Here is a 121896-nt window from a genome sequence, read left to right as displayed (position 1 = left end):
CTGCCTGGCTGCCACCACCATCCACACTGCTGGACAGATGGAGGAGACAGACAGACACAGGGGAGGTTAGGAGGGGCGGTTAGAGTCAGAGGTGCTGATGCAGCAGGGAAAAGGGGCTCCTGGGGATCACGAGGGCTGGAAAGGACATCTCACGGCAGCCAGTTGCAGCTACCTGCTACAGAGGGGAGGAAAGCCATCTCACACATTTAGGAATACAAGAGAGCCGAGGGGTGGGGAACTGATGGAAAACCAAAAGACTGCTGTCTCCATGACAACCAGTTACAGAAATTGACCTTTATTTATTGTACTAAAGACTGTTTAACTTTTGATACAAAGTAAGGTTTTAGTACAGAAAATCCCAGTCTGTCAGAACAGTACCTGTGCACACTGTACCGTCACAGTCCCGCTCGGGCCGCCGCTTGCAGGAACAGCCCGCGGGCACTGAGGAGGGCCTCAGCCCACCGTCCGCCCCGCTTGTCTGAGCTAGAAGAAGGCGCGTACCTGTGAGACCAAGGGCAGCACTGAGAACTGACACGTGTCTCTTTGAACAACTGTGCAAGAAAATAGATCCCTTTTTTAAAAATGTCAGTTTGGCTAAACTACAATCTAGTGTCTAGAATTACAAAGAATAAAATGAAATCAAAGATTTCTTGCTAGCAAAATGAAATGTTAAGAACAGTATTAAAATATAGGTCCTACCCCAGTGACGCTTACACGGAGCCCAGTACAGTACCTATTATTAATAGGACGCACAGTTTAAGGAGGAACCACATCAAATCTTCAGCCAGAGACATCCAGCATCAGAAGTGCAAAAAAACAAAACAAAACAAGAACCCAAAAACAAAAACCCCAAAGACGCCCTCGTGGGGTACTATTTCTGCCGGGAGTGCTGTCACCGGGACTAAGAGGATCCCCAGCTTCTCTCTATATGTCTGACAGCGAGGACACTCCTCGTTATGCTTCATCTAAGAGCTCTCAGTTCCAAGTCTGAGACATGAGTGTCTTCCTATCAGAGAGAGCTGATGTACTTGCCCCAGCCTAAGGAGTTTAAGAATTACCCTGCAAAAATTGCACTGATAAAGCGGTCATTATTTACAGAACCTAAAGAGGACCCAGTGGCACGTGCCAGCCCTCGGTTTACACCCTGCCCAGAACCACAGCGTGGCGGCGAGCCCAGGGAGCCCAGATGGCCCAGGGAGAAGGCAGACGTAACGATGGCAGACAGAGAAGAAATGAGAGGACACGGAAGGGGGGACAGAAAGCCTGAGCGACAAGCTTGCAAGACGCCAAAATGGCCTTCCTGGTGCAGGAAGGGAGAACATGGCCGCTGGCGCCTCAGCCCCACAAAGGCACTGGTCCTGTGGCCACCACGTCTGAGGCCCTGCAGTCGCCATGTCCTGCCAGGAGAGGTGCCGCTGAAGAGCAGGAAGTTTGTCGAAGCTCTGGTCCCACCGACGAGAACCTTCCAGAGCAACGAGGCCGCCGCCGAGGTTCCAGAATCATTTTGCTGAAAGCAGGAACAAAATGCAACACCAACACAACACAGGAGGGTGACGGGGTGGGGGGCAGCGCTGGGCACCGACAGCACGGGGCTGTTCAAGTAAACATAAACAACCAATACTTAGAAAAGGCTTGTAAACTTGTGATCTGAAAGGTTCTCTGCAGCATCTCTGATCGGCTGGCTAAGGAAAGGGTGGTGTTGAACCCCTCTATCAGAAGTCTTTTGTGTTTTTTACTTTGTCTTAAAGCACATGTGTGAGAGGAACACAGTCTTCGGGCTGGGGCCCGGATCCCGGTCCCCTGTGGCCCTCGGTCTACAGAGGAGGTGTTTCTGGAGTCCGTGTGCGTGGATCCTTCCCTTGCGTGCTTATATACAGATAGACGCGTACTTTGCAACCGCCGAGCAGGAGCCGGGCCAGGTGTGCACGCGGGCAGCCAAGCCACAGCCACCCCCAGCATGGCCTTCTTCTACAGTGGACAGGCTGGAATCCACAGGACTTTACTTTGTTCCTGATTGACCATTGCCAAGATCTGAGTGCAAATGCTCGACAGGGCTCCTCCCTGGACGACCCCTGCAAAAGAGCCCCCAAACACACACATCATTGAGCTCAGAGCCAGACCCCGGGTTCGAGGCAAAACAATACATCTGTTACTCTCTGGTTTTCTGCCTGTTCGGAGCTACTTGGCCTGCCTTCCTCACGCTCTTCCATCAGCAAGAAATTGGGGAAGAAAAAGAAGTAAGAGTTGAGTACAAATAACTTTGGCTTTTTAATCTGTCCCTCTGCTCAGCTGTTCAGTAAGATACTGACAACGTGGGCTCAAATGAAGGCTGGTGTCAAATTTTGCCAGGCTTTGCAGGTGCTTGTAACAGGGATGACCAGGACTCAACCGCTTGCATGAGCTGCACATCCCCCGCCCCCAGCCCCACATGCCCTGGGATGGTCTGCCCCATCCTGTAAGGGGGAGTCCGGCACCCTGGAAGGCAGTCTGGGGTTGTGTTCTGATGGTCCAAACAGCAGCTGGAGTCTCCAGGAAACAAGAATGCATGAAAGGGGCCGGGGCATCCCAGAGCCCAGTGAAGATTCCCAGGCAAGATGATGACATGTCCCAGCTATTGCCAGGCCCTGCTCTGCAGGCTTTCACCACCACAGGTCCTGGAGACACTAGCCTGGGCTCTCCGTGTGCCCCACGGAACGGTGCCAGTAGACGAAACATGCCCGGCCGCTTGCCACAAGGTAGGGACAGGAACAGACAGGGAGCCCTTAGAAACTGCTGTGGAAATGTGCCGAGAGGGGCGCCTGGGTGGCTCAGTCGGTTATGTGGCTGCGTTCAGCTCAGAGGGTCGAGTCCCACAGCGTGCTCCCTGCTCAGCAGGGGGTCTGCTTCTCCCTCTGCCCCTCACCCCGCTCATGTGCACTCTCACTCTCTCTCTCTCAAATAAACTCTTTAAAAATAAATTTTTTTAAAAAGTGCTAAGAGTAATTTTATGTTTGTTGAAACAAATAAAAAGTCAAAAGTTTATAAGTTTTAGAGTTTTGAATTTTTCATTTCTCTAGTAAGTGTTAATACATTTGAGTAAATACTGGTTTATGACGGATTAGAAATGAAAACTCACACACGCATACGTAGAAGCTCCAAGCTGGGGTTCTGAGGCCAACTGTTTTTGCATGAGAAGCATGAAACGAGATCCTAACAGTCTGCACAAGTGAATTAAAATCACTGCTCCTGCCTCCGTGACCCCAGTGTGATTAAGCCCCTACCGATGACTGAGTTTAGCAGAGGGGGGAAGCCACAAGGCACGATGGCAGCCAACAGGATGGAGCTGTGCTGCCTTCAGTTTGTTTCAAAGACCAAAGCTGTCGAGAGTGCAGCTTTTCTTGGCCAAACCTCAGGGCTACACTGGACTGCACTTCACTACCCTTCACAGAAAGTGTGAAGGCCAGCCAGCCACAGCCACCACCGCCGGGCCGCCTGCGCGGGACCGCCGGAGCCCTCCTGCACAGCACTGTTGCTGTGGAAACTGCGCAGGGAAAAACCTGGGGGATGAGGCCGGGGGACTTCCCTTGTCAGCCTGTTATACTCCGCTCATCGCCCCGCACCGGCCAGCAGGACGGCTTCGATGCAGGGGACTGCAGCGGCACCGATGAGGCATCCGTCCGCACTGCCTGCTCTTCCTCTCCAGCCCGGAGACGCACCTACCTGTGAAGTACCGACTGTACTCCTGTTCGATCTTCTGAGCCGTCTCAAACTGCTCTTTGGAATGCCTCTGAGTCACCTTGTCCTTCAGGTAGATGGGGTCTCTCTGCTCCCTGTCGGACATCCAGAGAAACAGACTGAGTGTCTCACCTCCCCAGGCCCTCCTCTTTGCTTTGTCTAGAGTAACAGGGCCTCCATCAACAGGGTCCCCCCGTAAAGCACAGCGACAGCCTGTGGGCCCCAGGGGGAGCTCTGCATGGTAGGGGGGATGGTTAGCACTCCAGTGTGTGTATGTGGAAAGCAGACACCCCGGCTGGCCCCCAGGTGCGGGCACCAGAAGCTTGGAAGCACAGAAAGCCAAAACGGATGGAGGCCCTATTCGGTGGTCAGCCCAACCAGCACAGAAACTGGGGCTCAGGGAAAGCCAAGGCTCATCCACGTCCCAAGCCAGCTCCTGGCCGACTGGACCCAGCCCAGGCCACCTAGCTGCTTGTGTCCGTGTGAGCCCTAAGCCAAGAGGCAGGAGAAGGGGAGAGAAGGGTAGGATGCCCAGGTAATGACACAGGGAACCGTGGCAGCGACTGCGTAGGGCCAAGGGCCAGTGGGGACAAGGACTGTGCCTGGTTAGCACTGCCTGAGTGAACGTGAGACCTTCTGCCCGTCTCCTTATTCCACGCCCATCCCCACTGTCCTGGTGTCTGAGCCAGCAGCCTCACCCCCAGCAAGCCCCCCACCGAGCCCACCGAGCCCCTGAGGACCCAGTCACCTACTTGATGTGTTTGGCGCTCTTGTAGTGGATGAAGATGACGATGGGGTAGATATGCATGTGGTGCAGTCGCTCGATGGCATGGGGGGCGATGTCCAGGAGACAGTGCCGGTTCTAAAGGGGGTACGTGGCCAGTCAGGGCCTAGGGAGGGCCCTAAGGACACTGGAGCCCTGCCACAGATGGAACCCCCTCCCGCAAACACTGCTCTACCTCCCTGCATCAACGAGCACATGAGGACCAGTCTAGCATGAAGACCACATAGGGAACCCGGGGAGAGTGTCACCCCAGAAAAGCTCTCCCCGCAAGCTGTCAACTCTGATGGTGGTGACAGCTAGGAGCCAGGGCTCCTTTCCTGCCTCTGACGAGACACAGGGGTCTTAAAGCCCGACCCCGGTCTGGCCTCAGAAACCTCACTGCCCCCAGACTGAGCAAATGAAGATGGGGAGACCCAGCAGGACCTGCCTTGGGGAAGGGGCGTGTGTGTCTGCCTGGCTGTGACTAAAACAGGTCTTGGGGTCCCCTGAGCCTCCAGGTGGAGTGTGAGCCAAAGAAAGACCACAGGTGCTCTGCACAGGGTTCTCCTTGATCCCCAAGAGCTCCACTGAGGGAGCCCAGGCGCCAGCTGGCTTTCTAACTCCCCTGGGCGCATCCACACTCCCTGCTGCCAGAAGCCACCTCCCTCATTCAGCGAGGAGCAAAGCCAAGCCTTATGAGGTGAAGTGAGCAGCCTGAGAAGGACAGGGCCTGAGGAGTCCGCCCTTGATGGCCGCTTTTCCAATACCCCTTACAGGTTTCCCCACTTTTCCTCACACTCCCCGGCAAATGGACCCCAGTACATTCAAGAGCCTAAAGACGCAAGGAAATGGTTTTTAACCCTTTCAGGGGCAGGGCCCTGATGGAAGCTGGGCACCCTGTCCGCAGAAAAAAGCACACATACAGTTCTGCACACATGCTGAGCAGGGCAAGACCCTGTCATAGAACCTGCCACATGGGGCTTTCCGAGATCTCAGAGCTCTCATCAGATCCCGAATCCTCAGAGGGAGAGGGGTGACATGGGCAAAGGACTAGTGCCCTGTTTACGATGGTGGAAACACACAGAAGCAATGGGGGCAAACCCTGACAGAGGTTAACTCGGACTAAAAGGACATGGGCGAGCGCAATGAAGACCCAAGAGATGCACAGGGCAGAGGTCCAGAGGCGCAGGGGGTCCAAACCCAAATGCTCAGACCCTACCCCTGGTCTAAGCAATGGTACCTTTTCTGTGATCTCCTTTATGGAAGCCACTGTGGTCACATCGAAATGGCCACTCCTCCGCTTGTAGTCGACAAACAGGCAGTCTTTGACACCCCGCTCGATGGCCTGCTGAGAGGCCTTCATCACCTCTGCAAAGCAGACACAGGAATGAGATGCCCCCAGCCCGGGGAGCTGTCACAGCACATTCTGAGCAAGAATACTGTGCAGAAGACCTGTCTTCCAGTCCCTCCTTCTGGAGAAACACACTGATGTGAGCCGCTCAGAAGGGCACTGAAACACCATGGGACCCAGCCCCAGGAGACGAGTGGACAGAGCCCGGCAGGCAGCGAGAGTGCCCTTACCGAGGGGGCATCTGCAGAACTTGCCGGGTGCCTCGTTCACTAGCATTTCCTTCACCACGTCCAGTAAAGGCCCCAGGATCAGGACAGGCCTCAGGGAGGTGCAGTCTACTTTCTGGACCCGCTGATAGGCGAGGCTCACGGAATCTGAGGGAGAGAGGGGCAGTGTCATGGGCATGCACCTGGATTAGAGGGAGGGAGGGAAGGAGGCCAGGGGCCCACAGCTGCCCTGACCTTGCTCGCCCCAGGCAGGTCCGCACCCTCGGTCCATAAATCCCGAGCCAGGCCAGGTGAGCGGCTCAGCAGGGCTCGCCTGGGACTTGGCCGGTATAGCGCGAAGAGGCCCCATGTCCTGGGCAGACCAGCACACGGTCACTCCTGCAGCCAGCACTAGCGTCCCTGCTCTGTGAACACCCAAGGCAGCTGGTCTAGAGCAGTCATTCTGGCACTTCCTTCCCCTCAAATTCTTCCTCACGTGTCTTATGCCCACTCCCCATGACCCCACTATCCATCGTCTGCTCTCTAGGCGTGCAACTTGCCCTGCAGGCAGGTGTGCTCATATGACCTCATGAGCAGAGGTGAAGCTCCCAACTCCTTGCCCTCCTCCCAGGGGCTAAAAAGGACAAGACCAGGGCTGCCCAGCCAGCCCTGACCCTGATGATGAGGACAACCTTTAGAAGCATGGCAGAGCTACAGAACCGACGGGACTGGGGTCCCTGGATGATCCCCAGGATAGAGCTGCCTTCCTGGGGCCACCGGCCAGCTGGGATTTGATGGGGCAGAGAAATCACACTTCGGCTACTATTATCTGGTCTGGGTTACAGGAGTCAAATCAATCTCGTGTGTGTAGAACACACCCCCGCCCCCCACACCACCACCGTCCCTGAATGACTAAACAAGTCCTTGCCGAAAGAGGCGGCCTAACACCAGCACCTCCCCGTATCAGTCACTGTGCCGGCATCTCAGAAACACTTCGGAAAGAATATAAAACACAGTCTCACCAGTGTCACAAGTCAGCAACTTGTGAAAAGCCCCAACGACCACAACAAGCGCTCTCAAGGCTTGTCCAGGTGACAGAGCCAGAGGTCCCAGGGAGCAGCAGGGGTTAGAGGCATGCATGCTGGCCTCAAGGATGAAGAGACCGGCGGGAGGCCCAGGAGGGGCGCAACAGGAGCTGTCGCCCCGGCCGAGCCTCGCAGGCCTGCGGGCTGAGGGCAGGGAGGGCTGGGGTGGCCTCTGGGGAAGCATCAAGGGGAGGCTCGGCCCAGATGGCCTGCAAAGCAGCCGAACGCCAAGGCCTGACTGGGGATGGGGCTGTGGGTGCACACGCAGTAGGGGGCCAGGTGCCGCTGGAGCTTCACTCGGACCAAGCTCGTGGGGAAGTGAACACGATCTCTCCCCTCCCTCACCCACACCTACACATGTATTCTTTTTTTAAAGGCCTGATGATTATCCACGTATACCTCTGTGGCTTTCCATACAGCACCTTGCAGCGGGCTGGCCAGGTGATCTGTTCCAGTCGGCAGGAGAGGCTCTGGGAGCCCCATCTACCATCCAGAACGTCTGTGCATTTCTGACCAAAGCCTCTGAGGAGTCTCAGGGCAAAGGACTTTCTCCAGGAGAAGACGAACACATCCCCTCTTTTGAAAACCAGAACATTACAGGGAAAGCCAAACAGCTTCTCTGATACCTCTTCTCCCATCCGTCCTGGTCTCCAGCAGCCTCCTCATCACCACTATTAGAAGCTGGAAGGATGTCCTTCCAGACGTTTGTTATTCTCACATGTTGATTTTTACATTCTCAGAAAAGACTACAAAATCTGCTATATATGTGTTCATCGAAAATGACATAACAACGTCAACATTCTGCACCTCCCTCTTCCGCTCCTATTACGTTTCTAGAATGCACCCCTACTGATTCATCCTGCTCTCCTGTATTCCTTCTGAACCTCCCACACACAAGTGCACTCCCTCTCTTCATCCCTTTCCCTCTGTATGGACACTAAGTCACGATGCTTCCAACTTATTTGAGCAAGAATCATATTCTCCCCTAACGACTATTAACACTCCACGCAGTGGGAGACCAATTTAGAAGATTCCTGTTCCTCCCTGAACAATCTGCTTCGTTGGAAGTCCTCATAATTACAGAATTAGAGAGCTACAGAGCATCTCACAAGTCATTAAATCCAACCACCAAAAATATAAAACTCCCTGAGAAGGATAAATGTACATATAAATAGAGAATCTGGAAGTAACGTAATGTAGGTATGCAAATCACTTTAAATCTGGTGTAGGTATTTAAAAGGAACAGCACAAAAGTAATTATAAATCTATGCTAAAATATACATTGATATAAAAGAAGGTAATAGATGTCATCAACAACATCAAGGGGAGGAGGACACAGAGGTATAACATGGAATTTTTATAGGAGACTGAAATTAATGTGTCATCAGTTTCAAATGGATTGTTTTAGGACTGCCTGGGTGGTTCGGTTGGTTAAGTGTCTGACTCTTGATCTCAGCTCAGGTCTTGACTTCGGGGTCATGAGTTCAAACCCCATGTTGGGCTCCAGCGTGGGGCAATGCAGAGCATGGAGCTTACTTAAAAAAAAATTAATAAGATAAAATGGACTGTTATAATTTTAAGATGCTTTATGTAATCGCACAGTAACCAAAAAGAAAATATCTATGAAATATACACAAAGGGACATGAGAGGGGAATCAAAACCTGTCACTACAAAAAACAAACAAGCAAACAAACAAACAAACAAAAAAACAAAGGGAGCCTGGGTGGCTCAGTGGGTTAAAGCCTTTGCCTTCAGCTCAGGTCATGATCCCAGGGTCCTGGGATCGAGACCCGCATCAGGCTCTCTCCTCAGCGGGGAGCCTGCTTCCTCCTCTCTCTCTGCCTGCCTCTCTGCCTACTTGTGATTTCTGTCAAATAAATAAACAAAAAAACAGCACAGCACAACAAGCAGCAAGGGAAGCAAGATGGACAAAAAAGCTACAAGACATACAGAAAACAATTCCAGTGGCAGCAGTAAGTCCTCCCATATCAGTAATTACTTTAAATGTGCATGGATCAGCTCAACGGATGAATAAACAAGATCCAGCTACATGCGTCCAGGAGAGACTCACTTTGGATCTAAGGACACACACAGGCTAGTAGAAGTGAAAGAACAAGGACAGTTCGTGCAATGAGGAACCTGATAAGAGCAAGGTGGCCACAGTTACAGCAGGCCAACTAGACCTTAAGGCAGAAGCTGTTGCAAGAGACAAAGAAGGGCATTACATAACGATAAAAGGGTCAATTCTCCAGGCAGATTCAACGATTACAAACACACATGCACCTCACACTAGAGCTCCCAACTGCGGGAGGCAAACATCGAGAGAACTGAAGGGAGAAACAGAGAATTCACAATACTCAGAGGGACTTTGACGACCCCACTTTCGTTACCGATAAAACAGCCAGAAAATAAGAAAATACTACAGACCCAATGGCCTCACAGATGTGTACCCAGCACCCCGGCCAGCAACAGCAGAGGACATATTCTTCTCAAGCGCACACGGAGCATTCTCCAGGACAGACCACCTCCAGGACAGACCACCTGGTAAGCCACAAAACAAACTTAACACTGAAGCTATACAAAGCATCTTTTCTGACCACAGTGGAAGGAAACTAGAATACAACAACAAAAGGGAAACAAGAAAATAAACCTATGTGGAAATTAAACAACTCAGTCTCCAACAACCAAGGGGTCAAAGAAAAAAAGCAGAGGGCATTTCAGAAAAGTTCTGGAGACAAATGAAGACAAAAGCACAGGATATGGACACTTACGGGATGCAGCAAAAGCTGCATCCAGCTGCATCCACATCCAGGAGGAAAGTGTGTAGTGGTAAATGTGGATATTGAGAAAGAAGAAATCAACAACCCAACTTTACACTTGGAGGAACTGGGGGGGGGGGGGAGAACAAACTAAACCCCAAATTAGCAGAAGGAAGGAAGTAATGAAGAGCAGAGATAAATAGAGAATAGAAAAAAATTAGAAAAATCAATGAAACCAACAGTTGGTTTTTCGAAAAGATCAACAAAATCAGCAAACTCTTAGCTAGACTAATGAAGAAAAATGGAGAGAAGACTTAAATCACGGAAATAAGAAGGGCCATGATAACCGATTCCACAGAAATGAAAACAAATTCCACAGAAATTTTTTTTCTATGAAAAAAATTCCACAGAAAATTTATAGCAAATTACCTCGAACAATTACATGTAAACAAATCAGACAACCTGATTAATAATAATAAATAATAAATTCCTAGAAACACAGAATGTATCATGACTACATCATGAAGAAATTAAAAAAAAAATCTGAACAGAGCTACACCAGGTAAGGAGACAGAAAGTAACAGAAAAACGTCTTTACAAGAAAAAGCTCAGGACAAGATGGCTTCTTCACCAGAGAATTCTACCTAACACTTAAAAAAAAATATTAGTACTGGTCCTCTTAAAGCTCTTCCAAAAATTGAAGAGGAGGGGACACTTCCAAACTCATCCCAAGACATAATAACAAAACAACAGACGAATATCCCTGATATGGCCATATGCCATGGCCAAGTGGGATTTATACCTGGAATGCAAGGATAGTTCTTAACATATCAATCTATGTCTTACACCAGGTTAAAATGAAGGACAAAAACCACATGATCATCTCAACTGACACAGAAAAAGCATTGACAAAATTAAGTACCCTTTCATGATAAAAACATTCAACCAAGTAAGAACAGAAGGAAACTACTTGAACATAACAAAAGCCATATATGAAAAGCCTGTAGCTAACATCCCACTCAAAGGCAGAAGACAGGAAGCTCTCCCTTTAAGATCGGAAACAAGGGCAAGGATGCCCCACACTTGCCGTGACTATCCAACACAGTACTGGAAATCTCAGCCGGGGCAATTAGACAAGAGAAAGAAAGCAGGCATCCACATTGGAAAACAAGCAGTAAAATTATCTATTCTCAGATGACATCATCTCAATGTAGAAAATACTAGAGAATACACACACACACGCGCGCGTGCACACACACACACAAAACCTGTTAGAACTAACGATTTCTGTAAAGTTTAAGAATACAAAATCAACATACAAAAATCAGTTGCACTCCTATACACCAACAATGTCCACTCTGAAAAAGAAATGAAGAAAACAAACCCACTTACTATAACCTCACAAAGGATAAAATACTTAGGAATACGCCTAAACAAGGAGGTGAAAGACTTGCAAACCGAAAACTACAAAATACTGCAAAAAGAAATCAAAGAAGATACAGATAGATGGAAAGACATCTGTGCCTGTGGACTGGAAGACTTGGTCTTGTAAACATGCCCATACTACCCTAACCAATCTTTAGATTCAATGCAATCCCTCTGAAAATCCCAACAGCCTTTTTATTTTTGCAGAAAGAAGAAACAGCAAAATCAAGCAACTGTTATTACCAGTAGGTATTTGCACCTAAAGACAGTCTTTGTTACTACTTTTAAACTGTGAATATCCATTCCTAGCTCCGGGCCATATAAACAGATGTGGCCCACCTGCTCAGGTTTGCCATCCCGTCCTAAGGGAGTGACAACGGGCCACGAACAAGGATGGGATTCACTCAACTCCCAGTACCCAGGCCTTCACTTAAAAAATAAAAACGGGAGCAGGCAAGGAAGAAAAAAGCTGTCCTACTGTCTGCTGCTCGTGGCCAGCTTTGTAGCCTGCCTGCCCAGAAGGGCAACATTCTAGGACACTGAACACACACCAGGCTCCCATGAGTGGTGGTCACAAGAACCTGCGGCTTTCCAGGACAAAAGCACCCTTTCCATAAGGACAATCTACCGGGGGATGTCACACTCCCTAATCTGCAACTCTGGCCCTGGTGAAGTGCCTGGCCAGGGAAGATCTTGAAAGAATCGTTCATGGACACAGGAAGAAACCCACAAAAGGCCAAAGAGCTGCAGAGGCTGGTGGCTCTTGATTACCACCAAACAGCCTATAGTAACCCCAAAAGAAACCAGAAGCAATGCACTGACCGCAGACTGCTTCTGCCCCTCCCATACCCATCCTTCCTTTCCTCCCGACTAACAGAACCTACGTTACTGCGGCCAGCAGGGCTCCAGCTGAAACCCCACCCTCCCAGGCTCTCTTGCTGATACAAGTGGCCAGTGAGGTGTGAGTCGGGTGTTGCAGACTGGGACTCCAAGGGAAGCAGTTTAAGGAGGCACACTCAACTGCGGCACACTTTGGCCCCATCCTCCTTCCTGCTGCCTGAATCCAGCAGTGATGGCTGGTGCTGCAAGATCACATGCTGCCAGAGGAAGCCACGCCCTATACCTGCCAGACCCTGAGGACAGCAGTACCACCACCCCAACTGCGACTTCTGGGACTTACATGCAGAAGCAGGGTAAACCTCTATCTTGTCTAAGTCATTGCTGTGCGGTTTCTGTGGTCAACAGTAAGCCTAATTCTGAGAGCCTGCTGGAAGCGTGAGCTCAGCCACTTGCCTTCAAAGAGTGGAATGGTGTCGTTGGAAAAGGTGTCCAGGGCAAGGAGGTCTTTTCCATCTTTGGACCCGCTGCGTTTGTGCTTATGTTTCCTTCGAAAGAAGGATCTGCGTGCAGCTGCTGATAGCGTCTTTGCGGCGTTGTTGTCATCTTTGACCTCAGACATGCTGAGTCTCCTAGAGAATTCTTGATCCATCCTGTGGGCACAGGGAACGGTGATACTGGGAAGGGCCTAGCGAACGCTGCCGCCCACCCCACCCTGCCTGTGCAGAGGAAAACGCTATGTAAAGTGCAAGAAAGCAGGCACAGAAGGCCACGTTCACATGAAAGTCCAGAACAGCGCACTCTACAGGGACAGAGGTAGAGTCCCAGCTGCCTCAGGTCGGGGAGGGGGCAAGAAAGCGGAAAGACAGGTGAGGTAGCTGATGCGTGCTGGGCTGCAGCTGAGTTCAGAAAGCTCTGAGATGACAGTGGGACTGTGGCACACAGCTGTAAGGACACTAAAAGCCACCAAATCAGACACTTCGAGTGAACTGCGTGGCAAAGGAATGTATCTCAATAAATCTGTTAAAAATAAGAAAGTTATGTTTCCTAAGTTGCCCCTGTATAGCACTGACTTCCAAACACCATCGGATTGCTCTGGAAGCACCTTCCTAGACAAGTGGTTTGAGCAAAACGTACAGACCAGAAGCCAGGGTACAGGGCAGATGAGCCCTGATCCCTGGGACAGCTCCAGGGGTGGGCGCCTCCCCCTCCAAGCCCAGACATGAACACTTACACGTATTTGCTGGGGATCTGGCCGCGCTGCATCTTCTGGGCATTCTCGTCCAGCTGCCAGGCCATCCAGGACCCAAATGTGCCCTGCGGCAATGTGTCATCCACATAGAGAATGTCATCTTTTTTAAAGCTCAGCTCGTGCTCCACCTCCGCCAGCCGGTCATACAGGGCCCTGGCCGGGCGACAGAGAGAACGGGATCAGGAGGAGGCTACCGGCTGCTGGAGAGCCCCCCAGCCACACACTTCGGCAGCCGGTCTCCTGGGACAGCTCTCTTGCTCTGAGCTTTCCCCAGACCACGATCAGGACCCACCTCTCTCGATGCTGGGGGCAATTCCCAGAGAAGGGAACCCCAACTTTATGTAACAGAACAACACTGTCTTGCCCTCCCCTAAGACAGGGGGCTCCCTCACATCCATCAGATAAAGAACATCTTGCCAAGGGCCAAAACCATATCCCATCTTCCAAGTGGGGCCTTCACTCCCTGCTGCCAAGTCAAGGTCACTGGTTCCTATAAAAAGGAAACTCCCCAGAATGGACATATGTCATCTCCCACCAAGGAGGGTGTCCTAGAGACAGAGACCGTATCTCACGGTACACAGCTGATCAGTACTCTTTCCTTTCCATGGCCTCAAAGCTTAGGGAATGTGAAGGAAGCTAGAGCCTCTTCTAGAAAACACATGCTGCCTGTGCCCGGTTGCACACCAGTCACACCGTACTTCAGGCACGTGCATACCTTGACACTCACACACACACTGCAGACGGATCTGCTGATGTGGAGCAGGGGAGACCAGGAGAGGAGTGCAGCACATAGGAAAATGGGGCTCTGCACCCTCAAAATTTCCCAGGCCCCAAACCCTACAGAGGGAGCCCTGGAAGGCCTCAACCAAAGTTTCCCTAAGTCACAGGCGTCTAAGTCACAAGCTGTGAGCACGTGGTTTGGGGCCCGAGCAGCACGGACCTCGGTACCATCCCTGTGGGCATTGCATTGTCTCTGCATTGCAGAGACACTCACCAGGACCAGTCTCCTCAGGAGGCCCCTCCCCCGGCCCCCGGTACCTGATGTAGAAGCTGTCCCCAGGCAGGCTCTTGACCTTGGTGAACTCCTCAGGGCGGTACTGCACCTTGAGACGGACACCGTCCTTGGGCTTCAGCATCTCCACGTAGACCTCCTCCACCGTCTTGTTGCGCACATCCAGACTGCCATACTGCCCGAGGACAGGAGACTGCGCTCAGAGGGCAGAAGCCAGGGGCGGCTTGGGCCCCCGTGAGCAGGTGCGGGGGGGATGAGGCAGATTTAAGATCCCCATCACTGGGACTCTGCCTGCCTTGCCTCTGCAGGTGAGACTGAGTCCTCTGCCAGGGTCCGCTCTAACCTCAACAGCTTCTCCCAGGAGAAACCCTGTGCTCGTCCCCCAGCAAGTGAGGGCTACACAAACACGGCATTTCATCTTGCTTCTGCTATCTGTGTCTTTGAATACCGACGAACCATCCCTCCCGTCAAACTGGAGACCCAGCAAGAGGGAGGGACACACCATCAGACTCCAGTCCCACTGCTGACACAGCAGAGGACCCTCCCTCCGGATTCCCTCCCGACACCACTGCCCAAGCCAGGGCGCCACCCGGGGCCCTGTGATGCACCCCAAGGGTCCCGGCACCATTCAGCACCAATAGGGGGCGCCAGGCAAGAGGCTGTGCTCTGCTCCCCCACACTGCAGAATGGAGGAAGCCAGAGGGGCTGGCAGAGAGGAGCGTGGCCAGCTCAGAACTCACCTCAAGGATAAGGTCCCCTGGCACAAGGCCCTCAGGGCCCTTGGCAGGACTGTCGTCCTCCACCTCTGCCACGAACACCCCGTGCAGGTTCCCTCCACATAAATGGACCCCAAGCTCCAGCTGGGACTTTTTGATGAAGACAACTCGCGGCTCCGGGGTCTTCTTGTTGGCATCTCCCACCATCCTTTGGGGAAGGAAAAGAAAGTCCCTCAGTCACACACAGGGGGAGCAGAGTGTGCAAGACTATGCAGTGGCTAATGCCCCAACAGCTGGCCGCTTACTCCATGAGGTCTCCCAGCAGTCCCATCCAGGTTCTGGTTCTAGCGACTTAGTCTACAGGCTGGAAGCCGAGGTTTGTAGAGGTGAAAACATGGCCCCAGGTGAGACAGCCCGCTAGGGACTGAATGGAAACCCATGCTGCTTTCTGGCCCAGCTGTCCATCCAGTGCCACAGGCTGCCTCTCTCCCCACCTGGACTATACCTGTTCTCCTAACCTAGTTCTGCTTAAGAAAAGTCAGAGCCAGTCTCAGAGCCCAGGGCACAACAGACAACTTGGCAGTGTGTACGGAGCAGCTTCTCTGGCCCAGGGACTGTGCGACGCCACCCAGAGGGGGCCCCTAGCCATCAAGGAACCCACAGCACAGTGAGGGAGACACTGGAGAGCACAGGGAGGGGAGGAAATGGGACAGCAATGGGCACCTGGGGACAGGACAGCTGTGGCGACCGCAGCCAAGGCCCAATGTGATGGATCCAGGCAGGAAACGCAGAGCGGGCCACGTTCTGAGGGAGGCGGGGACTTGGCCGAGGAAACAGCTTTGTCCAGGACTACAGAACCACGGCTGCATGGCCTGGCCTGTGCAGCCCTCTCCCCATGTTCCCGCCGGCTCCTCTGCATTCCCTGCCTCCTCTTGACCTCTGTCCACGGCCCCCGTGTGCATGGCTAACCCCTGCTCACCCTGAACGTGTTGACTTAACTGGCTCTGCTCCCTGCCACACCCTCGCTCACTGCCCCGGTGTGGCTTGCACAGGCCCTCCCAGCACGTGCTGCACATGCCTCACACTGGCCTGTCCCTCTCTAACCCCGGAGCTCCCTGGAGCCAATCGCGGGTGGTGGCCATGGCCCAGGGCCTGGCTGGGTGGTAACTGTGGTGTTCTGTCTAAAGACAGAGTCAGACAACGAGTGACTGAGAAAAGGAGGAAAGGAAGGGAGGCAGAGCTAAGAACAAGTCAATGAGGGAAAAAAAGAGAAAAAACAAAGTCAGAAAGGGCAGGAGGGCAAGAGAAAAGGAAAGGAATGGCATGCTTCCCACCCCTGATCCTGACGGCCTGTGATATGGTCTGCGGCACCGGGGTACGCCAGCAGGGTGTGCTCAGGCCACGACCACGACCGCCCGCCCCCCACCCCCAGGCCGGGTCGCACCAACAGAAGGCTCACAGCACACGTTTGCTGACCTGGAACTGGGGGTGCTCTGCTTGGCCGGGGGGGTGCCAGGGCCCTCATCCTGCTCCATCAGCGGGTCAATGACAGAGGGGTGCTCCGGGGGGGCGGCACTGCTCCCCTGGAGCGTGCAGTGGGTGCTGGCAGGGTCCAGGTGGGAGCTGGGGACGGAGGGCAGGAGCAGTAAGGAGCAGCACATGGTCCCCAGCCATCCACAGCCACCCCCTCTCCGGCGCGGACCAGAGCTGGGCTGGGAGCAGAGACTGGGTCACAGGGCTCAGAGCCCTGAGAAGAGCAGATGTCTTGGGAGCTGGGACTCAGGTCGTCCACCCTATAGGATCTGCCTGTCCTCAACCTGGGGCTCCTCTCTGCAGGTGTGGGCTGGGGGCCCCCAAATGCCCTGCCCCTTTCCCTCTGTTTGTGCATCCCGTCCCCCCTTCACTGAGCTGTGCAGTACTGCGAGTTAGGGGCAGGCCTACCCCTTCTCTCACATGCCCGGCAACCCACGGCTCAGAAGGAGACACGGACAGGGGGCCAGAATACTGTGTGAGAATCCCGCCCCCAGGGCCTCCACTCCTGACTACCACACACCTGCAGGCAGGCCGCCTGCTGCACAGGGGTGGGGGGCCCAGCCATGTGCTTCCACACCCTACACCTCAGGTATCCTGCTTCACCTCCTCCTCCTCCTCTATGTTTTTTTCAAAATCCGGGGCTGGCCAACTCTCCTCTTACAGCAGCTGAATGGCCAGAACAGACGGTCGGCACCCGGGCTGCACCCTCTCTCCTCCCCACAGCCTGGACGGGCCTTGTGGGAGTCCCAGGCCCTCACCTGGACCGAGAGTGGCTGCTGAGCTGGTGCATGTGTGGGTTGTACTGGGCCAGGATGGTGATAGTGTCACACTGCTGCCCAATGATGAGCCGGGCCTGCTGCTCCGTGGCACTCCTCAGGTTTATGCCATTGAACTAGGAGACACCCGGAGCACGCTCAGTGACGTGGAGGGAGCTGGGCCCCGGGGGAGCACAGCTCTTCCCAGGAAGGGAGGAGAGGACGGAGAGAAGGATACAGCGCTCGCTTACCTCAAGTAACTGATCCCCATACTCCAGGCCAGCCTGGTGAGCGATGCTCCCCCCTGTCACCTTGGAGACGTAGACCCCGCCCTTCTCTCCACTCACGATGGAAATGCCCAGCGGCTCCGAGCCCTTCTGCAGCTTCACGTGACGTGGCTCCTCTGCATAGGGCCTTGGAAGAGAGCCAACAGTTTCGGGGACTCGGACACAATGCAAAGGTCTGGGGCAAATCTGCAGTGAGGCATGCAATCAGCTACGCAGGAAAGGTCAGGGACCACCGGATGCTCCTACGATGATGCAGCTGGATGGGAACGCAATGGCCCCACCTCTGTATGGCAGTGAAACACTTTCCCACAACCTCATGCGACACAAACACGGCACCCCCCGATGGCCACAGAAGCACGCAGTCCCAAAGACACAGAGAATGAGCCATGTGAACTATAAACACTGACACAGGCAGAGAAGAAGTACAAAGAGTTTCCTAACGTGAGCAAAGTTGCTGCAACAAAATGTGCAATGAACAAACCCAGTGGGCTCTCCAGATGCCCCAGGAAAAAAAGAAGGGGCTCCTGGGGTGACAGTCACCCAGGAGCAACCATATGAAGTATCAGTTTTTATATTTACCAGTGTACAGAGTGGTATACAATGACCATGGAAATGAAGCTGCTGCAAACCCAAGCCATTAGAGAGGGAGTGGGGAGGCTGGGAGCAAGGTGGGGACCATGCACTTGCTGGCCCGGGGTGGGGGTGGGGTGGGGAAGCCATCCGCCGTGCCAAGGGCACAAGGGGGCTTGGGCAGGGGCCTCATGGCAGGCCAACCTCAGACTCCTCAGGGAGGAGAACCTGGGCCTGGTGGCCACGGGCAGTCTCAGGAGGGATCTGTGGTGGTGGAGACATCTGGAAGGTGCAAAAAGTTAGAAGAGAGGGATGCTCAGAGAAGGATGACAGACACCTGGGACCTCACGGACAGAACCTGACAGACATGCAGCCAGGTGACACAGAGCCGTCCTGTGAGGACAGTGCTGTGTGCTGCCCTGAGCTCTTCCTCTCAGAACAAAATCACAGCCAAAGGTGAAGGGAGGAGCTGGCCGGAGAGCCATGTCCTTGGGCTCCCCTCCAGAGCATGTGGCTGGGGACAGACTCACGTGCTAATGGAAAGCCAGGCCCCGGAGCCAGCCCTCCCCTGCCAGCCAGAGGCACAGCCGTCTCTCAAGCTCAGCGGGCCTCGGGCTGGGACACGACCACCCAGGGCCCGGTCCTCTGGCAGTCTGAGAACAAAATCGTTCTTGACCTATCCCTTTACCTTGTCCCTTCCCCAATTCGCCCTCACCGCAATGCCCTCCCCTGACCCTGCAGCTCAGACACCTCAGTCCCTGGCCTGAGACTTCCAGACGCCTCACAGGTCACAGTACCAGGCAGTCTGGAGTTGCAGGAGCCCTTACTCAGCAGCCCGCAGCCCCCTCCTCATAGCCCCAACCAGCGTCGGAGGACGGCACAGTGGATGCGCACAGCCCTTGTTCCACTCTGGGGCTCCTCACCCCCCACTGAAGACCCTTTCCTGTCTACCACCTCCAAAATGCATGTCTATCTCAAAGCAGGTACCTGACTCACATAAGAGTCCGACAAAGCTGCTGTGAACGACACGAATCGGGATTTACCAACATGGAGAGATGCAGAGGACACACACTGCAGGAGCAGACAGGTGGGCATAATCCCATCTATATAAATCTGTACAAATATGTGTGGCCACTCACATGTGAAGAGGCTTCTAGGAAGGACCCTACCAAAATGTGAACGACAGCACCTCCAGGTAAGGGGACTTGAGGTAATCCTTACTTTCCAGTCCCCTGAGGGATCAAAATTTCTTATAATATGCACAAACGTTTTCTCAGAATAAAGCTGCGTTATGAACAAGGTTTATAAAGCCATACTTCGCAATATTACAAACCCCTTGAAATGAGGAAGTATTCATGTACAGAAAATGTAAATAATGAAACATTCCTTTAAACTATACACACACACACACACACACACACACATGCTTCACAAAAAGAGAAAAGCAATTGAGATTATGTGTGACTTTTCTTCTTTCTACTTTCCTCTATCTTCCCAGTTTCCTCTAATTAGAAGTTACACAATTACGTACATTAGAATTGGGGGGAAGGAGCTGTTTGCCTCCAGTCGGGTCACACAAGTGAAACTGTTTGCCTCTGACAAGATTCGGACCACGAACACCCTCCTCCCCACAGAGCAGCTCCCAGTTCCCTCCACACTCTAGGAACCTAACTACGGGACACCTGATGGCAGGTGACAGGCCCTCTCTGCTTCTAAGGAGCCCACTTGAGTTGGCGGAAGATCTTGGGGCTCAGTGACCTGAGCTGACCCACCCGACCCTGGACATGGCACAGGTTTGGCTCCCGTGTGCGTCACGGGGGTGAGACGTTTCCACACGAACTGCACCCGCCTCCCATACAGGCCCAGGTGCACTTCTGGGCTCCCGTGAACAGCTTAGTCGCTAGCTGTGAGGGTACTTATTAGGTTGTCTTATAAATTCAGACTTTACAAGTCAGATGGTTTTCTTAAGGCAGAGCCTACCCTGCAGGGTTCCTTCTGTGGCTCACAGAGACGAGGGCCTTCAGCATTTTGGATTTGAGTGGACACGAGTGGTTCTGTTCCTTTTAAGTGATTAAATAAAAGCAAGTTTCAGTTTAACTGGATTGCCCGAAGACTTACCATCTAGATGGGACCTCTTAACCATAAATTCAATCTGGTAAATTCTACTCTGAAAGAACAGAGGTGGGTGAGGGGCACAGAGCTTGTCGGGGGAGGGAGGGACCCCTTAGATGTGGGGTCCAACCATCTGGACTGACGTCAGCCTCAAGTTACCCTGAAATCTCAGCAGATTGGCCAGCATTTCAAAATGAACCAATAAATGGCTAAGCTATACTTTTACGCTTTATATACATTTTTTCCGGTATGTTTTATTTCACACACACAAAAAGCTTGGGTATGAGGGGAACAAGTGATGCAGCTGTGTTCTGGAGCCAAAAAGCAAAGAGTAAGAATGAGCCCTGATTCTAAGGAAGGTAGGCCAGTCACCAACCATGTGACCACAGACAGGTCACTCCCACTTTCTGGCCTCAGTTTCCTTATCTGTAAAAGAGAACCAGTGATGATGATGACGAGGACGAGGAAGATGCATGAAGCTCACGGGGTCACTGTGAGGATTTCATGACTTATTACACGGAAAGTGCTTAATCAGGGTTCAGGGAAGCCGGGAACGGTGGTGCCAGGACATTGTCACGGCCAGGTGGCTCCTAGCGTCATCCGCCGCAGCTCAGCCCCTCCCGTGGACACTCTGTGGAAGGAGCCCACCCTGCTCCTCACCTTGCCATCTATGCGCACCCCACCTCCTGGCACCATGCGCCCGCAGGACTTCCTTGTGAAGGGCTGAGGCAGCACGCCAGAGAATGCTAGGTGACCCGAAGCAGAGAGGTCTCGCCCTGGGATCGACTCAGTTGGCACCCTCCAATGCACCCGCGCTTCTACCAACAAGTCCCCTCCCTCAACCAAGCCCCAGCCCGCTGTGGGGATGCGCCACCCACTGCCGTGCCCATGGGACAGATGCCCGGTCGTGCTCACCTGTCCTTCCTCCGTTCCCCGAGGGCCGCAGGGTTGACGGCAATTCTGGGCAACGTGGAAGCTGAGGTCTGGGACTGGCTACATGAGGACAGGGTGTCGATGTTCAGGGGGGACTGCGGAGGCGTGCTGCATTCTGAATGTGACAGCGAACCTGCCAGGAAAGATGCGAAGGAACTCAGGCTCTGTGACCCACATCTCTGCCCCCAGGGCCCAGACCAAGACGGAGACACGCCCCAGGCACAAGGCTCCATGCTGCAGCCACAGCACATGGCCTTGAATTCAGGGGCTGGGCTCCACACAGCCTTTCTATCTAGCCCCCCGTCACTGGGCCTGAGGCCGGGCTCAGTCAACCTGCACGGACCGGCTGAGGTGAGGAGGTTACACACTATGCCCAGACGCTGCACTGTGAGGCCAGCGAGCCGGCAGGCGAGGACAGCAGTGCGCGTTCTCACCTCTGTCGGAACCCACGATGGAGCGGGGGTATCTTGGCGTTGACGGGATTTTAATGCGTTCCGCCTTGAACTGCAAGTTGCTCGAAGACCCTGTGGTTCCAAGAGGAGACAAAACTTAGGCCTGTGATTAAACCCGCCCTCACTCCCTTGCCACCACGTCAGTAGTTAGGGAAGAAGCAGCGGCCAAGACAAATGCAAAGCAGGCCCAGCCACTAACCCCAAGGGGGCCAGAGCTTGAACCGGCCCCGAAAGGCAGATACTCAGTACACAGTGATCTGAGTGAACTGCGCGGGCCTGGACTGCTCCAGAACGGGCTCACAGCAATCTCTCGCCTAGCCCCAAGTGACAGATGGAACGGTCTGCCAACACGCCACGTGGCCAGAAGCAGCACCACCTGAGTCCTTTTATGAGGGACCTGCTGGTCTCCCACACGCAAACAGCATGACAAACCCCAGAATCTCCAACAGGCTCAGGGACAGGAAGCGAGGCTCATGGCCCCAGCGGGTCCCTGGAACGGCCGCATGGCTACCAGGGAAAGACCCAGAGACTCAGAAGGCCAAAGGACGGGGCTCCCAGTGCAGCGTGGGGCCAACCTCGGCCCCGGGAGCAGAGAAGGGCTGGTGTGGCCAGGCCACCTGGAGGTCTGGCCACAAGGATGCAGGTAGAGAGGGAAACAAGGCTAGTGCCCTGCTGCGGTAAGAAGGTTCTAGTGGCACCATTACCAAGGCGAGCGCTGGAGGGCAGAGAGTTGGACCCGTGGGAGGTTCTCATATCTGAGTAGTCGCTGCCAACCCTGTGGCTCAGGTCTAGGCTCAGGCGTCCCTGGTGCTGCACGCTGCAAGAAAACCAGACAGCTAAGGCGCTCGGAAGGAAGACTGGGACTGGACTGGACACAGCCACTGGGGAGAAACAAGCAGCAGGCCCCAGCCAAGGCCTCCCTGAGCCCACAGAAGCTACCTGTTGCTAGGTGGGAATAGTGGAATGCCATGCTCAGAGGCAGCATCCAACAAGGGCCCTGCCCACAGAGAAAGGTCCTGCTGTGCCCGTAGAGGACTGGCATACAGACCGGCACCAGGACTGGGCTCACGGGGAGCAAGGGCTTCCACTGGGAAAAATAGGCTCTGAACCCTGTCTGGACCCAGAGAAGTGGAGCCTCTCCTCCAGGATGAGCGGGAGAGGCTGGATGGGCATCAAGGACCTTGGACGGGGACCTGCACACTTCATTCAGGACAGCTGCCTAGGACACTGGAAGGCAGAGAGTCAGGCCTGGCGCACCTCAGGCGGGCCTACAATCAGACCCAATGATATCCTTTTCTAGCTGTGTAATGAGACTATGTCTCTTCCCTGCCTAAAGCCTAGAGTGGAAAAAATCCAAACTCTGCATCATGGCCGTGGGCCCTATAAGACCTGTGCCCTATAGCCTATGCTCTCCTCCTGACTCACTGTGCCAGTGCAAGGTTCTTCATTCTGTCCCAGGAGCCCAGCACACTGTTCCAGGGCACTGTTCCCTCCTTCCTGGGGACTCCACCCAGGTCTTGAGCAACTGGCTTCTTCGCCTCCCTATCTCTGTAGCACCCCCCTCCCCACCCCATAGGGCCCGTCCCTCCACCCAGTCTACTCTCCACCCTCTTCCAAGTCAGAGCCTAGCTGGCCGCCCTGCTCTGCAGTCTTCAGGGCAACGCAGCACCACTTGGTACCACTCTGGAACAAGAACAGTCCATGCCATGTAGTAGGTGCTCAATTAAAACTTGCCAAACAACTGAATGAATGAATGAATGAATAGGTGACCTTGAGCCAGTCCGTTCACCTTTTAAGGCTCAGTCTCCTCATCCATAAAACAGAGACAACAGTCCTTAGCTCAGGAGGCTGTTGTGGCCCTTAAATGAAGTTTACAAAGGTCCCAGCACAGCACTGGCATGTGAGCTCTTAAGCACCAGCTACCACCACTCTCTCTCTCTCTTTAAATACCTCTTTGAGCTCCATGCTGTTGAATGAAGAGAGGATCTTCACTCTTCCTGGGGCCCCAGTGCTGCTCTAACCAGCCAGCCCCTCCCAGCTAGGTAGGGACACTTCTCTGCTTATGCGCCACTCGGTGCACCAGTGGCTTTATGTGCCTGTGGCCATGGCCAGCTGGGGAGCAGGGAGGTGTGGGGTGATTTCACATACCTGGGATGCAAACCCTGGGGGCCGACCTCTCTGGGCACAGGCGGAGAGCTGCAAGGACCGACCCTGTGGCTACGCACGGTGTAGACAGGGTTCCTCAGCATGGAGCTCACAGTGGTGCTCGGGGTCATGCTCCGGGGCACAGTGCCTAGAAATGGGCTGGGTGAGAACAATCACCCCAAAGCACCCAGCCAGCCCCAGACCTGTGTAAGCTCTTGGCTTTCTGGCTTTCTCCACCTGTAAGATGGGAGAACTTGCTTTATCACTTTCTATTTTTCAGGCTACTATGGGAAAAAATTTCTTAGCCCTGAAAAGCTAAGGAATGTCCCTGATATAAGACTGGACATCCCAGACAGAGCAGCCATTGCTAGTTCTCTGGACCTCTGGGCTAAAGACACAGTGGCACCATGAAATGACCGCGTCCCCTCTCCCTAGGAGCGGGCAGCTCTGCGAGCCCACCGTGGACCGTCCTCCCCACCCCAATGACTCACCCGCAGATACCCTGCCGGGGTAGAATGGGGGGTTGCTGTGCCGGCTGGAGTGCCCCGGCGAGTACAGGGACCATTCCTGGAGCTCTGGGCAGAGTTCTCCACTGGCCGGGATGCACTTCTGCTCCTGCGGGACCCAAGACAAGAGACAGTGGCTGGAAACAGACATGCACAGGTGTCTGCAGGTCTGTCCTCTAAGCACTAGCTCTTCCACTCGGACACACAACATGATAGCCGGGACAGGTCACTGCTCATTCATGTTGCCTTAAGACACTTGGACAGGAAGCACTTCCTTGGGAACTACTCTGGAAGAAAACCACAGAGAAAGAATCTGTTCTCTGGAGGAGACAAATTGGGTGCAAGAGGTGGAATGCGTGAGAGCATCGGGCACGTGTGTACAGTCGCTCCTGGAAACTCGCACTGCTGGCTCATGGTGCCCGTCTGCAGAGAGTCACATGGGTTTGTCCCCCAGCTCCCAGCAATTTCTCCCATCTGGAAACGACTACAGCGCCCACAACACAAGCCAGCTGCCTCCTGCTACCGGCCAGCAGATTCACAGGTGCTCTTGTGGCTCTCCAGACCCTTCCAGGCAGGTCCAGGTCACGAGTGCAAAAGCTTCTTGATGAAAAAGCAAATCAGACACCACACCCAAGAAAATGCTCCTGTCTTGGCATCACATGCCATTAACACGCACACTCCCCACATCACTTTCTAGCCTCCTATGGAACCCTCCTATGGAGGGTTCCATCCCACTGGCACCCACCGGCCACCCCACTCCCCTTTTCCTTGGGTAGGTGCTTAGAACGAAGGCAAAGGAGCCAGGGCTAAGCAAGAGGCTGGGGACACCAGCTCAGGGCCCCTCCCCACACCCTTGCCCATCCCCACCCGGAGGCTGGGCCCTACCTCCAAGAACTGAGCAGGAATCACTACGGGAGCCAGCTTGGGCCGGAAGCTAGGAGCGGACTTAGGGCGACGGCGCTTCTGCCCCAGCTCGTCCATCTTCTGGGAGGTGAGGTCTCCGTCACAGGACTTCTTGGCGGGTAGGTAGGAGGAGTCCCCATCCCCTTCAGGGTAGTAGCTGGAAGCAATGCGGACCCTGCCCTTGCGAGGGGGCGAAGTGTGCGTGGGTTCCCTGGGGTCCATGTCAGGGGGCAGGGCGCTTGGGGGGCTGGTGGATGGGGAGCTGCCCACCAGAGTGGCCTCGGACTCGGAACTGGTTTCCAGTCTGTGCTGGAACTTGATGGAGTCACTCCTCCTGGGAGGTTTTGGGGGTGTCAGAGGCCCCACCCTCTTGGAGGGTTGGGGGGAGTGAGCAGACCCAGGGCCAGGGAGCAGGTAGTCTATTTTGGAGGGAGTCTGGGGGCGCTTGAAGGTGTTAGGGTCGAAGATAGACTTTCTTTGCTTTGGCTTCTTATAAACAGAGAGCTTCTCGGGCCCTGCTGTGGAGCTGAGCACGGCCTTGGGCCAGGTCCCGCCACTGCTAGAGCCCTCAGGGTCTGCCTTATCCAGGGGGGCCTCTGCAGCCCCGCAGGGGCCCACCTCAGTCTCGAAGGGCAGCAGGGGTCGCCGGCTGCGCACGTCCACCAGCCCATAGCCACGCTCCCCAGAGGTGTCTGAGCGGAAGGAGCTCAGGCTGCGCTCGGAGGCACTGGGACAGGCCTGGGGGGAGACTGGGAAGGGCCCCCCAGGGAACGGCTTGTGCAGGAAGGAGCTGCTGCCTCCCGGGGGACCCAGCTCCCTCCTGTCCTCCAGCCTGTCTGCGTAGAAGATGTCCGTCTGCGTGGAGTTGTTGTGCTGCAGCAAGCTCCGTTTATTCTGAGCCTGGACCTCGGCGCCATGGGCTCGGACGCTCAGCATCTTATCAGAGTCCTTGATGTTCTCAAAGATGTTCTGGCCGCTCCATGAGGAGCTCTGAGGGAACACCTACGTGGGGATTGCAGAGAGTGAGAAAGAGCAGGTAAGACCGCAGAACCAGGCGCTGCCTGCGCGCGCTGTCCCTGCGCGGGGAGTGAGGATCAGCAACGGGCCACACACACCCCAAAGTGTGCCCGAAGAGTCTCTACGATCACCTCTTTACTCAGTTCAGATTCAGGTGTATACTACTGTCCTCAAAATGTCCTTCATGTCTTGTTTTGGTTTTTAAACCAGGATCCGGTCAGGGTTTACACACACCCTGCACTTTGTAAACCAATACCTTTGTTTCAAGGACTCCCAGCGATACAGCATAGCCACTGAGGCATACGGAGCTAAGGCTTTGCTGCCGCACAGCCGATGAGAGCAGAGCCGGCATTGGGTGCAGGTCCTTACCTTCAGGAGGGAGAGGGTCAGGGAGTCCTGGCAGCTACGGAGCAGAGATTCACACTCATTCAGAGACTTGTTGTCCAGGGCAATGCCATTGATCTAGGGCCAAAAAGAGAGCCCATAAGGCCCACCGCCAGGTCAGGGTCTCGCCAGCCCGTCCGGGATGGTGGGCCTGGTTCTCCTAGAAGGGGCCCAAGTCTGTAGTCGGCAAAGGAGAGAAAGCCCCTCCCCAGTAAGGCCTGAGAAATCCAGTGAGGCAGCTTTCGAGGCAGAGAAAACACACAGCCTTAAACCATGCAAGAGGCAGGTGCTTGTCCGACTGGGACCAGAACAGCAAGCACCCCACGGGGAACGACCAGGCTCTGCTGTCGCCTGCTGCGTGAGGCATGACCGCAGCACAGAACTCCTTCACGCACAGAACGGAAGATACACACGGCTGCCCCCCAGGTCGGGAGATGAGAAATGACATCATGGTGTGGAGGGTCTTTGTAGACTGTGAAGTGTCGGGTGAGATGAGATGGTAGCATCCCTGTTCACAAAGATTCTCCTAATCCCATAGGCCTGAACCTCTGTCCAGACCTCCCTCAGATTAAGCTCCAATCTTCTGAACAAGCGTATGCGCCACAGTGAATGATCAGCCCGGGAGGCACCCAGACCACGGAGTGCTGCCCAGCAACACAAAGAACACGCCTGTGGTAGCCCCACCACCTGACGGATCACACGGCTTCGTGCTGGAACAGCCGGTCTCAAAGGTCACATACTGTACAATTCAACTTAGGTAGTATGTTCTCGCAGTGACAAAACTATACAGATGGAGTGCCAAATTAGGTGCCAAGGGTTATGGACGGGAAATGGAGAGCCGGGCTGTGGATGCTCCCATTGAGGGCTAACACGGGAGAGATCTTTGTGCTTGTGGAACAGCTCTGAATCTTAATTTCTTGTTGTTGTTACTTAAAACATGATAATAAAATCACACAGAGCGACACAAGCATGACTCCACTGTCAGCCCCCTGGTTTGGATATTATTTAGTCACATAAATGTAACCAGCCGTCAGGGGAAACTGCATGAAGGGTACACGGCCCCTCTCTGTACTACCATCGCCACTTTATTCATTTTTCAATATGATTTATTCAATGTCATAACCAAATTATTTCTCTATTTTAAAATCAAAAGTTTAAAAGAATAGGCAGGGTGATTATTTTGGGACGATGGATTCATTTGGTTTGTTTTTCCTTTACAACTTTTCCACATCTTAAAATTTTTTCACAATGGCCACATTGCTTTCAAATTCTGGCATCCTCCGCAATCTTTAATACGGCGAAGATGAGAATCAATGAGCTCCTACACCCTTTGCAGGTAGGACCAAAAAGGCCACGATCTCTTTAACCACACAGGGAAAGATCGTATCAGCAGTTAATGCTGATACCCACGGATCCCACAATCCACGCCCCTGGGGAATTCACCCTGCGGCACACTCCTGTGGGTCCCCATGGATGGATGCAGCAGTGGCCTTGCAGCCCTATTTGTAAAAGCAAAGATGTCCTGACTGCCCATCCAGGGAACTAGCGAATGGCTTGAGCTGCCGACACTATGGAATAAGCAACTAGTAAATTACTGACCGGCCCTAGGCAGATCTAACAATGTGAATGCAAATGAACCTGTAGGGGAGGCTGTGGGAAACAAGAAAGGAGGTTAGCAGCTCAGTATATTATGATCCCATCTGGGTGTTAAAAAAGGAAAAGGGAAAAATGAAAGGAGAAGGTGAAGGGAAGGGAAGGGAAGGAAAAAGAAAAGAAGAGAGGAAAGGAAAAGGAGATACAAATGTTTTGAATATTTCAGGGTGGAGGGAAACCAGAATAAACTGTTAATTGCCATTAGGGTAGGAACTGGTAGACAGGGACTGTAGAACCAGAGCAGGAGTCATTGTCATGTGTGCCTTCTATACAACCAGGACTCTGTGTGTGTGTGTGTGTGTGTGTGTGTGTGTGTGTGTGTGTGCTGGTGGAAGTGTGTGACTTCCATTTTAATGAGTCAGTTAGAAATACTAAATTAGGGCACCTGGGTGGCTCAGAGAGTTAAGCCTCTGCCTTTGGCTCAGGTCATGACCTCAGGGTCCCAGGATCGAGCCCCGCATCAGGCTCCCTGCTCAGCCCTTCTCTCTCTCCTCTCTCCACCTGCCTCTCTCTCTCTGCCTACTTGTGATCTCTGTCAAATAAATAAATAAAATCTTAAAAAAAAAAAAAAAAGAGGGGTGCCTGGGTGGCTCAGTGGGTTAAAGCCTCTGCCTTTGGCTCGGGTCATGGTCTCAGGGTCCTGGGATCGAGCCCCGCATTGGGCTCTCTGCTCAGTGGGGAGCCTGCTTCCCCCCGCCCCGCCTGCCTCTCTGCCTACTTATGATCTCTGCCTGTTAAATAAATAAATAAAAATCTTAAAAAAAAATAAGAAATACTAAATTAGGCTCCGTAATCTCACAGCATTTGGGAGGTTTGATCACCAGGGACGCCATTCAGTATCTGCAAAAAGACGGTACACACAGGTGAAGTCCAAGGCAGGGCTGTATACAGTGGCAGAAACTGAAAACAATATGTATGTCCACAAGGGGGCGCGCTTTCAACTACAGATAATCCAACCTCAGAACACCATGAAGTGGATAAAAACACCAAGGGTGAATTTGGAAAGCTATCCATAGTGTGGCATAGCAGGATGATCACACTATTACATCCTAAAAAGCAAACAAAGCCCAGAAAACTTTATCTGTGTATAGAGATTTGTATGAACACCCACAGCCTGGCTGGGAGCTCATCTTGCCACGGGGAGCAGAGATTTTTCTCCAGGGGCAGGATTAAAGGGAAAAGAGGGGACTAATGTCTTATACATTTGTGTACTGCTTGACTACTTTGACACATACGTCTTACTCTGGTGATTAAAAAAGAAATTTAAAAGATAAATGGATATAATGTTTAATAAAAGTTTTTTTTTATCACATACAAAATATAACAATCATTCAATCACATAGATACCTTTTTTTTTTCTTTTTTAAATTTTATTTATTTATTTGACAAACAGAGATCACAAGTAGGCAGAGAGACAGGCAGAGAGAGAGGAAGGGAAGCAGGCTCCTGGCCAAGCAGAGAGCCTGATGCGGGGCTCGATCCCAGGACCCTGGGATCATGACCTGAGCCAAAGGCAGAGGCTTTAACTCACTGAGCCACCCAGGTGCCCCCAGATACCTTCTTTTTTAAAGCTCGTGTAAATAGGGGCACCTGGGTGGCTCAATCGGTTAAGCATCCGACTCTTGGTTTCAGCTCAGGTCGTGAACTCAGGGTCATGAGATCAAGACCACGCTCAGTGGGGAGGCTGCTTGAGATTCTCTCCTTCTGCCTCTCCCCCCACGTGCGCGCTCTCTTGAGCTCTCTCTCAAATAAATAAACTTTAAAAAAAAAACTGATATAAATATACATCCATGTGTAGAATAAAGGCTGTAGAGAAATACATTTCAAATGCTCATTAAGATTATCTGTAAGGTGGTGGGGTGCCTGGGTGGCTCAGGTCATGATCCCAGGGTCCTGGGATCGAGCCCCGCATCGGGCTCTCTGCTCAGCGGGGAGCCTGCTTCCTCCCTCTCTCTTTGCCTGCTTCTCTGCCTACTTGTGGTCTCTGTCTATCAAATAAATAAAATCTTTAAAAAAAAAAAAAAGATTATCTGTAAGGTGGTACTATAAGAGGGAGTCTTAGTTCCTTCCTAAACCACCTCTGTATTTCCTGATTTTGTACTATAAATAGAAGCACATTATCAGAAAAAAAACGTTTGTTCACATTAGAGAACAAGGCAAACATGAACACTCTGGTCATTACTTTGTGTTCAACCTCCCAGATGTCATCTAACTGTCCATGTGGGGCAGACAGCCCCGGCCCTGAGGCTTACCGCCACGATCCTGTCTCCCACAGCGAGGGACCCCTCCTTGGCGGCCGGGCTTCCAGGCACCACAGCGGCAGCATACACACCATTCTCCAGACTGATACCACTGTCTGCAAAACCCACCAAGGGCAGACACAGGCGGTCCCCAGTTAGCCCCAGCCCTGATCGCCTAGCCCTGGTTGTCCCACCTCGTCTTTGTGAGATAAATTATGAAGGGAATGTTGGCAGACTGTGACCTGCCCATCCCAGCACCCAGGCCAGATCGTACCCCCCAGGGGCTCAGTGACGTCTGCTCTGGTCAATCAAATACTCGGGAGACCAGCAATACCCGGGACGCAGGTGGCCCCCTGCCGGGGAAACACATGCTGCGTTCAAGCGGCATCCACGCCCCAGGAACAACACACCCGAAAATGCACACCTCCCCTCTGCACAAGGAAGGGGGGCCCTGCCATCTGGGGCGCCCTGCCCACCTCTGCGGGCCCACTACCTTTCTGTCCACTCAGGTTGATGTACAGTGGTGTGATCACCTTCCCGCCCAGGGACTTCCGCCGCCGCACAACCATGTTGATGGCGCCCTCCCCGTGAAGGAGGGCCTTGAGGGCCTGCTTCTTGTCCTTGTTGATGAGGTCCACGTCATTGATTCTCAGCAGCCAGTCGTTGACCCTGAGGAGGGGCACAGCCAGGTCAGTGCCCTCGCGGGCCTTGGGACCAGTGGGCAGGCCGCACAGCTCCAGTCCGGGAAGACGAGGGTGGGAAGCGGGTGCCCCACCTACACGCTTAGACAGATTTCCTCTTCAGGATGACAAATGGCTACACTCGCAGAGGCTGGAGCCAGACTGCCTGGGGGCGATCCTGGCTCTACCACTTACTAGCTGTGTGACCTCCCTCCTTTGGACTTCAGTGTCCTCATCTGTAAAATGGGGGCAAGAGCAGTAGAGAACCTACCTCATAGGATTTTTAAAATGAATGAGTTGGTTGATTATACAAAGCACGTAACTCAGTATTTAGCAATTCATTATCATTCCTCTTTCATGGAATGGGCATATGATACACACCCTACACTCTTGCACATGCCACACCAGAACACTTTCCTAACTAGAAAAGTGAAGGGCAGCACCTGGGGACTGAGGAATGCTCAGACCCACGGGCGCCAGTGAGTCACAGTCTCCATTAACAACAACGTTAGCAGTGGAGCCTGCCGGCCTGATCCTGCTAGGCCCTCCAACGCCAGGGTGTGCTCATTTACCTCCCACCTGGCTCTCTGGGTCCTTCCCAAGGGGCAGGAGGGGTACCCTTCCCTCCAGAGCCTGGGCCTCCTTAACTCTTACCGTAAGCGGCCATCAGCAATGCTTCCTTTGTCCACTTTAGTGACAAATATCCCACAGTCCCCAGGCAAACAAGGCTCATTCACACCTTCTGCCATATCGAACCCAAGTGCTTTCAAGTCAATATCCTCCTGTCAAAAGAGCAGCAGCCACACACTTTACACAGCAGTGATCAGAGACAGGTCGCTCTTAAACCTCAAGCCACTCGCCCCACTGTGAGCACTGCCCCTCCACACCAGACGGGGCACTCGGTCCCCAGGATGAAGCCCAGGAGCAGCTGCCATTGGCCTCTTCAGCCACTGCAGATACACGTCCCTGCAGAAGGGCTCTGCTCTGCCCTCCTCTTGCCATGCCCCGTGCCAGCATCTGCCACTGGAGAGGCCACGGGGACCAACCTGCCAGAAGCTGGCATGGACAAGTACAGGGAAAAGATGCATGCACCCCAGGAAGAAAAGCCGCAGCCCCAAAACTGACAGCCATGAACCTGGGAACCTCACAAGGGGGCCGTCCTCTCCCGTCCCCCTCCAAAGTGTCCCAGTCGGGAGAGCAGGGGAGAAAAAACATTAAGGCTGCTCACCGTCTCCCTTTCGAACTCCACAACTTCCGTTTCCCACTCCATGGAATCTGTGTCGATGGCCGAGTCGTGGGAGCTGTGGGCCATCAGCTGCCGGAACCGGGCCTCCTTCTCCAACTGGGACTCCATCTGCTCCCTAGGAACAGAGAGAGCCATGGCGATGGTCCCCTGGGAGGCGAAGGTCACCATGAAAGCTAAATGGGGCTTCTTTTGCTCTTGGATTAGATGCCAGTTTCCCAATAAATCTGGAGCAGCATGCCAGGCAGGGCTTCCTGGATATCAGTGGGTTTTCAAAGGGGTTTTTCAAAAAAAGACCCAAATTTGTCCCAAATTTATCCAAAGGTTTAATGCAATTCCTCAGGAAATGGCAGCAAGACTTTTTGTGGACATAGACCAGACTATTATAAAATGCAGAGGGAAAGAAAGGTAAGGATCTAGAAGAGCTAAAACAATTTGGAAAATAAAAAACTAAGTGGGAGGAATCACTGTCCTCAATTTTAAGACTTTTTCTACAGATTCCTCCAGTAATCAAGACTGTGTGGAACTGCCAGGAAGACAGACACAGAGACCACTGGGACAGAACAGAGTCCAGAAATACCCCACAAAGCACAAGAGATACAAAAGTACTTCAGCCAAGGAAGGACAGCATTCCACCAGGGAGGCAGGAGCCCCTCATGCCCACAGCAGGAAAACTGAACCCCAACCCAGACACTAGGACTCCCATAAAAACCAACTCAAAATGTATCACAGACTGAAAGGCAAAAGGTCAAGCTGCAACACGTTTAAAAGAAAACACAGGGAAAAAATCGTTGAGGTATATGGCTAAGGTTAGGGATTCTTAGACACCACACAATCCATTAAAAATTAAAAATCAGTAAGTTCGACCTGACCAAAATAATAAACTTAAGCTCTCGGAAAGACCCAGTTAAGAGATGAAAAAAGACTGAAACCTGTGCCATCCCCCAGCACCTGACACTCTTGGTCCTAAAACCTGTGCCTAGATGACCTTGCCAATTCATCAGCGCTACCCGCTGGGCTCCAGGCACGCTCGTGACCTCCTCCTGGTTCCTGCTCAAGTGCACATGCTTGCACGTCCACACCTTCGTCTGGACTGTGCTCTTGCTAGCCAGCTCCAGAATGCTACTGAGCCTCAGGGCAGAGCCGCAAAGTCGCCTTCTCGGGACACGGCTCCCACCAGCCCCGGGCAGCCCGAAGCTCTGGGTTTCCTGCTTGCTGCCCCTGCTCATCTCGCCCCCACTGGGGCGTGTCAGCTGCCTCTGCAGACCAGGGGCTTCCTCACCAGCACCGGTTAGAGAGCCTAACAAAGAGGAGGGGCAGATTCAGGGATGTGTGACAAACAAGTGGAATTCGACTGTCTTAGAAGTCCCAGGCAATTCCAGCTCCGTTAAAATGCACAGCTGCCTTCCGCGCTCAAGCCCCCAGGATCCAGGCTTTACCCTAATGTGCTTCCGTCACTTGTTAGACCCAAGGTCGGTCCCTGGAGAGAGTGTGTCACTTTGCCTCTTAGCCCGAGATTTTCTTCAGAGCCCCCAAGCCCAAGAGGTTCTGGGTTTTTATCTGGTAAATGAAGCTGGCTGGCTCATGTCAGAGTTACTGAATGAGGAGGGAGGGGAGCCTGTCACTCTGTCTGGACGGCGCTGCTCCAGCAAGGGAGGCTTGCACGCGCACGCTCACGCTCACGCTCCTCACTGTCCTGCACCACCCTATCAGAACAGAGCCGCGGCTTCTGCCCTGCAGAGACAGCTACTAGGTTCTGCCAATCTCTCTCTGCAGCTCTGATCTTTGTTATCTTCAGTCCACTGCATAGGGTCACTGAGTCTCACATCACAATCCTGGGTGCAGTGCCATAACTGAGGGGAGGCTGTCTGACACCCCAAACAGTCTCTTCTGAATGGGCATCCTGACACCACAGGCAGAACGGACCGCCAAGTGGTGATGGTTTTCCAAACACCGCACCACGATGTCAGCGCCTGGTTCACACAGCTGTCGCTGTCCGACCCGCCTGTGGTCTGGCCTCCTGCGTGCAGTGAGCCCCACAGGGCAGAGACCTGGTCCACTGTTCGGTGGCTTCCCCAGTGCCACCCACAGGCCTGGCCCATCCAGAGCAGGCACGTGGTAAATCCCTGTAGAGTTAGTGAATGAACGAGGTAGAAAGGGAATGAATGAATGAATAAATAGACAATACACACTTGCCTGTCTCCAAAAGGACTGCCTAGGCATAGAGACCTTCCTTTCTACATGCCTTTGCACATGGTGCCTGCCCACCTCTGCATGCTCACCAAAGGGCCGCCATCTTCTGTGATGGTCTAAGAATTTCTCATTAACTCTCAACATGCAGGTGGCATTCAGACCCATTCTACAGATTGACAGAGTAAGGCAGAGTGAAGGGACAGACAGCTGGCCAGCACGCAAGACGGCCCTGCCCTGACAGGAGAGGGGCCACCACAAGCCCCACCGGCAGGCGCCCACCCCCACGTACTTGAGCTCCTTGAGCTCCCGGCTGACGTCATTCTTCTGCTTGCGTGTGTCGTCCAGGCTGCGCAGAGCTTCAGCCAGCTCACTCACTGCCCGGTCCCGCTCCCGCCTGAGGTTGTCACAGAGAGTCCTGGCAGAGAAGGCAGAGGCCAAGGTCACTGTGAGGGGCAGGGGGCAGCCTACGGTGGACTGTCGCCCCAGCCCCCACGCCCCCAGTGCCTACCTACAGGTAAGGCTGCCCAGGCCGACTCCATCAAGGGGCAGAGAAGATACAAGGGCCAGGAAAGGAGACATCTCCGCAGTTACTGGGCAACGGGTCCTGAATGCCCAGTGCTCACCCCACTGCTTTGCCCTCAATGTACCTAGGTGAACAGCCACCTGAGCCCCAGCCCACCTGGCAGGCCCCTGGATGCCAGCACCTACCACAAGCCTCACATCTACCCACAGGCAGGCCTTTCTAGAGCTGTCCCCGACACCACATCTAGACTGAGCCCCCCACTTGGACAGGACCCATGCCTCATGCACCTCTGCAGCCCTGAGCTCTGCCCAGACACAACGTGCAGGCCTGACACCTCCCCACCAAAGGACAGGTGGCTCCTGGCACCGCAGGACCACCTCAGCCACTCGCAGAGCAGGTAGGGACAGGTGGCCAGGCAGCGGGGGAGTGCTTGCTCTGTGCCACCTCCAGAATGGCACCCTGTCATCAGACAGCCCAACGGGCTAGTCCCCACCTCTCCATGGCCCCCAATCCCCTCCTCCTTGAACCCTCACCTGCCTTGCTAGATAGTGGGATCTCCTCCCAACAACCACAAGGGATCTTTCCGAAACCCTCAATGACCAAGTCACCACAAATACCACCACAGCCCCTCGTGGCTCTCCATCAGCCACTAATCAAGACTACACTCAGGGCTTCCCTTTCGTGACCCCACAGCCCACCCTCAGGGACCCTGTCAGCCAATTCTCCTGTGACTCCCAAATCCACAAGCAGGCCCCTGCCCTGAGCACACCACATGCCTTTGTTCATGGCCATGACCATCCCCCAACTCCACCTGGAAAAGTTCCACTCAGGCCTAAGCTCTAACTTGAAGGTCATGCTTTCCGGGGAAAATTCCCCGCCTGGCCCCTCCATGCCCTGCATGCCCCCATCACAGCTCTGACCATGGCCCTGAAATTCACCATCCATATTTTCTCCCTCCCTTGTTGCCTAGTCCAACAAAGCTGCCCGTGGCCCCCAGAGCGCTGGCCTGGGGGTGGGGCACATCAAACCCGCCTGGGAGCCCTGGAGACAGTTTCTCTCTCAGGGTCTCCTTGTACAAGGGATCTAAGATCCTGGCACACAGCAGGTGCCCACAGAATACCAACTGAAAGAATGCACCCTTGATATGTCCGTGTCATCAGAAGTCCCCTAAGAAAGAGAACTGTCTTTGTGCCCTTTCATGGCTGGGGGAGGGTCTCATCTAGGCAAAGTGTACCCGCAGATGTCTAGGTTGAAATGAGACGAGGAGTAGAGACGTAATGAGCACGTCTAACGTGATGACGCAAGGCTCAGGTGAGACAGGAGGAGCCGAGGTCACGCCCACCTTACTTGGACATGCAGCAAGTGATTCTGACCCTCCCCACCGACCCAGTGCTCCCCAGGGAGACTAGGGCCCAGGCCAGGCCAGGGCTTCCCCATACCGGATGCTGTCCCGCTCCGCCACGATCTTGTCCCGCTCCTGGAAGGCCCAGTCTCGCCGGCACTTGGCCACATCTGCCTCCTGGAGGGCTTCCTTCAGCTCCTGGCACAGAGCCTTGCACTGCTTTCGAAGGATTTCAGCCTCCTTGTTGGCTCTCCCAGCATCCATTGTCACCGTATCTTTGATCTGGTGGGGTCAAGGGGTAAGCAAAGGGATGGTTACTGAGCCTTCTGGTGCAGAAGTGCCCTCTAGCTGGTGTGGGAGCTGGGCCTGAACCCTCAGGAGCAGGAGGGAGGGAAACACGGGATCCCAGCCCAAGCCCATCCCAACACACCCCTGCTGCACCTGCACCCCCAGGGACCACCTGTCCCATAGTCACACTCGAGTCACCTGATGACACTACGCAGGGTCCTGTCCAAACTCTCCCAGCCCCACAAAGAGCCTTGTCCCAGCACCCTAGCCCCTCCTGAGCCATGGTCTCCGTGGCCCCAGTGAACGCCTCCCCTGGAGTCCCGGTCCCACACTCCTCCTGGCCACTCGCACGCTCCTATCTTGGATGGCCCACCCCGTCTCTCTAAAGAGCTCTCCTGTCAAAACACAATGATGCAAGGCCTGAATGCAGTGAAAGCTGCAGATGTCAATCATGGTGGTCCCCAACCCCTGGGTCTGCAGTACTCATTTTTATGCTCTGGCATACAGAGTTATTTTGAAATCTGAAAATACACCAATTTTTCTGCTGCTAAAGTCCTGTGTGTCTCAGTTTGTTTAAAAAGCTGAAATCGGAAGCATTTGCATCTGGACACCGCCCAAGGCATTACATGCTCGGCTACTGTTCCAAACCAAACTCTTGGAAGCACCCGTAGAAGCAGCTCCCTCTGTGCCCTGAGAACCCTTAGATGACGCTGGGAAAGTGACAAAGGAAGCATCTTTGCTCCCACTTCAGCTCACAGGCTTTCAGAAGCAAAATACCGACAGGACACAAGAGGAACAGGGTCTGCAGTGTGTGCACCGGGAACCCCCCACCTCCAGCAGTAGGAACCCGGAAGACAAACACAGCAAGAAGGCCTCTGCTGGCACCGCGGCCCAGCTTCCACGGCAAGCCCGAAGGCTGTCTCTGCTCACACGCGCTCAGAGAAATCCCAGAGGTGCATCTGAGACACGAGGACGAGGGGGACAGAGGGAAACACAGAGTCAGTTTACAGCCACCCCACATCTCTCAAGTAGAGTCAAGAGTCAGTAGGAGCTGGAGAAAAGCCTGCTCAGAAAGTACACCTTAACTCCAGGAGGACACAGTGGTGGGTGCGCTCTGCTCACACCTTGCACTTTCCAAGATCAATTCAAATTATTTCCGTTCTGATTTTTTCCCACTTTCATGCAGTGCTGGGGGTCTGTTCAGTTTGCTATTTTTTGAGAACCGATCATTACTATTACAGGTGTCAAGAATTTATTATAATAAGGAATAGGTTTAATGATCACATGTATTTAAATTCACATTTCACTCACTGTTTTATAATACATTAATACAGTTTCATATTTGAAACATGTTGCATGGGGTTCCACTGAAAGCTCTCTGCACTTGGCCCTGGAGAAGCGTCTCCAGGTGAGGGCCAGAGGGGGGGACACGAGAGGCTGGCCCCACGTGTTAGGCAGCTCCCACCCTCTCCCCCCATGATTGGTCTCCAAAATGAATTCACTCCCAAAGTGCCGTTTCTAGATGAGAAACACAAGAAGTACAAGACTTCGTTTTACAGAGAGGGAAGAACAACGAGGCATCATAAAGGCACCGTAGCACTGGGAGCTGAGATCCTGGTAACACTGATGAGGGCCCAGGAAGTGACTGGCCCAGGTCCTGCCCGTTAGTGGGGAGCTGAACTCCATGCCAGGTCTCCCGATTCCTGCTCCCGGGGTTCCTCCTCTACACTGTGCTGTCTCCAAGTGGCAGTTCTTAGTCTGGAACAGCACCACCCAAGATCTCCTTCTGTCCACCGCAGGTGATCCAGGGGGCCGCAGGCAGGGACTGGGCCTCATGAGACATTCACCCGGCCCAGGCACAAAACCAACAAGAACAACCCCACAGAGGCACACCAGGGTCCCAGGGAGAGGGCAGTGCTCCCTGAACAGACAGCTCTCCCTGAGCATGCCTGTCTCTTCTATCCGGGCAGTATCTCACAGCCGTCCCCAGACGTGGGAATGTTCTTGAAATGCCCTCCTGCTCGTCCTCCACCTCCAGCAGTCCTCCCTCCCTCACACATGGCTCCTGCTCTCCCCTGGCCCCAAGCTCAGTACCACCAACAGCTCTGGAAGTCAGAGACACAGTCGCATTCAGGGGCAGCAGGAAGGTGAGGACATGGGAAGCCACTGCGGCTTAAGGGACCTTGCTGGCCTTTCCATGAGACAGGAGCTCTGGCAGAGAGGCTGGTCCTGGGACATGACCTGTTATCTGGAGGAACCTCCGTGTCAGGCAGTGGTGCCCCACAACTTCCCGGAGGTAGAGACCAGCTGCCCCACGCAGGTCCTCTGCCCTCCAGAAGGCAGTGACCCTTCACTGCACCTGGTCGCCCTGGGCCAGAGGCTGGGACAAAGGCCATAGAAGGGGAAGCTCTCGTGGCCATGCCCGTTCAGGGAAGGGGGAAGCAGGAGAGCGGGTAGCACCCAGAGCCAGACAAAGACCCAGACAGGGCCCCCCTGAAGCCCTCCTTTCACCTCATACTCCAGAGAAGAGGGTAGAGAGGGGGGAGGGCATCGAGAGAGGGAGGAGCAAAGAGAAGGGAAGAGTGTAGAGAATGCATGGTCTGTCAGAAAGAAAAGAACCACTTCCTCGGCTGAGCAGATGAAGGCAGCTGTGGGATCAGGGAGGTAGCCTGGCTGGAAGTCTGACCCCACCATGAGACGGCTGCTGGAGAGAGATGGGGTCAATCCCAAGGGCCCTCGTCAGGCCCCGGGAAGAGAAGACCCTCCTGACCCCACCTCAGGGCCAGCACAGCCAAGGCCACAGACCTGGCCTCCTCTGGCCAGGTGGGGTGTGGTCTTTTCTGAAAAGCCAGACAAACTCTAGAAGGAGCCAAGGGTTTCAGCTCTGGAAGCTGCCAGGGTGGGAACAGGGCTTCTCCGCTCCGACCTGCTGACTCGGAACAGTGCCTAGAAGAGATTCCTGCCTCAGCTGACAGGCACACTTGACGTGCAGCCAATGCCCCCTGCGAAGGCCCGGAAACCGGGCTCCAGGCTGAAGGGCACGCGGAGTGCCGGGAGAAGCGGGAGTCGGGGGAGGATGACAGACCACCCCCAGCTGCCTGCACGGCGGGAGGCCCGGAGCCCTTCCTCGCACAGTTAACCTCCACAACTGCGGGGTGGGGTGGGGGGAGGCTGATGACCTAGCACCTTCTTGGCAGGTCACACATTCTCCACGACCGTGTCATTTAGTGACTGACTCATAGTTTTCTTCTCACCGTTTTGTTTTCCTTATTTAATATCAACATTTCCCCCCAATGATTCAGCTCTCAGACATCAAAATGTAAAAAGTGAGAGGATGCTGTCTCTAGAATGATGACCAAGTACCAACACATTATCTTTGCGCATTAAAAATGCCCTCATCAGGGCGCCTGGGTGGCTCAGTGGTTTAAAGCCTCTGCCTTCGGCTCAGGTCATGATCTCAGGGTCTTGGGATCAAGCCCCGCATCGGGCTCTCTGCTCAGCGGGGAGCCTGCTTCCCTTCCTCTCTCTGGCTGCCTCTCTGCCTACCTGTGATCTCTGTCTGTCAAATAAATAAATAAAAATCTTTAAAAATAGACTTCTTTCTTAAAAAAAAAAATGCCCTCATCATGCTCGTATACCCTTTCACGAGGCTTTCACCTCTGGGGTCTGGAGAAGACTCCCTCCCCTTGTACGAAGTCGCTCTTATTCGGCCCTTTTGCTAATAGAAACAATTTTGTGGGGTTCACTCTGGTGCTAACAGGGCAGTGAGAGTTGGAGGAGCACAACCATCATCTTAATGATAAAGGGAACCTCTACTGCCACAGCCACCCTGTGAGGTGCTGTCACGTCCATTTTGTAGATGAGAAAACTGAGACCCAAAGAGGCAAGAGGTCCCATAACCGAGGAGCGCCGCTCTCCAAGCACTGCCTTTGTCCCTTGCGTTTCTGTGGCCCCAAGCACTGCCTGGGCATAAGGAGGCATCACAGTCTGCAGAGAGACTCACAGGCCCCAGTCACCCCTCAGGCGTCAGCCCTGCCTCATGCTCAGTCCAGAGGGCTCTGGCCGTGACAGTCTAATAATGCACACTGCCTCCTGCCCAACCTTTAGCACCTTGCTTTTTGCATCTCATAGACCAGTCTTCAAGGCTGCGTTGTACTGACCTAGAATGAAGAAGCAGGAGTAGAGGACTGTTCCAGTGGGGAAAAGTCTGCTGTGATCAGTTGCAGCAGCTCTAAGCACAGCCACAGCACCACCCAACAGGACGGGAGGGGACTCTCAAACAGAAATCCATGAGCCCATACAGACCCCCGCAGCACACACCTGGACTTGGGGGGACATCGTGTCAGCAATGAGGCCACATGGCTCAGGCAGGAAAGAGACTCCTTCCTGATCACTCAGGAGTCAAGCTCAGTGGCCCAACTCTGAGGCCACTCGACCCCAGCCCCTGACCCCGAGGCATGTCCCCCAGGGAGCAAGGCTTTAGAAGGGTCGGACTCAGCCTAGCACATCTTCCCAGTAGGAGCCCAGACCTTTAAAGAGCAGATTCCTCAGATCTAAGGGATTGGCTAGGAGGGGAGCAGCATCTCTGAGGGTGCTCTTCTGCGTTCACGAGGCCAAAGGTACCGATGGCTTTGGGCACTTGACCTTGGGCTCTTGCCTCCCAGTGAGCAAGTCTTTGAGATGTGTACTGACCATCAGCACAAGGCTGATCTACGACCCCTTAACCAAGGGCTGGGTATGGGAGCGTCTATGTGCAGAGCCCAAGCATGTCTGTGTGCATCACCAAACTGTCTACATCACTATAAGCTCCAAGGCCCGGCCCACAGCTGGACTTTACTTTTCGTACCCCGAGGCCCACCCTGGAGCTGGGCCCCAGGTGTGAGCTCAGCAGCGACCCGGCGGTACTGCCCAGCATGCAGGTCTAACAGGAGAAGCCCTCCGCTCTGCCAGGGCAGACGGCGAGGCCACGACAGCTCTGCCCTCACACCACTCTCCCAGAGGCTGGGAGGCCAGCCACACACCCCCACCCCGCCCACCTGCCGCAGGGCCTCCATCTCCTCGCTGGCCGCCTTCTTCTCCGACGTGCTGCTCTTGAGCTTGGACTCGGCCAGCTCCACCTCGGTCTGCAGCTTGTCCAGCTCGGAGATGACCTGGTCGCGCTCACTCATGATAAGCTTGTACTCGCTGTACACCGCGTCCCGCTCCTCCTTGTACTTCTCCGACTCCTTTGCCATCTTTGCCTGCATGGTCCTCAGCTCAGTCATCTCCGACTGCAGCAGCTCCATCTCCCACTGCAGGTCCTTGTTCTGGGCCGTGGCCTTGTTCAGCTCGTGGTGGATCGCCTCGAACCTGGGGGAGAGAGGCAGCTGTGACACAGGGGTGGGGGCCCGCCCAGGCAGCGCTGCTGTCCGGGACACTGAAGCGTGAAGGAGGGAGTGAGGTCATCCGCACCTCTGAGAGGGGGAAGCCACGGGCACCAGTGCCCCGGACCTGGAATTTTTCTCAGCCTTCTACAAATACCAGAAGTTGATCCGAGGACTTCATGCCCTCTGCACTACCAGAAATATCAGTGTATTTCTTCCACAGTCAAGCTATATTATCTTTTAAGAATAAAACAAAACAATGCTAAAAACACAGCATAAGAGAGATAAACGTGGTCTTTATGAGCATTTAATCTGACCACCTCATTTCCCAGATACAGACAATAAGGCCTGGGTGTGGGGTGACTGGTGCAAGAGGACGGCTCACCCCTTCCAGCCCAGAGGCACCTTCCACACAGGCAAGCCTACAAGTCAGAACCCGCAGCTCTCCAGCAGCATTTCTGAACACATGTTTTTTAGAATAGCAATTCTTCACGGAATTCGACTGAGAAAAAAGTGTGTTCTCTGATGGCCTACATTGGATTGGCCTACATTGGCCTTTATTGGGAAATAAAGTGTGTCCCCTCCTGGAGCAGCTGGCTAATGCCGAATCTCAGAAGGAAGGCTCTGAGAAGTCCAGCAGTGCAGACACCTGTCTGAGTGGAACTCAGCGATTCTTAACCCTTTTCACACCTAGGGAACACCTTGCACAGGACACCAGTGTGCGCTCCAGGGGACTGGTGTTCGGTAGGACTACACCTTATGAAACACTGTTAGAGGGCAGGGGTCACTTCCCTACAAATCATATATACCATTTTAAAAAAAAAAGAAATTTTGGGGGCACCTGGGTGGCTCAGTCAGTTGAATGGCTGCCTTCGGCTCAGGTCATGATCCTGGAGTCCTGGGATTGAGCCCCAAATCCAGCTCCCTGCTTGGCAGGGAGTCTGCTTCTCCCTCTGCCTGCTGCTCCCTGTGCTTGTGCGTGTGCTCTCTCTCTCATTCTATCTCAAATAAATAAATAAGTAAATAAAAATATTTTAAAAATTTTTTAGAAGAAACAGTGCCTAAGACGGTTAACTTTCCTATTTGCTGGGTGGGTATGGGACACAGAGGGAAGAGGCTTGTGGGGAGACCTAAGAAACAGGGTGGTCAGAACACACCAGAACTGCTGGGATGGGGGGAAGGAGCACAATTCCCAAGCCACACGGAAAGCCAACAAAACGTTTCCCAAATGTTCCAAAAATATTTTTCAAATGAAAAGGCACAGTTCCCTTGCCACCTCCCCCCCTCCAACCCCCTGGAGTGGCTGGAAGCCTTGCAGATAACAATAAGCCCATGAAGAGGAGCGGTACTAAGGCCAAGTCCGCCCACCTGGCCCTCCAGCTGTTATCGGAGCACAGGTTGCGGGTATCAGGGAGGCCCTTACCTCCTCAGGGAGAGGGCACACTGGTGCTGCAGCTGGATGGCCGTGTCCCTCTGCTGTGTGAGCGTCTCCGCCTGCTTCAGCAGACGCTGGTTCTCCTCCTCCAGCTGCTCCAGGCGGCTCAGGTCCGAGTTGTGGATGGCCACCTTCTCGCTGTACCTCTTCCGCAGGGCATCGTAGTCCTTCTTGACCACCTCCAGCTTGTCCATGGCCGTGTCATAGAGCTTATTGAGAATCTCTGACGACCCGTTGAGCTTCAACACCTGGGGGCCAGAGCGTCACACTTACCAAGGGCCTAAGGACAGGAGGAAGGACAGACTCACCACTCTTGTCTGCCCGACTAGGGGTAGTATTGCTGACAAAGGAGGGGAGGCCACACCTTCTGACCCTGAGGAGTCTTGAGGTCTGATTCCACGGGCCCCGCCGTCATACTGTCAATTTACTCATTCACAAATATTTCTTAAGTGTGCAGAAAGGAGTTCTGAAGCAGGCCCGAGACTTCTATCCTAAAAAAGTCCTGCTTACAAGTCGATCCTTGGCTGGCATTTGGGAACCTGAATGGCTAACAGTTCCCTACACGCAGGTAAAATGCTCCTCAAGTGGAAAGCGGGGTTCCTGGGCCCTGGATGGGACGAACAGTGTGGCTTAGGCTAACCACATGCCTTCTTCTGGGAGTCCAGAATTTCAGTACTTGCTAGGCAGAGTGCCTGGGAGTCAGGAGCCCAGGAAAATCCCTGGGCCGGGAGTAGGTCCCAAGTCAATGAGAGAAGAACTAAGTGTGTTCCATGTGACTCTACAGGGGAGAACTCCTGGAAACTTGCACCTGCCTTCCTCTGGACTTCGCCCCATGCCGCTCTTCCCTTCGTTGATGTTGCTTTGGGTGCTTTCACTGAAATAAATTTTGGCCCTGAGTATGATTATTGAGTCTCGTGACTCCTCCTAGCAAATCACCAAACCTGGGGGAGGTGTGGAGGACCCTTAATACAAGTATCTATGCTGGACAGGACACATAAGGACTATGGCTTGTGGACCTTTTATCCTCATGCGAGGATACAAACACACAGTCAGAGACACGTAGGTAGAGGGAAAGAGATAAAAATAAAATAACTTCAGAGCATTAGAAGGGCTATTAAGAAAAGACAGAAGGCCTAAGACTTAAGGAGGCCTCTCTAAGAAGGTGACTTCTGAGTCTTCTGAGTCTGGATGCAAACGAAGAGCAGCAGTTCCAGCACAGAGGCGTGAGCAAGTGCAAAGGCCCTGAGGCAGGAACCACCACACATGTCCTAGGACAAAGAAGGGCAGGGCCCCAGGCAGAGCCCAGTGAACAAGGAGTTGCACAAGTGGGCACACAACTTCAAGGCTCAGGGCAAACAAAGACTGTATCCTGAATGAGATGGGAACCATGGGAGGATTTTAAGCAAGACAAATCAGACACTGACGTTCATTCAAGGTGCGGCTCTAAAGAATAAAAACAAAATGAGTGCATGGGTTGCCAGGGGCCTACTGACTTCTGCTAAGCACCCTGGGGGACCTGAGCCCTTGGGTGGGTCACTCCACATCTCTGGGTTTCGGTTTCCTTATTCCTCAAATGATAGGACTCAACCAGAAAAGCTTGCTTAACCATTCCAACTGCAACAGACCAGGAATCATCTGCTTATTCAGCACAGACCCTGAGTTACCAGATTTCTGCAGCCCCAAGAACCAGGACATGTGACGAATGAATACTCCACTTGAAGGGAGGGTTCACCCTCAGTAAAGACAATGAACAAGAAAGAGCTAAAAGTCAAAAGCACAGAGACAAGGAAAGCAAATCTATTCCTCTAAGACCTAAACACTGGCTCCCAGGACTACTGACTGCTGGAAAGGAAGGGTACCCCAGAAATCAGCTCAGTCAGGGTGGGCAGTATTTTTCCCTTTTTCTTCTCTCTTTTTTTTTTTTAAGCAAAACTCTTCCTTCAAAGAAAATCTTACAAGGCAAGGATACTGAAATACAAACCCATTTTAAAAACAGTATATACACATCAAAAACTAACGATGTACTACATGTTGGCTAATCAAACAATAAAAAATTAATTAGTTATTAAGAAAAAAAGCAGTACATAAGTTCCTTGGGCAATTAAAACAGTCATTGTTTTGTAAAAAAGCTTCACTATGAGGATGCCTGGATGGCTCAGTTGGTTAAGCCGATTCCTTAGGATCAGGTCATAATCCCAGGGTCCTCAGATCGAGTCCCGCATCAGGCTCCTTGCTCAGCAGGGAGCCTGCCTCTCTCTCTGCCTCTGCCTGCCACCCTGCCTGCTTGTGCTCTCTCTCTCGCTCTGACAAATAAATAAATAAAATCTTTTTTTTAAAAAAATGCTTTACTGTGGCAGATCAGAACTGTGTACTAGCTAAAAAAAGTCTTTTTCTGAAAAAAAAAAAAACAATAGAGTATCTTCCAAACACACAGACAAGCAGCGTGCATAATGTGACAAGATTTTAAGTATGGGCCACCTAACTTTAACCCTGATTTTCTTGTCACGTCTTGAGTTGCTCTCCAAAGAAATAAAGTGCTACAGGTGTCACTTTTCCCGCCACATCCTCCTTTTATCTGATACCCCTCTCCCCCTCCAGAATGGATCGCTCCCCTCAATCTGCTGCCACGTATTTCCACACACAGCCTTCTATTTATCCCACCTATGTACTCGTAAATGTTTCTAATGCTCCTTTAATTCCATGCTGGTCTGGAGATGCAGGGAAGTGACGCCCGGCAGGATTTCACTACACGAACATGTCACACACTCTTTTCCTGTCTGGTGGACAAGTCCGTGGTCTCCATCGCGCTCTTCACCGTTTCTCATGTTTTTACGTGTCCATTTCAGGAATGTTTTGTACTTTCATACTGTCGTGCCCGCTGCCAGAACTCTTCCATCTTGCAAGACTGAACCTCGGTCCCCGTCAAATTACAGCTCTCCACGCCGCCTCCCTCAGCCCTGGCAACTCCCTCCTGTACCTTCTGTCTCCCTAAATCTGATGACTCTCAGTACCTCCACACAAATGGAATCATACAGTGTTTCTCTTTCTGTGGCTTATTTCCTTTATCATAATGTCCTCAAGGTTCATCCATGTTGCAGTAGGAGACAGAATTTAATTCCTTTTTTAAGATGAATACTCCAGTGTATGTATGTGTGTGTGTGTATACTGAGTTTTGTTCACCCATTTATTTGTCCAAGGAAATGGGCTGTTTCTATCTCTTGGCTATCATAAAAATCAGATTTTTAAAAATAGTATTACCAATCCCATAGACAAATCAGGGCTCTTTTAACTTGCACTCCCAATTACCAGAGGGACCAACTCTCCTTATGACTCCTGTTTACTGACTGTATAGTTTCTCTTCTATGAATTGCCTGGCCGTATCCTTTGACTTTCCTTCCTCCCTCGTTCTCCACCTGCTCCTTTCTCTCTTCTTTCTTCCTATAGGTCCTATTTTTAAATTCCAGGTACTAGTCCTTTCCCATTTCCCAGTTCTATTTATTAAAAACTCTTCGCCCAATATGTGTCTTATGTTATACTAAAGTTTCCTGTTTTGATAGAGGAAAATCTATCAATCATTTCTTTATGGTTTGGATTTGGTTGTTTATTTAAGAAGCTCCTTCTTACCCTGAGATCATGAAGATACTCTATTATTTTTTTCTAAAAAGTTTCAGCTTTACTTTCACATTTAAACTTTTAAACTACTTGGAATATCTTTTCTGTACATTGTGAGATGGGGATATAACATTATTCTTTTCCATGAATCCCAGAATAAGAACCGAGCCCGAATCCAGGACAAAGTGAGGACAGCTGAACATCTGCAGGTGTGGACAGTGAGGGCGGAAGGACACCAAGTACATCACCCAGTACAAGCTCACAACACACAGAGGCGTCCCACAAGGATTCACGCCAACGTGCACCCAGGACGCAAACAGTGAGTGGAGAGTTCTCCGACCTCTCGGTCAATCAGCGTCCCTACCCATGTCTAGAAAAGGTCCAGCTCTTCCATTGGATTGTCCCGACCTGTGGACAGTACCTCAAACATTCCAATTATAAAATCACTTCAAGGGACCCCTGGATGGCTCAGTTGGTTGGGCGCCTACCTTCAGCTCAGGTCGTGATCTCAGGGTCCTGGGATCCAGCCCCATGGTGGTGCTCTGCTCTCAGCAGGGAGTCTGCTTCTCCCCTTTCCTCTGCTCCTCACACCCCCCACCCCCGCTGTTGCTTGCTCTCTCTCAAATAAATAAATAAAATATTTTTAAAGATAAATAAATCACTTCAAATGGTTTACACTCTGAACATCCCCTAAGCCAAGTGAGATCCCCACTGGCTCCGAAGGCATGGACTGGTTGCAGAGCGAAGGCCCTGCTGCCATTCTGGGGCTTGCCCGCTAGGTGGCAGCCCCGGGTAGGCTGGCCGAATGCTCTGCTCCCGCATTGACCCATCTTCTGAGTTTCATTAAGAAACAAACTAGTTCTTGGGGCACCTGGGTAGCTCAGTGGGTTAAAGCCTCTGCTTTCGGCTCAGGTCATGATCCCAGGGTCCTGGGATCGAGCCCCACATCGGGCTCCCTGCGGAGCAGAGAGCCTGCTTCCTCCTCTCTCTCCCTGCCTGCCTCTCTTGCCTACTTGTAATCTCTGTCTGTCAAATAAATAAATAAAATCTTTAAAAAAAAGAAGAAGAAGAAGAAACAAACTAGTTCTAAAAAAAAAAAAAAGAAACAAACAAACTAGTTCTAAACGCAGCCTTGACCTGGCACAAAGACCTCATCTTGGGCCTTGCTACTTCACGGGGCCACAACAGAATCTGGAATCCACACCTTTCTTCCTTGGGAAACAGTCTCCCAAATGCCCTTTCTTCCTCCAGAAACATTCCCACAAATGCCCCCGTGGTGAGGAGCTGGGATTGGAGACTGCAGGACAATCCAGGGCAGTGAACTGGCTCCCAGGCAGGGTCACGAGGTCCCGGGGAGATAGCGTCAATCAGGGGAAACCCCAGAGCAGACCCAGAATCCCTTCTGATGCTCAACCCAGCTCTGACCACATGGTGGGCTCTGGGATCAGAAGGGACCCAGGACCATTGGGCTAACAGCCTGTGTTGTTTTGGCCATGGCCCTGCCCAGGTGAACACTCCACAGGACCAGGGCTTGCCTATTATGAGCTGAAGTCCTCCTTCCTCAGCTTTTACCATCTTGTTCTCATTCTAGCCCTAGTCACACAGAAAGATCCCTTTCCCACAGGATAGCATCCAGACATTCAAAGAGGCTCACGGGCCCCTGAATACTTCTCAACTTTTCTCTACAAGCAGGGCTCAGAATGTGGGCAAATGTGATCAAAGCCTCTGAAGAAGTTTGGAAAAATCATGGCCACAGTTAACTCCAGAGAACTAAAAAGCTATCCCATCTGTTAGTGTAGAATTCTTCCTTTTTATAAACAGATGATTATGGTCTTACTAGATAGTTCAACCTTCTCTCTCTCTCTCTCTCTCTCTCACACACACACACACACACACACACTCTTTTAGCTTCCCAGCAAGGCTAATGGAATTCTAAGTGAGAGAGAATATCTAATTCAGCACAGAATTCTAAAATGAGACAGGCAGTAAACTTCTCGTCTCAGGCAGGCATGTAAGTCTTTAGAGATGACTCCCCCCACCCCTGGCCTGAAGCAAGGGTCTGGTTCCGTCCACACAGCAGGATGGTGCAGCTGGGCTGTGCCCCACAAGGAAGCCAACAAGAAAATGGCCCTCATCTTTACACTGGTCAGAAACACTCGCCCCTCTGGGCTTCTGTGAGGCAGGCCCTTCAGAAACTCAGAAACTCCTTTCCCAGGATACCTGAAAAGAGTCAATTTTCACGAATCACCAAAAGCTGAGGTGGGGGTGGGTAACTTCACTGTTGTTTGTAATTTTTTTCTTTTTTAACCAAAGAACAAGTATCACAGTAGTAAAGAAAAAACATCCTCCATGTTGCTCCCCCAACTAAGGCCTGGCAATCTCTGCCCAGCTCTCTTGGGCATTTCAGAAGCACCAAGAAGAATCCAGATGGTGCATTCTGACTGAGGGACCTGGAGATGGAGCCCCCAGGCCGTGAGCCGCCCCCCATACTTACACATGCAAACACACGCATGCACACAGGCAAAGTAGTAGAGGGCCCGGGCCCCAAGCCCCAGGCCCGTGGTGCCCCTTCCCCCCCCCCCCCCCCCGGCCAGGGCTGCCTCATTTCCTCAGAGATAAATCATGCAGAGGGCTGGGGAGCCCCACAAATCCCTCAAGCAAACACGCAAGTCAAATAGCACCATTTACCCTGCAAGGGCCTCTTCAAGTGTACAAGGCATGGGAGGAGCCAGGCAACAAAACCGGCCTTGTCCGATGGGGTCAACCTTTGCCCTCGGGCCCTGTGGGGAGGAAACCTGTGGCCACCCCCGTATCCCCTGCTTCCTCTGCTGCTGGTCTATCCAGGAATGAGCTTTCCACAGCCCGGCATCCAGCCCAGACCTGGTGAAGGTGAAGTGGCCTAGGCTGGTGAGAGCAGGTGGTCCTGGCACTCAGAGATGTCCCCTCACCCCTACCCCCACCCCTGCGGCAGCGGCCTCCTGTCCTGGTGCCATGATAAGGTAGCACTTGCCAAGGGACACCAGTCCAGCTGAACAGAACTGGGGAAACTCACTGACCACTGTAACAAACTAGACCCCCAAGGGTCACAGCTATAGGAAAGGACAGGAGAAGGAGACATGGGCTGGAGGGGGCAGGGGGTCACCTTCCCATGTCATTCGTGGGGAGAACAGGAAAGGAGGGGAAGTGAGAAAGCGCTTTCAGTCTGGATATTTGTTCAAGCTGTCAAAGTCCTCTGGACAGTCAAGAGAACAGGAGACCATGAAACTTTATGCCTCATGAGGGCAGACTTTTTTTTATAACAAGGTGATAACTGGGTCCTTTTTCCAAGCTGTAATCCACACACTGTACGATTCAACACCTCGAGCGCCCCAGTCAGCAGAGCTGGTATATTCACAAGGTTGTGAATCTACAAGGTTGTGCAGTAACTATCGCTACATAACCCCAGAATACTGGCATCCCCCCAAAAGGAAGCCTGTGCCCATTAGCATCCACCCTCCCTCCTCTCATTCCCCTGCCCCACACTGGCCCTCGGCTACCTTCTGTCTCTAGAGAATCAGACACTGTGTGGTCCTCCGTGACTGGCTTCTTTCGTTTAGCACAAAGTTTTCAAGGTCATCTGTCTTGGAGCAGGTGTCACTGCTTCATGTGATTTTATGCTGAATGTTAGTATTCCACTGTACAGCACAGACCACACCTTCTGTGCCCACTCAATCGCCGACGGACATCTAGACTGCTTCCTGGCCATTTCCTGGCCGCTGTGAGAAATGCCGCTACAAGCATCTACACTCTGGGTTTTTGTGTCAACAGCTGTCTGCAGTTCTCTCGGGTACACAAATCGAAGCGGAATTGCTGGGCCATATGGGAACCGCACGTTTCATGACGGCAGGAACCACCACTCCGACGGCAGGGGGACCACCCCATGTGACACCCCGCAGCAGGTGGGGACTCTGGCCACTAGCCCACCTCCTCCAGGAACAGAGTCACCCCCAGCCTTGATGGGACCCAAACAAGAGCAGCAATGACAGCAAACACTTCGGCAGGCACATGGCACCACTGCTCTGTGGGCGACATCGTCTAACCTCTGGGACAACCGTCTGAAGCCAGGTCTGCGGCCCTGAAAAGTCCCATTCCGCCACTTTCTGGCAAGGCTAGGGGCCCTCCCTGAGGCTAAGACGGAGACAGAAACACATCTGAAATGAGAAATTGCTCAAAGAAAAGTAAAATACAAACTAAACCCAAGACAAAAGGCTGAGCCAAATCTAAAGAGGGTGGGAAAATGCCCACAAATAAGTGAGCACGGAAACGGTGGGGTGAAGGTAAGGACTGGAGGTAAAGCCAGCACTCCTGGCCCCGGGCAGAGAAGGCACACAAACCGTCAGCTGGGGCTATCCCTGACTCTTGCCGTGGTCTCCCACTGCTGGAAAAGGGAGTTAACAGAAACAGAAAGGGAGGCAGCTAGAATGAAGCCATGGTATTGTGGTGCTGGACTGGAACTAGGAGTGTTAGTGCAAACTCACCGTTTTCAGTATTATATGCTACATACTGAATACCCAGATACGTGAGGGGAAGGGGGAGACAAGAGATCCGGAAACTCAGATACCCCATTCCGGCTACTGACACAACGTGGGAGCCGCAATACCCCAGCAGCTATGTGCACATCTGGCCTTCGGATCTTGCTTCTAAGCAAGGAATGAGGATTTTCACTATAAGGAATGAGGACTCCTTGGAGAAATGGCTAATTCCCAAGGCAACGGCAGGAAATGAAACAAGCCTGGGATGACATCTTGACCAGAGAGCAAGAAAGTGTTCAAAGAGCGAGAAGGGCCTGTCAAAAAGTCAGAGAAACCTCTTGAAGAGGTTCCCGCTGGCCACAGTGAATCACAACCCACTGAATAAAGCAGGAAACCAGGAGTCCACATAGAAACCGTCAGACAGACGGCCACAGGGAAAGCAAGTAACTTTGCAGTGGAGAAGCCTGGAGACATCACTGGCATCGAGTGACCAAAGGAATGTCACCGGTAACAAGTCCTCACCAACCAAGTCCCAACCTCTAAGACGCAGTGAGAAGGTGGCAACCTCACTTCTGGGACACCAAGACACACATACAGAAACAAGCCAGGAAGATCAGACAAATCCAGGTGGAGGGACATGTGGGGAAACAGCCGGCCTGTCATCTTCTGAAGCATCAGGTCAGGTAGGCCGAAGCCTGAGGAACTCTTCCAGAATGAAGGAGACCCAAGAGACCTGACAGCCACACACCACGCTGTATTCTGGCCTGGATCCTCTTCCTGCTAAAAAGACACTATGCATACAACCGGCAAAACTCAAATTGAGGTCTGATGACTAGAGGGCGTCATGTACCAGCGTTACCTTCCTGATGTCGATGCTTGGGCTACTGCCAGATGAGAGAATAGCCTTGTTTATTAGAAGCATGCAGATTGGCAGCTTGTTCTGGAATGATGAGGGGTAAACATTCTTGGGGCTGTACTTGCAACTCTTCTGTAAGCTTGTGACAGTTTCCCAATTTACAGAAGTTTAATTGTAAATGAAAAAAGAGCAAGAGAGAGAACGTCATGCTACGTGATCAGATGAGCATGGATGGTCTCAGAGGCGCTCTGTGCCAAGCGAGCCCCGGCAGTCCTGCTTTAACTCGGGGGCCACGGATGATGCCGATGGGGATGCGGACACTCTGCTCCTTGCTGGGACTGCGTCCAACCCCAAACACGCGACCATCTCCACGTAGAACGTGGCCTCATCCCCTGCCGTCAGCCCAAGCAGCTCCGTCTGCGAGCTACAGGAGAACTGGCCAATTGCACTCACAGCGAGCCGGTTTTCTCACTGGCTCACTCCTCATGCTTCTGTCCATGTGAAACAACAGCTGAGCAAAGTGAAGAAACTAACCTGGAACGCAAGCCAGGAGCAAAGAGGCCAGGCCCCCACCAAAAGCTAACGACGATAACTCCTCCATCTCATATCTGCACAGGGCTTCAACACTTCCAAGTTTCTCTCCATCTGTAAGCTCACAGCACCCATACAAAGGGAGGAGGCTACAGACCCATGTCTCCTTACTCGGTCAAATTCCTATTCCAGGCTGAACTGCAAGCACCTCCTCCCTGGCAGCCCTCACGACATTCGCGTTGATACACAGATCTGTGTGATCGTCTAACTAGCATTAGTCTCCCTCTCTGGACTGCAGAGTCCAAGAGTGTCTGTTCACAGATATCCCAGTGCCTCACATTAGGCAGACACTCCAAAAATACCTGCGAAATGATCACAAGGCTATGTGAGAGGGTGGACGGATGGAAGGTAGGTGGGTGGCTGAATGGGCGGAAGAGGAGAAAGAGGATGGATGATGGGCGGGTGGATGACGGGCTGGGAGGGTGAGGGATGCACAGAAAGATGGATGATGGGTGAGAGGATGGAGGACGGGTGCAAAGATGGACTGGAGGTGGGAGTATGGGTGGGAGGATGGATTATGGGTAGAAGGATGGAGGATGGGTGGAGGATGGGTGGAGGATGGACAGGAGGTAGAAGGATGGCTGACAGGTGGGTGGAAGGATGGAAAGGAGGTGGGAGGACGGATGATGGATGGGAGGACATGATGGATGTAAGGACAGATGATGGGTGGAAGGATGGAGGATGGGTGGAGGATGGACAGGAGGTAGAAGGATGGATGACGGGTGGGTGGAAGGATGGAAAGGAGGTGGGAGGACGGATGATGGATGGGAGGACATGATGGATATAAGGACAGATGATGGGTGGAAGGATGGAGGATGGGTGGAGGATGGACAGGAGGTAGAAGGATGGATGACGGGTGGGTGGAAGGATGGAAAGGAGGTAGGAGGACGGATGATGGATGGGAGGACATGATGGATGTAAGGATAGATGATGGGTGGAAGGATGGCTATTGGGTAGAAGGACGGATGATGGGTGGAAGGAAGGATGGAAGGCAGGAGAGATGAGGGGTGGAAAGATGGATGGGAGGTGGAGGACGGATGATAGATGATGAGTGGAAGGACAGATGATGGGTGGGAGGATGGATGATGAGTAGATGGATGAGGGGGCAGGAGGATGCCCAACCTTGGTCTGCCCCCTGCCACCCTGCCCGGCTCTACCTGCTGCTGTTGGGCCCGGAGGTCACCAATCTCCTTCTGATCCTCCTCATGGAGCCGCTTCATGTCCTCCCATGACTGCTGCAGCAGGTTACGTTCCCGCAGCAGCTGTCCGTTCTCCCGCCTCAGCATGTCCACATCATCCTTCAGCTGGGTCTGGTCGCTCAGGAGCCGGCTGTGGAGTGTGCTACAACCCCATATGCACAGTGAAACGCAGCCAGCCTCCAACCCCTGCCAGCCCTGCTTCTCTCACCCCTCCACATCCCAGTACTCCTAGTACTCCCGATGGGAGACCATAGCAACCAGGGCAGTAGCACTCAGAGGCAGGCCAAAGCCTGGTATCAGCCAAATGCCAGAAAGAACCACACCGTTTGTAAAAACCTAATACCAAAAAGGGCACATGAATGAAGACCAAGGCAAGGAGATGAGCCCTTACCTGGTAGAGGCCTGGCCCCTCTAAGTACTGAGGCCTGGGCAAGGTCAGCAGGTGGGCAGGTAAGGCGGGTCAGTACCCTCAGAGCGACCCCAGGAGACCAAAGGGGAACAGGCCCATCTGCCTCTTCTACAGCAGGAGCTGCAGCAAAGCTCAGACAGCGACCCAGGAGCCCAGCCATCTGCCTGGGGCTTCCTGCGTCATTTTCAATCCCTTTCCTGCCAGTTGTGCTTCCGAGGCTGTCACTAGCTGGTATGAAGAGTTCGCATCTCAGCCTGTACTTAGAAAAACCGAGACCCAAAGACCCCAACCCACTCGCTGAAGGCCCACTAAGTGCCATGAGGCAGTCCCACTCACTGATAGAAGTCGGTCTCCTTGGCCACCTCCTCGCACCTCTTCAAGGCGTTGGTGTGCTGCTTCTGCAGGCTCTGCAGGTCCGACATGGCCCGGACGCACTGGATCTTCAGCCTCTCATAGTCGGGATTCAGCCTGTGGTAGGGCCTGACCCAGACATCAGCCGTGAACGCAGGCCCTGGGATCACTTGGACAAGGGATGTCTCTGCCCGGGGAGCCTCCAGCCCAGTGTCCCTGGATACCGGTCTCCTGTGCACCCCAACCACCTGGCGCGTGGTCAACTCAAGACATCCTGGCCTCCCCAGACCCACAGGAGGAGAACAATGATACATGGCCTTGGTTGCCTGGGCTCCTTGCTCGAGCCCGGAGAAGGTACCGTCTTCTTCTCTAGCAGCTCCCAGGGAGACCGCACAACTGGCCTTCACTCACAGTAGGCCCCCAAAAACCCGTGAGGAAGCTTTTCCTCTTTTTAGGAAAATGTCAATCTTGGGAACTTATCAAAACAGCAAGGCCCAGACCAATTACACTGGCATCCTTGGGGTGTCACACCTTGGGGGTGTGACCCAGACACCAGAATGGGGACTCCAGTGTGCAGCTACTGTTGAGGACACCGGCCGGGAGCACTGCTTCTCAGATGTGTTAGAAGTCCAAATCCTCAGGTCAGTCCCAGAACTCCTGAATCAGATGCTTGAGGGGCGGGACGGAGGGAGACCTAACCAGGAACCTGAGCTTTAACAAGCCCTCTGGTGATGCCAGTGCACGTGTCAGGGTGAGATCCAGCCCTACAGCCGGCGTCAGTAACCCTGCTCTGTGGAGGGCTGGAGAGCAAACACGGCAGGCTCTTCCAGCCATCTAGGCTCTGGGGAACCCTGCGCTCTGCCTCGGTGACACGAAGGCAGGCACTGGACAATATGCACTCCAGCATGCCGTGTCTCCGTGGGCCTTGCCTCTGTGCTGAGGACCATATCGTCATCAAAGTAAGCTCAGCTGGCTGGCTTTGCCACCCTGATATCACCCCAGAGGAACTTCCTCAAGACAAGGCACACACATGCCTGATGTTCCTAAAGGCAATTCCCCGACCCTCAGAATCCCTAGCAGAATCTCCTAGAAGGATGAATCAGACTGTTTCCCTCCTTCTCCATGAAGCCCTCCTGGGTGGAAGAGGTGGGGAAAGACACTCCCTTTGCCTCACTCTATGGACCTGGTACCCACATCTAAATCCCCAAACAGGAAGTAGTCAAAGATTTTCTCCAAAACCACAAAGGAGCGGGATATACCCTTCTAAAACACACACGTGGCAGGAACAATGAACATTGGCACACATAAAAATCCACGTAGCAGTAAGAGGGCGCGTGCAGACACACAGATATGCATGCACGTGCCTGCACACAGGTAGACTGCTCGAGGGCTCAGCACGGGGACAACTGCCTCCACGAGGGCAGGACCACAGACAAGCCAACAGAAAAGGATACTGAGGAAGTATACTGCTCTGGTGCTGGAAGGCAGAGGCCTCGAGAGGGACAGTGACAAGCCCAAGGCCACGAAACCAGCCTGTGAGGAGGCACCAGAGTGGGACCAGGCCCCACCAGCTGCTGCCAAAGCTACCCACCAAATCATCACCTGCAGAGGACAAGTACATGACAGACACCCACACTTCACAAGCTCTGCGTCATGTGACTCAGGCCTGGACAGGGCTGATCTGCCTTGGGACAGGGCTCCAATTTGGCTTGGAGGAAGCTTAACCTCCCCCGACCCAGGGCTGCAAGGACAGCGTTTCCAAGGGATGGGGGAGTGAGGCATAGGGACATTCTGGCAGCACAGTACGGACCCCAGGGAGCTAAGGATGACTGCCTGGTGGGGAAGGGCTGGCGTGATGGCCTCGGGGGAGTAGCCCTGGTCCATCGGGCCTGGGCAGGGGAGCAGGTGCGATCACTACCTCTTATCAAAGGTCGTCCCGTGGGTCGCGAAAGCCAGGCGCTTCCGCAGTTCATTCCTCTCTCGGGTCATCAGCCGCAGCTGAATGGAGAGGTTCTCCACCTTCTCGTTCACCTGACGGTCTGTGAGGAGGGGTGGCGGGGATGGCGCCTTCCCGGTGGTACCTGGGGGAGGGGAAAATAAATAATACGGTGACCTGGCATTTAGATAGCACTCTCGAGGTCTGCCAGGCACTGTTCCAAGCCCTTGGCCTGCGTCAGCTGTGCCCAACAACCCTACCAGGTGGGTCCTGCTGGCGTCTGCCTTTCAGATGACACCAAGTCGGGAATAAGAGGGGGAACAGACACCTAAGCCCAGGCCGCCTGCTCCAGCACCCCAGGATCACCCACCCATTCTGCTGGCCTTGACTGGGGACCCCCACTTTCTTCCCAGCATGACTCTGACACCTCCAAGATGGGACCCCTTGGGCCCTGACCTGTGTGTTTTTGCCTGGTCTGGAAACAGCAGCTATCCCCAACCCCTGGGCATGGAGAGGCCAGCCTAAGGCCTGAGCAGAATAGAATGCATGGCTTGAGGAAGAAGAGCCAGGTGGGACCCAGAGAAGCTTCTGGGGCCAAAGGCAGCTGGCCCTGAAGCTGGGGCCCAAGGTCTGTGTTCCCACCCCCACCCCAACCAGGGCTGAACACGCTACACAGCTCCCTTCTCTAACCTGTCCAAATGCCCAGAGGACCTGCCCCGGGCAGCCCAGGGCTGTGGGCTCAGAGAAGGCTCTCCGGCAAAGCCGCCCATGGCTAAGTCAGTGTGGCGTGATGCAGGTAAGTCCTGGGGCCTCTGGCTACCCAGTTCATCTCAGGCCCTCATCACCTGCGCCCAGGACTGTCAAAGGAAACCCCATGCCTTATGCTATTACTAAGGACCAGCAGCAACAGTGACCACCAGTAGTAGCACCTCTGAAAAGATCCAAATCCTTTTCTAAGAAGGAAGCATCTCACTCAAATGTCCCAAGAAACAGAGACAAAATCCGTGGTGCTTTTATCTTTAACTCTGTCCACACATTCACCCCAGATATCCGTTAAACCTCAGGGATCCGAGGCAGGGTCACAAAAACTCACAGCAGCCATCTCATTTTATGGATGTGACCTCGGAGGCCAATCACCCCAGGGAACACAGTGTCTATCTCCCCAGCCGCCCTATAACGTGTGAAGGGCAAGATGCAGGTCTTCTGAACCTGGGCCATCTTGACCACCAGCTCCCCAGCTGATCCTTTTGGCCGAGTGCTCATGTAAACCAAGCATCCCCCAAAATAAAAGATGGGCACTCAGGTGTGGCCTCATGTCCTCCAGGAGTGCCAGGGAAGGTGGGGACTTGGATACTTTGGGGGGGGCAGACCAGATCACGGTGTGAGGTAGGAGCTCCCACCTCTCAACTCAGCACTATCCCAGGTGGGAGCCCCAACCACCTGATCTGGTACCCTCGAAAGTGCATTTATTACAGACCCACCACCACTGTAGTGGTTGGGGCTACTGGGCTCCAGGCCTGGCCCAGATGGGTCCGAATGCCATCTGAGGTGTGGCCCACGACCAGCACTGCCCACGAGCATCTCCCCTGCACCCTACACAGTCCTACTCCACAACCTAAGAAGCCTCCCCTCACCTTTTCGCAAAAGACCCTGACCCTCACCCCTGTCCCCAGAGTTCTGGAAAGCAGCTCATTACAGCTGTACAGGCTTCCTCCTCTGGCAAATGAAGTCACTTGTATGAGCCTTAACCCAGAGCCAGGTCTACACTGTCAAATGACCTGTAACAGCATAGCCAGCACTCGGACAGGTGAGGCTTCCTCTGGACATGTGTCCAGTACCCCTTCTGCTGATGCCTGTGAGCCACGCTCTAACCAACTTCAGGGGGCAACGATCCATGTGCAACAGAAAAACCCAAGAGAGTGGGATGAAAAGACAAAGAGCTCCTGGAAATGGGGCATTTCCATGTTCACGGTCAGATGTCAACCCACACAGCAGCAGCCTACACAGATGTCCTGGGCATTAACATTCCAAACCCAGGTGGGCACTCACATTGTCATCCCTGTCTACAGCTGAGAAAACAGAGGCCCGGCAAGATCAGGGAACTGACTCAAACTTGCACAGAAAGAGCCAGCAATGTCCAGGGATGGGAGCCCAGGCACCTAGGTCCAGAGCACACGCTCTCTGCCTCAGTGCCTCACTGCCCCTCAAACAACAGCCACGACTAATACTTACTTCCTGCCTGGCATTTTCTAAAATGCATCCCAAACCCTTAAGGAAACTACTGCTGTTAGTCCCATTTACAAATCACAGAACAAAAACTTATCAAGATCAAATGAACTGTCCAGGTCACAGAGCCAGTAAATGACAGCAATGAGTTTTGGACCTTCCTCTATCTGACACCAGAGCCCAAGGTCTTCACCTAAAGGTTCGTAAACTTTTTGATCTTAGGACCGATTTACACACAATCTTTTTTTTTTTTTTTAGGATTTTATTTATTTATTTGGCAGACAGAAATCACAAGTAGTCAGAGAGGCAGGCAGAGAGAGGAAGGGAAGCAGGCTCCCCACTGAGCAGAGAGCCCGATGTGATGCGGGGCTCAATCCCAGGGCCCTGGTCATGACCCGGCCTGAAGGCAGAGGCTTTAACCCACTGAGCCACCCAGGCGCCCCCAATTTACATACAATCTTAAAAATGACTGAGGACTCCTAAGAGCTTTTGTTTACATGGGTTATAACTCTCTAATGAGAGCAACCAGATTAAAAATTAAAACTAAGAATTTTTTAAAATCTATTAATTTTAAAATAACCGAAAATCCATTCCATGTTGGCATAAAATTTTTCCCTATGAAAAATTAACTACCCTTTCCATTGCAAAACAAAAAATGTAGTGAGAAAAGGGACATTGGGGTGCCTGAGGGGCTCAGTCAATTAAGCATCCGACTCCTGATGTCAGCTCAGGTCTTGATCTTGGGGTCGTGAGTTCAAGCCTCGTCTTGGGCTCCACGCTGGGTGTAGAGCCTACTTAAAAAAAAAAAAAGAGTGGCATCACTTTGCAACTTTCTAATGCTGTTGCTGTCTGGCCTCATAGAGATAGCTGGAGTCTCTCATCCGTGCAGTACCACACGCAGGACGGAGGCACCTGTAGAAAAGTCTGCTTGACAACAATTTCTGCGAGAGGATGAGAGTCGAAAAAGCAAGTGGTATCTTGTATGATTAAGAAAACAGTTTTGACCTCACAGGCCTCCTGAAAGGACCTCAGGGACATGCTTTGAGAACAGGTGCTCTGTGCCATAATCAAGTCCGAGAAGTATCACAGAAATATCAACTCGAGAGTTTCAGAGATGATAAGCACATCAGGCTCAGCAACTTGCCTCCAGGGAGATGAAGAATTTTCACGCACTGGGGGAAGAAGGCAAAAGAAAGATGCAGCCCTTCCTTGGCTTTTGAGGAAGCTGGAGAGAGAAGCAGCAGGACAGAGATCGGGGTCATCAGGTCTGTCACCACACACAGCCACGGTCTCCTGCACAGGTGAGGACCCGAGGGGAGCCGACCATTCAGACAATGCAGCGCGCGGACACTGCCCCGCATAACCTAGGTGCTGGGTTCTGTGCTGAGTGTACTCTGTCCTTAGCTGATTCAGGCCCATGGCACCCTCCCAGGGACGTGCTACGACCATCCCCTGAGAACCTGACACCCACAAAGACTGCACAGCCAGGAAAGCGGTGCACACCCAGACAAACGTGGCGCAGGCTCAAGACCCAGGGCCCCCACCCTGACACTAATACTGCCTCCCGACAGGTAGCGCTCCAAAGGGCTGAGCACACCCGAGATACATACAGGTCTGAGAAGCCATCAAACTCAGGGGGCTCCTGACTCAGGGGGCCATGCTGCCTGGATGCCTACCGTTCCACAGTCAGGAAGGTGGAGGGCCACAGGGCACCTCAGGAAGAATCCCAAGATGGGCTAAGCCTGGACATGCCAAATTAATGGCAAGTGGTCAAGAAAATCCTCTCCATTCACAGTCAATTTAAAATAAAGTTTTTCTGGGGACCTGAGTGGCTCAGTCCACTAAGCATCTCATATCAGCTCAGGTCACGTTCTCAGGGTCCTGCGATCGAGCCCCATGTCGGGCTCGAGCTCAGCAGGGAGCCTGCTTCTCCCTCTGTCCCTTCCTCTGCCGGTGCAATTTATACCTCGATGATGTGACTTCTTAAAAACTTACACTAACAACAAAACCTGCAGTGTCCCAAACAGAAACCACCCTCCCAGGAGTGGTGTGGTCACTGGAGTTGTGGACCGTCAGCCCTCCCCAACCCCTCAGTACCTCACCACAGGTACAGCAGACAGCTTAAAGAACAAGCAAATACGAACTCACATCAGGTGAGTTGTCCACAGAAATTGCAAACGGCTTTCCCTCAGCTCTCCTATCCCTGCAGAGTTGTTCTTTTGGATTCAAATGCAAAAGTGTCCACTCTCCCCTACTTCACTCCTTCCTCTTTCCAATCTGGAAGCCACTGAAGAAGGCAGATTTTTTTTTCTTTTTTTTTTAAGATTTTATTTGTCAGAGAGAGAGAGCACAAGGAGGGGGAGCAGCAGGCACTGGGAGAATCAGGCTCCTCACTGAGCAAGGAGCCTGACACGGAACTTGATCCCAGGACCCTGGGATCATGACCTGAGCCAAAGGCAGATGCTTAACTGACTGAGCCACCCAGGCACCAGAGAAGGTAGAGGTCTTTCTTCCTTTCTGTATCCAGGATGGGGTCCAAGGGGTAAGGGACTTAGACCGCATTAAAATGGGGGTGCTTCAGAGATCCCAAGAGAACAGGCACAGGCCCTGGATTTTGGAGGCATCACACCAGGCCTTGGCGTGAGAGGGAGAGCAGGAGCAGAATCCAGCAGGGAGACAGAGCAGGCCCCTTTTACCACATGAGTCCTAGCTCTGCCTCCCAGTTGCCATGGCTGGTGCGGCCACCTCCACAGACCACTGAGGCTCAGCAAGCTGCTTGGCAACTGGGTAGTCTCGGCCAGAAGCCCCTTTGTCCTTAGCTCCCTCACCATCACATGTCAGCTGAAGGCCTCCCCCTCTGTCTTATTTACAGTGAGACAAATTGCAACTGCTCCAGAGCCCTATGGGCCCAGCGTGCCAGAGCCGAGGAGAACACTGGTCGTGGCCAAAAGCAGTCAGGGGGAGTGGCCATGCCCAGCTAAGCTTCCCAGCTACGTCCAGGCCCCGGCTCTCAGGGGAGAAGAGAAGCAGCCCAGAACGTGGTCATCAGGGGCAGCAGCAAGCAAAACCAAGCCACCGTCCTCTCCAGCCCAGGAGAGCCAGAACCATCAGGAGAGACACAGTCTCTCATCATGAACCAGGGCTTCTGAAAGCACCTAATGTCACGAACATGTGAGAAGGTACATCTCAGGCCTAGCCAGACCTCCTAACTCAGAAACCCAGGATGTGCAGTCAGCACTCCCATCCAGGTGATTCTAATGCCTGCTCAAGTTTGAGAACCTCTGGCCTGGACCAAAGTGGCAGCTGCTGGACAGTGGCTTTCTTCCCCCTCGTTTTACTGGCTGTCCGGTAGCTACTGCCCATTGATGACACGCAGGGAGGGCCCCTTCCCCAGGGAGCCCAGGGATATGCCCCCCCCCCAAGTCAATCAGGACAGGACAGAGGCCCAGCTTCTCCCAGGACTGAGCGTCCAGCAGCTGCAGCCACGCCCACCTCGCACGGAAAACACTTGCTCTCCAAGCAGATGCTCGACTTGGGGTCTGCTCAAGAGAGGCAAGCACCGGCCTCTTACCCTCTTGCTTCCTCACTGCTCCTACTTCTGAGGCACCATTCCTAGAAGGCCCAACACAAGGCCCACCTCCTCCGTGAAACGGACTCCGACGACCCTCCTCAGACGTAGCTGCTCCCGCCCCTGAGCCGTTCGTTTCCTTCGATTTTTACTCAGAGCGCAGTGGCGGCTGGCTTCCCTCTCTGGTCCTATGGCCTGAATGCCAGTGTCTCCCCACCAAAATCCCAACAACCCCCAAGGTGTGGGATTAGGAGGCGGGGCCTTCGGGAAGTGATCAGGTCATGAGAGAGGCTCCCACATGAGCGGAAGGACCCAGAGCGCTCTCTCCCCCTTCTCCCCGTGACGACACAGGAAGACGCCATCCGTGGAGCTGGAGCAGGCCCTCACCAGACGCGGCATTTGCCTCGACCTTGAACTGCCAGCCTCCAGAACCGTGACCAACAGACGTCTGGGGTTCCCCAGCGGCCCAGTCGATGGTGGTCTGTTTGGGCACCCTGGATGGACTGAGACACCCACAGGACTGTGAGATCAGGGGCCAGAGCTCTCTATGACCCCTCCGAGCACTAAGCATGTGCTCCAAAAGAAGTGCTCCCATTCTTTGGAGGAACTGAGAAAACAGGCCTCCGACCCAAAGGCCCAGGAAAGGAAGGGTCAGAAGGCCCAAGGAGTCGAGGTGAGAACCTGCCCGCATGATGACTCAACGCACTTCCCCGTGCCAACCAGAAGCTGCACTTTCAAGGAATCTCCCCTAGGACACAGAGGAAGCCCTCCAGCTGCTTCTCTTGCCAACAAGACAAGAGACCTCTTTAATAAGAAACCTTTCCTGTTGCCTCAGTTTGTATAAAATTTAAAGCTCATTTTATAAATGCTACCCAAGAATGTCTATTCTCCTTAAAACTTCCCCAGTTGTTCCAGATCAGAAATAGAAGGCACCTGAGAAATCAGGTCAGGATGAACGGGGAAAAAAAATATCAACTGCCTTAAACGAATGTGTGCTCCCAGGGCAGATCCCTGAGGCCTGCCCACGAGATGGGTTACCTACGGACGGGGCTGCATGGGCTGGGGGAGGCCTCCAAGAAGCCACACGCGCTCAGCTGATGAAAACTGCCAATAAAGGTGTCCGCAAAAAGAATCTGGGTTAGCACAGACATGGTGAGCTGTTAGCCGTGTCCAGCTGAGAGCCAAAGGGGACAGGCTACCTGGAGACCTAATGCTAGCCAGGCAGCCGACCGGGCAGCAACTATTGCAGAGAAGACGCAACACCCAAGGCTTCCTCTACCAATTTTCTCTTATGTGGACTGTAACTTGTCATTCTTTTCCCACATGGGGTTTGTTAAGGAGACATAAGTGGGAAAGGGGAGGAGATTTCGATTAATTGTTGGTGTTTTGGTTTTTTTTTTAATTTTATTTATTTATTTGCAGAGAGAGAGAGTATACACAAGCAGGGGGAGCAGTAGGCAGAGGGAGAAGCAGGCTCCCTGCTGAGCAAGAAGCCCCATGCAGGACTCAATCCCAGGACCCCAGGATCATGACCTGAGCCGAAGGCAGACGCTTAACTGAATGAGCCACCCAGGCGTCCCATGGAGGTGATGCTTTTATCGTAAGACATTGCTCCTGCCTTGCCTTAGCTTTGTGGAGAGAGTGTAAACAAACAAGAACAGCCAGTCCCCATCTGCCTAGAGGAAGAGCATCGCCTGTCATCAGGTGAGGCTGAGCCAGAAGGAATCCTCCAGGAGGCAGAGGAGCGGTCCCCATGGCTAACCCCATAGCTCATTCCACTCCAAAAGCCAGCCACAGACATTCCAGCGCCCTGGCCAGGGAAGAAGTCAGACCAGCCCACCTCAGACCGGGAGACCTATTAAATGTAGATGCCGGGTGCCATGCTCAGAGCTTCTGATGCAGCAGGCATGGGGCGGAGCTCAGGAACTGGCATCTCAAACAAGGGCCTGAGTGCTGCTGGTCCAGGGACCACATCGCACAAACCACTGCTTAGGGCACAGACTAGTGATCCAGTGCAGTCAGTGTGAGGAGAGCCTGCCGGGAAATTTCTGCGGAAGGCTGCTTTGCTGATAAGGAGACACAAGAGGACCCTCTTCATCCTCTGGACCCTTGTGATGACAGATGTTCTTTTATCTGCTCTGTCCAGTATGCCAGCCGCTAGTCACAGGTGACCAGAGAGCACTTGAAATGTAGCAAGTGTTACTGTCGAAACTAGAAACGTTAATTTTAGTTCATTTTCATTCAATTTAAATAGCCACCTGTGGCCAGTGGCTTCCACAAGGGACCCTGCAGCCCCAGACACTGCCAAATCTAGACGTGACAGCTGGAGCTGTGGCTACAGGTACCCTGCCATCAGCCTGAGCCAGACACACACAGGGGCTCCCAGAGCCCCGTCCTGGGGTGCTCAGCCCAACCTCAGTGGCTTCTTATTATGTGAGAACAACGTTTCTTTGTTGTTTAAGGCAGGGTGAGCAAGTATTCCCTATTGCTACAGCCAAAGGTTCCCTGGCTGATACAGCCACAAGGACATTGAAGTCAGCCTGCAGAACCGTGGGGCTACTCATCCCAAGGATGATGTCAACCGCTGGCATAAGAACGAGAGAAGCAGGGCACCTGGGTGGCTCAGTCAGTTAAGCATCTGCCTTTGGCTCAGGTCATTATCCCAGGGTCCTGAGATAGAGCCCCACATCGGGCTCCCTGCTCAGCGGGAAGCCTGCTTCTCCCTCTCCCACTCCCCCTGCTTATGTTCCCTCTCTCGCTGTGTCTCTCTCTGTCAAATAAATAAATATAATCTTAAAAAAAAAAAAAAAGATTGGAATCGACCTTTATAGGGAAAAAGAAAAAAAGAAGAACAAAAGAAGCAAGACTTGGGTCCCGGTGAGCTGAAGAGGGTCTGACCCAAAGAGATGCAACCAGACCATTCAGCATTCAAGATCTGGGTACCAACACCCACAGCTCAGCCTCCAACAGGAAGTTCACAGCACTGCCTTCTGCCTGCTTGCCAACCAGCATCTGGGGACACTGCTGACCCCTCCTTCCCAAGGACTGAACCAGCTTCAGGTACGTGTGGAACCAACCGGCAGGCAGTTGACATGAAGCTGCAAAGTTCTAGCTGCATAAAAAATATCTTCACACTCCTGCTTGAAATTCCACAATTAATTGGTATGGTTTACGTAACACCTCTCTCTTTGGAGAGACTAATGCAAACATTCCTAAGAAAGGTACCATGTTAAGCCCTAAAGTGTCAATGAGATGAGTTTGTCAGCTCTCTGTCAGAGCACTGCCCCTTGTTCCCAAGAGTGAGCATGAGGGAGGCAAGACAGGTGCACTCGGGGTTGAACAGCTTCGATTTTCCAAAAGCCCACATCGCCGTTCCACCCATCCGGACTGTCCCACCCCAGGGGCTTCCTGGGGGCTTGTCTCATGTTAGAAATTCCAACAACCCCACCATTTGGCCGGCGGACCCACAGCAGGCGGCACAAAGGATAAAGACTGAAGCTCTGACCTATGGTCCCAGAAGAGTCCTCCCTGCACCCTGCACAGGGATGAGGGACCTGTGCCTGGCCTCACTGTTGAAATCCTGACCCCCTAGTAAACGTGAATGTGACCTTATTGGAGATACAGTCTCTGCCGATGATCAGGTGAAGATGAGGTCAGCCTGGAGTAGGACTGGTGTCCCTCTGAAAAGAGGAGATCTGCAGACAGACACGCACAAGGGGAGAACACCATGTGAAGACAAGGGCAGAGACTGGGATGACACACCGGCCGGCAGGAGAAAGGACAGAGGCCCGGGACAGACCCTGCCCCGATGCCATCCGAGCCGCAAGAGAACACACTTCTGCCTTGTCAGCACTTGGCTACAGTATCCCAGAGAGCACTGCGCTCCCTCCCTCCCGGCACTGGCCTCACCGGGCTGAGTTCGCTCACTGTATTTACTCACAAAACCATCTCCCCCGCGGACCCTAAGATCCACAGGCACGGGGACCACGTGTGCCCTAGTCCCCACGCATTCCAAGCCCACTTCTAGCTCAGCAGAGGCACTGGGTAAGTGCCTGTCGAATTAACACATTAAAGGTCTGCCTCTGACGGGGTATGGAGTCCTTCGTAAGAGCATCCACTTTCCCATCTGTCTATGCGCAGGAGATAATAATTGGACTGGATGACCTCCGGGGGCCCTTCCCACTACAGACACTCCAGGACTCTCCACCGAAGGTGTATCCATCCATCAGGGTCCGATCCGGACATGAGAAGCCACACGAGGGTGTTTAACAGGGTGTGATGCAGGAATGGGTCCCAGAGGTGCGGGAAGGCTGGGAGACTGGGACAACCTTCCCGCTGGGACGTTTTCAGTGAAGGGAAAGCAGGACCAGCTGTGGGCTTCTGGAAACACGTGGATGGGCTACTCCTGTCCCCAAGGCAACACATGGCCCAGGGGACTGTTCCTGCTTACAAAAGAAAGTCCCAAAAGGGGCCATTCTCATGGACAGTGGTAATAAGGCACTAGGATGGGGGCAGGGGGACAACAAACTCACTGAAAAATCCCAAACCCTGACAAAGTGAAGGAATGGTAGGACACAGCTTCCCCCCAGCACCTGCCAGCACCAGATCCCTGCCCTCCTCCCGTTAGAAGGATGTGCTGCTGACGGGAGAAGGTGCGAATGGAATCAACAGAAGATGGCCCCATGAATGATCCGACAGGTGAGGCCGACTTCCCACTCCGGAGACTCAGGGCTACCTCAGCTCGCACCCAGCCTCTCGCCCCGGACCCACCCGGTGCCCTCCAGGAAGGAGGGGTGCCCAGGGGTACTCACCCACACTGCTGAGGGAGCTGCTGCTTTCTGAGTCTGAGGGCATGATGGACAAGACGCTGTAGGTGGAGCCTGGGGACAGAAGGACAGACCATTTGTTACTAATTCCAAACTACTGTCAGACCAACTGATTTTTCAGTCAGCGCCAGACTGAGAACCAACACCAAGTCAGGGACTAGAAATCGGATCTAAGGGGCCAGGCAGGTGTGGTCAGCAGGGTCTAGCCCGTGGTACTTCTGCCTGGTCTCTCACCTCACCTTGCCACCACCCTCCTGCCGTGGAAACTTATCCACGCACAGAAGGAACGCAAAGCCAGTCCGTTGCCTCTCCTTAAGACTTCTGGGGAAAAGCTTAGCAAGGGAGCAACATGCCCCAGGTTAAAAGAGGGTCTGGGGATTTCCTGCAGATCTTTATCAGTACGATGCTGGCTTCCGTGCAGGGAGAAACAGGGTATAAGTTAAACATCTACGAACTATTTGTTCTTTCTGCCCCACTGTTCTGCTCTCGGGTTCTGACTATATTTAAGCTCAGTCTTTCATAATTTAGTCAGCGACTGCCCCCTTATTAAAAATTACTCATAAAATTATGAGCAATTACACTGTCACCAAAGCCAAGGAGCCTCTTTTTTGGCCAACACTTAATGTTGTTACCTTGGTGTTGGACACACAACCGTACCACAGTTCAGTTTGAATTCGAGGGTTTTCTAAGCTAGAATGTTACCCGCCTCGCCTCAGTATAGCTTCTGGGTGAAGAAACCCCATTTCCGAACCAGCTCTCATCCACACATGAGTTAACTGGGTCACACTGAGCAAGTTGCTTGTTTTCTGGAAGTCTGCTCCCTGGCCTATACAAGGAAGGGGTTCAACCCTTATAAGACGGCTTCTAAGGTCCTGTCCCACCTCAGGATTACACTTTCCCCGGATGGCGTGCTTTGTCTGTGACTACAGGTGACACCAAGTTAAAAGGGAGAACCCACCCCAAGACTATCTTGGGAACTGAGATGGTGGGTCAAAGAAAACAAGATAATGGCAGGAATGCAATGTGTCCTTGGAACCAAAAGAACTACAGAGGGAAGAGGTGTGTGCACCACGCAGAGCAGAGCTTAGAGCGGGTGAGCTAGAGATGGGATTTTTGCAGTAAAGCCTTTGAACAAGCCTCAGGGCTCTGAGGAGGAAAAGCAGCCAAGAACTAATGAGATCCAGGGCTCCAGAACCAGAGAGGTGGAGGCTGACTTGAGGCTCCTCTCCCACCTCAACTCTTCTTTTTTTTTTTTTAAAGATTTTATTTATTTATTTCACAAACAGAGATCACAAGTAGGCAGAGAGGCAGGCAGAGAGAGAGGGGGAGGCTGGGCAGAGAGCCCGACGTGGGGCTCAATCCCAGGACCCTGAGACCATGACCTGAGCTGAAAGCAGCGGCTTAACCCACTGAGCCACCCAGGCGCCCCATCCCACCTCAACTCTTGACTAGTTACCTAATACTTGCATACCCTCCGAAAGGACAGCAAAGGGATGAAGCGGGGGGAGAGGAAGAAGGAGACTCAAGGGAGGGAGGAAACCACCAGGGTGACAAAAGACCCAGAGTAGAGGGGGAGGAGGAGATGTAGGGCAGACAGACGGGTAGCCCTGGTATACTGGCATGCAGGGGAGCTGGCAGGTGTGCCCCTCACCCACCCAGAAAAAGAGATGAAAGCCCAGAGCAAAAAGAAAAAAACAAGGAAAAGGGGACTTTGGTAACGGCGAGAACTAGGACAGTGGCTGGCATGACTGGTGGACTCGTTATCAAATTTTCTGAGACTCTCTTAAAAACCTGTGGGTGTTATGCTGTTCTATATTTGTCCAAACCCCTGGAGTATGCAACACCACAAGTGAAACCTAATGTAAACTACAGAGTCTGGGCGACAACGGTGTGTCAGTGCGGGTTCATCAACGATAACAAACGTACCACTCCAGGACATGGTGCTGACAGTAGGCAAGGCTGTACACATGTAGAGGCAGGGGGTCGGGGGGGGGGCAGAAAATTCTTTCTGCTTTCCCCTCAATTTTGCTGTGACTCTAAAAGGCTCTAAAAAATTTTTTTTATTAAAAAAAGAAGAAGAAGAAGAAGAAGAAGAAGAACCTGTGGATGTTTTGCATGGACTGAAGAGGAAGACTTAAGGAGTAGACAGATGTTCTGTCTTCAGACAGGACTGTCAAAGGGCTCCATCTGTGCCGAACGGCATCTGGCAGCAGGACAGAACACTGAAGGGGGTGCTGGAGAAGGCTGCAGCTGGGGGCGCCCAACTGTCAGGGCTGGCTTGGTCCCAAGAGACCTGGGAAGGGCGGGAACTCCTCGACACACACCCCACTTCACTGAGGCCCCCTGTCCGGCCTTGCCCGGAGGCCACAGGAGAAGGGAGAAGGAACCAGAAAACCCCATTCGGCCCTGATATTCCTTGATCCCACCAGAAAATGAATAGCAACATTCAATGAAATACCTCTTGTATTTCAGGTCCCACCCACATGATTCATTTTGCTGTCCATTCAACATCTCTGCGTTTTTGTCTCAACAAAACAATGAGCACCACCAATTTCCCCAATCATCTCTCTTCTCATACCATGAAGGGCAGTAAGTATTGCATAAGGATTGGTGAAGTAAAGTCAGGTAGAATTCGGGCACTCCATTGGTATCTTCAAAGGACAAAAACGTCAACACAACGCTGATTTTCTCAACTCAATCAACAGTCTCTTATTTTTTTTCTTTATGTGGACAAGGAAGGCTAGCCAGTTGGTATGTTGGTGGACTGTTTTCGAAAGATGCCTACTCAGAAAAGGAGGCACAAATAAACTCTCCCACTCAAACCTCCCAGATCTCTGAGCTGGGTGCGATCGTGCTTGCGACACCACGCTCCCTGCAGAAAGCCTCGCTCTTCCTGACTACGGGCATCAGCAGAGCCCGATCTTCCAGTAAAGCACCCCTCCTCATCAAGATGTCTCTTTCCTCCCCCATGGCCAGTTTCCACTGTTAATTACACTTGGCAGACATCCTTGTCTCTCTCCGCCCATCTCCCTTCCTGGCTGGGGGAGCCAACGGGCCAAGCAACACATTCTGTTCTTCTTCCCTGTCCCTGAAGTCCTCCTGCCGAGGTTCTGGGGCATGACCTGGGGTGACGTGACATCTCTATCTGCATCTCTGGGCATCTCCGCCCCCAAGTCGGCTGGCAGGGCTCCTAGGAGCTGGGGGCTGGCAGGGAGTGATGCAAATTGGACAGGGCCCAGTTTTTACAATGTTCCCAGAGCCTTAGACGTCATTCAGAGGGAAAAAAAGGCCCAAAGACGATGTTGTCTTGGTCATGCTTTGTCTCTGCTGCTATTGTTGTCTTAAAAAGCCTATGTGGTCAGGATGTCGGGAAAAGGCAAGAGGAGAGACTCTCCTCCAAAGTCACGTGGTGTCCTTCCAAAGCCAGTGGCTTTTGAAGGGCGGGTGTCAGGCGTCATCTACCTCTGAGGTTTCACAATTGAATCTGGAGGCCAATAGGAGTCTCATCTCACTGGGAAGTGTGCACTTCCCAGCCCCCCAAAATTTCCTCAGGAGCTCCACAAAGACACCCACGTCCCACATGCTCTGAAACCTAAGGCATACGCTCCACCTGGCAGAAAGGCCCAGACTAACAAGGGCTATGAAATCGGCCTGGCTCCCCCACTGGCACTGACCCCCCTCCCTCCCCATGCTCCCCCACACCCCCACAGGACAGCCAGGCACTGCCACTCAGGACGCTCCCACAAACCCAGACAAGCCTGTGCACAGATCCTCAGAAAACTCATGAAGAAGTCAGATGACCTGGAAACATTTCCAGGAAAGGAGAGCAGAGCATGAGCCTAGATTTTTCATGGACGGGTAAACAGAGAGGGACACAGGGAAGGCCTCTACTGCCATTGGGACTACCAGGGGACCCAAGTAAAGTGCAGGTTCTGATGTGGGCAGATGAGGGGGGCCTGAGACTCTGCATTTCTAACAAGCCCCCAGGGCATGGGGTCCACAGACAGAATAAATGCAGGGCAGCAAGGCGCCAAGGCTCCCCAGAGTCATCAGATAGGAAGCCAGTGCGAGCTATGGCAGAGGCCCTGAAACAGAGCCGGCAAACCCTGGGACCCAAGCGCTGTCTGCATCCTTCCCAAGCACCCAGCCCCTGCTGTGTTTACTCTGTGACTCAGCCCCACTGGGTCACGGAGACCACTTCAAAAGAACTTCCAGTAAAATCACCCGAGCGATAATGGAATGGCCCAATCTGCAGCCCCTGCGGCCCAAGGGAGACAAACTTAGCTTGTCACCTAATACACCCCTCCGTTCACCTGGTGCTTATAAAGGCCCCGTGACTCACGCTTCCTCCCCATGAAAACCAGAAGCATAGAAGGGACTTGCTCCAGCCTGGAGCCAGCAATGCAGAGTCCTCCCTGTGCTCCGTGAGGGTAAGGAGAGGCTGGCCTGCCGAACGGACCCGAGACAGCGCCAGATCGCTGGGAGCACCTGCATCCCCCCCAACAAGCATCTGTGAAGAGGAGGATGAAAGCAAGCTGCGAGTCCACTGGGAAGGCAGGCAGCCTCGCCCTGGCACCCTTTCCTCGTTCACACCTGAAGATTCCCCGCCAGGGCACAGATGACCGAGGGCTTCCGAGTTCCCGTACTCACACGTGCCCATCAGGTTCCTGCCACGAGCCTGAGCCCTGCAAGGCCCTCGGACCAGGCCTGGGAAAAAAGACAAGCCAGGAGCTCAACAGGCTACCCAGCTGCTGTGAAACTCTGCATAAGTCCCTCCTCCTCTCTGAGCCTGGGTCACTCGGCTGTCAAGGAAGGCAATAATGACTAGAAGTCCCACATGGGTGCCAGCCTGCCTGGGCTAAACTCCCAACTCTGCCACATGGCAGCTGTGCCTTTGGGTTAGTGACTCGGCTCCCCCTTGCCACCATTTGCCCATCTGTCAAATGGGTTAGTAAGAGTACTTACCTAATAGAGAAATCTACAGAGTTCACGTGAAAGGGGCCTGAAACAGCACCTGGCACAAGTGCTCTACGTGCTAGCTGCTGCCACTGTAGTCAAACCAGACCTTCCCACCCTGCGGTTCTCAATCCTCTGATTACTGAAATTGATAGCTGTACTAGAGTGACAAGGTCAAACAGGTTAGGATGATACACTGCCAGACTATACAGTAATCAACTTATAATAATAATAATAATAATAATAATAGTAACAGCAGCTAATAGACACCGAGCACTATTAAGTATCAAGTTGTGCTAAGCACTTGGCATGCATTGTCCCAGTGAATTCCTAAAACAACCCTGAGGCTGTCATTAGGCCCATTTTACAGAGGGGAAAACTAAGGGTTGGGATAATTAAGAAACTTGCTTAAGGTCTTGATAGAGCCAGTAGGAGTATGGACAAGATATAAGCCCAGTTTAGCCCAAAGTCTTCAATCTTGATCCCTATACCCAACACTGCTGCCAGGCTCTGAAGGTGGAAGGTCAATCACGGGAGGCTTCATGGAGGAAGCAGCCTGGCGCTGGCCCTGAAGGATGGTGAACTTGGACAAGCACCCGAGAAGCCAACTCAGCTTGGAAGAAACACAGGCAGAGCCTGTACCCCTGTGTAAGCAGAAAGTCTCTGAACAGAGCCAGCCCCTCTGGATTCCCACCCCACCCCACCCCCAGAGCCACTCCCTGCCCTCCTTCCCCCACCAAGAGGACACTCAATAGGCATTGCTGAGATGGCATTGCTGAGCCAGAGATGGGGACTAAAGTTGGGAAGAGGGTGAGAGGAGCCATGGCTCCATGGCCCTGACATGTGCTGTTGCTTCCTGCCCGCCCCAACAGCCATGGCCATGCTGGGGGCAGAGGCCAGTCCCAGAGCATGGACACACTCATCCAACAAGCACCAACTCAGTGAGCTACAGAGACGAGGAAGGAGGCAAGAGCATGAAGAGTGCTGTGTGCTGTGCAGAGAACACCTCCCTGCTTCTGAGGACCACAGGAGGTACTGGGAGGGTGCCCCCCCATCTGCCACTGAGAAGCCCCCCTGCAGAATCACACACTCAGTGCAGCCACACATCTCCCCAAGGCCTCAGCTTTCTTCCCTTTAAAAATATGGCCCAGGGCTGTGGACACAGACCAAACTAGGAGGCTGACAAGCCCCAACTTGTCAGAGAGGTATGGGGTGATCATGGCCCTGGAACTGAGCAGCCAGAACGCGGCGCAGCAGTTAAGGAAGTCCTGCTTCCTGCACCCTCCGTGCCTGCCTCAGGATGGGAAAATCACCTTCTCCCCAGCCCACAGAGGAAGGCCGGCAACAAACAGGAGGCCTGCTGTTCCGGGTCAGGTAAAGACACACCCCCCAGTGTGCATAATCCACCCCCCAAAGTGTCAGGTTTGTAAGTAAAGACCCCATTAGTCTTCCCCAACTGAGAGAAAGCTGCAGTATTCTCTGCAAAGTTTAGAACAAGAATAATGAGTTTGCTAAAATATCACAGTAAGGATGCTTACTTCTCCCTTTTTGAGGTCATGACAAGAACCAGTAGCCCATCTTTCAAAGATGAAAGACGGGTGTTCGTTTCCTAGCTAAATGGAGTGTTAACCTCCAAGTGTGCAAGTGAGAAGTGTGTGGGGGTAGTGTGAAGGATGCCTGCGGGGCTCTAGGCTCACTCCTTCACCCCTTCTCACTGGACTCTGGAATCAACCAGGAGATAAGGCACTGACTACCTGACCCTGACTGAGGAAACTCCCAGATGTCAGTGCTGTCGCCTGTGACCCACCCCCATCTCCCACCAAAACTGCCCCCCAAATTGGAAGTCTGAAAAGGTAGGGAAAACAAGACATGTGCACCCAGAACTGATCACCCAGTGAGATTAAAATAAAGACCCTTCTCTCACTGTCAGGCCCTTTGAGTCCTCCCCTTCCCCAAGGCACAAGATGATGGAAATTTGTTGAACTTCCAGAGATTAAAAACAGCAGTCAGAAAGCTTCCTTCCCCTCATCAGCTGGGAAAAGCTGGAGGCTTTATTTGTTGTCTCCCTGTCAGAGCAGTTGAGCTCCAGGATGGGAGTAGCGGGAGAAACTGGGACCATCAACTTGGTGCCAAGTGGGAACACCTCCCAGTTCTGGCTTTCTGTCACCCAAAACAAGCCCTGTTTTCTATCATTTCCCAGCTGGGCTGGGTTATAATTCTGCACCTAGGAAGTGGCCCAAGCAAGGTCTGGTGGGCTAGCTGGGAGGGAGGCTAGGTCAGCATTTATAGCTGGAGGTGGGGGTTGGGGGGGTGCTTGGGACAGGTGTTAAGAGTCTCCTACTAAATGCAATGATCTAGGGGTGCCTGGTGGCTCAGTCGGTTAAGGATCTGCCTTCAGCTCAGGTCATGATCCCAGGACCCTGGGATCAAATCCCATGTCAGTCTCCTTCTCCCTTTCCCTCTGCCCACCACTCCCCCTGCTTGTGCTCATTCTTTCTCTCTCTCTGTCAAATAAATAAATAAAATCTTTAAAAATAAAATAAAATACAATTATGTAGAGGCATGTTCCCCACCAATGAATGTGACCAAGCCTGACCAGCATCCCCCAAACCAGAGATCATGGCCACTACCCTTGTGACACCTTATGACCCCGGTGTAGCAACAAGGATACAGCAAGAGGGAACAGGGAACCAGAGCAACACAAACACCCAGGGGGCCACCAAGCCACCATGATGCCGCTGATGGACAAGTTGCTACAGCACATCTGCCCTAGAATAAACTTCTAACCAACACTACGTCACCATGGGCAGGAAGCAGCTCCCTGCACGGCACCTGACACTGGCAGCTTCCTCCGGCTCTCAACTGGGACTCCCTCTCCGCTACTCAGTAAGGGGAGAAGAGGCTACCTCCTCCCCACGGACTACCACCAGGAGTGTGCAGCCCTGCACCACCATGGGGCATCAACATGAGCGCCGGCTCTGGCCAGGCCCCCACGCTGTGTGGATTGGGGCAAGTGCTTTCCACTTTCTGGGCCTAATGTCCTTGTTTATAAAGCAGGAAGAATGATGAGTATGAGGGCCAAAGGAGTAAAGAGAGGTAAAGGCCCAAGGACAAAGCCAGACAGGGCAAACACCCTAGGATCAAGTCCTGCATCAGGCTCCTTGCTCAGCGGAGTCTGCTCCTCCCTCCCACTGCTTATTCTCTCTCACCCTCCTCTCTCTCTCTCTCTCTCTCTCTCTCAGACCAAAAAAATGAATAAAATCTTAAAAAAAAAAAAAAATCCCAGGGTTCCTGGGATCAAGCCCAGCAGTCGGGTTCCCTGCTCAGCGGGAGGACTGCTTCTCCCTCTGCCCCTCCCCGCTTTTGCTCTCCCTCTCTCTAATAAATAAATAAAATCTTAAAAAAAAAAAAATTGGAGGAGGGGCGCCTGGGTGGCTCAGTGGGTTAAGCCTCTGCATTCAGCTCAGGTCATGATCTCAGGGTCCTGGGATCAACCCCCACATGGGGCTCTCTGCTCAGCAGGGAGCCTGCTTCCCTCTCTCTCTTCCTGCCTCTCTGCCTGCTTGTGATCTCTCTCTATCAAATAAATAAATAAAAATCTTTTTTTTTTTAGAAGATTTTATTTATTTATTTGACAGACAAAGATCACAAGCAGGCAGAGAGGCAGGCACAGAGAGAGAGGAGGAAGCAGGCTCCCTGCCGAGCTGGCTCGATCCAGGACCTGAGCCGAAGGCAGAGGCTTTAACCCACTGAGCCACCCAGGCGCCCCTAAATAAAAATCTTAAAAAAAAAAAATCAGAGGCCCCCTTTGCCCTCCTCCACCATTCTGCCCGGACACAGCCAACTCCAATCCATCCCTGGCCTTCCCTGTAGGTGTCTCATTCTGAGTCACAAAGAACAAGCTGGAGCACTCAGTATGTACCTGATATCCCTCCAGCCTGCCCAGACCCTCTCAGAGTTCTCACTACCACCTACCTGCACATGGGCATCGGTCAGCATACCTCAAGAGAGATGGAGTGAGGGCACTCTGTGCAAGGCACCAACCCTCGGTAGGCATGTCCGCCCCGGGGAACACAGAGCCCATTTATTCACCAAATGCTCAACGAGCACTGTGCTAGGAGGTCCTGTGGGTGCAGCAGAGAATGAGAGACAGAGTCCCTGCGCTCATGAAGCTCACAGGAATAGGGGAAGAAGCACAGAGCTAAACTAATACATGTGAACTGCATCAGGTCATAAGCACACTACGGAGGGTGACTGGGGTGGGGTGGACAGGTGGCTGTTGTGGTACAACGCGGGGGGGAGTCTCTCTGAGGTCACATTTGAAGAGAGACCTGAAGGAAGTGCAGAGAGCTGAAGAAAGACTGTCTCAGGTAGAGGAACAGCAAGTGCAAAACGTACCTGCACTCCACCCCCTCCCTGAACTTCCCTGGGTATCAAAGAGACTGATGGAAATGAATCAGATGGATAGGGAGAGCCATAAATGAGCACTAGGCACCTTACATGTCTGAGCTCAAGGTTTTCTTGAATGCACTAATTACCACATTCTGACTACTCGTAGCATCTGATATTTATTGAGCACTTGTCACAGGGAAGGTACTATTTATATGGATTATTTCATTTACTCATCCCAACAACACTATTAGAAATGGACTAATAACTCGATTTCTAAATTGTGAAATACAGGCTCAGAGAGACTAAGTAACTCACCCACATCCCCAAAGCTACTAAGTGATGAATCCAGATTCAAATTAAGACTCTAGCCCCGTATTACTTCCTTTCCACCAGGGTGAGAGAAAACAAAAGTCACCAGTACCTCATCCCAGCAGAGTGTGGGAGCAGCCATCCCCCTGCTCAGGTGAGGAGAAGCATTTAGGAGTCACAACTGATGGGTTAGAAACTCTGGCGGGGCTGTGCCAGAAACCGGCTTACGGGCCAGCATTTGGCACTGTGGCCAACATTAGCTTTCCAAGAGTGGGAGGGAAGAAGAGAAGCAAGAGAAAGACAGGTTCCAGTCATCTCTGCCATACCTCAGCTGCCAGCCTTGTCCTCCCGTCCTGGCTTCAACCCCTCCAACCTTGTCACTCTTCTGACCACCAGCTCATCCTGGTCCACCCAAGGGAGACCAGCACAATCTCCGGATACAGAGCCAGATAGATATTTCCATCCTGGCTTAGAAGGCAGCAATAGAATGAACCAATGGGGTTTGGGGAACCTGCTCATGACTCCAATGCTCAGACTGAAGGCAAAGGAACTCCAAAATGTCTCCCTCCCACTGTCCCCTTAACGCCACGTCATCCCCCAAATGGCCATTTTCCATTCATCACAGCTCAGGGTTGACAGAGGAGTCAGCCAGAGGGAACGATGGCTCTGGGAACAGCCCAAGTCTCAGGGCGTAAGGGGTGAAGTAGGCAAGGACGTGATACCAGCCTGCACAGATCAGGGACACTCAGCCCACAAAGGCCAGAGAGGAAAGCTCTTGCTCTCACCAGCAATGAGCTGCTGCCTCTGCCCCTTTTCCTTCAGCAGCAACAACAGCACCCTCCCCATTGCTTAGCGTGGTGCCCCCCAAAATACTGACCACAGGGGGCCTGGGTGGTTCAGCCAATTAAGCATCTGCCTTCAGCTCAGGTAATGATCCCGGGGTCCTGGGATTGAGCCCACACTGGTCTCCGCACTCAGCAGGGAGTCTGCTTCTCCCTCTCCCAGGTCATGAGCGCTCTCTCAAATAAATCAATAAAATCTGGAAGGGAGGAAGAAAGGAAGGAAAGAAGGAAGTGGGGGGGAGGAAGGGAAGAAGGGAGGAAGGAAGAAAGAAGAAAACTACTGACCACCACGCTGGGTCCCCATGAGTCTGAGACCATGGAGAACTGCTTATCTCCCCCTCTACACAACATTCCTGCTGAATTTGAACCCACCAGGACCCTGGCCACAGGGAGGGGAGGTTCAAAGTGCACAGGGCACAGGACAAACGACACAGGATCAGAAGCTGGATGGACCTGGGTTCTCCCTGGTTTGGTCACCTACTAAGAGGTGGCCGAGGCAAATTATTTTCCTGAGCCTCAACTTCATCTACACACCAGAGCTATAAAAAGTCCTTATGTGTATCTCACAGATTGTCGTGCTGGCGAATAAAGTTACAGATGCTGAAAGTGCTTTGCAGCTGGAAAGGAACTGCTCACAAACGCTAACCTGCCTGAGACCCAAGTCCCCCTGCTCCCTGATGCCCCTGTGCATTATTCCCAGCTGCCTTCACCCCCTCCTCACTGCTGGCCTCTTCTCTTCCAGAAACTCCTCCTTTTCCAGTACTCTTATTCAAAACACTGCAACAAAACACAGGGAAATGAGTAAAAAGCAAGGCCTGTGTTAGATGCCAACATGACCCAGTATGATCTATAGATTCAGTGCAATCCCTACCAGAATCCAATGACCTATTTTGCAGAAATAGCAAAACCCACTTGAAAATTAAAATGGAGTCTCAAGGAACCCCAAATAGCCAAAACAATTGTAAAAAAGAATGAAGTGAGAGGACTCACACTTCCTAATTTCAAACCTTGCTATGAAGCTACAATAATCAAAACAGTGTGATACCAGCACAAAGACAGGCAAATGTACCAGCAGAACAGAAATAAACCTTCCCACAAATGCTCAAATCACCCTGACAGGTGCCAGTGCTAGTCAATGAGGAAAGAACAGTCTTTCCAAGAAATGATGCTGGGAAAACTGGATATCCACATGCAAAAGAGTGAATGTGTACCCTTATCTAAAACCATATACAAAAATTAACTCAAAATTAATCCACATCCTGAAGATCAGAGCTAAACTTATAAAATATGATTAAATATAGGGCTTCATGACATTGAATTTGGCAACGATTTCTTAGATATGACACCAAAGTCATGGGCAACAAGAGAGAGAAAGACATAATGGGCTTTATGAAAATGTTAGAATTTTATACACTGAAAGGCACTACCAACAGAGTGAAAAGGCAGCCCACAGAATGGGAGAAAATATTTGCAAGTTACGTATATGATATATGATCAAGGATTAATATCAGACTATATAGAGAACTCCTAAAGCAATAATAATAATAAAAAAAAACCTGATTCAAAAATAGGCAAATGAGGGGTGCCTGGGTCGCTCAGTCAGTGAAACGTGCAACTCCTGGTTTGGGCTCAGGTCATGATCTCACGGTCATGGGACTGAGACCCAAGTTGGGCTCCTTGCTGGGCACAGAGCCTGCTCGAAAGTCTCTCTCCCTCTGTCCGCCCCACCCCTCAACACATGCGCACGTGCGCTCTCTCACTCTCTTTCTTTTCAAAGGTTTTATTTATTTACTTCAGAGAGAGAGACAGTGTGTGCACATGAACGTGGAAGGGGGTAAAGAGGGAGAGGGAGGAGCACTGAGCTTCCCTTCCACTGAGCAGGGAGTCCAAAGTGGGTATCAATCCCAGAATCCTGAGATCATGACCTAAGCTGAAGACAGATGCTTAACGAACTGAGCCATTCAGGCGCCCCTCTCTCTCACTCTTAAAAAAAAAAAAAAAAAAAAAAGGCAAATGACGAATACTTGGACAGACATTTCTCCGAAGAAGATATACAGCCAACAAGCACAAGCAAAGATGCTCAACATTACTCATCCTTAAAGAAATGCAAATCAAAGCCACAAGGAGCTACTCCCTCAGCCGGCTTGGGGTGACTACCATCAACAAAGCAGAAAGTAATGAGTGTGGGTGACATGTGTGGAGAGACGAGAACCCTCCTGTGCTGCTGGTGGGAAGCTAAGACAGTACAGCCACTGTGGAAACTAGTATGGCAGTTTCTCAAAAAATTAAAAATAGTATTATCACAGGATTCAACAAATCCACTTTTGGGCATATACCCAAAAAAACTGAAAGCAGGGTCTCAAGGAGATATTCCTATACCCACGTTGACAGCATTACTCACAATATCTAAAACATGTGAGCAACATGAGTGTCCATTGCCAGATGAATGGATAAGCAAAATGTGGGACATGCATACGCTGCCATGTTAGCCAGCCTTAAAATGCTAGGAAATTCAGGGGCACTTGGGTGGTGCCGTCAGTTGAGCATCCAACTCAGTTTCGGCTCAGGTCATTATCTCAGGGTCATGAGATTGAGCCCTGCACTGGGTTCCACACTCAGCACAGAGGCTCCTTAAGATTCTCTCCTTCGGGACACCTCGGTGGCTCAGTCGGTTAAGCGACCGCCTTCGGCTCACGTCATGATCCAGAAGTCCTGGGATCGAGCCCCACATCGGGCTCCCTGCTCGACAAGAAGCCTGCTTGCTTCTCTCTTTCCCTCTGCCCGCAGTTCCCCTTGCTTGTGTTTTCCCTCTATCTGTCCAAAAAAAAAAAAAAAAAAAAATTCTCTCTCCCTCTCCCTCAACTGCTTGTGTTCCCTAAAATAAATAAATAAGATGTTGGCGGGGGGGAAAGCTAGGAAATTGGGACATGTTATACAACACGGGTGAGTGTTGAGGACATTATGGTAAATGAAATAAGCCAGTCACAAGAAGACAAATCCTGTGTGATTCCACCTATATGAAGTACTTGAAGGAATCAAAGTCATAAGAGACAAAGTAGAAAGGTGATTATGGGGGTCTGGGGTGAAGGGAAAAATGGGGAATTACTGCTTAATAGATACAGTTTCATTTTTGTAATTTTTTAAAAAGATTTTATTTATTTATTTGACAGAGAGAGAGATCATAAGCAGGCAGGGAGGCAGGCAGAGGGGTGGGGGGAAGCAGGCTCCCTGCTGAGTAGAGAGCCCATGTGGGACTCGATCCCAGGACTCTGAGATCATGACCTGAGCCGAATGCAGAGGCTTAACCCACTGAGCCACCCAGGCACCCCATAGTTTCATTTTTGCAAGATGAAGAGTTCTGGAGATAAATGGTAGGGGTGGTACAACATTATGAATGTGTTTAATACCACTGAACTCTATATCTAAAAATGGTTAAGATGGTAAATATTGTTATATGTATTTAGCCATCAAAAAAAAAAAAAGGCAAGGGCTTTATTTCCCTCTCTATTATAGTTACCCAAAATCCTTGGGGACAGTTTGGGACTAACATAGTTCCCGTGGGAGACATCCCACAGCGCCTGGAGGACGTCAGTGGTAAGCCCACAGCGCTACCCTGGCAATGTGAAGCCCTCGGGTCAGAAAGAAGTGAGGAAAAGGGGAGGGCCAGATCTAGGACTTCCTAACAGGCAACTGCATGGTAAGTACTGTTCTAGGTACATACAAAATCCTGGGACAGACACTCTGTAAGGATAGGAGAAGGAATAAAAGTTTCTGGAAGAGACACGGAGACCACTCAGGGGGACAGAACAAGCAAGAAAATGAGATCTTCTAGACAGCAATGGGGTAGAGAGTGGTCAGAGCACTGGTCTGCAGCACCAAATGCTGGGGTAGGACACGGAAGGCAAAGAAACGTCTGATGTGGCCTTCTGGAGGTCAACAGGGCTCTGCCAGTTAAATAAGGCAACTGATTATCTCCGGTTTCTCCACCAGAATTGATGAACTTGGATCCGACCAGAATAGGCAAGAGGTTCACTGTGAAAGAACCGCCATGTCTTGTGACAACTGCCCGAAGCGTTGTATTAAAAGAGCTTGAGGCCACACCTGCACCTGTCGGGGGAGGAAGCCCATAATGGATTAGCTAGGTCTGCTGAGGGCAAGATGGGAAGGCATCTCTACCTGGGGGCTCCTAAGGGCCAGTCAATAAGAAACGCTATTTCAGGAGCGCCTGGCTGGCTCAGTTGGTGCAGCATTTGACTCTTAATCTCAGGGTCCTACGCTCAAGGCCCCTGCTGGGTCTAGAGACTACTTAAAAATAAAATCTTAGAAAAAACAAAAAAGTTGGGGGTGGGTCTGGGTGGCTCAGTCAGTTGAGCATTGGACTCTTGATTTTGGTTGGTTCTGAGATCAAGCCCCACCTAGGGCTCTTTGCTCAGCTGGTGGGGGTTGGGGGGAGGCGGGGTGTGCTGGGCATTGTCTGTTTGAGATTCTCTCTCTCCCTTTTTTCTTGCATGTTCTCTTACTCTTTCTAAAATAAATAAATCTTTAAAAACAAAAAAAGAAACACTATTTCATGGTGCTCAGTTCTTAGCAAGCTCACTGTAATTTTTTTCAAAAGATGTTATTTATTTGAGAGACAGAGAGTGAGCGCACATGAGCAGGGGGAGGGACAGAGGGAGAGGGACAAATAGACTCCCTGCTGAGCAAGGAACCCAAAGTGGGTCTTAATTCCAGGATCCTGACAACATGACCTGAGCCAAAGTCAGACGCTGAACCAGGTGCCCCACAAGGTTAGCATAATTGACTACCAATTGGAATTAACTCTAAAATCCAATCTGTTTCTCCATTCTTTAAATGACCAGCACCAAAAGGGCCCTCAGGGAAAAATAAAAGGACAGTGATCTCCCATGTATTCTTTTCTTTTGAGGTCCTGAGAAATAGAGAATGTAAAGAAGGGTTTGGCCCTTCAGGGGGTTCTGGGAGCCAAAGCAGAGGATTTTCCTATCCAAGAAGAGGGAGGGGCACCTGGGTAGCTCAGTCAGTTAAGCCCTTCGGCTCAGGTCATGATCTCAGGGTCCTGGGATCAAGTCCCACTTCCAGGGCTCCCTGCTCAGCAGGGAGCCTGCTTCTCCCTCTCCTTCTGCCCACCCTCCATGTGCACACTGGCACTCTCTCGCTTTCTCTAATAAATAACATCTTTAAAAAAAGAAAAGAGCCCTAGGACACTTAATGCGCCCTCCCTTTCGAAAGAGGGGACACCATACAGGAGGGTTCACCCTTTATTTACACAGCACCTTGCAGGATTTCAAAAAGGTGACCTCCAGAAGTGGGTGGAAAGAATCCATTCCTGAAACCGCAGGGACGTTTTACACTGTATTACAAAAAGGACAGCTGCACATACTCACCTGCAGTCACACAGGGGTGAGGAGGGGTGAGGAGTTTCTCAACACCTGTGGTTACAGACCCAGCGCAACAACACACTCAGGCAGTGAGCGCTCCTCTCTGCCGCCACCCCACCTCCCACCAAATAAGGGGAAACACCTCGAATAAGTTTCCCCCTAAAAATCCTTCCATAATATCCCAATTTCACACCTACTATTTCAGTGAATCTGGTGCTTCTATTTATCTTCAACCTGAGCGCATAACCAATCTCATGTCCTAATGTCCAGGAAACACTACCATGGTCATTCTTCCCTCAAATGCAGAAAGCCACCCACCTGGGGCAAAATCTGGCCACAAAGAGTCTTCAAAGTGCTCCGAGTCAACCCCAGGAAACGGGGGAGGAAATCAGAGAAGTATTTCAAATGCACAAAGGGATGTGGGTTATCTTTCATACATAGGCGGCCCTCAGGAGAGAAAGTAACAAGATCTTGAGTAACGAGAGAAAATATTTCAACAGAGAAAAAGCCAAAATCCACATCCATGACCACAGAGCACAGCAAATGAAACCAAAGTGGACCAGCCCCCGAAGATCCCAATCTTCTCCTAGCTCCTGGTCCACTGGCCATCAGCTAGGAGCCCTGAGGGCAAAAACACCCAGCCTCCCCCCAGGTGGGCAGGACACCCCCATGCCTGCGTCACTGTGCCTGCTCTCCCTAAACCCAGCACAAGGCAAACAGTGAAAGTTTGAAAAGTGTTGGATCCCCATTTTCCAATTACCTTCAGTTGTGTGAGAGCTCACGAAGACCCCTGTCCTGCCTGGCCCTGACATTATGCAGATGTCCAGAGGAAGCACGACTGAGCCAGGTCACACAGACAGCTGGAGAGTGGAGACAGTGCCAAGGCCAGCTTCAGAGCCCTCCATCACTATAGAACCATGCATAATAGAAATAATAGCTGTGAAGGGCTGAATTGTGTCCCCTCCAAAATTCACAGTTTAAGTCCTAAGCCCCAGTACCTCAGCATATGACTGTTAGAGATAGGGTAAAAGCGGTGATTAACTTAACATGAGGTCAGTAATCTGGGCCCTAATCCTTATAAAAGGAGGAAGTCTGGACACAGACATGCGCGCACACACAAGGACATGGAGAAGACAGTCATCTACAGCCATGGGGAGTGGCCCAAGAAATCCCCGGCCAATACTTTGATCAGAGCCTTCTAGCCTCCAAGACTGTGAGACAATAAACGGCTGGGGTTTGAACCCCCCTGCGTGGGCTACTTTGTTATGGCACTAACACAGTTGTGACTGTGCCAGGCTCTGGGCTCCTTTTCTAATACAGACACCCAGTATAGTGCCAGCCATGAAAAACCATCAAATTACTGTTATCTTACTTAAATTACACAGTGCTCCAGGAAAGAGGTATTGCTATTATTCCCAATTTACAGACAGGGGTCCTGAAGCTCAGAGAGATTAAGGAACAAGATCACTTAGCTGCACTCACCTACAAGCCCTGCCCCTTTAACTATGGCCAAACTGCCTCTAAAACAAACCCCTCTGCCGACCATCACCCACTCAGCAGTCATAATATGATTCCCAGAAGGGCCCCACCCCCCAGATGACCAATCTCTGAGGCCACTGAGCCTTCTTTCCCAGCCCTCAGCCCCCAGCAAATACTCAGGTTTAAGGGAACTCAGGCTTTCTACCTCGTTACAGTTCTTGGATCTCCCCCCCGCCTTTTTTTTAATGAGCATTGCTTTGATAATCAGAAAAAAATTATTCTTAAGGAAAAAACGTTAACACAGTTAAGGAATTCTGTAAGAAGACTCTTCAGGTTGTGAGCAAATAAGTAATCAAAAGGCATATATTTGGAACGACTATTAAGAATAAAAAGGGGGGGTGCCTGGGTGGCTCAGTGGGTTAAAGCCTCTGCCTTCAGCTCAGGTCATGATCCCAGGGTCCTGGGATCGAGCCCTGCATCGGGATCTCTGCTCAAGCAGGGAGCCTGCTTCCGCCTCTCTCTCTGCCTGCCTCTCTGCCTACTTGTGATCTCTGTCTGTCAAATAAATAAATAAAATCTTAAAAAAAAAAAAAAGAATAAAAAGGGGATTGGGGCACCTGGGTGGCTCAGTAGGTTAAGTGTCTGCCTTTGGCTCAGGTCATGATCCCAAGGTCCTGGGATGGAGCCCTGCATCGGGCTCTTTGCTCGACGGGAAGCCTGCTTCTTTCTTTCCCTCTGCCTGCTGCTCCCCTGCTTGTGCGCTCTCTCTCTGTGTCAAATGAGTAAATAAAATCTTAAAAAAAAAAAAAAAAGAATAAAAAGGGACTTAAAAAAAACAAAACAAGCAGCCCTTGCCAGCATGCTATCCACTGATAAGATAAAGGACTCAAGGGGCAGAAAGGAGAAGACCCCTAAGACCAACAGTCCCAGGCAGGTCATCTCCAGAAAAACATCCACTTTTAAAAGCACGTTCCATTTCAACACATTTCAGAAAAACAAAGAAGAGACCTTGAGGGGCAGAGAAGCAAGCTCCAAAGCCACTCACAGCGTTCGTGCCTGCAGCTCAGGTCGCGGTCGCCCGTGGCCAGCCAGTGATCTTCATCGGAAAAATTCAGATCTCAAGTGACAGACGGGGCTCAGACAGGGGGCTACCATCAGCATGCAGCCCAGCAAAGTGCCGATTTTCATATTTCCTGCAGCCTGCTGGGCCCCCAGCTTCTTAGTCAAAATGGAAACTGTCAGACAGGATTTTGTGCAAATAGGCACTTTCCTTGGGGGCAAACATTCTGAGTCTACAACTTGTTCTTTCATTTTCCGAGCTTTCTGTCCATGGCAACTACATCAAAGATGAGAGAGGCAGGCGGGGAGGGTGGCTGGGAGCACTGGGAGAACAGAGCAAACTCAAGAGTGCAGGAAGAGCTGGCTGAGTTACCAGAAAGCGAAATGCAGCAGGAGCCTACAGGCTCAGCCCCCCACAGTCCCAGAGAAATGACCATGCCGGGCCCCTCCTCCTGCAGCTCCTATGTGCATGTCCCCATCTGTGTTAGCCCATCTTGCCTCCAGATAACCTGAGAGAGAGAAAATATGAAAGAGTATACAAAAAAAAAAAAAAGTTTCAAGGTAGGGAGCAACAAAACTATGATGACAGAGGAAAAGAAGCAGAATTCCCATCTGAATGGGGTTAGAGGAGCGGGTTAAAACTATTACTAATGTCCATCGGGCAAAAGTGTTGAATGCAGTTTTAGTTAATGATACCAATTCTTCTGGAACCATTTTTTTTTTCAAAATTTTATTTATTTATTTGAGAGAGAGAGAGAGTACAGGAGTGCGGGGGGGTGGCGAGCAGAGGGAAAGGCAGACTCCCCACCGAGCAGAGAGCCTGATGCAGGGCTTGATCCCAGGATCCTGGGATCAGGACCTGAGTAAAAACCAAGAGTCAGGTGCTCAACCGACTGCGCCACCCCGTGTCCCTGGAACCATTTTAAAGGGCCAGCCACTTTTTTATATTAAGATCATTCCCCAGAGCCTTGTCCGATAGCCTCAGAACACAGCTAGGCATGTGCCCAAATTCACCTTTCTGTAATCAGCATGTGTGGGGCAAGTGGAATTCTGGGAATTCTCCCAGGACTTCTGGGAGGACCAGCCCAGCCCCTACTACTAAATACATCTTCCTCTCAAGTTTCATACTTTAAACCCAATTAAACCACATCACCTAATGTTTACCAAGTTCCCGTAAGGTGTGTGGTCTTTTGAAATGTGTGGTTGTGATATGTTTGGGGTTTGCATTTGGGTGGGAGAGTGATGGAAGGATTCCTTCAAGATAACTGAAGAAGAATTGCCAAAATTGAAACATTCCAATCTCCTTGAGTCTCATTTCCCCTCTGGTGGCATCTCAAGGAGACATGGTATAAACCCAGCCATGAAGAAGGGTGAGAGCTCCTAGGGGACCTCGAGGCCTCTGCCAGGTAAAAGAACCCATCAAGTCTCTTGATACAGGCACTAGAAAACCACTGGAATACACTGTCTTCAACAGCAACCAAAGAGGAGAGGAATGATCCCTGCAACTCTGTGCCCCACACCCCCATCATCAGGGAAATGGGTCCACTGCGGGCCCCCCAGCTCAGAGCTAGCTGCCCTGGGCCCCACCCAGCCCAGCAGGCTTGCGTGTGCAGCCACCTCGCCCATGCTGACGGCCACTCTGTCCACCAGCTCACCACAAAGGCCACTTGTTTCCCATGAGTGCCCAGAACAGTGGCTCAACCAGTTGGCCCAGTCGGGGACTGTGGTCCTGGTAGATGGGTGGTGACAAGGGCTCACTGTGACCTCAGCAGACAATTAGCAAGGCAGTGTCAAGTTACCAAGCACCTGCCCGGCTAGGAGGCTGTAGGATTCAGCTTCCAGGGCCAGGAAGGGTCAGGCAGGGTCAGCTCTAGGCTATTTCACCTCCACCTCTGTCCCTCAACACTAAGCATCAGGTCCTCCGACACTGAGTCACAGGAATAACAGAGCAGCTCTTGGGGTGCAAGGTAGAAGAGTACAGTTCTCCAAGGGGGTGCCTGGAAATGTGTAGGGACATGGTCCAGTAGATGCATGACGGGGAAGGGCACCACCAGCCCCCCACAGGTGGAGGCCAAAGATAATGAGCATCTGAAAAGTGCGGAAAGATCCAAAAGCCAACAGCCCTGCCGAGACATGCAAAGTCAATCCCAGGTATCCCAGCTGCTAACCACACCTGAACCACCGCACTCAGCATAAAACCACAGCAAACGGAGGACAGACGAAAGAACCGAGAGTTGCAAAAAAGGAATAAATAAAGCTCTGGAGGAACAGATTACTGTCTTTACATGCCCAAAGGGTGATGATGAGGAAAAGGAGAAACTCAGAGGCAGACTGCAGCTGAAAACCAAGAGATAACAACTGGAAGGATCCACCAACGAGAAGGGCAATCAGCTTCTCGACCTGGGGTGCCCCCCACCTTGCTGCCACTGAGCCACCGCAGGAGGCCACCCAGCAGGACTGCACGGCATCTTCAGCTGCTGGGAACTCCTGTCCACTAGAGCCACGCAGGTGCCCACGTCCACCACCCAGGCACCCCTCAGAGCTCAACTGTTGCATCAGCCTCCTGATTCACCTCGTGTCTCTAGGATCCCAGCTCCGCCACCAGCCACTGCGGACAAGGTCCCTAACACCTGTCTACTCTTCCACTTCCTCATCTGCAGAAGCCTGGGAGGATGAAGAGAATAACAAGTGTCCAGTGTCTCAACAGCAGGGCCACTCCCAGATTTTGGAATATCGAGGAGCACCAATCCCCAGAGTGCTCCCAGAACCCAGCTGGGCCATCTCCCAGCTCCCCACAATCGCTGGCTGCAAAACAAAGCCTGCCTTGAGGCTGGCATTCGAGGGTCTTCAAGGACTGAGCCCAGCCTATGCACGCCCCAATTGCTCCCCACCACCACCCAGCCCACTGGCCAGGCTCCAGGGCCACTTGCTCACCACTCCCTGCGTGTGCCCATGGGTTCTACCCCACCCCCACCACCAGCACAGTCCTAGCCATCCCTCCAGGTCCAGGTTTAGAGGAGACCTCTCCAAGGAGGCCTCCCAGATTCCTCCAGCTGGAAATTACCTGTTCTGCCGTTACCCTGCTTGTACTTGCTCATGGTTCTAACTGATGTCTGCCAGCCCGGCCCATGAGGCTAAGGACCCAGGCCGGCATCAGGGTGCACGGTCGGTGCAGTCTTACAAACCCACACCCGGCTTCATGCTCTGCTGTCATCGTCTTGATCCTTAATGATTTATGAGCAGGGGCCCTCTATTTTCAATTTGCACCAGGCTGCAAATTAAGTATCCAGTCCTGCTGATGACTCCCAAGAAGAGGCTTTTGTTAATCTCTATACTGCCCCCAGCACCCGGAAGTACGTGTTATACAGCAGGGACTCAGTGAGGGAGGAGAGGAGGTGAAAGTCCAGGTATCTGTGTTCTGTCAATAGTGAATGTACACCCCGGCCGCCAGGCTGGGCAGTTCGCTCGCACACAGCAAGCTAGCCTTCCCCTCTCCCTCCTCCTGCCCCACAGTGCTCACACAGCAGACAGATCCATGCCCCTCCACTCATTCTCTAGGCCCCCATTCCCCTCCAGTCCCCACCACATACACATCACTCCACAGGACACCATGAAAAAGGCTCTTGGACTCAACTGAAAAGAGAGCATCTCAGTGCCTCCTCTTAATGAGACACTGGTTTGCTGAAAAGCTCACTGTCCAAGGAGCGTTGAGGACACAGGAGCACAGGCTCAGGAGGCATCTAGCTCTACCACTCACTGACAGTACGAGCCTTAGCGTACGGCCGAGAAAGAGGTTACCCCGGGGGACAGACCCCTGGAATCTCCCCTTCCAACTTGACCGTCCTTCAAACCTGGTCGCAGGCCTCCCCCCTGCTGCGGCCTGGTTCAGGGATTTGGGGTCACAGTGACCTCACCCTGCTCCCACAGTCTGTGCATGCAGTGCCCACAAGCCCAGACTCGGTACAGACATACATATCAGCCTGATGTGGCCTTGGGAACCAAGGATGCTTCGTTAGAACACCCCGGCGAATGGACTCATACCCAGTCCAGGCTCCAATCCGAAGGAGCACATCTGACACGTGCCCTCAATCACTCTCTACCCAGTGACCTACAGCAGTCTGCTGGCACCGGCACACAGCCATACGCCAAACCAGCTTGTGAGAAACACACTCCCTGGCCATACAAAACACATGTATTTGGCCCACTGGAGAATGAGTAATTGTTTGTGAAAAGAGATACAGAACCCAAGAGACCCTCCTCTCTCCATCTGACTTGAGAGCACCTTAAACAAAACTTTGGCTGATGCTAGGTGTGTTTTAACCCCCAGGATAACACTCCTTTCACAGAGAATGTAGGAGACAGAAGGGACCCCGAATAACATGTACTCCAATGCACCCATTTGACAGATGGAGAAACTGAGGTTCTGGCAGAGTCAGGACTGCATACCTCCACGCTCCCACAGCACACCCTGCTCTGCTGGGCACCGCACCTGCCCACTGCATCAGTGTGGACTCTTCACAAGCTGCCACCCACACCGCACGGTAAGCTCCCCGTGACCGGGGTGTTACCGCCTTCGTGTCTGTGGCTCCAGCATCTCCCACAGGACCAGGCAAGCATCTGTGCTCAGTAAACAATCACTGAACACACAAATGACCCACAGAGGTACTCCAGCCTCAGAGTTGGGCAAACAAAGCCGAATCTGGTGCCCTGGCTTCCTGCTCTCCTCTCAGACTGAACACAGTGCTGGGCAACTGGGTAAAGAAACACGAGCCTCCAAGCGCCAAGAATAGTGTGCTGCGCGCAGTGGGTTAGGGACACTGCGGGGATAGGGACACTGCGGGGTTAGAGAACCGGCCTGGAGGCCACCCCTGCTTCCACCCCTGCCTCTGACACGGGTGTGTGGGTCATGCGACCGCAGGAACAGCCCACCCCGAATGGAGGATCGACAAATCTCACCCTGCCTGCCTGCCTGCCTGCACCAGAGCAAGATGAGAGAAGGAAAGTGCACGGGCACTGAGGACCAGGCACCGGTGGGACTGAGATCCCCGATGATGCCGCATCTCCCCACGTCCCAGCTCCTCATGCCTCCTGTAACCCTGGTATGCAGCAAGAACACAGACAGCATCAGCCTACTGTACAGCTAGGAAAATAAGGTAAAGAGAGGCTGTGCTAGTCCCTGCAGGGCTCCCTCCGCTCTAACAACTGTCCTGGGGCGGGGAAGGCTTCCAGGAATGCCCCCAGGCTTCCAGGAATGCCCCCAGGCAAGCCACACCCGCCAATCCCATATCTCTCTGGGCAGCAACTCCTGGCTGTGAACCGCTAAGTCCACAGCCAGTCCCTGGATGCCACAGGGAAGTACCAGCTGTGGACCATCCCAGGCCCTGGGGCAGAAGGACTGAAGTCCAAGGAAGCTCAGATGGTCAAATAAAAAATAACCAAAGAATAACCACACCCTATGGACTAGAAATCACTGCAGACACCATTACCTGCTTTACCAATTCTCGCTGGAGAAAACATTACTAATGTCAATGGGGGGAGGGGGTGACAGCTTTAGATCCCATCTACCCCCTGAGCATAAGCTGAGGAGCATCCCCAATGGCCCCCCGCCCCGCATCTTCTTTTCCTAACATGGCCATATCTTGGGTCCTTCCCGCCGATAGACTGATTTCTCTATCCCTCGGGCAACTAGAGTAAGTAGGCAAAACCTTTTTTTTTTTTTTTTTTTAAGATTTTATTTATTTGAGAGAGGGAGCAAGAGCGGGGTGAGGGGAGGAGAGGGAGACGGAGAAGTAGACTCCCCAATGAGCAGGGAACCCAACATGAGACTCAATCCCAGGACCCTGAGATCACGACCTGAGCCAAAGGCAGAGGCTTCACCAACTGAGCCACCCAGGTGCCCCAAAACCTCTGTTTCTAACTGCAGGCCACTGACCAAAGGCTTTTGTACAAGGAGCTGTGGGTGGAAGACGAGGCAGAACGGCCATGCCCACCCGTATGCACCAGTGCGTGGTGGCTACCGTCTCTATCAGAAACTGAGAATCTGAATCATGCCTTGCATGTGTATAAGGACACACGCACACATACAAAACAGATCAGATGTCGGCGGGGGTGGTCAGTGTCCCAAAGTGGTCACCACCGTGAGCTCTGAAGCCTACCCGCCTGCTGGAAGTCCCAGCTCAAACACGTTCTGTGTGACTCAGGGCACCTTCCTTAACCTCTCTGTGCTGCATGTTCCTCTCCCATAAAACAGGGATAATAAAAGAGCCTACCTCCCAGGGTTTCTGTGAGGATGAAACGAGATAACATTTGGCACGATGTTTGGCATACAATCAAAGCTCCATTTTCCCCCAGCACAATGTTAATGGGGTTGCCTCTGGGATTTTGTGTGCCTTTCCTTTTTCTTCTTCATTAATTGAATTTTCTACATGAATGTGCATGCTTTATTGTCAGTAAAGAATAAAGCTTTTTTTTGAGATGGGGTAGGAAGAACAACTCATAATCCCAAGTAACCCTTTCCTCGAAACACAGTCCTAAAGCAGCCTTCTCCTTGCCAGTCTGTTTTCGGGGATCTTCTTTAGGGCAGGCCCCGACTTCTCTGCTCTCTGATTCTCACTATATCTCTTCTCTACCGGTGCACACCCAGTAAGGCTCAAGCCAGATCTCGTCCCAGAAGCTCCTCCCCAGGGGCGCACACTGCAGCCTTCCTGCTCTGGAACACCACCTTTCCTTTCTCTTGCCTTCCCCTCTCTGGTGCTTGCCCCCCACCCCTGTCCTGAGCAGGCTGGTCATATACCAGTCTCCAACAGCTCCCAGGAGGATGAGCCTGCCAACAGCACTCCCCCTGCCCCCCAACAAGGACATTCTTAAGGGCAGGCCCACCTCCTTCCATGGCAATTTCAAAGCACTCACCCAACTTCTCTTGGATCGTCAAGACAACCCTATGTACTGTAGATGAAGGGTTCAAGGAAAGGGATGAGAGAGCCCCACAGCTGGACTTAAAACCTGTCTGACCAATTCCAATCAAGGACCCATTCTCAGTTCTGAGGGAGACCTAGAGCAGGCCCTCCACCAACTGACCCTCGGACCAACTGAGAGGCCTGGCTCTGTAAGACCAGAACCACGCTGGCCTGCCTCCCTCCCTCCTACCTCCTGTCACGCCTATCCCTCCTCCCCCATCTTCAGGACTTCCCTCCTCCCCTGGCTGGGCTTTGGTACTGGGGCAGTCCCCCCCAACCGCTACAGTGATCAGCCCTTCTGAGGGTGTCCAGAGCTAAGGAGGCCAGTGACCCCACACTAAAAGGGGAGAGAGGAGAGGGAGATTCTGATTGTAGAAGACACCACTAGTTTTTCTCTGTTTTATGTCAAATGACCTGTAACACTCCAGGCAATAGTACATATGAGCCCTGGGCACTTAAAAGAATTTAGCAGGACAGTTTAAAATGTCCAGACTTGGAGATGTCAGCTTTCATAAACCAAAGAAATTCAGAACACATATGCAGACTTCAAACTGGGACACTGGAAAAGTCTCTCCCATGATGAGACCACAGATTCTGTTTAAATTAAAAAAAAAAAAAGGAGAGGGTGGATCTCCCAGTCCCCTTCCATGATTCCAGAACTCTAAGACTGCCTAAGGGATGTCAATGAGTAACATATATACATCTGCATCTGTGTTACAACACTATGTTCTAACAAAGGTGGGTCAATCCTAGATAACCAAGTTTATAATCCACGTTTTTAAAATAGCATTAGCATAACAACCAAATACAACAGGTTTATTAGAGCCTTGATTTTTAAAAAATCTATAAAGGCATGTTTAGGACAAATGGGGGAGACTTGAAAAGGACTGCAGAGTAGAACGTACTGTATTGGCATGGAATTCCTCAGGTAGTGCAATAGTGGTGGTGTGTCACGTGGGAATGTGTCCTGGCTCCCACGTGACACACACTTCAGTGCTCATGGGTGACGTGTCCTGATGTCCACCATTTTTCCCCAAGCAAATCAGTAAAAACAATCGTATGTGAATATACAGGGAGTGACTGAATGAAAAAGCAAATGTGGCAGGCTGTTTCCCACTGGTGAATCTAGGTGAAGACTGTACAAATGTTTACTGTACTATTCTTTGGACTTTTCATGCATCAAAAAACTTACAAAACAAAATGTCAGGGGAAAAAAAAGTAATGTTAGAAATTTGCTTAAAACAAAAATATGAAAAAAAAGACTCATGATACCACTGTCTAGATAATTCTTTAAAATTGTTGCTATTTAATTGCTGATTAAAAAAAAATAGATGAGTAATGCTGCATGTTTTACCTATCCAAGAAGGAAAATACTCTAAGAGCATTTTTTTCTCTTAATAAATGAATGTTTAGGCAAATAATACATAAAGAAAAAAGTCTATTGTACCGTTTTTTAGTGGTACAATGGCTTTAAAAAAAAAAAAAAAAAAAGGGAGGGAGGGAGAGAGGAGGGAGAAATAAGATTTCCAAAATGAGGGCCTGTCCAAAGATAAGCGACATGGGAAGAAGCCTGGAAATATTTTACCAAAACATTCTGGCCCCCTTGCCTGCAGGTTACCTGAAGGCACAGGAACTTCCGGGCAGGGCTCTCCTCTCCATCTCCACTGCCCATGGGCAGCACAGCCACCTGGGGTTGCTCAGAGAGCCTCAGGAGCCCTGTGACCACCAACTCGGGGTCCAAGGGCCTGGGCCCACCCAAGACCACTCAGGGCCATGCCAACTCGGAAGGAGCACCTTCCTCCCCACATGAAGAGAGAAAAAGGAAAGCAAACCCTGCTGGATTGTTCATTAGGATTTGAAAACCTGTCCCCAGAGGGAGACGGAGGCAGAGGTGCCATCTGAGGAGGGCAGTCCTGGCAAAAGGAAGGAAATGACCGGAGGGCAGCAAGAGGAGAGGCAGAGATACCCAGCAGCAGGGGCTGGGAGCACCCGCACAGAGCTCACCATGGCCTGGTGATTACAGCCAGCAAAGGGCTGCTCCTCCTGCCAACAGAGTTATCTTTTAATCCAACCCCCGGATGACACCATCTGGCACCAGCACAGGAGCCGCTCCTGAGGGCACACGAGTCACGAGGCCGGGCCCCGGGTCTCTCCTTTCAGGCTGGGGCTTGCTCCTTGCTCCCGAGGAAGCAGGGCTCCTGCCCCTCCGAGGCCTGGCTGTCGACAAGCCCATACACGCCTGAGAGGGCGAGGCAGGCGGTGAGGAAGGGCCAGGAGCTGCTGTGCTCTGCAGGGTCGCCAAACGCCACATGCAAGGACCGGAGGAGGGAAGGCTCTCTCACTGGGCACACGGGTCTCGTGCCAGCATGAGGCAGCGGTCCTAGGATCTTCTTTCCACCCAGATGTGGCAAAGAGGTCTGCGACCCCAGAACAGTTGCGTGGACAGGCTGTGGCGGGCTGCCTGGGATTCACGGCAAGAGAATTCTGGGGGCAGGCAAGGCCAGCAAGACCACTGAGACTGACCGGCGAGGTCCTGCCCAGGACCTGCCACCCCTGCATGTGCTCTGATAACTCATGGACCAGCCCGGAGTTCTGTGCCACCTGCCGGGCTGACTTTTGAAGGCCTGCCATCATTTACAATACAGTAGCAACACTCTCTAAGACCCAGTGTGCTCATTCGCATTGCCCTGCAAGGCCCTGCTAGCTCTGTGCCTGCCCCTGTGAAGGATGTGGGAGAAGAAGGCGTGGGGGAGGTGGGGACATCACCTGGGAAGTCTGGAGGCTGGCAGGGAGGGGAGGCAGGTAGCCCCTCTCCCTAGAAGATGCAGGCTCGCCTTCCCCCACTGCTATAGCAGCCCTAGCAGGCAATCATCCAGGCCCTCCCAGGCTCGGGAGCACATCACCTCCAAAGGCAACCATGCCATCACTGAAAAGTTCTTTGTGCCCAGTGCTCTTCCTTGTGGGCAACTAAAACCCACCAGCCGGAACAGGTAGCCAAAACTCCAAATCTAACAGCTGCTCCATTTCCTGCCACCACTCTGCGGTGTGCCCTCTGAATTCCAACCATCAGGGGTGAAATCCTGACTCGGTAGCTTCGGACTCTGAGCAAGAAACTTCCCCTCTCTGTGCCTCAGTTCCCTCATCTATAAATGGGGACAATAACAGCCCCTCATCTTCTGGTGGTTGGGACGAGTCCCGAGACATCAACAAAAGCACCCTAGCACACACCAGAAGTGGTCAGTAAATGTGTACTATGGCTACACTATGGCTGCCATCATGCCATCTGTCGCCATCTTGACCCATCCCACAGGATCTAACCCAGCCTTCTGATAGTCATCCCACTTTCTCATGACCAGACTCGAGCCCCACAAGTATCCAGTTCTGTAGCTTCCCTTAGGGTTATCTGGCTCCTTGGGAACACACTTCACACTCTACTCTCTCCTGCAAAACCTCTGCCCAAAGCTCAGGCAGGCCATCCCAGCAGCCCACTGGAGTTGGCAGACAAGAAATCCAACAGGAGACCATGTGAGGCAGGATTCTTCTCACTCCTCCCAGTCTTGGCCTGGGTCTCTAGCCTAACCACCCCGGACCCCAAAAGTAGCCTCCCAAAGACTACCAAAGTTATCTCTAAAACACACAAACACCCAAATAAATAGATATAATCTTACGAATTCCATGCTCCACAACCTTCCATGGCTCCTCTGGCCTATTAGGATAAAGTCAAAAAGTCTCACCTAGCATTGCAAGGAGAAAAACAAACATTTATGGAGCGTGTGATTCTTTGCCAAGTCCTAGGCTACACACTACACATTTTATGTGTATTACACCATTTAATAACTTCCTCTAAGGTTGGTCTGATTACCGCATCTCACAGGGGAGGAAGCCAAGGCTCCAAAATATTAAGCACCTGGCCTAAACCACACAGCTGGGATGCGTCAGAAGCAGACTTAGAGGCCAGGTCCATGACCCAGGCCCTGCCCACTCCAGCCCCTCCCTGAACATCCAGTCACCACAGGGCCCATGATTACCCAGAAGGCCTGGCTCCTCCTTGACTCACTGCTCTTTCCTCCCCTGCCTGGAAGGCACCTACCCAACACCTGCTGATTTTGACTCAGTCCTCAAAGCCCAGCTCTCCAATTAGGTCCTCCACGAGATGGCCCCGAGCCCGACTCTCCCTTCCGTCAGACAAAATCAATCCCTTGCTTGGCTGTGCTTCATAGAGCCGTCTCTAACCACATTAGAGCACAACTTAACAGTCCCCAAGCCAGCAGCACTGCTGTCTGCTTCGTAACACAGATCATTCATCTCAACACCACCACAGCTCGGTGTGTTTGGTTGAATAAGTGAATGAATGATCTCCCTTCTAGACTTACAGACCAGGAAACAGGACAGTCAGAGGCGGACCTGACCTTTGCAGGGACAACTGGTAAACAGCCTGTCTAGAGTAACCTGCTGGAGATTACACATGGCAAACAGTACTTCCTTAGCTGGGGACACCTGAGCAACCCCATCAGGACCACCAGCTCCAGTGTCAGCACACAGCATATCCACACGGTGCCTCCCGGGGGCCACACTGCTTCGGAATGACCTCCCGGCCTTCTCCATGGCCCCCCGGTGCTCAGCCTGGGCCTTCCAGCACTCTCCCTACTGGATCCAGGAGGCAGTGATCCAGAGGCAAAAGCAGCTCCTCTCTGCTGCCCTGGACAGAAAGACGCCAGCGCCTGGAGGGGCCTCAGCCAACAGCACCTGCTCCAACAGTTTATCAGTCCTGGGTCCCCTTGGGGAAGAGGCCGAAAGAGGAGCTCTGCGTCCTGACCCACTTTTCCCAGAGCTCCCTTCCCAGATCTGGCCTGGCCCAGTGAGATCCTTCTCATCTTGTGACACCAGTAAGAGGAACGCTCACATACATACTTGTACAAAGAGTATTCCAGCTCATCAAAACCACGTGGAGACTTGCACTTTACAGATAAGGAAAATGGTGCCCGAGGCAGGTCCCGAACTGTGCTCTTCTGGCTCGGAGGCCTCCCCGGCTGGCATGAACATTACAGTCCTCCCTCAGACAACACAGAACAGATGGGCTTCTCTGCTTCCCTTCTCCCGGCAGCTCATACACGGAGGAAATGCCGTATGCCCTGAGTCAGGGTCCCCGGCACGCTGAAAAATATGGATGCAGAGACCAGCCCACGCCCCAGGTTCTGTCTCAGGAGACCTGGGGTGGGGCCCAGGAGTCCCAGTTTTCAGGAGCTTTTGGGGGATGAAAAAGACCACCTGCACCGCACCTGGACAAACCTAGCAGTGACTCAATCAGTGACATCAGCCTGGCAACGTGCATCAAAGATATCCACACCCGTTGACCCCACAGCACCGCATCCAGCAACTTCCCCAAAGACATAGAGAAGCACACAAATATCTATGCATCAGGACAGTCACTCAAGCATGATTTGTACTGAAAATGGGAAATCTCTGAACCTCCAGGCGGGGGGAACAGGTGAGACCCATCAGAATAGGACAATACTGTACATCCACAAGAAGTGATTTCCTTTCTCACTCTAGAAAAAGCAAATGTAGAGTGGTTGTCTCCAGCTAGCAAGATGGCCTGCAAACTTATTTTCCTTTTTATTATCTACCTCTCCTAAATTCTCTACCATAAGCATAGCTGATTATATAATATTTTTTTAAACCAAGTAACTTGGGGGCTCCTGGGTGGCTCAGTTGCTAGGCATCTGCCTTCGGTTCAGGTCACGATCCCAGGGTCCTCAGATCAAGCCCCACGTTGGGCTCCCTGCTCAGCGGGGAGCTGAAATCCCGTCTCCCTCTACCGTTTGCATGATGCGGCATCACATGATCAAAAAACAACATGGAACAGAGCTGTTTTTTAATGAACCAACTTACAGGATGCCTGCCCATACTCTCCCCCACTGACCAAGATGAGAACGTGGGGTTTTGCAAGCATTGCTGACGCATATTCACAATGCCAAGTTCAAATCAAGCATTGTTCATCCCCTATGATCACCTAGATGATTAAAACACCTGCGTCCCTACTGAGTCCATTGTTCCACGAACGGCTGCCCCTGCCCAGTGGCCCAATACCAGTCTGGGGAACTCTTCACAGAGGCCATTTTTGGGTGAACAATCTGCTTGAGGGTGGCAGCTCGGCCACACAGATGCCACAGCACCAGAGGCTGAGCGATCAAGCGGAGCCAAGACGGTGCAGGCAAGAGGCCCTGCCCTCAAAGACAGCAGCCTGCAGGAGAAGTGATGATCTTTCTTCCCTCTTGTTTTAGTTCCTCTTAGTCCCATTTCCTTGGCCATTCTCCTCCCCCACATCCACAGGTAAACATTCTTTTGTGTTTATATTGTGTTCTTACAAAATGGATATTATCTGTATGGTTAACTCACCTACTAGCACAGTATTATCCATCTCTACTTACTTCTTCCCTGAGCACTGTGCTTTGAAATTGATGCTTTGCCTCAAGTGTCTCATCAGTCATTTGCAACTGCTGCAGAGGACTGCGGGCTCAGGCCTGCCACTGCACACATCAGCTCTCCCAAGGATGGATGCCACTGGGTACTGCGGTGAACCTGTCCCCTCAGGGACCGGCATGACAGGCTGGGCGATCCCCACCCAGGAGGGGAACTACAGTGTGGGGTCCTACCAGAGGCTCCAGAATGGCTGCACCAGCAGGGGTAAGTTCCTGCACCCCCAACACTCTGCTGTGCACAGACAGCAGCCAACTTGCTCAACTGCTTGCTTTGCGAGAGAGAGAGAGAGAGAGAGAGAGAACAAGCAAGTCAGGGAAGGAGCAGAGGAAGAGGGACAAGCAGATTGCTTGCTTTGAGAGAGATAGGAAGAACGTGCAAGTCGGGGGAGGAGCAGAGGAAGAGAGACAAGTAGAATCCACTAGAAGCACAGAGCCTGATGCGAGTCTGGATCCCAGAGCCATGAGATCACAGCCTGAGCTGAAATCAAGAGTTGGATGCTTAACCGGCTGAGCCACCCAGGCGCCCCAGCATCCAGCTTTCTAGTTGCTGTGAGCCTAAGAGGTGGAAAGGAACAGAGTTCACAGCGGATGCTTCGCAAACCTGCCAGAAGCACAGCTGCTAGGAGAAGAGCAGGAAAGGCCTCTGCTACAAAGAGTGTCAGTGGCACAGACTGGAAACAACTGCTCATTAACACAAATCTCCATCGGGAGACCGCTCTGCCTTGAGCTGTCAGACCGCTGGAGCACAAAAGGCATGCACTGGCTTGCAAAATGCCATGGATTCGCCTGCTCCGTTTGGTTGGCAGAGGCTCCTCCCAAGGAAGTCTCCTGTCGAGGGGTGGGCAGCAGCAGAAGTATGTGGCTCACTTTGTTATCTGCAGTCACAGGTCATGGCTCCTACCACATGTGACACCCCATGTGATCGGACAGCACCTGAAGCAGTCCATACCTGTTCAATGAGTCCTGGCAAGGTCAAACTAACTGCTCTAAAGGTCGCCAAACGCTTACTCTAATCTCCGAGTGAACTTCCTCGCAGATCAGGAACCTAGAGTTTACAGACCAGCACTGGTCTGGAGACCACACCCTGAGTGTGGGATAGAGTGGGGGAACAAACCAAACCACCCTGGCCTAGAAGTCACAGTTTAAAGGGCCACTAACACAACCACAGGTCAGGGGCACTAACAACAACATAAAAAACAGTCTATGCTTACATAGTGACAGGCACTGCTCTAAACAACTTACAAACAGTAATTCCTTGAACCCTTTCAGTACAAGGTCCTACTACTACCCTCATTTCACAGGTGGGGAAGTGGAGACACAGACAGGGAAACTGACTTGCCCAGGTTTGAGCCCAATACGTGGCTCAGACACAGGCTCTAACCAGTCTACTGAACCGACTCCCAAAGGGACACGGCCTCCCCAAGCTGTCTCCTCCCTTGTCAGAGGGAGTAAGGAACCCCAAAAGGTTGCTAATGAGACGAAACGGGACCATAGACACAGGAATAATAGACAAAGCATCCAGTGCAATAGAAATATGTACCATCCGCAGAGCATACAACCATCTACATGCACGCGACCTTTCCCAGCACTGTTCACCTCCTTTTATACCAGCTCTGGGAAGGAGGTGTTGTCACACACCCCATCAGACAGACAAGGATAAAGCCCAGAGAGGCTACGGGAACCAGCTAGGGGACACCGGCTAGAGACTAGTGATCACTCATTCCCCTCAGCCACCTCACTCCTTAACCAAAGAGAAGGCCATCAGATGGGACAGCGATCCCAGAACTCTCACAGGCTGACTTCTACACTTCATAGTTGCAACTCTCAGACTTGGACCTTAGGAAAAACCTAGCTTTTCAATCCATCCAACAAATCACGGAAAGTCAGTCAAACATCTCTGAGAACTGTGCAAAGGCTGCTCAGCCTACACCCCCGCCCCATCCTCCTCTAGCACAGCACCCTCCCACCCCATGCCAGCGCCGCCCGTGCCCTCCAGCCCTGTGCTCAAGGTGCCTCACAGAGTACCAGTCACAGGGAGAACGACTGGAAGCAGCAATCGGGCCTTTCCTGTGCCTCCCAGGGCCTGGTTAGCCCAGCCTCACTTTCCCAGTGGCTGTTGAGTGCACATCCCAAGTAGAAGCCTGGAATTCCCACAAAAACCCACTACTCACAGATTCTCCTCCAAGTGTGCCTTCACCAGGCCTGCCTTCCTCCTTGTGCGTCTCCAGGGCCCATCCAGCCTTTCGGCCCTCTACCCATGCCCAGCACACTGGACACCCCAGTCTCCTCGAGGCAGCCTCATCTGTTCCAGGGATCTGTATGGCTGGACAGCTGCTCCCTCTGGTTGGGGCCTTCCAAAGAGACAATAACCTCCTAGTTGGCAGGACCCATCTTCTCTGTCGTTCTTCTGAGAATCTTAAAGACTTTTACAAACAAAAACAAACGCCATTTGCTTCAAACCACCAAACAGAAGGTGAGGAGTAGGAAGTCAATAAACCGGGCTGATTATTTTCTGGCATTTCCAAAAGCTCTGGGACAGAGCAGCGGAAAAGAAAAACCTTTGGTGGACAATAGGATATATATTCCAGCTAAAAGGAGCGTCCCATACGGATCTGTGGTGCTGTTCACAGGTGATGCTAATGTCTTCCTCACCTTTTCATGCTCCGCACTTGGCAGAGCACTGACCAGGGACATGCTGCCCAGATGATGGGTGGGCAGATGGATGGACACATGGATTTGACAGGTAACATCCGGGTCTGAATCTGGGCTCTACCCTAAAGTCAGATGATCTCACACAAGAAGACACTGTGGCCACCTCTAGCGAGTTTTCACGAGAAGCCTTCAAATGAGGGGGGTTGAGAGCAGAAGAATGCGCTTATACAAAATTCCACAATTTGGCACAGAAAGTAAGGACAGCTACTGCCTGCTTTGTTTTCTCTCCCTGGGCTTGAAAAACAGGAGAGAAAATAGGACAGGATTTATAAGGGCAGTTTGCCATTTTCTATCAGAAATGAGTTAGGAGACTAGACAGGCTTCTGCACTCTCACATGCACAGCCCCTAAATTCTAAGCTGCTTCAGGTTCACCTCTCATTTTTCCGCAGAAGGACCCAGATCCAGCATATTTTAGTTTTATCTACTTTCTTGCTCTTTCCTAGATCCAGTCCCCACCCAGGGTAGCCAGGAAGGTGGGTTCCAACTCAGCATCCATGGGTTTTTACCCTCTTATCTCTGTTCAAGGCTTTCTCCTTGGAGCCAGAGGCTCCACCGAATCACTTTCCTGCTTGAACTCTGTCCTGGGACTAAGCAGTAAGAAGCCACAGCCGTCAGCCTGGAAGTTTTTGCTGTGTCACAAAAAGAATGAGACAAGGAGGTACCTCCTGCCAATAGCAAACCCATCCTCTGACTCAGCACTAAATTTAGATGTCACGTCCTATGCCTACATCCAGATAGTCTCCCTGTGTGACAGGTGCTGAGTCAATGAATGCTGTGACAAGGAGGGGAGGGGGGGTCCGGGGCTTGGGACACAGACATCTTAATGGGGACCTTCATCGGATGGGCCCGAGTCCAGAACAAATGCAGTCTTTATAAAGAAACGGACAAGGAGTCCAAAGCCTGCCCAAGCTCTCAGCAGCTGGTGGCCCAGAGCAAGCCGACAAGCCTCTCTTGGCTCCGTTTGCCCATCTGCAGAACATAAATACCAACTGCACAGGCTGCGAAAGATTTTTCTCAATGGTCAGGAATGAGAAGCTAGAGCACAGCTCCATGAATTGGGATGCCTATGACTTGCTCACCCTCACTGGAAAGCCGGGTGCCTGCAAAGCCAGGCCCGGATCAGGAAAAACTAGCCAAGGCTCCCCAGACTCCCCAACCAGCCCGTGGCTGGCAGAGACACCTTGGAAGGAGCACCAGCCCGGGAAGACACCTGCGTCCTGTGCCCACTTTGCCAGGGGCTTGCTCTAAGAGCCTGGTAGAGTCTGTGCCTATGGACTTCTGTGGCTCATTTACAAAAATAAGCTGTTTGGGCAGAGTGGTCCCTAAGACCCCTTCCAACCATGATCCTCAATAATCTTAAGCTGCTTAAGAAACAGAAACAGAAAATGAAACTTCTGGCCAGATAAGAAGAAAAAGAGGCTACCCCAAGAAAGAACAGAGATTACTGGGAGTATTGAGAAGGTCATTATAATTTTTAAAAGCAGGACTTCTTACATCACGATATAAAAACAAAATTAAGTTTACTTCTGTTTGTTATCACATCACTCCCTACTGGCGGGACAGATTTCCACATGTGGACAGCCAACTCATAATGGTCAAAATGATTCACTCGAGGGTCCCTGGACATCTTAAAGAGTCAGGCAAGTATCATTTCAACAAGTAACCCAAAGCTGACGCAGAAAGACGCTCAACGGACACACTGCACCTAGAAAAACGCTGTGAGCATGAGGACGCACGCTGGCTGGAGGTGGCCACTGAGGCAGCAGCTCAGCGCCGTGGGGGATGACCCGTGATGACGCTGCTTCCCACACAGGCAGCCCCCAACCCTGCCGGCAGCAGGGGGGCTGGTTACGCATGCAGCGATGGCTAACAGTTCTCTTATGCAAAGTTGGGGTCATGCCAGCTAGTGACGATACTGAACATAGAAGAAGAAAAAGAAAAATGTTTCAAAAAAAGGTAATCCCGTCCCACTCCAAGGGACCCCAACGGATGGGGTTTCACTCAGCTCCTGCCCATGAAACTCTCTCGGATAGCAGAGAGTGGGGATTTTTTTCTTAGCCGCATTGTGGTCATCTGTCATTTTTGAGAGCATGGTTCATCCCCAGAGGAAACCTACAAAGGTAAACAAAGGAGGCAGGCAAAGACAAGAATATGTCATGGAAACGAAGCTGTCACCGATGGCAGCCTCTGGGTCCAGTCATGACCCGCCAACCCAGCTCAGCTGAGGCAAAGGAAGGTGAGGCTTGTGGGGGGCTCCTCTCTCTCTCAACATGGGGAGCATCTCGAAACAAAAGCATCCAAACAAGTGTTTTCAAACTGTGTTCCATGAACCTTGGAGAGCCCCACAGACCTCGGTAGAGGAGCCTCGGGGAGGACACGAGGAAAAAAGGAGCTCCAGGCCTCCACACCCAACGACCACCGCCCCTTTTTGTCTGCTTTACATATTTGCCTCTCATATACAAGGCTGCTCAAGGAAAAGAGCCCTACAGCTTAAAAAAATAAATAAATAAATCATAGAGAACACTTACACTTCATATGTTTTCATTTAATTGTAACAGGGACGCCCGGGTGGCTCATGATCCCAGGGTCCTGGGATGGAGCCCTGCATCTGGCTCCCTGCTCACCGGCGATGCCTGCTTCTCCCTCTCCCTGCTGCTCCCCCTGCTTGTGTGCACTCTCCCTCTCTGACAAATAGATAAATAAATAATTTAAAAAATAATTGTTTGTAACAGCCTTGTGAGGAAACAGAGGTTGAAGAGGCTTCTGGCTGGACTCCATATCCCACATTCTGAGCAACCACCCTGTGCTCACCCGTCATCCATGGGTACTCTCAGGAAAGGACCTACAACAGTCCAGTCCGCGGCTGGCTGGCACGTGGTCTTCCGTGAGCAGAAGACCAGGGGAAGGGGAGCTGCCCAGGATGATAAAAGAAGCCCAGAAGACAGTCGTCAACTAAATGCAACGTGTGAGCCTTATTAAAATCCTGATTTGAACAAACCATCTATAAAAAGGCATTTCTGAGACAAGGTAAAGAGTACCAAGTGGATACAAGACCTTAAATTACCATGAACATTGTTGGCTGTAAACATGGTCTTCTGGCTGTGCTCTTTTAAAAGGCCTATTATCTCTTCGAGCATTTATGGTAAAGTGGTACCCTGTCTGGGGCTTGTCTGACATTGCTGCAGACAGCTAAAGTCGTTGGGAGAGTGGGGGGGGGGGGCGTCTGTTACATCAGGTGTTCCAAAGCTGCGTGCATTTGAAAGTTGTGTTATATGGGGCACCTAGGTAGCTCAGTTGGTTAAGCATCTGCCTTTGGCTCGGGTCATGATCCCCGGGTTCTGGGATTGAGCCCCACATCAGGCTCCTGGTCAGTGGGGAGTCTGCCTCTCCCTCTCCCTCTGCCTGCTGCTCCTACTGCTTGTGCATGCTCTTTCTCTCTGTCTAATAAATGAGTAGATAATATTTTTTTTATTTCAGAAGAAGTTTTCTACCATTTTTTTAATAAGATTTTATTTATCTATTTATTTGACAGAGATCACAAGTAGGCAGAGAGGCAGGCAGGGGTTGGGGGTAAGCAGGCTCCCTGCTGAGCAGAGAGCCCAATGTGGGGCTCGATCCCAGGACTCTTCGATCATGACCTGAGCCGAAGGCAGACACTTAACCCACTGAGCCACCCAGGCACCCCATAAACAGATAATATCTTAAAAAAAAAAAGAATTCTGATAGAAAATTATTTCCAACATTAAAAACACTAAAACAGGGGCATCTGGGTGTCTCAGTCGGTTAAGTGTCTGCCTTCGGCTCAGGTCATGATCCCAGGGTCCTGGGATCGAGCCCCATGTACGAGTCCCTGCTCAGCTGGGAGCATGCTTCTCTCTGCCTCGCCTCCCCCCTACTTGTGCTCGCTCTCTCTCTCTCTGCAAAAAAATAAAATAAAATCTTAAAAAAAAAAAAAGAAAGAAAGTTGGAGAATATGAAGTCTAAAAGAAAACGAGGGAGGGAAGCAGGTCCCTCTTTAAATGGAACTCAGTTCTACATCCCAGTATCTTTCACCTGTCAGCCTGTGATTAGCTCTCTGGGATCCAAGAGAATCAGGTCTCACCACTGTCTGGCGTCCTTTCGAAAACAGGCATCGAAGCCCCTCTAAGTCTCCTTTCCTCCAAAATGAGCTCCTCCTGTGGTCCTTCTATGCCATTCCATGGCAATGCCCTCCTTAAAATGTAGGCTCCAGGGCCAAAACACTGTAAAAGTGTGTTTCTGAGCAGCCCCAGGGGGGCAGGGCCTCCTGGTCCATGCACACTCCGGACAGACTCTAACTCCAAGTACGGCCTACGCCCTGCAATGCCTCCCAATTCCCAGCAAAAGCAGACCCTGCCTCTCCAGGCAAGGGCAAGACGCTCCCAAGAGCAGCAGCAGCTCCAGCAGCTCGCTCTTACCCCACATAAATCACCTCAGTCCTCACCAAAGCCCTTGGAAGAGAATGCTATTAGCCTTTTTACAGATAAGGAGAAAGAAGACCCAGAGAGAGTAAGCAACTTGCTGAAGTCCCACAGCCTAAGGCAGAAGAGCCGGGATTTAAACCCCAAGACTGGTTAAGGACACCCAGCAGTGTCTAGTCCTTTGGCCTCCTTCCCTGGCTCCAAACCTACCAGTGATGCTCAAGCCACCTGGCTCATTCCTCTTTGTCAACCGTCTTCCTAGCACTCCCAGGGCAGAGACTATGTGCCTGCTGTCCAGCCCAGCATGGACAGTTAGCCAGCCCCAGAGCTGCAAGTATCAAATCACCAAAACAGATCACACGTCCTCATGAGACGCCCCTGGAAACCCTGACTGGGGACCACAGCCCAGTCCTGCTCACTCAGACCTAAAGAAGACGTCAAGACGCAGCACCTGGCTGGCTCAGTCTGTGGATCATGTGAATCTTAACCTCAGGGTCATGAGCTCAAGCCCCACATCAGATACAGAGCTTTTACTTAAAAAAAAAGAAGAAGAAGAAGAAGACTGCAAGAGGTTTAACCATCTCAAAGATCAGCCACCATGAGATCAGACCTCATTCTTGACAAGCCACACTGGAGAAATGGAGGCCCAGGGAGGTCCCATACCTTATCCAAGATCACACAATCTCAACATCTACTGGTCCCAGAATCTACTGCATATTTAAGTTATCCACACATCCAAAAAAAATCTACTGGCCCCAGAATCGCACATGCCTATTCCAGCTGGTACTGGAGTTTAGAAGATGGGGAAGCTCAAGGTTTGGCGGGGTGGGGTGGGGGTGGAGAGCGAGCAAGCGAGGGAGCTGGAAGGAAGTTTGAGGAAACGATGGTATACACTGATGTTCCAGTTCCATGCCCTGATGATAAAGTTTCCCGAAAGTACACTTCTCAGAACTCTGATGTCGCAAGATACTCAATGAAAAAAGATGTGTGGTCAAATCCATCTGGGAAACACTGCCTGGGGAACCCACTCCAGCAACATCCCAAGGCATGCTGGCCTATTAGTCCTCTCGAGAGGCTCCCAATAAAGGAGGCTGTGTGACCTGCTCACAGCAGCATTGCTCAAATGCTTTGACCACAGAACCCTTTCGTCAAGCAACACCACGAACATCCCACCAGACCAGGGTTGAGAAGATGTTTCCTGGGGGGAAATGCTGACCTAGGCCTTTTGAAAGAAAATCTTGATAGCCATTACCCTGGATCCAAGACTGAAAAACCAAAGCAACCCAGAATGGGACAAGGAGGAAGTGTGTACAGAGCAGAAATAACTAACATACTTCAGGGCCTTTGGGGATGGAGAGATATTAGTACTGGAAACAAGACGGAAATGTATGAACACTGCTGGGTTGCCAGATATGAACGCTGCTGGTATTGTACAGTTAACTTCTAGCCTCAAGAGTCACAGGGGACTCCTGAAACTAAAATCTTTCTTTAAAGTCCAAAGAAACTGTCCTGAGACTTTCCAAAACAGGTTGCAGGCAAAAATCCACAAGTTTTAGAAGAAAAAAGGAAAGAAAATGTTGGATCTAGGATGCCAGCCAGGCCATTTGCCCTTGAGTCAAGATGCTGTGGAGAGTATGGATTTCATAATTAAAACTCAGGCAAACAGTATGACGGTTCCTCAAAAAATTAATCACAGAATTACCAATAATTCCCAAAAGAACTGAAAGCAGGGACTCAAAGAGGTATTTGTACACCAATTTTGATAGCAGCTTTATTCATAACAGTCAAAAGTGGGAAGCAGCCCAAGTGTCTACTGACAGATGAATGGATAAATAAAATGTGGTCTGTACATGCAAAGGAATATTATTCGGTCTTACAAAAGAAGGAAATTTGGACATTTGCTACAACATGGATGAATCTTGAAAACATTATGCTCAGTGAAATAAGCCAACTGCAAAGCAATAAATATTACATGATTCTACTGACATGATGTTCCTAGAAGAGTCAAATTCACAGAGACCGAAAGTGGAATTGTGGTTACCAGAGGTGGAGAGAGGAGAAAACAGGGAGTTGGTTAACGAGTACAGACTTTCAGTTTTGCTAGGTGGAGAAGTTCTAGATATCTTTTAAATAACTATGTTAATATACTTAATACCACTGAACCACATACACTTAAAAACGGTTAGGATGGTGAATTTTATGTGTTCTTTGCCATAATTAAAAAAATTTTTAATCAAATAAAATTTTTTTGAAAGTAGGGAAATTCTGATACATGCTACAAGAAGGATGAACGCCGAGGACATTACCCTAATTGAAATCAGCCCATCACAAAAAGACACATACTGTGTGATTCCACTTCTACGAGGTACCTGGAGCGGTCAGATTCGGAGACTGAAGTAGAATGGATGTTGCCAGGAGCGGGGAGGAAGGGGACAATGGAGAATTACTGTTTCATTGGTACAGAGTTTCAGTTTTATAAGATGAAGAAGTTCAGGAGAAAGATGGGAGCAATGACTGCACAATGGGAATATACATAATACAACTGAACTGTACACCTGAAATGGTGAAAATAGTATACTTCATATTATGTTTATTTTGCCACAATAAAAACACAGGGAAAAAATGGTGCAGGGGCGCCTGGGTGGCTCAGTCGGTTAAGCTTCTGCCTTCAGCTCAGGTATGGGATCGAGCCCCACGTCAGGCTCCCTGCTCAGGAAGGAGTCTGGTCCTCCCTCTCCCTCCCCCGACTTGTGCTCCCTCTCTCTCTCTCAAATAAATAAAATCTTAAAAAAAAAAAAAAAAAGGTCCAAATGCTAAGTTTTATGTTTTGTAGATTTTATCAAAATAAAAAGACAAACAAAACTCAATGCAAATGGGTTATGACCCTTAGTGTGAAATGAACATCAAGGTGAACGGTCCCCTTTCAATTATCCACCAAGGGTTGAGTTGGATGACCAACATGGGATACTCCAAACCTCTCTGTTTAGTTTAAAATGCTTCTGTAGCACTTTCACTGAACTCTGTCTCAAAAAGATGGAGACACACAATTCAGGGATATGCTACCTGGCCCTAGTAAAAGGTGAAAAAAGATGTAATACCCATTGCCCACCCCTAGCTCAATCCTATTTAAAATTCTTCTCTGCTGAACACATTCCACATCCCCAGTGCACAGACTGAAAGGCAGCTCAACCCTCTTGCTCTATGCCCAATATTTCTGTGGCTCACATCTTCTCAAGGTTACAAAAATTATTAAAGAGCCCCTTTGCGCTGGCTGTGGAATATATAGGTGGCGGGGGGGGGCAAAATACCTAACACGAAATTTCTCCGATGCTGCTTACTTTTTCAGGAAAAAGAAAGCCAGAGTATCAAAACATCACTCAACCCTAACATGATATCAGGAAACAGTAACCATGGCACAGAGCTAGAAGAAACCTCAGAATCTTGTCCAACTGCGAACTTCCTTGGCCTGAATGCCACCTTAGCAGCACTGAGAGTCCCATAGGACTGAGTTAGCCCTCTAGTCAAGGCTACACTTCTAGTTTGACTATCTGTATTGAAAAGAAAAAAAAAGGGCAAAAACCCAAGCACCAGGTGGCTAAGATGCTCATCCAAGGTCAAGATGTTGCAGAGTTAGGAGGAGATCCCCATCCAGGTCTCTTTCAAGGACACCAAGCTGACATTCAGAATCGAAGTGTGAAAATGAAAGGTCTCTCCAATCCCATAACAGACAATGTGGGCACTCTGCATGGTTCTGGGCAGCCAGCCCCAACATGCTGATACCTGATGGGTAACCTTGGGAACTTCAGACATCAATGTCACACCACCTGCTTCCGTCACAGACATACTGTGGGTGGGGACATCCGTGTGTGCATCTGGGACTCACTCTGGCCTTCCTGCACTCCTACAAGCTTCTGTCACTGTGAAGTCACCACTCAGGAACATATTTCTGAAGAGGATCTGTATTTTCGTGGGACACACCACTCCTTCTACACACAGCACACAAATCCATTCAAAAGAAATTTTCTGAACACCTATCTTGGACCAGGCTCTATGGTAGGCATCAGGAATACATGGAAATTACATTCCACTCTTGGTGACCTGCGGCCACAGGAAAAGCAGCCCTAACATCTGTTCAGCACAGTTTACAAGGAGCTCTCACATAACCCTCAAAAATCTCAGGAGAATCCCAGGTTTTCAGTCCTAAGGCTAGCTGGAGGGCACACTGCTTAGCACAGTGACAAAATACTCCTCCCTCTTATGACTGTCAAATAGCACAGTGAAGCAGTTACTGCTTTAACTACTTGGTAAAGCAGGACCTAAGCTCAGAAGGGTTAACTGCCATGCCCAAAGTCTAAAACTTAGTAAAGGATGACCACCTGTCCCACCATGGCACTCCACTGATGACTCTACCTACGAACAACAGCATCACACGAAGATAGGACCACATACAGTGGACATTCATCTGCTGTTTTAGCTGCACCAACATCCTTCTTGCTCTCCTTGCTTTAGAGAATGGCTCCCGCCCACCTTCCCCTATCTCAAGAAACATAGGATCCAGCAGAGGCTGCCAGTCACAGCATCCCATCACCATACCCTACTCACAGGGTCAACTGCTGAGACAATCTCCATCCCCTAGTCTTTGCCACAGTGATTGGGCCTGACATGGACACATACCTGCCTGGGCTCATTAGATGGATCTCCCTCTATTCTCTGATCAGGGGCCATGAAGATGAAATGCACAGAGTCCTGAGGCTACACTCCGTGAAACAGGCCCACAGCATTCAAGGATTAATCATCCAAAAGCCAGTTTCTCCCCCTCACCCTAAGCTTTTGGAATATTATATAATAAATTTCTCCTTTCTGCCTACTATGCTTTGAGCTAAGTCTCCCTCACTTGCAATAAAGGTGCCCTGAACTGATACACTTAGAAGGATAAAGAAAATCTGCCCTTCTCTAGAAACCTCTTTTCAACCCTTACTTTGAAGTTCCTCCGCTCCTTCCTCCCAAATAACACAGTTAAAAGAACCAAAAGAAAAACTACAATGAATGGTTGGAACTTTTATTTATGTCCTTATTCCAGCTGCCCCTCCAGGCTGGAGCAGAGGAAGATGAGGCAGCAGGTACCTGAAGAGGGCAGAGAGAGAACAAAAGGCCCAGGCAACCTCTAATCAATAATAAATAGTCCATACCTGACGATCAGCAGCCAACTGCACTCATCCCGCTGGAAAAGCCTGCAGCTTATTCCTTTAAGAAAAAATATTCCCCCAACTTTAACTTGTGACAAATGTCCAGTGTCTAGATTCCTAGTGCCTCCCAAAACCCCTCACCCAGCCTAGCCATCGTGGTCACTCCAGATTATCTCTGCACGCTCATGCCCCCAGAGCCTACACTGACCCCCGCTCTGCTCTGGCTAGTTTCATTTCCGCAACCTGAACCAGAGCATCTTCCTCTCCTTTGCCTGTGCATGTTCATGTGGCCTCTTCAACCCCAGCTCAAGTCCCAGTCCCTCCTCCAAGGCTTCCTCCAGCAGCCACTGCTGTGTCCACTCTCTGGCCTCTGGTGAGCCAAAAGTGGGCAGCTCCAGAGGACACTGAGCAGGAGGCATGGTGGGGGCCAAGGAGGAAACCTTCATCTCTAGGCACACAGGGGCAACCATCCCGTTCCGCCACCTCTGTCTCATAAGAGAAGCCTAGGGTGACATGATTTGGGGAGACCCTCACATTTAGATGGTAATTAGAGCCACTAGAGGTGGATGAGAATACTTGGGGAAAGTATGTGATACATAGGAGTTTTAAAAGGAGGAAAAAGCCTGCTTGTATCTCTATCACTCAATTGATCTATTTCATTATGTCATTCTCCTGAGTGTCCCACTCCCCCAACTAGGTGGCAAGGTGAGGACTGGAATTACATCCTCCTCACCTGTCTCCATCTGTATCGAAGCCCCACCTGGACAGATCACAGGACCAGGCACTTCAGTCCTCCAATCACATTCTGCCCCACCCCACCCCAGTGGCTGAGGCAGGCAGCCTGGCACCCTTAGCCCCATTTCACAGATGAAGACACCGAGGCTCCCTGCCAGACAGGGACCCTCATTCCAGGGGCACGCAGTCAAGGATCTCCAAGTAAGAAAACCCAGATGTTAGTAACTGAATCAAAGAGAAAAGACAAGGGACTGAGTGGGTTCTGAATTACCAAACGAGATCCTAGTTCACCTCCAGAAAAGACATCAGACACCCGAGCCACTCAAAGGAGAAGAACAAGAATTCTCCCCTTTTACCACCACCAGCGAGGGCAAGGATGATCACCTCTTCCTTACAGATCCATGTACTGGGACAAGGAGAGGCTCCATAATTCCAGAGTTTCCCAATGCAGGAAATGAAAATGGCCTGAAACTGAACTGTGGGGGCCTAATCAGGTAACAGGAAAAAATAACACAACACGGAATCAAGAGCACTGGGCTTAGCCTCAACTCGGGCCCCTTTCTGCCCTGCAACTTCTGGCCTGTCCTCACACCATACAGATGTGAGTGTGGAACCCAACGCAATGCCAACAAGACAGCCCTCATCTGGGGTTGCTAGAGAATCAAGCGAGATACAAAAGTATGCAGTAAGACTCAAAACGCTGAGCAGCAACGTACCATCAATCCTAGAACAGGAATGTCCCTGCCCTCAAAATAAAACAACATGGTGTGTTCCTTAGTCATCTTCATACCCTAGGCCTGAGCATGGTGGGTCATAAGTGTCTGGGTCTCTGAGCATGAGCAGAGCACAGGGGTTTGTGTGCAACCTGCCCAGTACCACCCGGGCCAGCTTCCCCCTCAGCGCCAGGCCCACGTGGGGCTGGGGGCTGGGGCTGCCAGCCATCATTTGCCTGCAGCACAGCCAGATCCCAGTGCACCAGTGCCAGCCAGGGGATGGGCATCCTGGACCCGGGGCCCACAAGGGGTATGGAAACCACCAAGAAAGGCCCTAACAGGGTGATGGCAGACCCACATACAGGGAAAGGTGCCTCCAACCCCACAACCAGAGCAGCTCCATTATGCTCTGAGCATCACCCCGTAAGAAGGGCTCACTGGTGAAAAGAGGAAAAAAAACAAAAGTTGGAAAACCACTGCACAATAACGCATCCTTTGGGAAGCCTGGGTGCCTCAGTCAGTTAAGCATCTGCCTTCAGCTCAGGTCATGATCCCAGGGTGCTGGGACTGAGTCCCCACATCGGGCGCCCTGCTTAGCAGGGAGGCTGCCTCTCCCTCTCCCTCTGCCTGTCGCTCCCCCTACTTGTGCTCTCTGACAAATAAAATCTTTAAGAACATAATAATAATAAATATTCATCCTTTACAATGGTCTCAACACTATTGTTTACTTGCACACCATGTTACCCCTCCCCAGAAGCTCTATCTTGCCATACCAAAAGCTATCCTAATTTTTCTCTAAAACGTTAACTAAAATGAACTTAACTTCCCCTTGACAACTCTTTTTCTGAGGATTTCGTGACACTCTGCAAACCCACAGAATTCTGTTTTGTTGTAAAACTAGGGTCTTAAATCACTGTGCTCAGGGAAAAATCAAACCCTACTCTGTTCCTTCCTCAGAGGTCAAGACCAGTTCCTACAACCTCAGCCCAAGTGAGGCCCCACCTTCTCTGCCAGGCACAGAAAAGGGGGGACCTAATTAATGGCAATTCATCCATCTATTCCAGAGATTAAAGCTAGAGCTGATTCAAACATTCCAAGGAGGACGTGGGTCTGCACGCTAACTTCTTCACTTCCTTGATCAGAAATAGAAAGATAAAAGCAATTTAGAAAAAAAATTACCCCAATGAGATTTCCCCATGTCTTTATCCTCGTGGGCACATCTGATAGCCTTCTTAGCATCCTCCAAACCACCAGCCCAGAAGAGGACTGGGTTTGCCCAGGGACTCAAATATGGCCATCATTGGGAGACCGAACGCAGGTTTGAGGGACGTAAATGCTGGAGTCAGAAATCCCAAAGTGGAGACAGAGGGCTACCAATGATGTGCTGTGTGGACAGGAGTTTATTCTTTGTGTCTCAGTTTCCTCCACTACAAAAAGTGAGACTGAAGACAGCCAATATACACTGCAGCTCTTACCAGGAACAGCTTATAAAATCACCCCCTTAATAAGTGAGGTTTTTTACAGCCAAATAAATGGGTCTCATCAGCCTTTGGCCTACAGGTACCCAGGGCTCTTTGTCAGCCCTCTCAGTTCCCTCTTAAAACAAGGACAAGATATAGAAAAGGTGGCATTTGCCACTCCCTGGCTCTGAACCTGTTAAACAAAACAATAGGTCATAACTGAAAACTCCTGGTGCACAATACTTTGAGCATCTGAACTACTCCAAACTGCGTTTTTTTTTTCCTCTGGTAAAGCAATAAGTAGACCCCTCACAGAGTAGCAACAATAAATGTAATAAAGCAGAGTGCCTGCCACAACAGTAGGAGCCTAATAAATGCAGGTTCTCTTCCTTTCTCAGTGCTATGCCTTCTTCCTCCAGCTTCCTTGTCTAAAAGACTGCCTTTCCACACTCCCAACCAGGCTAGGCCAAGCCTACCACTTCTCACAAACTCCCAATAATACCCCCACCCCCAACACACACACAGGAATACTCACAAATCCATCACTCAAGGGCACCAGCCACCAGCCTTCCCTCCTCAGGCAGCTCAGCACCGCCGGGGAGGGATCTGAGCCACAGCAGCCACTACTAGGATTTTCCCATGGTGCAATGCAACTTCCCCAACTTTTCCAGGCCCACAGTTTCCAAAGAAACCTAGCAGGCATTGTGCATAATCAAGCGCAAGTCTGGGCGAGCAAACAGACTGAACTCTGGACAGAGGGAGTGGACAGAGTCAGAAAGTCAAAAGGCACCAGTGATCATGAACCTGGGTGGCAGGGACCAAAATTCAGTAGGACCAGTCCTGGCCCAGGCTCCATTCTTCTAGACTGTATCACTGATTAAAGGCTAGCAGGGACTCCCAAATGAACGGCGGATGATGAAGAGCCTTAGGAAAGGGACTGCCGGACATCCCTCCGAGGTCGGCTGGACCTGGTGGTCTCAGGAGCACCCCGATGCCGTCGCAACCGGAGAGTCGGGGCCTGCAGTGCCGGGCATTGTTCACAGCGACGGGCGGGATCGGGGGAGGAGGTGCGAAGTAAGGGACCACGCAAGGCCCCCCTCCCCAGACCGGCCAAGGGACGGAAGCCCCGACCCACCGCCACAGCCCTCGAGAGTTCCCCCTGGGAGCTGCAAAGAGAGATGGTGGAAGGCGGTCCCAGAGGCCGGGCCAGGGGTCTGCCACTCACCGGCGCCCTCCGAGGGCTGCGGCGGCCCGACGACGCCGTTCAGGTAGAGAATGGGCAGCAGGTGAGGCTGCGTCTTCTCCAGCGCCGCCCGCAGGTCCTGGAAGTGGTCTCGCTCCTTGGCCAGGAGCAGCTTGAGCAGCAGCTCCGCCTTGGCGCCTCCCGCCTCCTCGTCCAGCTGCCGCCGCTCGCCGGGGCTCAGCGCTCCCGCGGCCTCGAGCAGCCCGAGCACGGCCTCCACCTCGGTCATGGCCTGGGCCAGGCTCTGCTGACACTGGGCGAGCAGCTCCCGGCGCTGCGGCTCCATGGTGGCGGGCCGCCCCGCCCCGCCCCGCGGACGGCTCTGGCTCCCCGAGGCCGGCGGGCGGGCGGGCGGCGGCGACGGCGAGTGGCCTCGGGCGGCGGGCGCTCGGCTGCAACCCTAGGGCGCCCAGAGCCGCGGGGCCGCGGGGGCCATGGGCCGGGGCCTGGCGGGCTGGGGGCCCGGGCGGCGCGCGGCGCTCAGCAGCGGCCGCCTCCCGGGCTCAGGAGCGCAGCCATGTTGGCTGCGGCGGCGGCGGCGGGACTGGAAGAGGAGGAGGAGACGGAGGAGGAGAAGGAGGAGGCGGAGGAGGGGACGGCGGCCGGGGCGCGCCCCGAGGCCGGGCTCCAGCCGGGCATGCTCCCCCGCCCCCTCCGCGCGCGCCGCCCGCCGCTCCCTTCCCGGCCGCGCGAGAGATCGCGCCCCGGGCTCCCGGGCCCCGCGCCGCCCACCAAACTAGACCACAACTCCGCGGGGAAAGTCGCCGGCGCCGCCCTCGCCAGGCCCCCGACGGCTCGGGCCCGGCTCTGCGGCCGCCCCGGCCCGCCTCACCGGGGCCCCGCGGCCGCCGCCCGCTCCGCCATGGCCCGAGCCCCACCGCCGCCGCCGCCGCCTCCTCCCGTCCCCCGCCGTCCCTCTGAGAGTCCGGGCGCCCGGTCCCGAGGGGATGGCGAAGGGGAGGGGTCCCCGCCTCCCCGCCCCCGGCCCGCCCGGGAGGCGGGACGTCGCGTTCCTTCTCTCCGAGGCCTGGGAGCCGCCGGGGGTGGGGACGCGAAGTCAGGGGACCTGCAGGAAGCAGCCCACACCCCCAGGTCCCCTCGGCCGGACACACGGCGAACCCTCAGGCTATTGGAGACAGCCTCAAACAAAACCATGCACCACCCCCCATTCAGGGTCTCTAATCTGAGAACTCCAAAATAAAGCCGGGACACAATTGAGGAAGGAGTCCCCTAAATTTGGACATCTCCAAATTAAGACCCCCTCCGAATCTGTGAGATTTCCCCCACTCCAAGGAACCCCTAGAGAATTTCCCAATAGACTCCCCTGAGTCTAGGTTAATCAGGATCTTTGCCCTCACGCCCATTTGAGATCTTGGTCCCCAGAGTCTCAGAGGGGTTTGGACGTCCTCAGAGGAGGAGAGGATGTGTTGATGAAGAGGGTGGTGGGGGGTTGGCGGCGGAGCCCTTGATCTTTTTGACAAGATGTCACCCCGAGATCCTAGCTAGTCTAAGAGAAGGCAAATCAATGGATTACGGAAACCTTGGACCCTGATGCCCTCAGGACCTACAGTCAAGAACTCTTTCGTTTTCCTTTATAGCCTGTTTCAGACACTTACCACCCAAATGCAGGAGGTGGTCCTTAACGCTGGAGTCCCAACTGTTTGCTCTCCGGAACCCCACCCCACCCCACCCCGCTAGTGTAAAGTGGGATCCAAGGCCCATTGTAAACGTTTGTGTTGGAGTGAATGACTCTCAAGTACAAACGCTAGGGGCCCAGGGCGCCTTTGCTCCTGACAGTCACTTCCACCCCCCACTTCCTTTCCTGCCTCCAAAAGCAAAATTTTCTCCAAGATTCTGCTTCTTTAAGGGGAAGAGTCATTTTTATATAATGGAAACAAACTTTATGCATAGCGGTTAGAAACAAGGGGACCAGAATTTGCACTTCACTTTTGGATTTCCCTTTCAATAACTGTGCAAGGTGGGAGCAAATCAATTCCTCTGCCTGATCTCACTTTTTCCTCAGGAAAACAGAGTGGGAAGTGTGTATTTAATCAGGGGTTATTAGCTTTGAGTTCATAAATAAGCTAGAGGGTGTCAGTGAAGCTTTTGAAATTATGTGAACATTTTTGTGGACATGTATTTATTTCTGGAATGGGGGACGGGAGTGTTCCTAGCTTTAATTAAATTGTTTAAGACCTCCATGACCAGAAATGGACTCCGAAATGGCAGAACTGAATTCTTTTAAGAAGCCTCCCTGCTCAGATAGTCTGGGCTTCTCTCAGCTGAGGCTCTAGGGGAGGGGAAGGCTGGTTATTGCACAGTGCCAGGGTCTAGACAGGCTTCCTCTAGCTGTCCCTTCCCCCTTGCCCCTGAGACATGGTTCCCCCTTCTGGCCACCACCTCTGCAGCAACTGCAGAGCCAAAATTATCCGCAAAGGCATCCATCCCTCAGGACACACCTGAAGGACAGGACCTCTGTTCTTAGATGGATTAACTAGAAATCTAGGGGATGGAAAGAAGGAAGAAGGGGGGAGGAGGAGAAGCAGGAGAGTCATTTGTTTTATGGTTAGAACCAATAGTGAGTAAGTCCTGATCCAAAGAGTGCCTGAGACAGCAGGGAGACATAGTATCCCAGTGTCCCAAAAAGGATGGTGGGTAGCATGTGTGTTTTCTCTCTGGAAGCTTTCCAGAGGTGCAGTGAGGAAGCTCATTTGCTAAGAGCATTTTTTCCCAGTGACGGAGACTACTTTCAGCAAACCCTTTATTGGAAACTACGGCATTTGATGCAAAACACAAATTCTTGAGGAAAAGGTTTATTTGATAAAATTTAACTTTAGGGGCGCCTGGGTGGCTCAGTGGGTTAAGCCTCTGCCTTCGGCTCAGGTCATGATCCCAGGGTCCTGGAATCGAGCCCCACATCGGGCTCTCTGCTCAGCGGGGAGCCTGCTTCCCCCTCTCTCTCTGTCTGTTGCTCTGCCTACTTGCGGTCTCTCTCTGTCAAATGAATAAATAAAATATTAAAAAAAAAATTTAACTTTAGCATTCCTTTCACCAGTGACCTTGTATTTCTGTAGCATTTTATACCCTTCAGGACATCTTCTGACACACTATGTCCCTTGTGCCCTGTTCTGGGTTAAATTGTATCCCCTGAAAAGATGTGTTCATGCCCTAACTCCCAGTACCTGTGAATGTGACCTTATTTGGAAATAAGGTCTTTGCAGATGTAATCAAGTTAAAATAAGGTCATACAGGATTTGGGTGGGCCCTAATCCAATGACTGGTGTTCTTATAAGAGGGAAATTTGGACACAGACACACACATAAAGGAGAATACTATGTGTTCTCTCTCCAAGAAGACGGAAGCAGAGGTTGGAGTGATGGGTCTACCAGCCAGGGAACACCAAGGATTCCGGGCAACCACTGAAAGCTAGGAAAGACACCTAGAATGGATTCTCCCTCAGAGCCCTCGGAGACACCAGCCCTGTGAAGCCTGACTTCAGACTTCTAGCCTCCAGAACTGTGAGCTACTAGATTTCTGCTTTGTGGTTTGTGGTCATTTGTTATGGCCGCCCCAGGAAACACAGCCCCCTCAGGATGGCGGAAGTTTGAAAGACAAAGCTGGGCATTTCTATTTTACAAATCATCCTAACACCTGACCACTACTGTCTAAGAATTTTTCTGTAGAGGTACCCACTTTTCCTTTTTTCTTCTGATCTTAGTAACAGAGGGCTTCTCCTCCTTGAGAACAGCCCTTTAATGTTCTGGGTACAATCCCTGCACTCTCAACACATGTGTGCACATGGTCTCCCCCTGCACTGACCCCGTCTCCACATGCTCACAGGCCCCCTTCCCTCTCTCTTGTCCTCAGGAAGGAGCCACTGCCTGACAAGGGGACCTCCACAGGCTCATAGACCACTCACTCTTTAGTTGGTGCTTTACAATCAGCCTTCTGAGCCCAGCTCCCACAGACAGTGCTCTCTCCACAGGCATTCACCTTCTTTCACACCTCCTGCCATGTCCACTCTGCTCTCAGAACTCCTTGTTCTCCCTCCTACCCCTCCCGCCCCCACTGGCTCCTTTCTCCCCATGGCTGACCCTTCATTCTTCTTGTCTCCCCAGCTCCCTCCCTCCTACAGGGCAGTCACACCTGAGCTGGACAGAGATGCGAGATGCGCTCAGATCCCACCATAGACACTCACTGACTCTGTAGACCTGGGCTAGCTGCTTAACTTTTCTGAGCCTCCGTTTCCGCATTTCTAAATTGGGAATAAGCATCACCCTTTGTTAGGATTATGAGGGTTCAGAGGTGGGGCTGATACAAAGCCCCAGCACAATGCCTGGTATCTGATGGGCATAGAAACCCCCAATGTAGCATTTGAACAGGCAACTTCTGCAGTCAGAATGCCTAATTTAAGTAATAGCTTTGCAACTTAATAGCTGTATGATGTTGGGTAAAACTACAGTGCCTCAGTCTCCTTATCTTTAATATAGGGGTATCAATAAAATTATTAAAGTAGTTAGTCATATATATATATATATATACACACACACACACACATACATACATATAATTAGTGCTCAGTCTATGGTAGATGTCACTGTGCTTTTGGCTTCTACTCTCTTGTGCGTCTGAGAGGAAAGACTGTGCAAGGCATGTAGAAACAGGTTTTGAGCAGATGTTTCCAGATTCCTGAATAAAAGATTGTGGCCTCCAGCTTAAAGACTTCCATTTGACTTGTATTCAGATGGCAAGAGCGGGGGCCCTTTCTACCTTGTTCTATGCCGTACCCCCCTAGCACAGCGCCTGGCCTGTGTTAGAGGCTCAATACATATTTTTTAATCAATCCGTGAACATACGAAAGAATAAACAACTCAAGAGTTTTTGCTCTGTGGCCCCATTTCAAAAATAATTTCTGCCCAAAACAGAAAGATGGGAAAAGAATACTTTACATAATGAGCAGCCTCAGAAGCAAAGCGAGAGAAGCCCTGGGGAAGTGGGCAGCAGCAGGTCGCAAGCTCAGTACAGGTGCCCAAACTCCTCCCACTTGGGAGCCACGCCCGCCCCACCGGGCTGAGCACCAGGAGCCCCACCCTCTCCTGCTACAGGCTCTACCCACCAGACCCTGCTGGGAAATCGATCCCTGAGCTAATGGTGTGGTGTGGTGTGGTGTGGTGTGGTGTGGTGTGGTGTGGTGTGGTGTGGTGTGGTGTGGTTTGGTTTGACAGAGAGGAGATCGCAAGTAGGTAGAGAGGCAGCCAGAGAGAGAGAGGAGGTAGCAGGCTCCCAACTGAGCAGAGAGCCTGATGCAGGGGCTCGATTCCAGGACCCTGAGATCATGACTTGAGCGGAAGGCAGAGGCTTAACCCACTGAGCCACCCAGGCACCCCCAAGCTCATGTAGTCTTGAAGGCAAGGTCCCCTCCAGACTGCAAGCCCAGTCCTGCCAGGGACCGTTAACCCTTTGATTCAGAGCTCATTCTTCACATTTGAACTTAGATGTTATTTACTTTAAGAAGCCGTACTTGCCTTTCCGACTTCCTCTCAAAAGGGCAGAATGGCACCCCTAAGATCTCCACATCTAGTCCCCAGAACCTATGAATGTGAAATGTGTTATGTTACAAGGCGAAAAGGGGTGGTGCGGATGTGATGAAAGTTACAGACTTTAAGATGGGGACAGCTGCCTGGATTACTCAGGGGAGTTCATTCTAACCACATGAGCCCTTAAAAGCAGAGAATTTTCTAGGGTTGGAGGCAGTGGAAGGGGAAGTCGAGAG

At 52.0% G+C, this 121896-nt stretch overlaps 1 protein-coding gene across 1 annotated transcript; it reads right to left on the bottom strand.

The window, feature by feature from the left end:
• Positions 1 to 266: 266 nt before the first annotated feature.
• Positions 267 to 116409, bottom strand: DLG5 (discs large MAGUK scaffold protein 5; the record flags this gene model as incomplete). Its single annotated transcript, XM_080823321.1, has 32 exons — positions 267 to 2072; positions 3700 to 3809; positions 4467 to 4576; positions 5718 to 5845; positions 6059 to 6202; positions 12598 to 12794; positions 13376 to 13546; positions 14432 to 14580; positions 15146 to 15329; positions 16598 to 16744; positions 17413 to 17546; positions 17661 to 17823; positions 21294 to 21444; positions 21746 to 21835; positions 22468 to 22580; positions 23912 to 24056; positions 24400 to 24523; positions 25300 to 26319; positions 26704 to 26796; positions 30624 to 30727; positions 31105 to 31280; positions 31946 to 32073; positions 32520 to 32652; positions 35017 to 35142; positions 36690 to 36874; positions 41917 to 42229; positions 43667 to 43926; positions 54406 to 54589; positions 55193 to 55336; positions 57126 to 57288; positions 67749 to 67817; positions 116106 to 116409. 32 exons carry the CDS (start codon positions 116407 to 116409, stop codon positions 1969 to 1971), a joined length of 5766 nt encoding a protein of 1921 aa, XP_080679447.1. The 3' UTR covers positions 267 to 1968.
• Between the last annotated feature and the right edge of the window lie 5487 nt (positions 116410 to 121896).

Source organism: Martes martes (assembly GCF_963455335.1).
Source record: "Martes martes genome assembly, chromosome: 14".
Taxonomy (NCBI): Eukaryota; Metazoa; Chordata; class Mammalia; order Carnivora; family Mustelidae; genus Martes; species Martes martes.
Note: the sequence above shows the minus strand (reverse complement) of the source record. Positions and strands in the feature narration are given on the sequence as shown.